The sequence below is a fragment of the Aedes aegypti genome, chromosome 3 (assembly GCF_002204515.2).
Source record: "Aedes aegypti strain LVP_AGWG chromosome 3, AaegL5.0 Primary Assembly, whole genome shotgun sequence".
NCBI classification, from domain to species: domain Eukaryota; kingdom Metazoa; phylum Arthropoda; class Insecta; order Diptera; family Culicidae; genus Aedes; species Aedes aegypti.
In genome coordinates, this window is record NC_035109.1 from 202,864,814 (window position 1) to 203,000,446 (window position 135,633).

The following is a 135,633-nucleotide window of genomic DNA, read 5'->3' on the forward strand; positions in this document are numbered from 1 at the left end:
AAAAATCTGAGGATTTTGTACTTGCCGTTAAGCAAATGGCTGAATTGTGCGGCTTTGGAGATTTCAAAGAACGAGCTATTCGTGATGCATTAGTTTTGGGAACGTATGACCGAAATTTGCAGAAAAGATTGTTTGATGAGGACGACTTGACGGCTGCGAAGGCAGAGAAATTGATCGTCAATCAAGAGTTGTCATCGAATAGTACTCGTTTTGTTAATCGCGACGATGAACAAAGAGGCAGTGTAGTTGCTAGGCTTGGCAGAAGGATCGTTCGCAATTCACCCAGGTCACATTTTCGCAGTAGGAGCAGGAGTTTTGATAGAAATCGTTCGTATTATTCTAGAAGCAGAAGCGAAGGTAGAAAGCATGGGGGTGATAGTGGAAAAAAAAAAAGTTTTTGTGTTCCTTTTGCCATAAAGCTGGCCATACCAAGACATTTTGCTACAGATTGAAGAGGAAGAGTCCTCGTAAGAGTAGGCAATTTGTTAATTTTATTGATTCTCCCAAACCTTCGACTTCTAACTCATCGGCTTTGTTCAAGCGTTTGAAAGTGGATTTGAACAAATCAGACACCGATGATGAGGACATTCATTGCATGACGGTTTCTGCCAGGAGTAAAACGAACGCACCGTGTTACGTTGAGGCGATGATTGACAAGAAGCGTTTATCGATGGAAGTGGACTGCGGTTCCGCGGAAAGCGGAGTATCTGAATCTTTTTTTCTGAGAAATTTTCGTAAATGCCATTTGGAAAAATGCAATAGGAAACTGTATGTTATTGACGGTAATAGCGCAGACAGACGTTCAAGTTAGACTCAGCCACTTGTGTAAAAACATGGCCGCCACAAATCGCCAAGTGGCAATCAGCTAACAGATGGCGTTAGTGGCGTATGCGTCCCACCACCACCCCGATCACATTTCGTTGACAGCATGACACACAACCGCTCCCACAGCCGGCGAGCTCAACGCTAAAAACTATGCACCTTTTTTTTGCGCTAGGTGGGTGATGTTCCCTTTTGGATCTAATTTCTCATGTAAAAGTTAATTAATTCTTTTGTGATTTTTACCACAAGTTAGCATTTAATTTAATCACAGATTCATACTAGTATAATAACCTTGAATGATCGTTACTCACGTAAAATAAAATGGCGTGAAAGTATCACAATTGTGTGAATCATTTTTAAAGTGATTGTTTTGATAGTTTTGTTCAGTGGGTGGTGGATTGGGTGGTAAGCGAGAAGTAGATGCCACGTGCTTTTACGAACTGTCACTGTACTGCAGCAATTTGCTCCCTAGGTGACACCACGGTAGAATTTACACAGGAATTTTGAATAAATTTGTTCCTGCTTAAACATTTGTCTGCGGTAATAGGCTAAACATTTTGGGCAAAGCGAAAGTTCATGTAGAGTTGAATGGAATTTTAAGTGATCAGTATTTGATTGTGCTCCAGGGAGCTAATGATTTTGTTCCGCTCATGGGCCGCAGCTGGCTGGACGTTTTCTTCGAGGGATGGAGGAGAACATTCGTGGATCCGATTATGCCTATACACCGTATAAACGCCGTGATGGAGGATGTAACGAGAGAGGAAGTGTTAAATGATGTAAAACGTAAGTTTCCGACACTTTTTGACAAAAATTGGTTACATCCGATTGTCGGCTTTGAGGGTGACTTGATTCTTAAGGATGATACACCCGTGTTTAAGAAGGCGTATGAGGTACCCTTAAGATTAAGGGAAAAGGTTGTTGATCATCTTGACTTGCTGGAAAAAGATGGTATTATTTCGCCGATAGAAGCAAGTGAATGGGCTGTGATTGTAGTGGTGAAGAAGAATCTAGGAATTCGCCTTGTCATAGACCGCAAAGTCTCGATAAATAAGTTAATAATACCTAGTAAATACCCTTTGACACTACCGCAAGATTTATTTGCTGCTCTTTCCGGTTCGAAAGTATTTTGCTCTTTGGATCTTGCTGGAGCATACTCCCAGCTTTTGCTTTCTAAGCGATCCAAGAGGTTTATGGTGATCAACACTATAAAAGGTCTCTACGTGTATAATCGGCTTCCTCAAGGTGCATCGTCGAGCGCCGCAATCTTTCAGAGAGTGATGGACCAGGTATTGAAAGGGTTAGATAACGTATTTTGCTATTTAGACGACGTTCTTATCGCCGGTAAGGATTTTGAGGACTGCAGGCGTAAACTTTATTTGGTCTTGGAGAGATTATTTAAGGCCAATATTAAAGTCAATTATAAAAAATGCAAGTTTTTTGTGAACAATTTGCCTTGTTTGGGTCATGTTTTGACTGATGAAGGTCTTCTTCCATGCCCAGAAAAAGTGGAGACTATTCGTGAAGCTCACGCTCCACGAAATGTCACGGAACTGAAGGCTTTTTTAGGTTTGATAACTTATTATTCAAAGTTCATCCCAAATTTATCCTCCCGGATTAGAGTTCCTGTATGGGAAGAAATTTACAGACCACAAGCCTCTAATAGGAATCTATGGAAAAGAAGGAAGAAATTCCATTTCAGTAACGAGACTCCAACGCTATGTGATTGATCTGTCAATCTATGGCTACGACATTATATACAGACCGTCAGCGAAAATGGGAAACGCAGATTTCTGCTCGCGATTTCCTGTTTCTCAGGAAGTGCCAAAGGTGTTCGAACCTCCGATCAAGTAATTAATAAGAGAACTAGCAAAAGAAAATCTAAGAAGAAAAGGAAAATAGATTGCGTGTACTATTGAATTTTGTTGAATTTTCGAATGTTTTAAGCAAATAGCTAGACAAATAGATTATAAATACTTTTACCTTGCAAGCATGAAGAAGAAGTTTGCTTTCTGATTTTTTATAAGTTCTCGCATAACTTCTGATCTCGCCCTAAAAGCCATTGGTAACCATGTGTGTAGCTAGTTGTTTCTGAGCATTTGAATGGATTTTCATGTTATTTAACAACGCTATGGCAAAGAAAGGATAATTATCTACCTGCCCGTTATGTTGGTTTGGATGCTTATTCTTGTGCTCAGAAACAATGAGCTACACACGTGGCTACCAATGGCTTTTAGGGCGTTATCTCAGAGAATGCGAGAGTTTAGGAATAATAATAGATTCGAATGAGCTCTCGACTTTAGGGAAAAGGAATTGTAGTGGCGGAGCGAAGATGCTACTTTCGGTGAAATAGCCGAACCCATGAGAGGGTTCTCAGATTGAGAGCTATCGATTAGATCATAGGCATGAGCGATGTATCGAATAGGGGAATAAACCATAACTAGTTTGACTTGCCACGAACTCGGACGTGTTTTATTTAAATACAATCCTTAGAAAGAATAGTTATTTCACCTCCAAATTGCGAAATCATCACCTCCAAGTTAGTTATAATACCCTCCGTTAAATGATTTATAGCGGCGCGTCGATCGTCGCAAGTTAATCGTTAAACAGTCAATAATGTGCAAAATTTACAATATTTAGTTGACTACAATTTTTTTCGTGTCGTTGCTTGCGTGCAGCGCTATATTTTCATGCAGTGGCGAGATGAAAAATCATTCAACCCCAAAATGTACCATTACCCACTAAAACACAATCAGAGTGTAATGGGTTTGACATGTTTTGGTTTCAGAAAAATCGAAATCGCTCACCCTTCGCCATATTCGCAAAAGTTTGTTCTGATCGATGTTGGTTTTGGTTTTAAAAAGTGATGAAACGTGAAAATTCTATTTATTTTTAGTGTAATACAGTCGATAAATTGTGCTTTTGTATCTTCGCCAGCTGGAGAGTTCGCAGTGATATAAAGTTTTACCGTTATTGCTGCGTGACCCCATTTTAGGTCTGCGTCAGGATGAATGAGCTTCGTCACAAGCCGAAGGAAAATTTCACAAGTTACGTGAAGGAGGTAAACAAAAAAGTTTTCATGCTTCATTATTCCACAAATCGTAATAAATTGGAGTGTATTATTCGTATGGGAAATGTGTACGATCTAGAGATGTTATATATCAGCAACTCACGTTCGGATCGACTCAAATTTGAGTCCAGCAGATCCGTGTATTAAACAAGCTGGGGGGTCCGCTTAGGGGTATGTAGTTAAAAATGGCTTGAGAGGCCGTATTAAAAATAAATTCCTGCAAACCTTGGGCCGCAATTTTTCTTTTAGTTTCCTAAGTCAGAGGTCTTCCGAATTACTTTGAGCTGGAGGGGCACCTATGATCGCTATGATGAAGATGAATTGATGGTTCCATATCCAACTACTCTACATTTCCTATACTGTCTACATATTCGCACTGTCCCATGTATATAGAAAATCCCATAGAACATGGGACAATTATGCGAATAGATGCAGTATAGCCAGTCCTATAATATCATCGTAAATTTCCTTTCATTAAATTTAAATTAAATTCTAGTTGGTTCAGAATAATCAATAGTATCAGAATGGTAAAATTTTAAACCGAAGTCATGTTTACCAGTGCGTTAAGGCGAAGTAGCTCGTCATGGTAATCATGTTTACATTGCAGCTTGTAATTTTAATGTAATAATACTCAGTAATTATAGTACATATTGATTCAGAAGAGTATCAATATGTCCGCTTATAGCCAGAGTATGCTAATATTTTTTTCCAGCTTTGTCATTGCAAATGCAACTTATTCTCATTAAAGCAAAATCCTAAGATGAATTAGCCATAATGCGACTGCCATGAAAAATGTGAGCAATTATTAATGCTATTTCTTTCCTATGTTATGCGTATTCAGAGTACGTTCAACAAGATTTTAACGCTCAACGCTCCGTCATCGTAATCATCGTCATCATTGGAACTTCAAAAGCAGTCATCATTGGAACTTCAAAAGCAGTCATCATTGGAAGTTCAAAACTAAAAATTATTCGATGAAAATGTGTTCACTGCGTTTCGGTTGGAGAATAGAATACAGTGAACACATTTTCCTGTAAATTTTCTTGATTTTGAACGAAAAAACTGCTTTTGAAAATTCCGTAATTAATGGCGGAACCTGCCCCCTTATTAATTAGGAGAAAAAACGATAATAAACGGTTACAACCAAACATTCTCTAAAACAAAAGAGTTGACATAAACGGGTCAGTACTTCATGTGCTTGGTTAGTTCCATATTCTACCACTAGGAGGGCTAGTGAGCATTGAAAATTTAAAACTTTTATATCTGCCGATGCAGACCAGGGAAGATTGGTGTTTGCGGTTGATTTGCAAAGGTTCTTCTCACGCTAAGGATGATACCACAAAGTTCGTATGCGCAAATTGCGGGGGACTTCATAAATCTAACTTTTGAGATTGCCCCTCGCATAGGCGAGTTGTCGAGGCTCTTGCCAGACAGATAAACGGAAATATACGTAACGACAACAGTCGATCGCTTGATTAGAAATTGTTGGAGATCGATTAATCGAGCATCCAATATGCTATCTCAGTAACCCGATCAAGACATAGCCTGGTAACCCGATTGTTTGGAAGTATCAACAAGTGAAAAACTATGTTCACCAGTTGATCATCAGTTTAGTCTGTAATTAACCTCCGTTCAGTGAAGATCAAATATAATTTGTTCCTTAGTGTAACCACTGTCTTTCAATACTCTCAAGAGGTTATGGACCCTTCGCGCAGAGAATTAGCACACGGGATCCCGCAGTTCACCGGTGCCGGTTTTGAGAATTGGAAGTTTAGAGTGGAGAAACTACTGAAGTCGGTTGGATTACTGGACGCGGTCAAAAAGGATGCGCCAACTGTTGAAGCTGACTTAGTGAAGTTTGAAGCAATGGACGGAAAGGCTTCGAACTGAGACGAGACTCGCGAAGACGGTCTTCTTTTTCTGTGATTGCTGAGTTTTTTTCTTATTCCACTTTGTGCATACCAATTATGCGCATGCTGTTCAAATCCTCACATGAACCTCTCAGCAAAAAATGATTAAGTTTGCATCACATCGAATCATAAATAGCCATTTGAGTGAAATTTCATGCCAGCAAACGTAGCAGACATTAGAAATAATTAATCTTCTGCTTAGATTTATCAGCAACTTTGGAAAAAACTGCTCCGCCGACTGAGGTTTTTAATAACAGTTTACTTTGAACACAATACTTTTCACTTTTTCAGCCATAAAAACGGTTGGCTGCATTTGACGTTTCGTGAGAGGGGAATCTGGGCTGCATATGACGTTGATATTTTTCCTCTTCGCGAGTCTCTCTCAGGCTTCGAACATGATAATTTCGTTTATCCACGACGATTTACTGGATTTGATTCGGGAAAAAGAAACAGCCAAAGGCATTTGGAACACGTTGGAAGGTATTTACGCAAAGAAGTCGGTTTCATCACAAACTCTTATACGCAAGCAACTGGCGAAACTCAAAATGGCAGAAGATTCATCCATCAGGGACCATCTGAAGACATTTGACGAGCTTATCAGGAAACTGAAATCAGCAGGAGCCAAACTTGAAGAAGCTGATTTAGTATCACAGTTTTTCGTCACCCTTCCGGAGTCGTACGATCCATTGGTGACTGCGTTGGAGAACCTAGTTGAAGACAAATTAACATTGGATGCTGTTAGAGAACGATTATTAGCAGAAGATATGAAGAAATGTGATAGAATGACCGACGTGTATAAGGAAGATCCATCAGCGTTTGTGGGAAGCCTCCAGAAGTCATGGAATGGACAACGAAACGAGTCATGGAAGTTCCAAGGAAAGTGTAACCGGTGTCACAAAAAGGGACATAAGGCCAAAGATTGCAGATATGAATTCGAATCTGAAGCCAATGTTGCAAGTGGTGGACAAGCTGTTGCGTTCATGACCGGTAAGTCGACGAATTGTAGAGACGGAAGGAAAGTTTCTTTCAAGCTGGACTCCGGTGCTAGTAATCATCTTGTGAATCGGAAAGAATATTTTATTTCTATGGAGAAGTTGAAGCATCCGATTGAAATTTGTGTGGCAAAAAACGATCAATCCATTATTGCTTTGCACGAAGGAAGAAATAAAATTTACTATCGGTCAAAAAGCTGACTGAAGCAGGCGTTAACGTTTCCTTTGAAGCAACGACAGCCAAGATGAACTATGATGGCGATATGATAGGTGTATGTCCAATGAGAGGAAATGTTTACGAATTGGACATTTTTCTACCGGCGGCAGCAAATTTGTGTAATACTGAAAACGCTAAAAACTGAACTTTGAATCAACATACTATTGGAAGACTTGAGCAAGAGAGGGAGAAGCATGGATTTGACGATGGAAATATTTCAATTTTTGATATTGAAGAAGCTGCTCAAGACGCTCCTTGCGGAACTCATTCACAAACTGTGACTAGGACACGTATCGAATGGCAGCACATGTTTCCCGATCAACATTTTGAAATGCAACACAGAGAACACGAACTGTCCGATTCAACCGCTGATTCTGCAGGATGTTGGAAAGTAGATTGCATACCTCGAGATGATCACAAGAATTTTGGCCGACCTTATTAAGCAAGCTGGATGAAAGCGGTAAATCAGAAATCAAAATCATTACATTCGAATAGCGTTTGGCAACAGGTGAAGCGTCCTCCTGACATCAAATCATTGCAGTCTAATGCTAGGATCTGTCCGTCCCGTAAAATGAGAGAGTATAAAGAATTGTCTGATTAAGAGAGGGTGTTGTAGATCGAGTAATCGAGTATCCAATATGCTATCTCAGTAACCCGATCAAGACATAGCCTGGTAACCCGATTGTTTGGAAGTATCAACAAGTGAAAAAAATATGTTCACCAGTTGATCATCAGTTTAGTCTGTAATAACCTCCGTTCAGTGAAGATCAAATATAATTTGTTCCTTAGTGTAACCACTGTCTTTCAATACTCTCAAGAGAAATCATACCCATCATGTGAATTATAATCATGCTCATTCACAAACTGTTTTCTTCCGTCGGGTACCCGTTCGAAAATTTTAATTTCGAATCGATCTACCCAAGGAAAGTCCTATGCCGAAATCGTAGCAGGTAATTTAAAATCCTCCCCTTGTCATATTACGAGTAATCGTTCTAATTGTTTCAAATCAAATGGAAGAAACCCTGCCGACACAGGACACTTCTACTCCGCCTCTTCGTTTACTGAAAATTCTAACGGAAAATCGTCAGATAATGTACCTACTTCAAGTAATATGTCTCCCTCTGATTGTATTTTTCTAACTGAACAATTGAATTTAATGATTGATGCATAATGTTCAAATCCACCACTATGACTGAAGCAGTCCAAGTTGGTGTAAAATTTACTAATCAAATTGTTATTGGATTACGTTTTTCTAATGGATCCAATAAATAATAATTTAAATATTTTAAATTGGAATGCTCGTTCTCTGAATGGTAAAGAGGACGGACTGTTTATTTTTTTTACAGCTAATAACATGCATAAGGTACCGTGGGGCAAGTGGGTAATGGAATTCGCATAGCTGTGATACTTCAAATTCTAGAGAACTTAAATTAAAACAAATGAGGTCGTATATATTTTTTAGCTTGACTCCCACCAAATATAAGCAGTATGCTGAAATTGATTGTTATATAAAATTGAAGCAAAAAATACAGAAAAAGTTTTTGAAAAGCGTCTCCTTACTTTTCACTTGCCCCCCATAAGTGGGGCAAGTGAAAAGTTTATCGTTTCGAACAATAAATTCAAAAACTAACAGTTATATTCACGATTTCTATTACCTTTAACCTTTGGGGCGTCCCAATGAACAATAACATAAGTAACATGTAAACATTCTTCTGTTCAGTTATGTTTGTTGAAATAATCGATCGAACATTATAACTGCAACTTCTCCTATGTTGATTCTTACATCGTGGGACAGTAATTGCATTTCTGCTCTGTAGAATTTCCACCCCTCGTTATTTGTTTTTAAGAAAATCGGATATGACGTCGGATAACTCTTCGGGAGAAATCAAACGGGATCCTTGGATAAAGTATTTAGAAACTTTTTTATGTGGATAAACTTATACCCCATTTTTATGTTTTAAACTAGCTTTACATAGACATTCCACGTATTGGAACTTTTCAATTAACGTCTTCCTTTTAATCGGCTGTCCAAAGTAAACATATTAATATCGTAATATTTGGCAACCTTTTTTTTAGAGAAGTTCTATGATTTGGCCATGATAATACTTTTTAACACATTGAGTATAGTGTTTCTTGAATTATCAGCACGTTCTGTTGTTCAATGATAATTGTGAACCTTGTATACTTATAGCTACCTAGAGAGAAAACACAAATTCAATCTCTAATGAGAAACTTTTCACTTGCCCCACGTGATAAGAAAATTGATGGTTTTTCATTTTTTTTTTAAGTCTATGTCGAATTATTTCTTAAACTTTTATTATTGCAGTTTAATTTGTCAGAGGGGACAACTTAAAAGTGGTACAGAAAATTATTTTCCGCAACTTTTTTCCGCTGAAAATACTAAAATAAGATTGCACGTCGCCAACTTCTCACGGAGTTATAGCTGACAGGTTAACAATCTTTCGCTCTATTATGCAATTATGACTGAAAAATATCAGAAATCTCTTACCTATTGTAATGTTCTCAATGGCCTCAAAGGTTTACGCATGAATTTAAATTGTTAATTCACATATTCAGTAAAATATACCAATTATTTTCACTTACCCCATTTACCCACTTGCCCCGCGGTACCTTATAGCAATTATTACTGAAACGTATTTGAAACCTGGATCTAAACTCAAAAGAGATCCTAACTTTTTTGTTTATCGTAATGATCGACTTGATGGGGCATGTGGGGGAGTTGCAATCTTCAACTGTTTTCGTCATTTGAAACTGAAGTTTTTGAAACTTAAGATGTTTCTTTTGAAACACAGCTTGGCTATTTGCCTTTTCAATGCTCTTGGCAGCATGTTAATTTGCTCCAATTTCCAAAAATTGTCTCGCAATAATTCAAAATTGTTTGTCATTGGTGACTTTAATGTCAAACATCGGTCAAGGAATAACTGGCAAAGTAATTCCAACGGCAGAATTTTATTTCATGAGTGCTCTTCAGTCTCGGGTCTACCCCGTTTGGCATAATGCCATTTGGCACATTGGAACAAATTACAAATAAAATTATCAATAATTTTATTTGTATAGAGAAACTTAAAAGTAGACACCTTTTAAGTTTCCGCTCCTAAATGCTTATCTTTGACAGATACGCGTATTTCGACTACCACTTGCAGTCTTCTTCAGTGTCAGTTACTCGTATCCACTGAAGAAATCGTCGCATTTCTCTACCTTAAATACTAACACCAGATAAGTACCTACACAATCAATCTACCCAGGAAAAATTTCGACAGGAGTATACCTGTCATGTCTTGGTCAAAAATTGAAAAGGGGGATAATAATAACTATACAAATCCTTAACTATCTACCTATGTATTCAAGCTCGTTTATATTTCTTAGGTACAAACTTAAACAGCCTTGACTGTCCGTTTACTTGATCCCTATTAAGAAGTAGTGTTTGTAAATTTCTAAACTTTCAGCGACGTCTAGTTTCCAAGATGATGATACGCTTCGTACGATGTCTATGTTATCGCTTGTCATTTGATGTCCATCCTGGAAAACATGTTCAGCCACTTTTGATTTGAAATCATACGCTAATCCCTTTTCTGATTCCTTGCCCGCTTTTTTTACCTCAGCAATATGTTCTTTGAATCTTATTTCTAGAGTTCGTTTTGTTTGATTTTATTACAATGGGGGCATGAAATTTTATATACTCCTGCTCTATTCAGTTTATTAATTTTATCCTTTGTTGATCCTAATCTAGATTTAAGCTGACTACTCCTACTGCTGAAAACCAAATCTACTCCATATTTTCGAAATTTCTTAGCCAAAGGCTGTGTAATCTTAGTATCAAAATTCACCGCTACTCTTTTTAAATCCTTTTTTCGGCAGTAAGTGTTGTCATACTTTTCCTATATTTATCCCTTGCCCTCTTATCTACTACTGCTTGTCTTGTACTATTCCTATATCCGTTAAGCCTAGCCGTCTCAAAAATATAATCCAGTTCTTTTGATTTTCCAGTTGCACTTAAAGGAAGGGTGCATTCTATGTATCATATGATGAAAAGCCGCCATTTTATGTTGATAAGTGTGGTTGGAAGTACTCGGAATAACTCGCATAGTATTAGTTGGTTTCCGGTAAATTTCAAATTCAAAGTGAGACGATTCCCTAGCAAATCCGAAAAAGGTAGTTTATTATCCTTTTCCTCTTCATGAGTAAATTTTATATCTCTGTGGATACTGTTAATTGCCTCTAAAATTTTTGGCAAACAATCCTTTTTGATAATGCTAAACACATCATCTACATATCGAACTCTAGAAATAAGATTCAAAGAACATATTGCTGAGGTAAAAAAGGCTATTTAAGTTTGTACCTAAGAAATATAAACGAGCTTGAATACATAGGTAGATAGTTAGGGATTTGTATAGTTATTATTATCCCCCTTTTCAATTTTTGATATTTTTCATATTGCTGAGGTAAAAAAGGCTATTTAAGTTTGTACCTAAGAAATATAAACGAGCTTGAATACATAGGTAGATAGTTAGGGATTTGTATAGTTATTATTATCCCCCTTTTCAATTTTTGACCTAGCCATGACATGTATACTCCTGTCGAAATTTTTCCTGGGTAGATTGATTGCGTAGGTACTTATCTGGTGTTAGTATTTAATGTAGAGAGATGCGACGATTTCTTCAGTGGATACGAGTAACTGACACTGAAGAAGACTGCAAGTGGTAGTCGAAATACGCGTATCTGTCAAAGATAAGCATTTAGGAGCGGAATTAAAAGGTACACGGTACTCCATCTACTTTTAAGTTTCTCTATTTGAGATTCTGCTCAGAGGATTCGAACAAGAGTAATAATTTTAGACAAAAATCGTTGCATTCTTCTATTACCACGATCAATGCGTTATATATCTAGTAAGTTAGGTTAAGTTAATTGATAGCGTTTTTTTCCTATAAGCAGGTGAAATCAACATACCGTAAAAATACTGAACTGCGACGGCAAATGAAATGTAATATGTTGTTAACAAAATATTAATAAATGCTCAATATAGTTTTACCAAATTAGGTTGCTCCATAAGTGACAAGTGAAAAGTTAGTCGTTTGAGCAGTAAATTAATAAAAAAAACAGTTATAGTTATGATTTCTATTACCTTTAACAATTAATAAAAAAACAGTTATAGTTATGATTTCTATTACCTTTAACATTCGTTAAAGAGTCCCAATGAACATTAACATAAGTTACATGTTACTTATGTTCATGGTCAAAGAAAAATTTATTCTTGTTTGTTAAAATGATTCGACAACATTATAACTACACCATTTTCAATGTTAGTTCATGAAACCTTTTCAGCTATGTAGAATATTCACCGCTCGTTATTCATTTTTGAGAAAGTCAGATATGACGACGGATATCAATTCGGGAGAAACCATTTCTTAGAACGGAATCCTTCAATAAAGTATTTAGAATCTTTTAGTGTGGATAGATCCATACCCCATTTGAATTAGCTTTACATAGACATTCCACGGGATTTCCGTGCGTTCTCTTATATCAGAACTTTTCAGAACGCAATAGATTATTTAAATGGTTCATGGAGCTTGGTGTATATATACAGTATGTCCCATAAAAATGCGAAAATTGTTTGAATGTGAATTTAGTATCCACAACCGTTATTTTCGTTGTTTTTCTGAGTGAATGTAATTTCTGATTACTGTAGTATATTCTGACATAACTTCGCTGTCTAGGGTAATTTTTGTCATATTTCTCTTACTGCCCTGAATAATGTAATAAAGCAAAGAAGTTCAAAGGTTTTGTCCGCTCAAAGTTAAAAACAGCGTCTGAATGTCGTATACTCTGGTGATAAACTTTTCACCTTCGAAAATCACACTTTATTGTTGAAAATATTAGTTTGTTTGGTATCATAGGATGGAGGAGTTCCTAGAGAACATGACGCATTATCAAAACTATTCCGTTTTACGGCATCTTAAATAATAAACATTTCCTATTTTTCAGGGCTTCAACGAAAGTTTTGCCTCGGATGAATTCAAACCAAAATTATTGTCAGGTAAGTTGACACTTCGCATTCCACAACTACTAAGCAACTGCAACGTGCTAAGCATAACAGAAAAATTTCTAGTATGATGGTTCAAGGTCAAATCTATTTATATCTTTGAACTGAGAACTCAAGTTGTTCACTTACAATATTTGCCTATTTCTTCCAAGAAATCAAAATCCGGCATATCTTTAACAAATTTTGGCTTTCCAAACTGTTGTAACTATGTTTAGACTTGAGCTTTCTGTCGGTTAATTCAACTCGTACAAATTTCATAGAAATTCCAAGAAAAAATAGAAAACTATGACTATTCATTAAACATCGTTGATTGAAGACAATTTTTTCATCACAGGAGAACTTGAGGCTGCCCGAGTTAACAATGTATGCATGTACACAACACATTGTATTAAAGATAATAAAAATATCGACGAGAAAGAGGGTGCGATCATCATTACCAACTTTCGCCTTTCCTTCCTGTGCATTGAAAACGACTCTGAAGAGGTATGATAGTACAAAAAACATCTCCGTCACTGTTTGCATCTTGGGATTTTTCAAGAACAAATTTTGAAATTCGAGTGCAAATGATTTCGTTCCTACAAATACTCATCTGTCGTCTCACTGTCAAACATTTGTGACGAGTTTCAGAAAATTGTAATGAAAATTCCTATGATGAAAATAAAACATATAAAGGATAATTGTAAGTTACTTGTTAACAATGATTTTTGTTACAGCTTTCAGCCTATCAGAAAAATACATTCCTAGCCAAATATGATGTGTCTTTGCTGAATATAGATAAAATATATCAAGTAACAGACAAGAAGAAGCGTGTTGTAAACCCGCAATCAAAGAACAGCAGTAAGATTGAGATTATCAAAATCGTCTGTAAGGTAAGCAATGTTTTTTTGGTATTTATAGTAGAAGCTTCCTAACTTTAGTATTGAACGGTCGTTTGGTGTACGACCATTATGCAAAACGTTATGTCAAATGACTCAGACTAGCATTACACACGCTCGCTTAATGAACAATTTATTTACAGAATTTTAGAATATTTACATTTGGATTCAGGAAAGCCGGAGTAGGAAAGGGAAAGTATGTTGCTGATGCACTAGTAAAGTTTGCTTTCCCTGCAAAACACAGTCTCCTGTTCCTTTACAACTACAAGTAAGATTGACGACTTCTTTTGAATTATAAAATAGCGCCTAATGCTTTGTTTTATTTTAGAGAGAAGTATTATCATTCGAGCCGATCAGTATGCATGTACAATAAAAAGTGTGATTGGGCCAATGAGTTGAAACGATGTGGTGCAGAATCCGGTTGGAGAGTGTTTTCCAAGGATAACATGGAAGTTAAGAGTACGCTTCCAATGCATTATGTAATACCTAAGCATTTGACGGATATCGAATACCTCAACAATTCCAAGAGCTTTAGGAATTGCCGTTGTGCAATATGGGTAAACACTCACATCTAAGGATTCATTTGCGGCGATACTCAATTGATTACTGTGCTTTGCAGGTCTGGAGCATTGAAAACGCTGCACTGGTACGGATGGCCGAACTGAACCCGGAAATTGCCAGCTCCACCATTGAAAACACAATGTTGGAGCACGTGCGCAGATGTGACCCTTCGAAGAAAATGATACATTTAATGGAGCTCACTAAACTACTTCCCAGTATTCAAGACGTAAACCTGAGTTACCTCAACTTGCGAAAACTATGCATACCAGAAAATGATCGAGAATTTATGGTAAGTATCGTAAAGGGCTGGTAGCAGGTGTCTTTTCAGAAACTTGGCCGCACAGGAAGTCATTGTCATCATCAATCAATATCCTATCATTTTGAGGAAGCAATACTCAAGTTCCACCCCATTTATCGATTTTATTTGATATTGTATCACCATAAATATTATTTTCAACCTTATTTACAAGCAAAACTTAAAGAAACTTCAGGACAAAGTAGTTGCGTTACTTACTTCCCAAACTCCTATACCCCGGTGTATTGTGGAAGGTGTGAGTTTCCAAACTTATGCTGGAGACATCCCAGGTAACATTGGTAGCTGAATAACAGCTTATTCAGCTGAAAAGAGGCTATACAAACAACATTTTAGCTGAACAAGCTGTTGATCAGCTACCAATGTTACTTGGGATGGCCCCCTTGTACATCAATAAAATAATAAATTAAAAAATAAAATAGAGTCGATGACATCAGTTTTTGCAAAGTCCTAATAAAATTACAAAACATTATCCAGAGCTTTTTCTAAGAATGTATAGTAGAATTCTTCAAGAATTTCATCCAGGAGATCCGTCGGAAGTTTAACGAGAAACACAGGATTTCCTGCAGATGTTCTACCGCTAATTCTTGGAACGATTTCTTCATTTGATTCCTACAGCAAATCCTACGAGAATTCCTCCTACGTAGATTTTTAGTAATTCTTCAAGCTATTTACACAGGAATTCCTCCGATTTCTCCCAGGAATTTGTCCCGCAATTCGTTCAGGAATTATTTCGAGTAATTATTCCAGCAATTTTTCAGCTGGTTTCTTCAGTAAGTACTCCAGGAATCATACTACGACTTTTACAGAAAATCTTCAAATATTATTCGTTCAGAGTTTTCTCATGATGTTCCTCGACGAATTTTCTTACGAAGATTTATTTTCCATTATTGTATACCGAATACATTAATGTATCAGACTCCTTCAAAAATTTCTTAAGTACCTAATCAAGTTAATTTTCCATGGATTTCTTAAAAAATTTCCTTAGGATTACCACCAGGAAAAGCTACATTGAAAATAAAAACATTTTTTCAGACATTCTCCCATTTTTCGGGGATTCTTCCAGAACATTAATCATTTCGACAATCTGAACAACAACTATAAAATTCTCCAAGAATTTCTCGAGGATCCAACAATTTCTTTAGAAATACGTGCAAAAGATCATCAAATATTTCTCAAAATGCTACATCAAAAATTAGTTTAGGATTATTTCGGGTTCATTTCAGGAATTCTTCCTTTAATTAAAAAAAATGTACTTGACAATTTTGTGGATCTTAGGAAGTTTTTGAAGAATCTCTGCAGAAATACATGAAGAAATCTCTGAAAGAAGCGCAGGATTAATCACTGGGATAATTTCTTGAGGTATATTTTGATCGACAATTTTGGAGGAAATCCGAAAGCTTAGATACTCTTTGTAAACCTTGATAAAAAATCTTGAAAGACTTAATAGAAACATTCGAGATGACTGGATGAATAGCAAAACAAACCTTAGGTGTCATACATGAAGTAAACGTTTGGTAGATACCTGAATATTTTTTGATAAAATTCCCGGAGATATTAGTAGGGAAATCTTAGAGTAATACCTGACGTAATGTCATGAAGAATCCCCAAATAAATGTTTTGAAGAAAAGTCTGCTCTGATTCTCTGATTAAGGCCGCACGGGACGTCATCATAATCACCCTATTCATTTCAAGAAGCAAATCCCAAGAACAACTCCATATATCGATGCGAAAATGTATCACTATGATTCTATATATGTAGTGCACAACCCGATAAATTTTCAGCTTTATCGGTTCATTAAAACTCGAGATTTGCTTCCACAAAGTTTTGATGATAATTGTTAGAGTGAGACGAAAGATAGGGAAAATAACACGGTCTCCCGTGTCCCCTTAATCTTCATGAAAACCTTATATAATTACTCTTGGTTGCATGTTTGGTCTCTTTTTCCTTGTTTTGTTTCCTGATTGATTACTTTTGATTCCTGATTGATCTTTTTTTTTCAGACATGTAGTTTATAATATTCCCATATTTTTGATAACAAGAGCAATAAAATCATTGAATTTCATCTTTCTTTTCAGCAACAAGATTCCAGGTTCCATTCACTACTCGACAAAACCTACTGGCTCTTGTATGTATCGCTTTGCCTGAAGCAATCTGTTGAGGCTGCAAAAATATTGATGAGTGGCCGCACCGTAGTGTTACAGGAAATCAGTGGCCGTGATATGTGTAGCGTTATATCCAGCTTGGTACAGCTGTTGCTCGACAATAGCTTCCGAACGATCAACGGCTTTCAGACTCTGATCCAGAAGGAATGGGTCAACTTGGGGCACCCTTTCAGCGATCGCATCGGACATGTCTACAACGGAAACACCATCGAACGTAGTCCGCTATTTTTACTCTTCTTGGACTGCGTTTGGCAATTACTGCAACAGTTTCCTGAAGAATTCGAGTTTTCCGAAACATTTCTCACAAGCCTGTGGGACTCGGTGTTCCTTCCTATATTCGACACATTCATGTTCAATTCGGAGACTGAACGGCAGATTGCTCAACTGAACGATCGCATTATCCTGAGGCCTGTGTGGGACTGGGGTGAACAGTTCAGCGACAGAGACATAGCGCTGTTCGCCAATCCATTGTACAAAAAACCTCCGGACACAGAACACGGGCTAGAGAAGAAGCTGAGATTACCACCGACGGCGTATCGTCTTCCTTGTATCGACGATTTGAAGGACTCGGCAACGCATCATCATTCATCAGACACGATTACATCAGCACTAAGACCTTCCAGCAAACCGACTGAAACTCAGCAGCAGAACACTGCTTCGGTATGTATGCGTTACTTTGCGAATTTTCAATCTATGCAGTGCTCATAGTCTACTACAATAGAGATAGTGTATAATAGAATTAAACAGCGTCCGTATATAACGTAACAGTTCTCTCGTAACCCATTCTCTGTAAAACATTTCCTATTAACAATTTAGGATATTTTTATCACGTTGAGAAAAAGTTACGCACTCAAATTCAAGCAACAGTAAGGCTGATACAAATATTAATTTTCTTTTATGTCAACCCCCCTTCAAAAATCCGAAAATTTTGAAGGGGAGAAAAAAAAATTCATCATTTTTTGACATCATTAAAGTTTTTTTCAATTTTTAAAGTAAAAAACAAGTAAAATAATGATCCAGAGGACGATTGAAAAAAGTTTAACAACTATCATTAAAAATAATAATTTCGAAAAAATAACTTATTTTTCATTTTTATTTTTTTGTTCCTTATTTATTTTTATCCCCCCCCCCTCGTACCTTCCAAGTGGTCTCGGACATAAAAGAAATTTAATATTTGTATCAGCCTAAAGTGTTCCAAGATATACAAACTTTTCAACAACTTCAAACACTACCTCAACACCAACAATACAAGGCCTACCTCTATCTATATCTGCAACCATGTACTTTGTTTTGGTATAATTATTCTCGTTGCCTCCCTCTTCAGAGACACGAAGGTCTCCTCTACTGACCTGCGAACGATTCCAATAAGGTAGACGTCGTTCGCAAAGAATAGGAGCATGTGCGGATGTGTGATGATAGTGCCGTTTTTCTTCACACCAGTTCTCCTAATAGCACCCTCGCGTTCAATGTAATTTCGAAAGTGCGTCTCCTTGCTTCAATCTGGCTAACGTCACAAACGAGGAAGAGATCTGCATTACTAGATTTTGAACCATCCCGTGTAGCACGTATCAGCCTGGATGTCAATATTGAAAAAACCTCGATATCGATGAAAAAAAAAAATCCAGCGCGTTTCATGTGATCAAAGATTTCTTTAATGTGATGTTTTATGTCGATTTTAATTGGCTTTGCCAATGAATTTCCACGTGATTTTTTTGTTGTTGCTCTGTTTGTATTTTGGCTGACACGCCACCGGATGGTTTCAACAATGAAAAAAAAAAAACCATTATAATTGTAATAATTGTGAAAAATGCGTGAAAGTAGTAGTAAAAAATGTGGTCTACAAATGACAAGTGGTATGTGCGTCACAAGGAGAAGTAAATGCATACCAATATAGTTGCTGATTTGATTGAATGACAACCCCGCCTTGGATGAATTTTGGTGAGAATGTTCTGATTATATAATTATCTGTACTTGAACATTGAATACGCGCCGGTTCCAAAGTAACCATCTTTGAAACAGGAAGTGTGTATTCATTATCATTATCCATTTGATAACGGTAATGTATACATGCGGGGCTGTTGTTAGTGAAAGTGACTTCTGAATGGACGTGTCTCTCCAGCCATTCTGAAATGGGTCATCGGATCTGCAGTAGAGCTATCATCTTCTGACTCATGGGCTGAAGCTTTTTGCAAAAATGTAGTACCAAAGCAGTTTTACTGAAAACTTTTTTCCATAATACCACTGCCGGACAGTGGGGGTTAGATGGATCACATCACATCACACACATCCCGCGTAGCACGTATCAGCCTTTTCAACGTTGGAAAACCATGTTCAGACATTATCAGGATCCGTTATCTGGTCTGTTGTCGAGCGGCCCTCACGAAAATACCACTCAGTATTTTGTACACCGAATTCAGCAGAGTAATCTCTCTGAAATTGAACCACTTCACTGCCCTTTCTTGTAGATTGGACGTATGAGAGGCCATCTAACCAGGCATTTATTCATCCTCCCATACCTCCAGAAGTATTCGGTGGATTGATTGGTAGAGCTACTCACTATCGTGCTTGAGTAAGCATTTGGTCAGATCCTGTTGTATCTGTTCCAGCCACCTTTCTGGCTGCTTGGGCACGTCAGGAGTTAATCATCAATATTAACCTCCTTTTCCCGAGCAGCCTAGATAGCCGCGTAGTGTCGGTAGCGGTTGTTTCAACTGGCTAAGAATTAACACTACGGATTGCCTGTTCCGGTGGTAAAAGTCCACCTCACAGGTGACCCCTAATTTATGGTGTGATGCGTACCGTGCCTAAGAATGAATGGTTAGGGGGGTCTAAATAAAACCTAACCGCAAACGGAGCCTGTGGGGTACCAGGGCGCCCTCCACAGTATTGAGTCCTTCCTGTGCTACCCGGAGCAATGGTGCAGGTGACCTTGTGTTTCTCCGAGATAATCGGCTGCCCTTCTTCAGTCTCTATCTTGAGGCTTAATAAGGGTGGGATTATGAATATGTTGACATTTAATTTAAATTATCACCTATATGGATTCGCATTATGCGTTTTACACAGTGTATTCTGTGCTCTTTCGCCTTTGGCGACTTTAAATAGATACCGATCTGGTTTTTTCGTTGCTGGTCTTTTTCGTGCTGAGATTGCAAAAAGCTTAATCCTGCCTAGTTTGGGTAGTGGCTACGGTTAGGTTAGCTCAGATCAATCTTCAGCATAAAAGAACAGCAACGATCAATCTTTGCAGACTCATGCAAAATGGTGCAGCCCAAGTGGCGCTAGTTCAAGAACCCTACTTTCGTAGAGGGAACTTCTATCTAGGTAACCTTGTGGACCCAGTTTTTGCTACTTTTAGCAAGCTTGAAATGGCAAACTCGCGCTCCATGCCCCGCGCATGCGTGCTCGTTAATAAAGCAATCGTTGCTACACTCATTTCTGAGTTAACTACCAGAGATGTATGTGCTGTCACAATCGATGTTTCTGTTGGTGACCTCAACAGGAAATACGTCTATTGTTCGGTATATTTACCACATGATGAACCATCCCCAACGGATGACTTCAAACGAGTTGTCGTACACTGCGTAACAAAAGGCCTTCCGCTGATTGTGGGCAGTGATGCCAATGCTCATCACATCATCTGGGGCAGCTCGGATATCAATTTGAGAGGCTCCAGTCTGATGGAATACTTAAGTAGTACAGACCTTGGATTACTTAACATAGGCAATCGCCCAACCTTCATGGTTTCTAATAGAGAAGAAGTGTTAGACATAACGCTCTGCTCGAATAGAATCAGTCACGAGTTGACGAATTGGCATGTATCAGATGAGGAATCATTATCTGATCATCGCTACATCTTCTTTGAACATTCAAATGTAACTGCGCAGACTTTGCGTTTTAGGAATCCCCGGTCAACAAACTGGGAACTCTACATTGAATTGGTTGCGACCAAATTTCATGGATATTCTCCGTCCATTGAAAATCCAAGTGATCTGGATGATGCCGTTGATACTACAACATCCTACATTATGGAAGCTTTTGAAGAAGCATGTCCTCTGCGGTCTGTAAAGACTACAAGAGGGACCCCATGGTGGAATTCCGATCTGACTAGACTCAGGAAACAATGTAGAAGGAGTTGGAACAGACGCCGTTCAGCTGGATCAGAGTCGTTCAAGTCAGCTCGCAAGGCTTACAAGAAGGCTCTTCGTTCTGCTGAACGATCCGGCTGGAAAAACCTTTGTACAAATGTTTCCAGTTTGAGTGAAGTCAGTCGGTTGAACAAAATTCTTGCAAAATCTAAGGATTTCCAAGTGAACGAAATTCGCTTACCTAATGGTGACTTTACTTCTTCCGATGAAGAAGTTTTAGAATGTTTATTCAATACACACTTCCCCGGATGTGTGGACATAGCATCTACGGATGAATCAAATGTCTTTTCATGTAGTTACGAGTCTCTGGCCTCGGCTCGCAGTATCGTAACTACTGAATCGATTCAATGGGCACTTAATAGTTTTGCTCCTTTCAAATCTCCAGGAGCGGATGGGATTTATCCTGTTCTGCTCCAAAAGGGATTTGAGTTTATCAAACATGTTTTGAAAAAGCTACTTGTAAGCAGTTTTGCTACCGGGTACATTCCCAAATCCTGGCGTGATATTACTGTAAAGTTTATCCCAAAAGGAGGACGTGCGTCGTATGAGGAAGCGAAGAGTTTTAGACCAATCAGTCTGACCTCTTTTCTTCTGAAATGTCTGGAACGGATTATCGATCATCACATCCGTGATGTTTATTTGGCAAACATGCCTCTTCATGTGAATCAACATGCTTACCAATCTGGAAAGTCCACTGTGACTCTTTTACACAAAGTTGTATACGATATCGAGAAAGCATTCGCTCAGAAGCAATCGTGCTTGGGTGTTTTCTTGGATATTGAGGGTGCCTTTGATAACGTGTCTTTCGATGCCATATTGGAAGCCGCACGAAACCATGGGCTACCTACAATGATTACCAATTGGATTCATCAAATGCTCAAAAACCGACATCTCTTCTCGACATTGCGTCAATCAGCGATTCGAAAATTGAGTGTTTGCGGATGCCCCCAAGGGGGAGTCTTGTCACCACTTTTGTGGAATCTCGTAGCAGATACGCTATTGAGGCAATTCAATAATTGCGGTTTTCCAACTTATGGATTTGCCGACGACTATCTAGCTCTGATAGTTGGTATGTGCATAAGCACCCTATTCGACCTGATGCAAAGTGCTCTTCAGGTAGTCGAGAGTTGGTGTCGCCAATATGGCCTTTCGGTTAACCCGAATAAAACATCTATTGTTCTTTTTACGGAAAGACGAAACCGCGATGGAATTCGACCTTTACGTCTTTTTGGCACTGAGATTAATGTGACTGATCAAGTAAAGTATGTCGGAGTCATTCTAGATTCCAAACTTTCATGGACACCTCACATTGATTTCAGAGTCAAAAAAGCTTGCATGGCCTTCGGTCAATGCCGGCGAACCTTTGGTAAAACTTGGGGCCTCAAACCCAAATATATCAAATGGATTTACACAACAGTTGTTCGACCAATATTGGCATATGGATGTCTTGTGTGGTGGCAAAAGGGCGAAGTGAGAACAATCCAATCAAAATTGGGCCATCTCCAAAGGATGTGCTTGATGGCGATGTCTGGTGCGTTCTCTACAACTCCCACAGCAGCGCTCGAGGCCCTTTTCGACGTTGCGCCACTACACATATATCTTAAACAAGAAGCACTTTCTTGCTCTTACCGTTTATGGGTACTGGATCTACTGGAGAAAAATCCAGTGAATCGTAGATCTACACACACTTCGTTGTTTCCACTTTTGGTGAATTGGGACAAAATTGTCCTTGCTCCAAGTGATCTCACAATTGCTTGTAACTTTCCTTACAGGACATTTACCACACAATTCCCTTCACGGGAAGAGTGGACGTCTGGCTATTTGGAAAGAAGTATATCAAACAATATAGTATGTTACACTGATGGCTCCCTTCTTGAAGGTAGAGCTGGTGCAGGAGTATATTCTCGTGAGCTAAGGCTGAATCAGTTTTACTCACTTGGTAGAAACTGCACCGTTTTTCAGGCGGAAATATTTGCTCTTATGTGTGGAGTGCAATCAGCACTTCAACAGCGCGTAATGGGTAAAGTCATATACTTCTGTTCAGATAGTCAGGCTGCTATAAAAGCTCTCGCTTCGGCCAACTCAAGGTCGAAGCTTGTTATCGCATGTCGAACTCAAATTGAGGAACTGAATTCAGTCAACTCTGTAAACCTTGTATGGGTACCTGGCCATTCTTCCATCGCTGGAAATGAATTGGCTGATGAGCTAGCTCGCGATGGAGCATCGCATGACTTCATTGGCCCTGAGCCGGCTATTCCAATTTCGAAGTGCTGGGTGAAGCTTCAGATAAACTCTTGGGCGGCAACTCAGCACAAGCAATATTGGAATAGTTTGGAGTCGTGTCGTCAAACAAAATTGTATATTACTGAGCCATCTCCAAAGGTGGCGAAGTATTTAACAAATCTGTCAAAGCAGAATTGCAGTCTCTTGGTCAGAGCGTTGACAGGCCACTGCCGACTCAACTATCACATGGCAAATATTCAGCGTGCTGACTCATTTGTGTGTGATAGTTGTGACTCCGATTATGGAACTTCGTATCACCTGATATGTAACTGTCCAGTTTTTGCGCAAATGCGATTCCAATTACTTGGTAAACACTTATTAAGTGAAACTGAATACAGAAGCCTGAATCTTCAGGACATCCTGTTATTCTTAACCCGCTGTGGTAATGAGCTATAGGCTCTCTTTACGCTCACGCGTTTTGCAGTGCCCTTTTTAGGGCGCTGTTCGAACCCATTGTGGTATGGAGCTACATGCTCTCATTTCGCTTATGCGATCTTCCCTCTTCAAGGGACCCACTCCTATTTCCTCCCATCTTTCCCTTCCCTTTCCTCTCCCATCGGGTAGATGATGAAATAGGCTCAAATATGGCGATGGCACAAATCTCCCAACTGGTGGGGAACGTGCCTTTGGAGCCGGCCTTCTGATACCTGATACCTGATACTCAGTATTTTGTACACCGAATTCAGCAGAGTAATCTCTCTGAAATTGAACCACTTCACTGCCCTTTCTTGTAGATTGGACGTATGAGAGGCCATCTAACCAGGCATTTATTCATCCTCCCATACCTCCAGAAGTATTCGGTGGATTGATTGGTAGAGCTACTCACTATCGTGCTTGAGTAAGCATTTGGTCAGATCCTGTTGTATCTGTTCCAGCCACCTTTCTCGCTGCGCAACGCTTGTTCAAAGCGGATTCGACGCGAACACGAATTTGGCAAGGCTGGTAATCTTGCAACATATCCTGCCAAACGTAACCTTTCAACTTTCGCCATCTTCAGGTAGACGAACTCAGCCCCTACCTTGAAAGTAGAGGAGTCTCTTTGCTTACAGGCTCACCGGTGCGTTGTACATTATGAGATCTTTTTTTGGTGTGCCTCATTTTTCTTGAGGTGTGTCTCAATGCGTTCCTTCTCATGTGATGTTTAACATTCAGTGCAATAATTGAAGTGGTGACCAAATTTTTCAACAAGGGTCAAAATAGTAACTCTTGGATTATGAGTCTTCGACCATATCAAGTAGACCATCTAGACACCTGCATAATAAGGTGAAAATAGTTGTAGAGGCTCTTCGTTACTAAGCAGTTGTTTTACAATTAGGATACCGATGTAGAGCGTAGCGCCAAGCAGCGCATGAGACGAGTCTCTTCGGGTGCACGAAGATTAATTATGGTTTTTCATTGTTTGTTCTATACCATGATGTTGTTTTGGTTCCTAAAATTAATCTGACACTTTGAGGCCCGGTACTCACGCTGTCAGTTCGTGGCAAACTAGATGTTGGTAACACGAACAGCAGCGACATTAGCATTCTTAGGTTAATGCTTCTACTGGTGCACGTAACCTAGCGCGCGCCTTCAAAATTTTCGTGAGACTCCGACTAGCGCAGCACACTAGGATTCCGATGAGCTAACAGACGGTTTGGTTGGAGGCTCGTTAGCACATTTATGTATTCCTAAGAAATCCGTAACTCTATTTGAAAATATCCGCGTTTACTACTCTTTTATTATTATGTTTTACCGTCTTCGTCTACGACATATAGACGTGTCTCAAAGTTAATTAAAATTTGATTACCCTAAATTTTTAATCCTAGTTTTGACATCACTTTCGACAAATTAAAATCAAACCGATCACTAACATCATTAAAAGCTTTAACACACAAATTAAAAGAGTTATTTTGACCATAAGCAGTCATGTAATAAGGAATTGTCAAGAAAAAGGAACCACGGAATCGCCGTGGAGGAACGTTGAAAGAGACTTCGTTAACAAGACTACTCTCCTACGACAGTCGAGGTTGCCACAGATGGTGTCAAAGATAAACAATTGCTGCAACTGGGTCCTTCTAGCCGACAGAGTTTCTAAATTGATGAGTCGGCAGCGGTCTGGGTAATGAGGAAAATTGGTAGGATCAATCCACGGAAGGTGGCGCAATGCAAAACGCACAAATTTCTTCTGAACTCGTTCAATCCTCAACAGTGAATCAATTGTCACCCAACACGCAACAACAAAGACATTGTCATCTCCTATTCTTGTTGCAACAATTTCGTTCCGCAACATCAGTTTATCATCACTTGAACAGAATATGACAATGATCGATCACCATGTACGCAGCGATTTTCTGGGTTTCGCTTTGCAATTTTCGAGAACTTTCTCTGTGTTGGTAAACATTGACACATTATCGAACAGAATTCATAAAACAAATTTGGTTTTTTTGTTTAAAATAACTGATTATTCACTAGTTGAAAAGGTTGCAACAATATTGCGCTCTGTGATTGTCATGACAATTTTGCTTTTGATTGTATCCTTATCCGAAACAGTTGGAACAAACTAGAAATCCTTTATAAGAGAGATTCGCGGAAGCTGACATTTCTGTCAAAGTGTGAGCCAATCGAGCAGCGAGAGCTGTCAAAGTGTGAGCCAAACGAACATGCGTTATGTTTGTTTAGAACTTTTCTTGAGGAGTAGTGTAATCCGCTTGAAATTATTTCGGTAAAAGTAATTTTGCATGAAGCAAAATAAATGTGGGCTTCGTAACCGTGCGGTTAGTGTCACCAGGCATTTAGCCGCATCGTGCTAGGGAGTGTGGGTTCGATTCCCGCCTCAGGCCGGTAAACTTTTCGTGAGGAATGTTTTCCGACTGTGCCACTGGGCGTTGCATGCTAGTCCGTTGTCTAGTGTGGTGCTTCCTTCAAAGGGCATAAATGCCCACTGGAAGCATTAACGTGTCAGTGTCTTTTTTTTAATAAAAAAAAAAAAATGAAATGTTTTACTTGTTTGAATTTTTGTCAATGCGATTTTTAGTGTTTGATTTTTTTGGCTGTTTATTAGTTTTGATATGTAGCTCAAAGATCTATAACGAAACAAAATACACTTTATAGCAATGAGGAAGTCATGTCCGTGTTACAATATTATTCTCGACGCCGAGCAAAATCAGCACTGCTGGTCTGTTGCCGAATCATTCCATTTTACTTCCGCTTATCTCAATATAAAGGATCACTAGGACAAAAGGTTGTGAGAGAGCTTGCTTTGTTGTTTGTTTTACGTCTGTTTTGTTGACAATTTGATTCACTGTTTGCGTCACATGTAACCACACGGGATCTGCGTATTCTAGTATGCTCCGGATTAGGCCACAAAATAGAGATTTCAGCGCGTAGATGTCGGTGAAGTCCGAGGCGTGCCGTCTAACAAAAAACAACGCTGACCTAGCCTTAGCAGTGATAATTGCGAGGTGTTCGTTGAATCTGATTTCGGACTCGATTGTAACTCCGAGATCGCAAGTTGATTGAAAGCGTTCAATTACGGCAGACACTGCGGTATATTCATGTGGGAATAAAAATTGAACATGCCTAGTGAAGTGTGCATCGATTGGTTCTGTGTAGTAAATAGAATTTGAACTAGTGCAGTAGTTGTTGAATAGCCTAGCTGCGAGTCAGCTGCTGGCAGTGAGAATAAAGTGGATTCGTTTCGATCGCGTAATCCAGTTTTATTGGTTGAAAGTTCCGAAGACCTACATTCATGCAAGTATTGATTATTGCGGCGGTAGTGTGTAAACATCAAACACGAACAAAAACGACGCAAGCGCTGCGGGCGGTCGATTAATTACCTACCATATAGGGCTGGTTCATATATTTCATAACGCTTAAATTGTCCATTTCGGACACCCACCCACCCCCTCGTGACGCTTTTTGTATTGTTACTTTTTAATTTTTGTATGAGCCGTAACAAGTTTAGGACACCCACCCACCCCCTAAAGCGTTATGAAATTTGTGAATGGGCCAATATTCGAATTCGAATTCGAACGTTAAAAAGTTGGTCGATGGACAGCAGTGAGAGTGTGACGTCTGTTTGTCTGTGATATCATCTTGCATTTGTTGCTATCGATTCGCATTCCGTTGTTACTGCACATGTATGGCGTCGACGTCCGCTTGCATGGCTATGCAGTCCAAAGCAGAGCGAATTGAATTACCCGATATAGCTCAAGATCGTCTGCGAAGGATAAATTGCAAAACGAGAGCAGCTGATACAGATCGTTCACAAAAGTTATGAAGATCAGCGGGCCGAGGACGCTTCCTTGCTCCCGAAGTTATTTCGAACGCGCTAGAACTTGTGGAATTGACGGTTACGTATGCCGTACGATTGGAGAGATACGAAAACAGCCGTTGAGTTGTCCATCCTGGAAATACGAGGTGTGACAAAAGGATTTTTGATTGATTGGCGGTATATTGATTTGTTGGCAGCAGATCTGAACGCAAAGTACCGTAAAGTGCCGTAATTCAGCGCAGTTAAAGCCAAGTACGGACCTGAAACGTAAATCACTCAAGTAAAATTTCTTCTTTCTTTCTTTCTTTCTCGCTTTGGCGCAGACTTATCAGTCCATGTCAGCCAAGTCTTGTTTCGCGTAATGACAGCAATGAAATGTCATTTATTTATTTACGAATTTAACGCAAGAAATTTGATAAAGCTCTATTTTCAGTTCGGAACTGTCAAATGCCAAGTTCGTTTAAGTTGATTTGGTTGTTGAAAGTCGGTTTGCTTATTTTAGTTTCAAACATTAACTTTAATTTCTCTTATAAATTCGGCAATCTGTTTAATATTTTCTGTTTTATTTTCAGCTAGAATAGGTGTAATATCAGTGTGTTGAATTAAAATTGGGTACTTTTGTCTATTTGATTGATATTTTGTACAGTGGTGTAGAATATGTTTTAGGTCTTCTGTGGTGTTACATGTTTCGCATCTATCTGAATCAACGAGTTTCCAATTGTATAATCTTTCTTTGGTAGCTGTGTGTCCTGTTCTAATTCTGGATAAAATTATGGTAAGATCAGTTGATAAATTAATGTTTTCAAACCATGGTTTATTAGTTGCTTCCTGAGTTATCTGAAAGTGTTGTTTTCCTTTTTCTAATGATATCGTTTTATATTTTTGATTCCATATGCAATATGTTTCTTTCTTTATGTTCAGTAATAAATCGCTTTTTGTTAATTTCAATTCTTCCACCTGATTTTTGTTAGTACCTAGTTTGGCTGCTAAGTCTGCTCTATCGTTACCTAAAAGTCCGATGTGTCCAGGTATCCATTGTATTGTAATTTCCTTATTCAAAAGATGTAATCTGTGAAGAATTTCATTGCCCAAATAATTTTCGCATTGTTCATTGTGTTTTAGTAATTCTGTGGCACTTTTTGAGTCGGTTAATATTACTGGATGTTCAATATTTTGTTCTATTATGTATTCAATGGCTTTCAAAATAGCTGCTAGCTCCGCATTCATAATCGTGAACTGAGTTTTTAGTCTACCACTATAAGAAATTTTTTCTTGACTATCATAGAATCCATATCCTGTCCTGTCATGGATTTTTGATCCATCTGTGTAAATAATATATTTTCCTGAGTATTGTGATCTAATTAGATTAAGAACCATTTGTTTCTGTACTTGAGTAGAGATATTCTTTTTTGTTAATTTTTCAATTTCCGATTTAATAATTAAATTAGTTACTGGTTTAGTGTGAATAGGTTTAGCTAACTGAAGTAAATGGAAGTTATTGATATTAGCAATTTTTTCTAAGAATGAATAATGTTTGTGTAAATCTTCGGCATGTATGGAATTGATTAGGAAGGGAACTATGGGGCTATTATTGTGATAAATATTTTTAGTTATTTCTTTTAGTGCTAAATACTCTGCTCTCTCTTTTAGAGGCAATTCTCCTGTTTCCGATAAAATTACATGGTTGGGCGTTGATTTTAAGTATCTCATAGCTGTTCGTATATAAAGGTGTTGAATTGTCTCTAGTTTTGCAAAAGATGTTTTAGATGTTCCTGCTGAAATTGTTAATCCGTAATCTAAGTGTGGTTGAACAATTGCTTTAGCTATTCGGAGGGCAGTTTCAGGGTGTGCTCCATTTTTCTTTTTCGTTATCATCTTAAGAATATTAATTTTTCTTTTAGCTTTTGTTACGCAGTTATCTATATGTTTATTGTAGTTTAATCGGTGGTCTATAATTATACCCAAAAATTTATGAAAAGGATTTATTTCAATTTTTGTATTATGTATTGTTATATTTGTTGTGGGGTGAAATTTATTTGTGAATATTACCGTTGCACATTTTTCCGGGTTTACTATCATTCCTAAATTATTCAGGATATCAACTGTATTATTTAGGAAATCATTCATTTTTTCTTCTGCTTCTGTTATGGACTTGGCTATGACTACTGCAGTAAAATCATCTGCGAATTGGAAAAATAGTTTGTCGTTGCCAGTAATGCTATGTATTTTCATTGTATAAATATTGAATAAAACCGGGGATAGGGGACAACCCTGTGGAAGCCCTTTATTTGTAGTTTTAGTAATCTGTTTACCGTTTGCCAATTTTAATATTATTTTTCTCTTTTTTAGGTATTGATAAATCCAGTTACATAACTCCGGAGGTGTATTAATGTTCTCTAGTATTTCTAAAAGTTTTGCTATATTGACATTGTCAAAAGCTTTCGTTAAATCTAAAAATGTTGCTAATACTACTTGATTTTCTCTTTTAGCATGATGTATGTGTGAAATTAGAGCATTGACGCAGTTTACCGCAGATACTTTTTGTTTGAAACCAAAAGAAAAGGGAGGCAATAGTTTTTCTTCTTGTAAAAAGTTGGTAAAATATTTCTTTATAAAAAAATTTATTAGTTTGAGTAAAACACATAGCATTGAAATTGGTCTGTACGACTCAACTTTTGAAGGATCTTTATTTTGTTTCAAAATGGGGACTATGTTAATTTCTCTCCAATCTTCTGGAATATCGCCTGTCTCTAAAACTTCATTGAGTATTTCTGTGATTTTGATCAACAAATATGGATTCAAATTTTTGAGAATATGAAAAGACAACCCATCAACTCCTGGAGCTGATGAATCTTTTTTTGAATAAATTATTTTGTTAAGTTCAGCACATGAAATATTTGGTTTGAAATCAGTAGATTTTAGATTGTAATTTAAATTTTGATCAATTTCTGGAAAATTTGTATCTACAAACTTAATAGCTAAGGTTTCATCATTAAGTAAATGAATATTATTTTTTGAGGGAAATCCTCCTCCAATTCTTTTCACTATATTCCATAGTTCTTTGCATTTCGTATCTGGGTTAATGGAATCGATTAATTTGTTCCAGTTGTTTTTAGACGCTTTTCTTATAAGTTGTTTTAATTTAGCCTTTGATTTTTTGAATAGCATTAAGTTTTCATATGTTTGGTTTCTAAAATATTGAATTAATAAATTATTTTTGATTTTTAATTGTTCTTCTATTTCCTTACTCCACCATGATTTTGGAGTTTTATTACTTTTCTTTATGTATTTTGAATCATTTATTTTTTCTTTTATTAGTGGTAGAAGTTCATATTGATTTTGTATTTGGTCTACATCTATCTCGTTAATCATTTCAATTGCTTTTGATTTATTTATACATTCGATTTTATATTCATATTTCTTCGCAGAGTTTAAAAGTTCAAAAGTTATGATTCTATGGTTACTCATTATTTCATTGAAATGTATGTTCCATTCTATTTTATGTGCTATGTCTGATGAGGCAAAAGTTAAATCTATTGTGGAAGGGGTTGTATTTGGCAATTTAATAAGTGTAGAAGAACCGTCGTTTAAATTTACTAAATCTGTATTTTCCAACAAGCTTTCGAGTAATTCACCTCTAGGACAATTATTCTGTTTAGGGTTCCATATTTGATTATGAGCATTGAAATCTCCAGCAAAAATTGTAGGTAATTCAGTTTGTTCGATTATTGCAATTATTTTTTTAAGTGGGTCTTTTATATCTTGGTTTCTCACTGGTGGTGGAGGTATATAGATAGAAATAATTAGTATTGGATTTTCGGTGTTTAGCGTTTTGATGGCTATTGTTTCTAAAGGACTAAGGTCTGGAAGAGAAAATTCTTTAAATATAATTTCATTACGGATTAGGATACCTACTCCGCCGTATCCATTTTGTCTCAGTAGTTTAACAAATTTAAAACCTTTAAATTTATAATCTTCGTTTGGTTTAATCCAAATTTCTTGAAGTAGTGCTACATCAATTTTATTTTCATTTAGGAAGTTATTAAGTGTTTTACGTGTGTCTGAAGGTCGAATGCTAGTAATATTGTGTTGGATGAATTTCAAATTCCTGAAACTGGCCATAGTGTTCCTGTATGGGTTTTGTTAACTATTCCAACTTCCGGCTCAATGATTGATTTGATTTGATCACTGATGTTGATAAGTAAAATGTCCGAGTCGATAGTGTCCTTGTTGTTTCTGGATTTTTCTGCATGTTTGAGAATACTTTTCTGAATTGCTGTTATTTTGTTGATTATCATGGAGACATCAGATTGCTTTTCCTGTGGTTGTTTGATTGGGATTCCAGTTTTGGGGATTGTTCCTGTTCGTGCATTTTGAGTCCTGTTATTCAATCGAGTGTTGAGGTTGTCGTCTACTGTCATCGGAGGGAATTCAGTCAATGAGTCTAGTCTGTTTTGTGCCTGACTTGGTTTAGGGAACTTGTTGGATGCCTCCATGAAGGTGAGCCTCTCATTTGCCATGACATATCGGATTTTGTCCTGACGAATTCTTTCTGGGCAGTTTTTGTCTGTAACCTTATGCGACTGTTTGCAATGAATACAGTTTGTCGGATTCGTACAAGTTTGACTGTCGTGGTCTGTTCCGCAGTTTTCACAGCGATTCTGTGTACTCTTACAAGCCTTTTGCCTATGACCGTACCTCCAACATTTGTTGCACAGTTTGATGGGGAAGATGTAAGCTTCCACCATCGCACAAACTCCGTAAATCGCGACTGTTTCTGGAAGATCCTGACCTGCAATGTAGATTTTAATGGTGTACGTGGGAATCAACTTTCCGTCCCTCATACGCTTGATACGTTCGATTTTTTCTACCTTCTTCTTGCCTGACACCTCAATATTGTTAAGGATTTCATCATCAGTGAGAGATGGAGGAACATTCCTAACAATGCCTATGGATTCTTTCAACATGTTCGGTACATACACCTTGTATTTGAACTCTTCCGTCAAAAGTTTTGAGTTGATTAAGTCTTCTGCCTCTCTTGGTCGACTAAAAGTGATCCTGTAGCGACCCTGTCCTGCAAACTTCAGTTCTTTGTAGTTCTTGATACCAATGTTGTGTAGCATTTTCGCGATTTCCATTGCATGAGCCGGTTTATCTGTTGGATTGATTCGTTCGATGAAGAAAATTGTGTTCGTAGTATTTTTAATCCAGTTGTCTCTGATTGAGTTTTTATTCGTTTTTGCTTCCTTTCTTGTGCTTTTTTTCTTTTCTTCATACATTTCCTGATTCGTGTCCATTTCATTTCCGTCGGTTTCGTCCATCTTGTTTTTTTCAGTCAGTCTCCTACCTGTCATTTCTTTTTTGTGTACCATTTCTGTTTCTGAGTCAATTCTGTATGCTTTTGTCTTCTGAGTTTCAATAATTTCTTCTAGCTTCCGTCTGATACCGCATCGTCCTGATTGTGTGTCAATATTACCTGGGAATGAGTACTGGTTTACATCATCATTGTCCTCAAACCCTAGAAACTCGTTTTCATCAGCGCTCATCCAATGAACCTAACCTATATTTACACCACTTACCTCTAACTTAAGATTACCTATTCTAATTGTTTTTTTCTCTTAGATTTTCGAATTCAAAGATTAATTATTGTTAATGGAACTGTAAAAAATAAAGAATTATCACGAAACTTAAATAAACTTTGTACACATGAAGCAATTCCTGCACTTCCGATTGAAAATTATAAAACTTCTTTTTCCTCAAAAAACCGCGTGTTCGCGAACAAGCTAAAACAAGACAAGTTTTCACTTTCCGATGTTACTGCTTTGAACGTTGGCGCGAGAATGAAGTAAAATTTCTCTTTTTTACCAAAGTAATTTTGACAGCTGATTCAGTGTGAGCGAAATGTCACTTTTACTTGCGGAATAATTGAGCGGCACATTTTTCCGTTCGGTAAAGTGACAGCTCCCTTTGATTTGTACGGCAGGCGTTACCGACGTTACGAAATCAGCTCTACTTCTCAGCTGCGTACAGCTAAAGTAATTTCGGTAGCGGAATCATTCCTTGACCGTTTCTTGTCCTATCCTTTTGCACAGTACTTATGATCAGCGTACCGGCCATAAGGAATAAAACGATTCAAATTGTTAATTAAAAATTAGTATTGCATCAACAAAAAAGCTTTATGGGTGGGTCGCTAACAAATCTATTCAAGATTATGGGAAAAATATAAACTAGACTGTATTCATAATTTACAATTGTGATTTTTTTGAAATAGTTCACTCGTTGAAATTGCCTAATTCTGCGCATTTTTTAAACGCTTTTTCATATTCCGCGCAGAAGAATGCCTAATTCCGCGCACTCATAAAACAATCAAATTAACATTAATTTTGATAAGGGGCTGCATCCATTAGTTACGTAACACTTAAAATTGAAAATTTTCAACCCCCTCCCCTTACGTAACATTTTTTGTATGAGAAAACGTAGAGTTTTGTATGAACCGTATCTTTTTAGTCTACGTTCAGTTTTTTTTTATTAACCTTTTGTCTATCACATGAAATAAAGATAACCAAAACCGTGGCATTGGTACACTCAGGCAAATTAACTATCGATAAACATAGGAACCCCTTATGAAAATTCGCCTTAAGATATCGGGTTGAAATTCATAAATTTGCCTTATGAAACCAGAATTTGAAAACAAAAAACGTTTACGCGGTAACCTGGAATCGAACCAAGAACCTTGCGATCGAGAGGCTCGAGCGTACACCACGCGCCTATCGACGCCTTGAAGTGGAGAGATGTTAAAACGATACATAAAGCGTTCGTATTGCAATAATCGTTCCACCTTAAGGCAAAATGTATGAAATTCGATAGTCCAGTTCGCTGCGTGTACGTGTGAATTTCGTCTAGGGGAAAGTGGGGCAATTTGGCCATCTTAAGAAAAGTCGTAATAATTGAAATTTTTAGATCAATACACTAGATACGCACGATTTCCGTCGTCTTAAAAAAAAACACGAATGAATTTTTCGTCGATTCTTCTGTCGATGGGGTGATATGAGCACCCTATTTTATATTGTGAAATTATCCCATAGAATCTAACAACTTAATTATTTTATTCACTGAACTGGAAAGTTTAGAAATGAAATACTCTTTCGAAATCTACTGAGATCATATTTGGCTTAAATATGCTTCTTATTGCATAGTTTTAGACAATTCAGTCGAGAAAAAAACTCCATCTTCTTCTTCTTGGCATTAACGTCCTCACTAGGACAGAGCCTGCTTCTCATCTTAATATTCTTATGAGCACTTCCACAGTTATTAACTGAAGCTTTCTTTGTCAAAGTTGCCATTTTTGCATTCGTATATATCGTTTGGCAGGCACGATGATACCTCATGCCCAGGGAAGTCAAGGAAATTTCCACTACGAAAAGATCCTGGACCGACCGGGAATCGAACCCAGACACCTTCAGCATGGCTTTGCTTTGTAGCAAACTGCACTGTTCATACAATACAAGGATTAGTTCGCATTATTGCTTGGAATCAAAGGGTTTTAAGCAAATCAATTAATGGTATCCACTAATGCCACGGGTAACTGAAACTTATTTTTTTAAGCAAAAAGAAACCTCAGAAGAACCTAAGGGTCATCCATAAATTACGTCAAACAAAATATGGCCATTTTCAATCCCTCTCCCCCGTATTATCATACTTTTTGTATGGAGGCTTCGTAAATTATGTAGAGATCGTAAAATTTCCGTGAATCATTTCCCGAGAGTGTGTCGTAATTTGTGGGGTCTTCTACAAATTACGACCTGTTGAACATGTGAACGATATGTTGTTTTTACAATAATTCTATATGGATTGTATAATATAAATAAGAATCATAAACAAGTATACATTGCCAATGTTATGTGTGGTTCATTATGCTAAGTAAATTTTGTGCGCACAGATGTACACACTTAATTCAGAATGCCAAATCTCGGCTAATTTCAACCGAGATCCGCACAGCCGAGCTCGTGAAAAAAATCTAAGTGTGTATAGACTATTTTGTTTAGGCTGTGCATAAACCACGTGGTATTTTTCCTTGTAAGGGACCGTCCATAAATGACGTAGCATTTTAGGGGGAGGGGGGAGTCTACGATTTTGCTACGAACCATGTATCAAGTATGGGAAAATAAGCTACGAAGGGGGAAGGGGTGTCAAAAATTGGTCAAAAGATGCTACGTCATATATGGACACTGCCTAAGATTCTATAACATTCCCCAGAAAACCATTCCCTCGAAAACCATTCCCCAGAATTCCGTTCCCCAGAATGAACCATTCCCCAGAATCTCATTCCCCAGAATGTAACATTCCCCAGAATATCATTCCTCAGAATGCACCATTCCCCAGAAAGCTCCATTTTTATCTTTTTTTATTCTGCTCTGCGTGAGTTACTTATGTGACAGGCTAAGGTCTGATGTGGCAAAACAAAATATGTAGGTAGGGGGGTTAGGGGCATAATGAACACACGGGGCGAAATGGACACCCCCTTTTCTCTGGGAATATGCTTATTTCAGCAAAAATTTATAAACTGTAAGAAATCTGTATTGTATATGAACTTTTTGACGGTATAAAAGTTTATGCTTTGCTTCATTTGTCCTCTGAAATTCTACTATATTTTTTTCTCAGCTTCAAATTAGTTTATAAGCTAAGCGGTGGAAGAATTTAATTTTAGAGCAAAGTAACTAATCTAGAAAAGTTTCTTTTTGCTAATGTGATAGGGGGGCAGTATTTTTGCATATCAGTATGTTTTGACACCCATTACTAATTAAGTTTTCACTAAATTCCACGAAAGTGTTTATTTTACCCGGATATCTTTTTATCAATCGTGTTTTGGACCCAATTTTCTATCTCGGTTTTCTGACATTTGATAAGATGTTTTTTTTACCATGAATGGATGCAGCACGTCATTACTAATTACGAACATGGACACCAGCCGAGAGTAACTGAAACATTCCATTCTATGTAAAATAAGTATTTGGCTAATGTGTCCATTATGTTCATAATCTCCCTTATTCATAATTATTTTGCATATTATAATAATACACCCTTCTTTCAGTAAATTCCCATGAAATATAAAAATTATATTTTTATTTTTGCCTATATCGTGATGCACCCTTCTTTCAGTATTATCTCATTAATGATATAGGCAAAATATATCGATGGAGAGCCCATACAGCATAAGGCCATTTGGCATAAAATGATTTGGTATAAAGCCATTTGCCATCCAGCCATACCTATGATCCTTCTTTTCAAAAAGGATGTTTCTCTTGTTATGCCAAATGGTCATTGGCCAAATGACCATTATGTCAAATGGTCCTTGATCATTTAATCAATCATGCTAAATGCCTTCTTGCTATTTGGTATCCTTACAGAACATTTTGTCTATATCGTCAACATGATGAGATTGAAAGAAGGGTACACATATCACTTTTTTATGCAAAATTAAACAATTAATTTGTAATTTAGACTTGAAAGAAGGCTGTATCATTTTATTATGCAGAATAGTACGTTTTTATTTGGCCGAATTTACGTAATAATTATATCGGAAATGTATAATATGAAACAACGAACGTTTTTATTCCATTTGAGGTTGCCCCAAAAAGTAAGCTATGATGCACCTTCTTGTAACATTGATGAAAAGCTGGACACATCATTATATTTGATAAAAATTGGACCTAATGTGAAATTATACATATGAAAACTACTATACCGAAAGAAGGGTGTAGCTCTATTTTGTGCAGAATAGTGATGAATTGTATATTCTTTCAAATAAATATTGGATGTTGTGTTTCCCTTAGACTGATCTACAAGTCTTCATAAATGCCAATAAAATTGAAACTACAGTGATAGTTCATTTGCAAATGAAATTTGAATTATGCGTAAATTGTTCACAATTAGCAGCACCAATGCTAATCTTCTCATATACTTGTAAACAACTTTGTATGGAGTTTCATTTTCAAGTATTTTTAACTAGATTATTTCAAAACTTTAAGGTGAAGATGAATCGAAGCCAAAGTTCAAATTTTCAAGAGCACGGATCTGGAGAACCAAACATCTGTTTAAGCTGAAAACTTAATCGATTGGTCACTGGCTGGTGGTGATCAATCGATTAGGTTTTCAGCTTAAACGGATGTTTGGTTTTCCAGATCCGTACTCTTGAAAATTTGAGCTTTGGCTTCGATTCATCTTCACCTTAAAGTAGGTAGGTATATAATTTTCTGGGGAATGGTCCATTCTGGGGATTGGTTTTCTGGGGAATGGTTTATTTTGGGGAGTGAAATTCTGGGGAATGAGATTCTGGGGAATGGAATTCTGGGGAATGGTTTTCTGGGGAACGTCATAGAATCCTGCCTAAGTGGGCTTTCCCGATATTCCGCTTGTACATGAAACGTATGTATGCATAAAGTTACTTTTCAGAAAAATAGACAGATGTGAAGACGGATATAGCATGTTATACTTGTCTGTTGTTGTTATGCGAAGAACAGTGCGCGGAATTAGGGCATTATGAAAAAAGACGTGGCCTAATTCCGCGCAATACTTTTTTGAATAAAACTCAATAATTATGCTAATATTTGATAAGATTTCATAGAAGCACCATGAAACATATCTGTAGCAAGTAGTTCCATGGAATGTTGCATAAAAAATAAAACATTTTCAATAAAGAAATCGCGTTTGTTGTTGTCCTACAGTCTTAGCGCGGACGCTAAGAAAATTAGAAAAATAACGTCTACTCCGACGGGCCTTCACTGATTATTTTTTATGCCGCGAAAAAATGCCGTATTTGCTTTTATTTGTGATTCAAACTTATTCTTAATCAAAGTAGTCTCGAATAGCATTAAAAGTTGCTGAAATATTAATGTGTCTTTCCATATATAAATAATTTTGTATGAAATGCGCGGAATTAGGCACTGCGCTGAATTAGGGCACTTTACGGTATATGGTCCTGCTCTTTCGGAGGATATTGAGAAGGTTTCGTAGCTATGTGGTCCACCATGGCTTGTTGTAGACGGAGTTAGTTGCGCGAGGAACATATTCTAGGATTACCTTCTTAAGTTTATTGTAGAATGTCTTGAGAGCGTAATCCACCGATCTGTATGGATCTCCCAGCTGATATAGCAGAATTCAAAAAGTCGAAGATGCAGCGCTGGAAGTTAAAGCTAATGTCTTCAGATTGGTCGTCAAAGGTCGGGAAAGTTTGTGCTGAGAAGTACGACGAATGGCATATGATCTATGTCCACTGGTAAACGTGAGAGTGGCGGCTCTACTAGATCGAGATGCTCCGGTAAATTAACAAAGAATAGATCTAGTAGTAGATTGGGGCTCAGATAGCCGTAGCGGTAAACGCGCAGCTATTCAGCAAGACCAAGTTGAGGGTCGTGGGTTCGAATCCCACCGGTCGAGGATCTTTTCGGATTGGAAATTTTCTCGACTTCCCAGGGCATAGAGTATCTTCGTACCTGCCACACGATATACGCATGCAAAAATGGTCATTGGCACAGTAAGCTCTCAGTTAATAACTGTGGAAGTGCTCATAAGAACACTAAGCTGAGAAGCCGGCTCTGTCCCAGTGGGGACGTAATGCCAGAAAGAAGAAGATCTAGTAGATTACCGTTGGCGTTCACAATGTTGTACATCTGTTGGAGACCGTTGGGAATAGTGGTCTCGAAGAGTGCCAGCACATGATCAGTGGAAGCGTTTGAAGGAAAGTAGCCGTTGATATCTTCGTCCAATTGTCAGCGGAGATTTGGAAGATTAAAATCGCCTAGCAGCGAGAAAATATCTGACTCCGACATGGACTTCATAATTTGCTGAATGACTGATGAGCAAGCAAAGTACAGATCAGGTCCAGAATTTAGCGGAAGGTATATTGTACAGATGATCAGCCAACAACCCAACAGTTTTATGCGAACAGCTTTTTTAAGTCCCCAAAATCCCGTTCGGATGGCAGGTTCTGAAATTCTCTAAAGAAAATACACATTGCCCAGATGGATGGATGCAGAGCAGTATCTCTCAGGTCTTTGTTGGTGCCAATTTCAAACGAGATAAACGCAAACTGTTTCAAATCGACGTCCTTGCGCACGAGCTTTCGAACAACAACCTCTTCTTTGGTCTGTAGACAGGTTTTGACTAGATTTGAAATATCCGCTTCGGTTACATGCCGAGCAATCCTAGACAAGTTTATCCAGAATTTCTCAACTGGTTTCGCAATGGTCTCGACAATAATATTATCCGCCTCAACTGACTTCGTGTCGCCGATCAACTTGACATCTGAACGAGATTTTGATGTCACGAAGTTCAGTCTTTAATTAGTCTAGTCTAGTAATTGTATCTAGGGGATTTTTTTTATGATCGGACAATTTGGGCCGGAGGTTCTTCGATTTGCATGAAATTTTCACCATAGGTAGAGCTCGTGGATACATGACAAAAAGTGAAATTCAAAAAATTATAGTGGCCTATTTTCCCGGAAAACTCTAGATGAATTTTCACGATTTTTCTATATACCTCAAACTTTGAAAATTCATATCCCCTGAACTATGCATCGTAGAACAAAAGTTTTTTAGTAAAATTGAAAGGAAATTTTCTCAACAATCTATTAAAAATATAAAAAGAAAAACATTTCTCGGAAAATTTTTCACCATGGAGAAAATTGTCGGAAAAATAGAAAAAAAAACTATCGTCTGTATCATGAAAATTTTTCAAAAAAATATTTTTTGTTTCATCAATCCATACTCTAACTTTTGTCCATAGACGCCAAAGTGGTATCTTTTACCGTTTAGGCGACAGAACTGAAAAACCGATGACCACCCGCACGCTTCCCATAATGTGTTCTATTGTGGGCCTCACAACCGTGCGCTAACGGCGGCAGTAATTTACACGCATTGTAAGTGTAACGCAGTAAACTAGTGATCCTTTATAAGTGATATCTTATAAAGGATCCCTACAGTAAACCATCCTTTCCTTTCCAGTCAGAAGAAGCTTTTCGTCAATCGGAAAACTCTCCTTTGGTCTATTGGGTGTTTTGTATGTCCTTTATTCGTAACCTTTACTATTGAGACCAACAGTCTTTAATTGAAAACGATCCTAACATTTAATAATATAGGTAATAGGAACTGACCCTCAGCAAGCATGGGAAATTTCACTCACTCACCCTAACGCCACCGATGAAAAATTGCAAAAAATCTGCTGCTATCGAATATTCAGTGATAGCTGAACCGTCCTAGGCGGAGTGTAGCATGAAAGCTTCGAAACCGATTGTGTAAAAGCGACAATCGGAAGGAACGCGAAGAGAAGTGAATACCAATACACTTGTATCTGCGAGGCACGAGTTAATGCACTTAGCATCCATTCGCCGAATGCATTGAACTGACTGAGAGGTTTCCTACTCACTGAATCATTCCGTGGTGTGGAGTGGACTGCCAGTCAGTGAACGCTCATTAGCACTCAAACCCGAATGCCATTCGAACGGAATCAGAATGTAAACAATCATCCTGGACAAACATTTCAAAAGGGCACATCGACATTGGTAAACATTGGCTTTGCAAGCCGCTGTTGAATCCAATGGATTACCTGCTTTGCTCTTGCCCACAGTAGATTAACAGAAGTTTTCTCGTTCTACTTTGTATGGGGAAAAGCATCTAACTTCAAATTTCTCGTAAATGAAAGCATTAATCAAAAACATATTTGGTAGGCGTGATAGTCATCATCATTACGTGCAACCGGTATTAAAAAATTTTTCGCAAATAATTCCTAATTTTGAGAAATAATTCGTTAGATGCATTTCGCCATACAAATATTTTTCGCGTTGCCTTTTAGCGATTTTTTGTGCATAGACAGTATATAGACTGTCGCCTAAACGGTAAAAGATACCACTTTGGCGTCTATGGACGAAAGTTAGAGTATGGATTGATGAAACAAAAAATATTTTTTTGAAAATTTTTCATGATACAGACGATAGTTTTTTCGCTATTTTTCTGACAATTTTCTCCATGGTAAAAAATTTTCCGAAAAATGTTTTTCTTTTTATATTTTTAATAGATTGCTAAGAAAATTTCCTTTCAATTTTACTAAAAAACTTTTGTTCTACGATGTTTTCAAAGTTTGAGGTATATAGAAAAATCGTGAAAATTCATCTAGAGTTTTCCGGGAAAATAGGCCACTATATTTTTTTTGAATTTCACTTTTGGTCGAGCTCTACCTCTGGTGAAAATTTCATGTAAATCGGAGAACCTCCGGCCCAAACCTGTCCGATAATTTAAAAAAATGCCCTCTAGTGATTGAATCTGAAATTTCACTGACGACATCGGCAGTTGACTTTATGGGATTTTCCTTTACATGCTGCAGCTGGTCAATGCATTTGTCGCAGAACCATATCACATTTTTGTGCTCGTTCATAAATTCCATAAATTCATCCTGTCCAGTGTTATAAGCAATCATGGTGGTCGACACGTTTTCGCTGATATTCGGTAGCGCTTCCCTTAAAAATGCACTATACGTGTGATCAAACGAATGTCGAATAGAAAAATATCAACTGACTGCCACTGACCGCGATAGCTTCGCTAGGAAACAAAAAGCTGATTTTTGAAATATCTATTGGTTTTTCATACTTCTCAAAGATCTGGTATGTGCAACATCATTTTTCGTGGATATTTAAGAAATGTAATCATTTTACGAGTTAAAGAAGCCTCAATCCCTTAAAAATGAAATGGAGCGTATTGCCCAGTTGGGGCGCATTATCCCGATTTACTCTATGTCACTCTATGAGGTAAAATGCGAGAAACATCCACTCGTAAGTAGTAAGAACTACACTGCGATTTTTGTTGTAGAAACTACTGAATCCATGGTAAAATTGAGGGGTCTACCCCGTTTGGCATAATGCCGTTTGGCATACAGTCGTTTGGTATAATAGCTGTTTGGCATAATGCCATATGGAATAACGGTCGTTTGGCATAATTGTGAAAAACATTGAATTTGATCAAATTCCTTGCATTAAGCAAAGGGGTGTGTATAAACTGCTCACGATCGCACATTCCGTTGTCAGTTAGTGATAGGACATACTTCTTATCATCATTTTTTCAAGGAAACCAATATCCAATAAAGCTTTTTTGGAATTGCACCATACATGACTTCCGGGGTCATTATGTCCGGGATATTATGGCGCATTTTTAACAAAAATATATCCAACGCCTAAGTTATTCCATGTCATTTGAAAAAAAAGGAACATGGAATTTTATGACGCACCTTATGGTACGGCATATTACTGTACCACTGCAGTATCTTCCTTTTTCAAATTATGCCAAACGACCATTATGCCAAACGACTATTATGCCAAACGACTGTTATGCCAAACGACTATTATGCCAAACGACTGTATGCCGAACGGCATTATGCCAAATGGCATTATACCAAACGGGGTAGACCCAAATTGAGAACTGCATCAACGATTTTCAGCCGTTAACTTCAGCCTGTTAACTCTACCAAAACATAGTCAACATCACTACACAAGAAAATATGTTCTGAATATTTAACTAGAGTTGTAGTATTTATGACTAAAAATATTCTAGATTTGACATGTTTGGCATTATACTTTTGATCACACTGTGTTGTACGGTGGGTGTCACGTATTGAAATACTACGCATTGTCTTCTTCTTATTTTTAGCATAACGTTGTCACTTGGACAGAGCCTGCTTCTCAGTTTAGGGTTCTTATGAGCACTTCCACAGTTTTTAACTGAGAGCTTTCTTTGCCTAAATTGCCATTTTTGCATTCGTATATCGTGTGCCAGGTACAATGAAACTCTATGCCAAGGAAATTTCCTTTACGAAAAGATCCTGGACCGACCGGGAATTGAATTCAGACACCTTCAGCATGGCTTTGCTTTATAGCCGCGGACTCTAAACACTCGGCTAAAGAAGGCCCCGGGGGAACAACGCTTTGTAGTGGATGCTACTAATATGGACATAGTAAAATATCAGTGTTGTAAGCAATCACGATAGTCGACACGTTTTTGCTGATATTCAACAGCGCTTCCATTGAACATTCACAACACGGGCGATCAAACGAATGTCGAAAAGCAAAGTGTCAATTGAATGCTACTGACCGCGATAGCTTCGCTAGGAAACGTTACGGTTTTGTTTGTTTCTATTTTGCTTTCACTGTATGTGTGTCACATTCTACATAACAGGCAAGAACTATTCATGTTGTTTAAGATCCGATGCCTGAATTCTATGCAAAACTTATGATTTATGCAAATGTGTTTGTCGACGTTCATTCTAAGCCTCGTGCTGTGCGAACGTCGCGCAAAATGTCGAATGTTTGCAGCAGCACTGCTCAGTGATTTTAACCCTCTAAACCCAACCCCGCCTTTAGACGGGGTACACTTTGGAATTTTGTGTATTTTTTCGTAGCTCGGAAATCAAAATGATTTTATTTTTGGCTTAAACCTTGACTCATAACACGCAAATAAGAAAAGTTTTTTATGACTTTTGAAACTTTTTTGTATTTTTGAAAATTATTTGAAAAATTGTATTCTTATATAACCTACAAATACCCGGGGTTCATTTAACGTGTGATATAAAAAATCGTACCTTTTATATTTTTCTACGATCAACCTATCACAAAAGAAGAGCTTGGTGGTATTCAAATAATTCTAAACTTGTTTTTCCGTTAAATACACGGAAAATAAAAATATTTCCAGAAAAATATTAAAAATTTAATATTTTTAAAATTAGCGTAAAAATTTGAATTTTTATTATTGCCAAAAATCAGTAACTAGAAGAGGCTTCAAGAAAAAATGAAAAAGGGTAGGCATGTTCAAAAATAAAAATTGTAAAAATCAAAAACCGAAATCCATAGATTTGCGAATAAAAATAAATCATTGCCCAAAAAGTGTTTAGAACGATTTTAGATAACTAAAAATGATATTTAGATCGAAAATAAAAATTTGGGTATTAGAGGTTTAACAAGATTATAGTGAACTTAACCGATTTTTGTAGTCGGATGAAAATCGTTGATGCAGTTCTTAATTCTACCATGGATTCGGTAGATTATACAATAAAATTTGTTTGCGTGTAGTAGATGGAGCACAAAAAACTGAAGAAAAGTACAGTGTTCACGTTTCGTTTCGGTACGCGCTAGAAAAAATTCTTCGTGTTCGGTTCCACCTTTCAGCATGTGCTTAGTTCTTCGCGTATTCACCTCCAATTTCAGAGTCGCTCCACATTTCAGGCGGGTGTACAGATCTGCCACCATCACTAATGTCTTGCCGACAGTATCCACACCATCCGCAAAGCAAACGAATCGACTGGATCTAGTGACAATTGTGATTCAATTGTTGAAACTGGCTCTCCGCATAACACCTTTAGCGCTTTGTAGTTGCGCAATGTTCTTTAGTCTAGTGGTAAACTCCGCGACTACAAAGCAAAGCCTTGCTGAAGATGTATCGGTTTGATTCCTGGTCGGTCCAGGATATTTTCGTAAAAATAATTAATGCTACTGTTACGTGTAAATCAACATTTAAGATTAACATCAATAAGACCCATTAACGATTATCATTTCATTTGCAGACTGCTTTCCTGGAACCGCAATGCACCGTGAGGGACATGGAGATTTGGCACCAGTGCTACTTCCGTTGGATACCATTCCTAGAGATAAAGAACGGTGGCTATCCGCAGATTGACCTGTTCAACAGATCGGTGCTGAACAACATAAGCAAATTGATGAAAGTGATAAACACCGGAAACATGACCGCTTCTAACGAAAACATCCTGCTCGGTGGCAGCAGCGAAGAGAACTTGTTGAACAAAGAAGGTCCCAACGCGGCTGATGAACTGGATGGAGTTAAAATACCCGTCATCAACTCCTTCTTTCCGTTCACCAGCAATGTTAGCAACACCGAAGAACTGCTGGACATTCTGGTGACGAATGGGGAGTTTTTACCCGATGGGTCCATTCTTGACTCTGCTTCGTTAAATTACTAATTGATTTGCCTTTTACAGAGAGGCACGTTACGCGTCATTACTGCAACTTCACGTTTTACACACGTGCAACTAGAAAATCAAAGTCCAAACATTGTTATGCAGTTAATTTTGATAAATATTTTACTATTTTAAATGTAAATATTTAAATCGCAGAACCAGTTATGGAAATAAATTACTATTACAGTCAAGCCCTACCGCGAATACCTTTTCGGACAAATTGAGAACAGCCATAGGGTCAAAGACATACAGAAGCACAGCAGTATTCGTTTTCTATTACAAATTTCTTCATAATCAGTAACTCCTATGCTTCATGATATCTCCAACCGCCCACTTTCGGTAGTCAATTTTACTCTCTTTGTATGACCAGGCATACATCATTTTAAAATAACTCTTGTCGTTTTTTTTTCTTCCTCGCTGTTTTTTGTATCGAATTTATGGCCCTGTTTTGTTCTTAAAGTGCAATGCTTTGTTTTATTGTAGTTTCCTAGTACGCGCCTGTAATATTTTCGTTTGAAACATTTTTTATCACTTTTTCGTTTTCATTGCATGTTGCTGCGGTAACTATCACTGCTGCCATCACCGACGACTGTGCCGATCCGGTTGTTTTATTGATGGTGCTGTATCGTATTGGCATCATACTTTGTCGTATGTTACGCTCGGGTCGAATCAGGATAATGTACAACTGTTACAGGGAAAATATAGGGGGCTCCGTCAGAATGGGTTCCTACTGATCTTATAACAATTTCATTTACCTTAGGGGAGAACAAGCAAACAAGGGTAACTGTTGCAGAGAGGCTTATCGTTACGGACATGGATGCTATACGAAGTTGTACATTGTTTCCCGTTCCGAAGTACAACGGAATGAAGGCCAACCAGATAACACAGGTGGTGTACATTGTGAAGCCTGAAACAATCGAGAAGATAACAATAACAAAAAAGGTAAAATGTTTGTCCAATCTGAACATTTATTTATTCTTGAAACGATTTAAAATCTAAATTGTGTTTAACCGTTTTAAGCTACAAATGTATAGTACTATCATACTTACCTATGTATTTCGACTCGTTGAAAGCCTCTGGTGTTTTTCTAGTGAGCACGGCATACACGGTGCAAACTATGATCAGGAATATGGGATAAAAAAACGCAACCATATACGATGCATCGGTATACGAATTGCAAACCAGTAGGTTATCTTCCCTCGTAGGATAGTGATGCATGGCGTGGGCCGGCGAAACAACCATCCAAACGGCATTGATCAATATCTAAAAGAAGGAAAATGTTGGTGAGACAAATTTGCTGTTCAAAATTCTTTCACATAAAATCGATTCATAATTCTTCGCACAGAATTTGTAGATTACTCATTGATTTTTCGTTTCTGAAATCCTAATATTCCTGGAGAATTTCAGTGGGATTCTCAAGGATTCCTAGCAGAATCTATAAAATTTTACTGAATTTTGGAATCCTGAAGATTGTAGTTGTTTGCTGGGGATTCCTAGTAATATTTAAATGCAAAATCCTTGAGATTCCTGAGGACGAGCGTCTTGGAGTTGCAGCGAAATCCTACCGACATTTTTAGCCATTTTAGTGACATTCTTACATATTCGGATATCGCGATGATTTTTTAGAGTGGCAAACTCGTTATGCGTCCATAACGAGTTTGCCACTCTAAAAAAGCCCACGCAATAATAATAAATCGAGCATTTTTCATAGATTTGCTTAGAATGTTTATTGTGCAATACACGATAAATGTTGAGCGATTTGTAAAAATACGTTAGAAGACAATACATTGAAGTGTCGAAAGTTATTTAAAAAAAAACCTTATATAAAATTTTACTAAGAGGAATTCTTACATTTGAGAATCTTGCATACATCTGGGGACTTCAGCGAGAATATTGGAAATTTCTAGCGGGATGCTTAGGATACCAGAGAGATTCTTAGCGGAATCCTGAGAATTTCTAACGGATATCCGGAAATTCCTAGCAGGCTCCTGGAGCTTCCTGGTGAAATCCTGGAGATTTTTTGCGGTATCCTTATTTTTTTAGCGGTATCTAAACATTTTCAGTGTACTCTTGGGGACCTCAGCGGAACTCCTGGAATTCTAGCGGAGTTCTTGAGTTCCCTTGCGAAAACCTTAAAATTCTTAGTGGAATCCATGGAATTTCCTGAACCTCGAAATTCCCAACTGGGACTGTTACCACAACACCATGGAGGTTCAAAATTCAAGAACCCCAGGGAAGCGATGAAACGGATGGAGCAACTACAGCAAGCAGTACTCCAGATGACAGAGCTCCTGCAGAAGCTAGCTCAGCCAACACCAACCTCTAGCAACCCGGAGCAAACACTCGAGGTGTTAGCAATTAACAGCGAATTGATTTTTGAAAACTTTTGACAAGTGGTACAGCCGATATACCGATCTGTTCGAGACGGATGCTAGGAACCTGGACGATGTTGCCAAGGTGCGCCTGCTGCTGAGGAAATTGGACATACCATCACTCAGTCGATACACCAAAAACGTCGATTTCGCCGGCACCAGTGCAAGCAGTGCAGCCGGATTGGCCACAAGGAAAGCTATTGTGGTTGTTTTTTCAAACCGAAATCAGTTCCATCCGGGGAGGAGAAAAACCATGCCAAGCCACAGCCAGCAAACAAATCAAGCAAACCCCGAAAAGCCAACGTCAAGGGTGGTGTACCTCGTGAACCACATCGCTGAAAGTTCCAGGTGTGGCTACCAAGCTGCAACTGAACACGGCAAGTGACATCACGCCGATCTCGAAGCAAACCTGGAACTGTTTAGGCAACCCTCCGATGAAAAAAAACGGACGATCCAAGCAATCAACCCGTCGGGTAAGCCCCTTCATCTGATGGGTGAGTTACAGTGTGACGTCAGCATCAACGGCAAAATCGCTTACGACGGCTGCCAACCTCAATCTACTAGGCATCGACTGGATAGAACTGTTCGAGCTGTGGGCCCGTGAATTCCGAACGATCAAGCATGCAGATGTTTTCAACGATTATTTGGGGCACTGCAAGAAAATTAATGTGAAGCTTTTTCTAAAGTCAAATGCCAAACCTCTTTTCTGTCCCAAGCGACCAGTTCCCTTCAACACCATCCTGCTGGTCGATGCCGAACTCACACGGTTGCAAACGTTGGGAATCATCGAACCTGTCGACTTCTCCGAATGGGCTGCTCCCATTGACAGTTTAACGAGAAACTTGCGACGATCAACGCGCCACCGATATTCATATAACGGTGGGAATTAGAACTAAGTTGGAGGTGATGATTTCGCATTTTGGAGGTTAAAATCACCTCCAAACACTAGCGATTTTGCGGTGGGATGTTGACGTTTGATCACGAATTGTTACGATGCGCAAACCGAACGATCGAAATCGCATCTGTGCGGACTACTCGATGGGACTCAACGAAACGTTGGAACAAAACCACTATGCGCTTCCAACGCCAGAGGAAATCTTCGCCTAACTCAATGGCAGCACCTTCTTCTGCATAATTTACCTCTCCGATGCGTACCTGCTGGTCGAGGTGGATGAAGATTCCAAAACGTAAAAAAGCTGCTCACGATCAATACGCATTGTGTTGTTTCGGTTCAATCGCCTGGCCCTCGGAGTAAACTCAGCAGCACCGGGTGCATGTCAACGCGTGGTGGATGGATGTCAAAGCCGAGAAATAGCCCTTCTTTCAGACACAACTCGGTTATTTGGGACAGATTGTGGACCAACAAGGCATCCGTCCAGACCCCGTAAAAGTGAAAGTCATCGTTGCACTCCCACCGTTAAACAATGTTTCCGAACTTCGATCGTATCTTGGTGCGATTAACAGGTGCAGGTTCATACGCAATAAACACGAACTGCGTCATCCATTGGATCAGCTGATGAAGAAGGACGTGAAATGGCGATGGACTCCGGAATGCCAGAAATCATTCGACAATTATTGACCCGGCATTAATAGCGAATTTGAAGATCTCTTCAAGCGCTGCCATCCGCGTTCGACTGCAGGCAAGACTCCTACCAAGACGACACTGAAATCCTGGCACGTCCTTCCAAACCCTAGTCGAGGAACCATATCGACTACGACGGTCCAGTAGATGGGATCTACTTCCTGGTAACAGTAGGGGTTCCTGGGGTAATATGCACCACTTAAGGAAAATGTGCCGAAATGAACACTGAACAACATGTATGTAGTGTTTTAATACACGAATCTAGTTCGTTTGGGTTCACCCTACATGGTGTTGAGCGTATTTTTATCATAATTAATTTAGATTGTTGGGAAATTTAACTTTTTTCAAACACTACTTTTGCGTGAATTATGATTTATGTGGGGCACGATGCACCGCTCTTTGGGGCAGAACGCACCACAACATTGAGGCAAGACGCACCTAAACAAAGGGGCATGATGCACCACAACAATGAGGCAAGATGCACCATCGTGTTTTAAACGTAATTTTATTTATCGTAAAAACACGAGTTTTTGATAGTTTTCGTGTGTAAGATGATATAATTGTGCATAAATACGTTGGTAAAGACTTCAAATAACCTAACTTTCGTGAATGTAGTTTATTTTGGACTGGATCGTTCTGCCCCAACCGATGGAGTGCATGTTGCCCCAACCGGGCGCTTAACAGAAAATGTTATGTAAAATAGAAATCGTTGTGTTATTTCGTCAAATCGTGTAATCAACAACATACCCAGTCCCTAATTATCTGTTTTATGGTGAAAGGTTGTGAAAATTCTCAATTCATCGCTCTCAAAACAACAAGTGAAATGATCTGGAAAGTTACATCAGAATCGTGCTTTTCGAATTTATTGGTCTATCTCCTTGTTAAGTTTTCCAAAATGTATCAAATTCTCAGGGTGTCAACAATTTGCAACGTTTCATCGATCCGCATAGTGTTTTTCTCTCAAAACTCGTTTATTTCAGAGAAACTGACAGGGTGCGTTTTGCCTCGGCAGTGCATATTACCCCAGGAGCCCCTATATCATTATTCCGAGTGGCCTGAAGTACACGCACCCAAATCGACCTACGAAAGCTCTACGATCAAGTTGCTGAATCAAACACGTCAAAACGTCAAATAGTGAACTCGTGCATCGGTCCATGCATGAGTTCACAAGTTGACGTTTGAGCGGTGCCGTGTTATTTAGGTTACCATGGAAACGAGTGAATTCGGCACCGCTCAAACGTAAGAATCGGGAACTCGTGCATCGGTCCAGTAGAAGCATTAACCTAAGAATGCTCATGTCGCTACTGTTCGTGTTACCAACATCTAGTTTGCCACGCTCTGACAGCGTGAGTAGCGGGCTTCAAAGTGTCAAATCAATTTTCAAAAACATAACAAATTATCCTCTACAACATGGCATTGAATAAACAATGAAAAACTACAGTTATAGGTAATTATTAGTGATCCTTTATATGAGAGATTAGCGGAAGAAAAATGGAATGATTTGGCAACAGACCAGCAGTGCTGAGTTTGCTCGGCGTCGAGAATAATATTATAACACGGACATGACTTTCTTATTGCTAAAAAGTGTATTTTGTTTCGTTATAGATCTTTGAGCTACATTTCCAAACTAATAAACAGCAGAAAAAAATACTAACTAAATATCGCATTGACAAACATTAAAAAGAGGTAAATATTTCATATTTTTTGCTCAAAATAGCTTTTCAAAAACCCTGCTGCCGAAATTTATCAAAAGTGCCAATTAAATGATCCTGATCTCTATATTGGTTATCTGATGAGCAAAAGTATCATGTACGAATTTGAAATATTATGATAATGAGCATCCTGCCCTCATTGCAGGATCAAGCGTCAAGGTGGAAAGATCAAACAGTACTAGCGGATCCGACACTTTTTCACTTTTTTCTCGATCGACGCGCGACATGTTCGATCCTGCCCTCATTACCCGCCCCCGCAGGAGCAAGCGTTACTGATGGGTTAAGTTTAGCCTTAAATTAAGTTAGGCGGCATCCACAAATTACGTAACGCTCTAGGGGGAGGGGGGAGTAGGCTCAAGCGTTACGGTTCATACAAAAATTTGAAAATTTTCATACAAAAAGCGTTACGGAGGGGGGGGGGGTCAAAAATTTCCAATTTTAGCGTTACGTAATAAATGGATGCTGCCTTAATAAAATCTCAATATATCACTACCATATTTTTGAAAATGCTGCAGATGGATTGAAACTATTTGTTGGTCACTAAAAAACATTAATAGCTTGAATAATTACCACGTGATCACTCATTGTTCAGTGATTATGATTAGAGTGCCTGTAAACAAGAGTGACGTCTTGTTCCAGCTTTGACAGGTCTCCTGCTCGATTGGAACGCGGATTTGTATGGAATTGACAGTTCGCCGGTGTTCCAATTTTGACATTGACGCCACTCTTATTTAAATCCACTCTGATTATGATCTAGAGTGCGATGTCGCATCACTGCTGTTGCTTGTCAAATCAAAGTGATATCGATAGCTCGCAAGTGATATTAATAATTTTAGAACATCAGCTATCAGCTGATATGACTGATACTACACAACTCTGATAACGAGAAAAAGCTAAGTATTTTTCCAAAAACCATCTTTAAAAAAGGAGGTTGTAGTTAAGTAGATGTTTTTAAACTTAATTAGCAACTTTTAGGTTCCGCTTGAAATCATTTTTAAATAACACAATTTATTACCATTGTTGTAAGAGACCCAACTGTAGATGCATGATAATTGAATTTTGTTGAATTTTTACACAATTCAGCAGAAGATTTTGAAAATTTCCTCACGTGCCTAAATATACTATACATGATTTGTATGAGAGTTTTACAGAATTCTGTTAAATCCGACCTTCACTACTAAACACTATGTATGCAATTATATATTATTCAAAAGGTGGGCAGGGATGGGAAATGTTTTAGGCGATGATGCTTAAAAGTTCACCTTCAGAAATATTACTTACCTGAAACGATATGAGTATGCCACATATAACTAATTGTGAGTGGGGACTAATGAAGGAAGGTCGCTTTGCGGATTTGGTGCTTGCATTGAATATTCGTGCAATCCGGTTAGTTTTGGTCAAAAGCGCTGCGTAAACTACAGTGAACGAAAAGCCGGACCAAAATCTGTGGAAGTACATAAAAATGTTGTGAGAATGGTGTGGTTGGAGAAGGTTCTATCTAAATGCTTTGCTAGTTTTGTGATTGTATATTATATCTTATCACTTTTCTCAGATGATTCAAGTACAGATTCGGACATCACACTTTGAACACTATTGTTGTTGTAGTATTTACAAATAAAAAGCCGCTTTATGGACATGAAACCCTGCAAGCTTTATCAAAAAGTGTATAATTTCTAGTCAAACCTTATTCAATATTACCGGGTACCCCCGTTGGTTTGATCGCTTTTATTCTGAATACTTTTTAATTTGCACTCCAGTAATCTGTCCATCGATCAAATTAAAAATCGTTCTCAAATTTCATTCAGCTCATGGAACGGAGTAAAAAGAAATGAAACATCGTGTAACGAAAGAATCGAAGCAGAAAAGTCAAAGTAGTAATCAGTAACACGGTTGTAGACTATGACTAAAAATTCGAATTAACGGGGGTGCACGGTATACTGCTCATGAAGACTGACTAACGTCACAAATGATCCTATGCATTTGCTTAAGAATTGATTTTTCAGTGTTAATGGGGATTTTAAGTGAAATATGTCTAATAATCTATTGCATTTGCTTTGCAATTATGGTGCCATTTTTACTTCGCACCTATTTTTTCATGAATCTGGGCTGAAATGTACATGATCCTTAAAATAAAACTCAACTACGTTTTAGTCTAGCATACATACATTTGCGCTCTTTTCACAGTAGTCATCAGAAAGTCAAATTAAAGTTTTCGTACAACACCAGAAAACAGGGTGGTATTATTTTGATTTTGATAAGTGTATTTGCAACAATTAAGTTTTATTTCAAGGGGCTTTTTCATAACTTATAAGACATTAAGGACTAAGAGCTTGATGATAATATGAATTAAAAATCTATCTAAAAAACAATCTTGCTGTGAAATCGTAACCTTTTCGCTGATACTATGGCTCAGTAGCTCTAATACATACCTTTGCACACCACAGACAATATCGTTCGGTTTGAAAACCAGGGCGTACGTGACACCGTAGCATAAGAGTATTCCGCTCAACAATACATAACTTAACTCCCTACCTGACGCTCTAACAATAGGGGTATCGTTGTTTCTGAAAATACAAGAAGAAAAGTTTAACAAAAAAAAGTTTTACTCTGATAACAAGGGTCGAAGTACTTCAGGAAAACTCCAACTACGAAAAGTGTCATCACGATTCCGAGGCTGCTGAACGACATTGCCCCTATGGCGTAGGGTGACTCCGGTTTCAGATAGTCCTCTGGAATGTGCTGACAGTTTTCATGGTAAATATCCGGTATGGTTCCTCTGGGGCAGTTTATACAGTGTGTTTCATCAGCGGGATTTCGTATCTGGGAAGGGTGGGAAAATATACTTAAAAACTTCGATGGGATTTCTTCGATCCAAACGAGCTTACCTGATACTGAGAGCAGTTGAAACAGTGCCAACAGCAGCCTTCACCTTCAACATATTTTTTCGCTTGGCCTCGTTCACAAGGCCGGCTGCAGACTGACTCTGGTGGGTTGGGATTCTTTATGCCGAATTGGATATCTAGAATCAAGTGATACATGTTAGTTCATGAAGTTTGATGTCATGTGTTACTTCAGAGATTGCGGGAATTACTTCGGTGCCTGATGTCGGTGTGGTAGTCAATTGCTTTTCGCGAAGAATGAATATTTTTCTTACAACGAGGTACATATTATCTAACTTCGTAAGTAGGGTGCATTATGTGGTATATAGGTATCTCGCATAGATTAAGATAAAAATCCGTTTTAGATGAGAGGCATTTTCGAGGCTCATCTTCGATGAGACTTTGCAAAATTTGAATTTTAAAAATCTCCGATGGTCAAACTGGGAACTATACCGTGACCTGCTCAATTCCGTGTGTTGCCTAATACCGTGTATTTGGGAATTATGTGGATTTCTAGCATATTATGTTATTTATTTTTCTAAATGATTGTCACAAACGTTAGCACATTAAGTAGTATTTAGAAAGCCATAATAAACTTGAACTATAGTTGCACACACAAACAAGCAAAAATAATGTTAGAATGTAATCGCCTGGTGCCAATACACGGTATTAGGGCATGGTTGCTTATGTGTTCCAAATACCGTGTTTCAGTTATAATTCCAAAATGGCGAAGGGAAATATATATTTTATTTCCCGAATCAATCATGCAAACCTCAATACGTTCTTCGATACAAAAGTTTTATTTTTGATGCGCTTCGTTCGTTCAATTGAGAGATGTTTCAAAATGTGACCCGGCAGTCGGGGTCAGATGCACGGTATTTGGAACACAGGTATGTTTAACAACATCAACTGTAACTATGGTTAAAATTTTCAAAATGGTTGAAATCATATTTTTATGCAAAGTATATAAAACGGTCTACTATATAAAACATAAAAGACTTGAAAATAATCATACGTTATTTTTATCTGATCAATTGAAACTTGATTTTTTTTAACCTCGCGGTAATAGAGCATGTCACGGTATACGGATTAGTCTGTGGCTTTTCAATATTTAACCTTCCAGTCGTCGCGCGGTTTGCCACCGTCAAAACCACCGCGCTGCTGTTGTGAACGAAAAGCGCGACGACTGAAGTGTTAACGAAATTCCAGGAGACTTGGATGATGCCGTTGGTACTACAGTGAACTCTCCATAACTGGATATTGAAGGAACCATCGAGTTAGGGATCTGATGCAAAACCTTTGCAACTGTGATCCAAGGGACCATCGAGGTAGCCATGAAAGCCTACTTTTACCATGGTCCTCTGACTCGAGATCGAGATACTGTGTTACAAGTAGCGAAGAAGCTCTGTGAGAACAACAAGAGAAAGTACAAAATTAAACTTCCATCAGGATATGCTCAAGAAGCACTCTATAGAGTTGAAAAGATGTCGTTTAGCACATCTCCAAAAAGTATGTTTTGAACAATGGACCAATGCACGAGTTCACTAAATTGACGTTTGAGCGGTGTCGAATTCAGTCGTTGCCATGGTCTCGTAAATAACACGGCACCGCTCAAACATCAAATAGTGAATCCGTGCATAGGTCCAAACTGCTAATGAACATCTTCTTCTTCTTCTTCTTGGCATTACGTCCCCACTGAGACAGAGCCTGCTTCTCAGCTGTTCTTTTGAGCACTTCCACAGTAATGAACTGAGAGCTTCCTTTGCCAAAGTAGCCATTTTCGCATTCGTATATCGTGTGGTAAGTAGCATGCATAGAAACATATCCAATGTAGGTCAACTGAGCATGAGCATGATTGACCGCTCGCAGTTGCTACTCCGTTATTATAAGAACAGCTGTACTTCCACAGGGAACCAACAGACACTACTCGGGATCAGTAGCATCCTCAATGTGTAAGTACTGGTGCTCTCATTATTATAATAAACAATACTGGCGCCGGCTGCTTGCGAATGCAGGTCAATTTAGGAATGGGAGGGAAATGTTGACGTGTTACTTGCTTTACAGAAGCCGAGGATTCTTCTGCACTTCCACAAGAAAACACTGGGGGTTTGGAGATGGGAAAGCACGGTGTTCCAGAAACCGTTATTAACACAAAAAAATGTCCAAGAATTTGGCACCTACCATTCGAAAGATATAACATTCAAGCATCTTCTCCGTGAATTTGAAAATATTCTAACGAGGGAATCGAAAGTTATCGTGATTTCTCGAAAACTTATTCAAATAGTCTCAAGTCAAAAAAGTGAATAAACTTACTTTATTGATCCTATGTGTTTCGCAGGCGAAATTCCACATGTCCCGCTCCTACCCAACTAGATTTTTCACTTTTAGAACGTTTAATTTCCGGATTTACAAAACGACGAAAGTAAGATTTTCAACTTTCGCAACCTAACCACTACTTTCGCCGCCCCGCTGTATAGAGAGACAAAGTGACTTAACCACGAATCAAAACAAAAAACTACTTGAGCCGATTTTACACTGGTAGAAAAACGTCGAAAGTAACTGTATGAAACGGCTTATAATTTTGTTATAATTATTTTTGTTGAAAATATTAGAAACTACCTAGTTTTGAACGCGATCTGATTGTATGCAAAATTTGAGCGATGTACACGGCGAAAAAATGTTAAAAATGTGATTCATTTTAAAACAGTTTTAGAAGACAGGTTGTGATTCTTCTCAATTAGTTTTCTCAAAACCGTATGAAAGTTACTTACGTCGATTTGAATAAGTAATCGAGATTTGAAGTTTTTGAGCTATTTTGCAAAGGATATTCACCTGCTTCAAAATATACCCAATGGTGCATCATTATTAATTTGTGAACCAGCCAAGTATCAATCAGCTTTGCACTAAGCATTCAAAAAATGTGATATCCAAGCATATTCCCTGAAAATTTGAAATAATTTCGTCGAGAAAATCAGAAGTTACGGTGATTTGTATATTTACCATTATTTCTATGAAGTTTAAATTAAAGCTCATTTATATACCTTTGTTTTCAAAGTGTACATAATTTACAAATAAAAATGTCCATAGGAATGACACTCGGTATTCAAAAGATATAGTAGTCAAATATCTTTGCAGCTAGTTTGAGAATACTTTATCAAAAGACAACATAACTAGAATACTTTGAAGTTTTGGAGTCATTAGGATTTTTTTTCAACCGTCTAAAATAGTGTTTACAACACACATTTTATCATTCCTACACAAATTAACTCTACAAATTTGATACAAGTTTAATGTATCTTTTATCGAAGAACCTGCCTTTCATCGTTAAAGCTCAAGCAAATGGGTTAGTTTTTCGAAATTTTGTTTTCACGCGTTTTGCTGGTCAAGGTTTCAAGGTGCCAAATAAGCGTTTTGGTAAACTTGAATAATTTGGAAATGGCTCCTTGTTGCTTAGTCGAGGTTGGATTATCAACTGGTAAGTCGTTTTATGCTACTATTCTAAATAGGATTAATATGATGATTCACATTTTATTCATGACAGCGAAGGGGATACGTTTGTATTTGTATTTGTTTAATTAATAGTTAGTTGTCGATTATTGTCGAAATTAACCTTGTTTCATGTTTTTCAAAATATATAACAAGAACAATTTTTATATTTGGTTCAGTTCCTTGAATTGTTCGATACTATAAGTGTCGACTTTTCCTTTAGATACTGATATATCACTTTTTAGATTGATGTTGCATGATTCGTATCATGCAAAAACTTTGAATGGTTCGTCATGAAAGGTTTCGTCATATTGATTCTACAGTAAAGTCTTATACATATGAAAGTATTACTTTTTATTTTATTTATAATAAATATATAAAATATATAATGAATATGTTGTTGACTTCATTATGTTTCAAGGGAGGTATAACCAGTGAAAATGATGTCATGATCCCTAGGACTATTGTAATTAAGCGTTTTGTATACCAAGACGATTCCTGTAATATAACCCACTTTCCAAACTCCCAGTGATTCCCTGTGGAAGTGCAGAGGACTCCAACGGCTTCCTCAAAGATAGTAACACGTAAATATTTCTTCCATAACCTCAATTGACCTGTATTCGAACGCAGCCGACACCGGTATTGCTTAGTACAAGGAATGAGAATTCCATTACTTACACACTGAGGCGGTGCAACTAGTTCTAAGTAACATTAGTTGGTTCCTTGTGCAAGTATAGTTGCTCTTGTAATAACGGAGAAGCAGAAGCGGGCAGTCAATCACGCTCCAAAATCATAGTGATCAACAAATTGATAAGAATTTGTTGCATTTAGTAGTGATATAAATATTGAACGTGTCAATTCAATACTCGAAATTGACTTTATAATAGGCCCAAAACTTCAAAGTACTCTAGTTATGTTGTCTCCTGATAAAGTAAACTAGCTGAGAAGATGCTTGACTACTATATCTTTTGAATGCCGAGTGTCAGTCCTATGAACATTTTCAATCGCAAATTGTGTCCATTAATGTGAGATTGAAACAAGTTTTATTAATTAACTTTTGATTATAAATATTGAAATTATACGGGATTTCCGTCAAATCAAGACCAACAATTGAAAAGGCCTCAAGTCCAAAATGTAAACAAATCGCTTTCTGCTGATTTCAGTGTATAAGAGCCTATTCTTACTAAAACATACAATAGTCATTTAAAAATATGCATAAAAGTTGAAAAAACTACATTTTTCTAAAAGGCCCCATCTCATTTTCCGCTAACCAGGATATTCATCGCAAATGCGGCCTTTTCTCAAAAAGGCCTCATTTCTATATCTGACGGAAACCGAGTTGAGGCCTGTTAAACAAACATCAAAATTGCAATGTAGATTACGAAAAACGTTCCAAATTCACTAGGTAGATGCAGGTTATACTACGGAGCGACTGTTCCTTGTATTATTTTATACAGTGGTTGTCTAAACGGCGAACATTATCAAGTTTTCCGTCGGGTTCCTGTAGACTGATGTATTTTGTATCATATTACCTAATCAGTCTGTCTGTATTTCACAAATTATCAACAAAAACACGATTTGGTTTCAATTGCATGGAAAATAACGTTCAATTGCAATATTATTTCAATTGAACCAATATTTCCATACATTTTCTCGACGACAAACTCGCGTAGCACATACATAATGTTCATGGATGACGAAGGGTTCAATCAATCACATATTTAATCAACCGCACGAATCTTCTCTTGCTGTAGGGATCTCCATGTACTTTACTTCACCACTTAACACTCTTCTACACTTCAAATTTTTTATTTCATCATCAATTTTGAATGATTTTCAAAAGGCCACATCAGAAGATGATGAAAAAACAAGCCACAACTAGAAGGCCTCAACACATTTTAGAGTAAACAAAGGCGTCAACTCACAGGCCTCATCAGCGTCGGCCGGCGTCTATGGCCACAAATGAAAAGGGCTGCACAGCTTTTGGTGAAATAAAAGCCTCATTTTCTTTGACTCGTTTTTTTAGCAGGATTTTTTGCTAAAATGATAGTAATGAATATTCATAGCTATAAATCAGTTTATCTATCGACTTTCTGGACGATAAAATAACATACAATGCTTAAATTCATAATTTAAATTTGATTTATTGTGTGACAAAACAAGATTGCATTTTTCTCATTGTTTACTTTTTGGAGATGAGGCCTTTTGAATTGTTAGTCTTGAAATATTACACTTCACTCGGAGCAACACTGAAGTTCGTACGGTTGCTTTAATATCTCGCGGAACACTGTACTTCATATCTCTCTTGGATCAGTTCATCACTCGTCGTCCGTCTCTTTTCCCCTTACATCTCGGTCATCCTGAGAGGGATCTGGACTCCAGACCCGATACAGCTTCATATGGGACGCTGCAGTTGTTGTCCGCTTTGGTCCCTCGCCGCTTACCTTCTCTAGATCGTATCGATTATTCGCCTTAACAGCCACGATCTTGTACGGTCCTAGAAACTCGGATGCATACTTCTTTCCAGGTCCGAATTGGGTACGCTTGATGGCCACAATGTCTCCCGCTGCGTAGTTTGTCGCTGGCTTCGCACGGAGATTGTACGCATGCCGCTGTTCATCTTGCGCCTTTTCGATAGCAGCTCTTGCCTTCTTCCAGATCTCGCATCGTTGGTCGTTGAATTGGGCCATCTTTATCTCGTCAAGTAGCTCGCTCAGTCGAATATCGCCTTCATGTCGGATTTGAACGCCGAACATTGCTTCAAATGGCGACACACTCGTACTCTGATGAACACTGCCGTTTATCCAGCGTTGGATGTTGCCGACATGTTTGTACCATTTGGTTTTATCGTCAACACACAGCTTTGTCAACATGGCCACAATCACTTGGTTGACGCGTTCGACTTGGCCATTTCCTCTGGGAACTCCTGTGGTAATCTCGATGTGCTCCACATTCTGTTCCGCACAATACTCCTTGAAATCATGGGACGTTAATGCGGCTCCTTTGTCGCTAACTATTCAAACAATCTTTCACTATTTTACGGTTGAGTTGCCGGTAATCAACACACACGCGCAATGAACCGTTTTTCTTCGGAACCAGTGTCACCGGACTGGTATATTCACTAACACTTTCGCGAACGATTCCCGATTCCAGCCACTCGTCGATGGTTTTCTCCAACACTTCTTTCTCCTTTGGTGCAAATCGCCGCGGAGCCGAATGAACAGGTTCGTCATCGGTCAAAATGATCTTCGTTTCAACCCGGCTGCACACTTCACTTTTCGGGTGGTAGTTTGCGATCATCCTTTTCACCACATCAGCGTACTGGGGGTCCACATCAAGGTTTTCCCGCTCGCACGCACTCAAAATCTGCATCATGTCACTCTCTTCTACAGCGTCATTTTCCACCACTTTCTTCTTAATGTTTAAGGCCCAAACGCAATGATAGCGGAACGGCAACGGAATGCGGAACCGGTTCGCCAGCATGAACTATGATCAGCTTGTCGACTCAGTGTTGATCCAATTTCATTCGTTGTCAGCTCAGTCGAGATGTTGTGATTTATGCTGGCGAACCGGTTCCGCATTCCGTTGCCGTTCCGCTATCATTGCGTTTGGGCCTTTACTCCGTTCTGGTTCACTGGGTTCACTTCCACATCCATGTGTTGTAGCGCACTCATGCCGAGTATGGGCGATGACATATTGCAGGAGTAGAGAAGGGATAAAAGGAGAGAAAAGAAAAGAGTCAAAGCTCTCTCAATGCAAACTATATGGAAAACGCGCTTACCTGGTATACTGAAGGCGAAGCGAAGAGGTTCAAAGAGTTCTGTGAAGATCATTTGCTGCTTCGACGCGCAAGAACGCTAGTGAACGCTAGAGGAATGTGATATGACTGCGCTCGTTTTGGGCGTGAATGGAGCACGGATCAGAACGTTTGGTAATGCATTAAATCCATAAATAGGAAAATTAATGGTTGATGTATTAACTTTTGCAACTTTTTTTGTAATTTAATTTTAATCCTTTTCCTTCAATCTAGCATGCTTTGATACCTCTGTAAGTCGATACCTCTGTAACTCGATATTTTCATGAAAAGTTCCAAATGTCCTCTAAACGTAAATAAATTTCATGAATTTGATTGTTATGATTAAATTGATAGTAAAAATAAAGTTTACTGCCAATTTGTGGGTGCTATTTTTTTATTTTTTGCTGAACGGTAAAAAGTGTCACATAGGTAAATGTGGTAAAATTGTATTGTTTTTTTACGTGAAAATAAATATTCTGAATGTATTTTGTCAAAATTATAAAAAGTTTAAAATTTTCAAAAATATGTGTTCTGTATCTCGATACCTCTTTAACTCGATGGTCCCTTCAATATCGAGTAAGGGAGAGTTAACTGTAATTACAACTGATTTATTAATACACTGTTAATCAGTATTTTTGTTTTTCAAATTATTTCATTGCTTTCTCCAGTTGATCACTACTTCAGAATATCCTTTTTCATTAAATGTGGTGGAAGAATTCCTACTTGGTTTTGCTGGCGTAAATGAAAAACTGTTTTCGAACGTAAACAAGAATAGGAGTGAATAATATATTGTGCTTGTTCAGCTCTAACCTCTGTTTTGAGTGTCTATGATACTGACATATTACATTACTAACATTTTTCAACAATAAAATAATAATGACTAATTATGATTCGTCAATCGAATATTACTTATTGCTATTTGTTTTGTTTCCTGTATATATTATCCTAATAATACGAGTTAAAAAGATGTCGAAGAATATGAACAGTTGATCATGTGAGCCTGATGTTTGATTTAAACTATCAACAGTTTAAACATTCGCTCTTGTATAATTTTAGGAGTTCTCTTGGCTTTATATGACTCCATTCAGGCGATTTCAAGAACAGATTGTTAACTGTCAGATGGTTTAGCAACCAATAAACTAATACAAATATCTAAATTCGAAAATCAGATGGATTTTCATCGAAAATTCAACTTCAAAGAAAATGCAATATTATTCGTCCCATCCTCCTCACCTATCTACAATAAATCAATCCAATCCTACGTAAAACAAAACCAAAACAACGCCATAATGGGTTCCAGCCAATTTGATCGGATAAACCTTGAGTATCTGATTTTGCAAAACGCTTCTAAAATAATGAATTCACATAAGAATTCTTGATTACGATGCAATCAAGTGACAATTAAATTTTGTGAAATTTTCAGAAATTCTGTGCAATTCTATGGCTTACATGAAACAAACTTGCTTCGTGTGGATTGCTTTGTCAATGCGGTATGGAAAAAAACGATAAGACATGTTTGTTAAAATCTCAAACCGTATTACCTAGTACAAACAGAAGGATGTAAAAGAGAAGCGTACGCGTTGAAGGTCTCTCCATGCATGTTGTATGAAAATCGCGCTTACATGGCATACTGAAGCGATGCGAAGTGGCATGGAAAGTGTGCTAAAGCGTGAAAGCAGTGCGTGTGGTGCTTCGACGCGTCAAAACGCTAGAAGACTATTTAAACTATTTTTTGCAGCACTCATATTGTGCGTGAATTTGGATCTGATGAAAACAGTTTTGAGAAAATTCAATTGACAAACACAAAAAGGGTTCTTATTTAAATTTGAAAAATAAAATGTGCTTTGTACCACTGAACTGATTTTCAATATTATACAATAAAATTTCCTAACTCAAAATTATCATTTGGCCATTACATAGAAAACTATAAAATCTCACAATGTTCCATGACTTATACAGACAAGAGTCGTTATATTTTCAATTATTATAGCCCCAGCTTTTACTATAATAAAGTGCTAAATTGTTCTCAAATTTTACCAAAAAACGAACTGCATTTGGAGCCATTCGTGATCTTGTTTATGACATCGATGATTCAAGTTTAGAAAGGATACCCATTAAACGTTTACAGTGCACGAAGGAAAGGTACACATTTAAAAGAATATTTCATTCCATAGATACAAACATGATCTTATATCTATAACTAGTGTGTTGCTTTAGTAAATGCAAAGCAATTCTTTGTTCATAACAATAGAAGTTTAATCATTTAATTTTGTGTGAAAAAAGGCATTAAACTTCAAATTTCTCGAAAATTATACTTATTTTTTAATATTCGGTTCACACTTAAACGTTTCGCCGAGAACCCAACAGCTGAGAATTTGGTAATTTTTCAATCCACATTTTTTGCCGAGATCTTGGCCAAGATTTGGTAAACATCCGAGATATCGGTAAAAGTTTTGCCGATTTTGTTCTCGGCGATTCTGTTTAAGAGTGTTGGCCTAATAGCCATCATTATGCACAACCAGTACACACTTAGAAAATATCACCGACTCCGGTAATTTTTTTAGCGAAATATAAACCGCTGAGCGCTCGGTAATGTTTTCGGTAAAGCTAAGGATTACCGAACAATAAAATAGAATGATTAGAACAAAATAAATTTCATATTGATTTCAAAGTCCATCGATTTATTTCGCGTTTTCGTTTTTATACCGTTTGAAGATGAACTGCTCGTCTGTTTATGAAGATGGGAAACCAGTGGCATCACCAACAACCCAAACGCTACAATCCTAGCTCATATGCAACTGTTCACCTCTTTTGCAAAAAACCGCCACCGAATCCGTCATAGGTGTTTATGTTGGTTAATGTGATGATGCTATCCAGAAACGTAATTGGGCAGTTACAACAACGACAAGTACTACAACGAAAGTATTTTATTCAACCTTAAACAATAGGTTTTTTAATAAAATCACTCAGGTCGTACCTACTTACGGAAAACAATCAGAGAATATTAAACGGATGCAATACTATCGCGTTGACTATCACACTGAAACAAATATGGCGGCCTCAAAAATATCAAATTACAATTTGATCGGTAACGAAGCCAACCTTCGAATTTTCAAGTGCACAAGACTGGAGAATCTTTCAACAGTCCACGATAAAAATCAATCTACAGTTAACTCTCCCTTACTCTATATTGAAGGGACCATCGAGTTAGGGAGGTATCGAGTTACAGGACACAAAACCAGTGCAACTGCGATCCAAGAGACCATCGAGTTAGCCATGAAAACCAACTTTTACTATGGTTCTCTAACTCGATATCGAGATACAGAATATCAAGTAAGGGAGAGTTAACTGTAATTACTTGCTTGTTGGTAGTGACCAATATGATAAATTTTCAACTAGGAGCGCTGTTTGGTTTTCAAGTTTTATGCTCTTGAAAATTTGAGGTGTGGCTTGGCTTCGTTTATAATCACCTTAAGCATTGTAGCACTACGAACTGAAGTACGGTGAAAAATCACAGTCTACGGCGAATCTAAACAATTTACAGTTTTTTCGGTAAATAAAACGGCGATTTCGGTAAAAGTGGACGAACATTGTTTTGATTTTTTTATATATAATATAGGGGGGTTCGGTAAATCTCGTTTGTAATACCGAAACTTCAGTTAAATATTTATTTACAGTACGTTGTCGGGAAATAACATTACCGAACAACGAGAAAAAATCCAAGTGTGTACCAATTATGTTTTGATCTTGAATTAATCAATTTGTCTTTTTAATAGTTATTTTGGTAGTGATTCAAATTTAAGAACTGTGTCATGAAAATCTGGATTAACTATTCATTGGTTATTTCATTAACGTGCTCAATCGTGTGTTCAGTCATGTAAATTAACAACAACTCATTAATTCTGTTATAATTTTAATATTTTATATACTATTAATCATATCCTAGGATTGCTATTTCTACTTGTTTCGTTTAGGTTTTATGGGTTAATTCACAAATTTCATACGCAAAAAATTGTCATATTTTACACCCAACCAACCCCCTGGAAAAGCAATTTGTATGAATATTTTTCAAATTTTATAGGAGCTGTAACATCTTCAGTACCGTTTTGATTCATATTACGGACACTTAAGGCATCAGTGAAGTATAAACCAGCTTGGACCATACAAAACAAATCATTCTGTATGATTTTTTAGCGTTATCGAGCGTCGGAAGCCCTTAACTTTCGGATGGTGGGTAAAGAATACGCGTCCGCAACTTGAATAATTTTAAATAAATCAAAACGTGTTGCCTTTTCATGATTCTTATTCCGGACGCTCACTCACTTTTGCCTCATATTCCGGACGCTTTGATTCGAATTACGGACAGCTCATGATAATCATTAATGGAACAGTCAAATCATCAATAGGAATCGTTCAACCACTTAAGAGACGTCTAAGGTAGTTGGGCATTATAAATTTGCAATGATATTCATGGAAAAAACCTTATAAAACGAGCCTCAAATGAGAACTTTTGGACGGCGAAAATTGAAACATTTCGTGTGAAATGTTTCCCATACAAACGAGAGTGTCCGGAATTTGAAGCTGTCCGTAATATGAATCAAAACGGTACACCCACCCACCCCCTTTAGCGTTATGAAATTTGTCGTCGTATTTCATACAACCCGGCGCGACGACGTAAAACGTCATCGACGGAAATTTATCCACACCGACACACACATCGACGTCCACCGTACCACGAGCTGGTGTTTTTGCCGCACCAAACCTACTGAAGCTCATCATGGTGGGGTGCAGATTTGGTTTTCCCACTTTCACGTACACACTTTCACACAGCAAGTTGTGACGGCTTCCCGTATCGAATAATGTGCGAAGAGCAGAACCACCAACTTGAATCTCACACACCGGCATGCCGTCGGAGAGCGCATTTACTTCGGCTTTCTTTTTCTCCTGCTCACAGTCTTTCGCTCGATGACCGTGCTCTCCACAACCGAAGCATTTCGGGCCTCGCGATTTTGTATCAGGCCGAGGGCATTGTTACGCCGCGCGTCAAGCGTCTGAACAGTTCTGGCAGGCGCAACCCGGGAGCATCATGACAGCTGCAGTACAACGTCAGTGTACCGAAAAATTTTGGTCCGTGGTACTGTCAAACTCAATGAAATCATGGAGTATGCTTGAAATAGGGCGTAAACTAGAATTATGCTTTATGGACATAAGAAAAGCTTTACTTTTTTTGTTTGACATGTTTGACATGTAATGTAACGAGTGATTACCAAATTGAGATTCTCTGAAAGGATTTGTACGGCCATCGGGAGGATGTTGTATGGGCCACGATTGAGTTTTGAATAGTGGTGTGATGTGGTCCGCATGCTGTAAGTTGCTTATAGTAACCGATCCTTTGTTTACGAAATTATTTATTGACCACTTGGCAATTCAAAGCAAGACAAATTTGTTAGGGATTGTTCAAATATTATGTAGCACAACAGGGGAAGGGAAGGGGTCTTTTAGAGTGAAACGGTCCAAACAATAAATTGAAATTTTCTATACAAATTCTGTTACTTCAGGGAGGGAGGGGGGTTAACGTTCAACGCTCCGTCATCGTAATCATCGTCATCATCGTAACTTCAAAAGCAGATTTTCTGTTCAAAACTAAAAATTTTTGGATAAAAATGTGTTAACCGTGTTTCGGTTGGAGAATAGAAAACATTTTGAATGGAAAAAACTGCTTTTGAAAATTCCGAATCAATGACGGATCCTGCCCCTTTAAATTGACAAATTTCTTCGTTACGTAATATATGAATCATCCCTTAGATATTTACGAGAATCATTAATTTATGGGAAATTGACTATAGCTTATAAAGCTTGAAATCAATCTGAGGTCATATCCAGCTTTTGACTCGCAGTACATTTTCTTTTGCAGATTTGAACACTCTTTCTTTTCATACTCACCCCCAGATGTCTAAGTTTCAATCGGATAAGCTTAATGGATGAACTATCCAGCTTTTTACGAGTGCATATATCACCACTTATTTACCGGTGCAATAAATTTACACAGTCCAAGAATTTTGAGACTTAACCGAAACACGTGGGGAGCATTGAGAAGCGTGACCCGCTAAAGTTCAAAATTCTTGAATCGAGTGAATATATCACACCGGTGGACAAGTCAATTGACCGGACCCAAGCCAAACGTCAATATGTTGGATACCAGAAAGTAGGCTAACTTTTGGCGGCCATTACCGCTTTTGAAAAGCTGGGTAGTTCATCCAATGGACTTATCCACGGTCTGCTTTTCTTGTCGTTTTTTTTCCGATCAAAATATGTTTACATAAAATGACATCCGCATCAACACGAATGTTCACCTGATGAACAATGCGTGGATGAATATGCAACGAAGTCGTTTATTTTTCTGTATAGTGGTTATCACGCTCAATGGTGTGGATACTCTAGTGTAGATGTAGTTGTGAAACTTAGAGGAAAATGATATGAACTCTGTCCCAAAAACCACCAAGAATCTGGGTAAACATTTTTCAAATTGGGTAATATTTCCATATGCATTTTTATGAGTCTGGAAAGCGTGTGCAAGTTTCGTTGCGGAAAACAAAAACAAACTGTGTATTATGAGCGTATGCGAGTGTTCGTGTGTTCAAATGTCACTTAGCTCTATACATCGCTCGCAGTAAAGGTTTTCTTCTCGCTGGAAGTTGCAGCGTGACGGCATCGAATATTAGTTCATAGGCTTGTTTGATTGAAACTTAGACCTCTTGTGGTAAGTATGAGAAAAAAATATCCGCAAACAAAAAATTAATCACTTTTCGACTTGATTCGATCTCATTGAAACCCGTTCAAATAAAAAGACAAGGACACCTGACGAAAAGTTTCTATGGCTGAAGCGGGAATCGAACCCACACCCCATGACACGATGCGCTTAAATGCCTGACGACACTAACCACACGGCCACGAGGCCCACAATATTTTATTTTATTTTATGTTACGGCCCGCGCTTTCGTTTGAGAGCATAAAATAATAGAAATAGAAAACTATAGAAGACGAATGTCGCTGGTGTTTTGGTGCGCTTTGTTCTCGTTCGGAAACATGTTGGGTACATAACTGTCAAACTGCATATATTTTCACGTTGACATTTATAGCCCCGCCTATCTCCGACATTCTTCCTCTATAGTTTATTACCTCTATGCATAAAAGTGATCCACAAAATCAGTTAGGCTATACTGTGGGTAATTTCTCATGGATTACTTTCCCGCTAAACAAAGCACTAACAGGTCGTTTAATCTTTTCACCGAACGAATTGGTGCGCTCTTAAGTTCATTTGGTGCTTAAAACTGCGTGATTTTATTAAATTTATTTCCATTGAAAGACGGAAATATCAGACTCGCCCTTATTTCATTTCATTCCATTCGTTGTTTTGCATCCGTCAACAACGAAACAAAATTCCGATCTGCCATAGTGAAAAATCGTGCCGGCAGCGGTGGATGGCCCCATTGTTTACTTTGCAAGTAGGTACGTGAAAATTTCGTTATCTGTCACTTCGCGGGGGGGTTGGGCAGGCGTCAATGCAAAACGCATGGTGCAGCGCGTATACATGACAAAGTGAACGCGATGCGATGCGCGTGCAGTCGCGTCGAACCATTCCGTGAAGTGGTTTCACGCGCGTCCGATGCTGTTTCATTTTGTTTGTTTTGTTGCCAAAACTTTAAGTTTATAGTTTTTGTTAGCTAAAAAGCTTATCGTGAAGTATGTGTATATAAGCAGGACCATCATGTACAATTTCTGGAGACAGGTTTCAGCGGAATTTGGTACTACTGCAGGTTGCATCATGGGACACCAAGTGGCGCACCAGCTACAAGTGACTGAAACTTTGATAAAGTTTTATGGGACAGACCCCCCTGTTGTTAGTTGATAGGTCATACTCGGCACTATTTTTTTTTTATTTTCGTACAAAAATCTTACCATGGGAGAATAGTCAAAATAGTCGTAAGTACGAGAATTATGACCGACCTCAATTCTATTTTTATTTAGTTAAAATGTTGTTAATGATAAAAAATGTTGAGCTAACTTGCTAAAACATTTATTCCTTTGATTTTTCTGGTGGATATTCGATTATGTAGCCTTGCCCGAAGCGATTCAAAACGCGTCACTATGTCATACCTCGCGTCACACAACGCCTATTTGAAAATCTTACAAAAACGCGTCACGCACTGCTTGACGCATCGCGTCACTATTCCATCGGCCTCAGGGCGCTGCCATAGTAAACGCGTCGAGCGATGCGTGCGCGTGTGCGAGCCCGCAAAGCAGAATATCAACAACAGGAAATCCTTTGATCGCATCGCGTTCGCGGACGCGGACGCGTTACTATGGCCGCTCCGTCACAAGCCCCACGCACAATGTGAGCGGCAGCACGGTACAGCGGCATGACGGCACGCCCATCTTGATCCACACTCCACTTATCAATCCCATGTTGACTAAATCCTTCTCAACATTGACTTGACAAGCAGAGTGTACCTCAAGATGGGCCCGCCGTCATGCCGCTGTGCCGCGCTGCCGCTCACATTGTGCGTGGGGCTACAGTCATTCGCGTAGTGGCCGCGTCTACCACAATTATAGCAACGCACACTGTCACTCACGTTGGCTGTGCCAGTGAAATCTTTCACACTCGACTTTGATTCCATTTTCTCCTTCTGACCACGGCATAAAAATTAACAAGGCAGTCTCTTCACTGATGTAAATATCGAATTTCATTATAAACATGTGACGTCACTCCTATCGTACCATATACCTTCCGGACCACTAGATCATTTTTTTCGCAAATTTGTTCGAGGTGGATAGGAATGACGTCGTCAAGTAGCTGTCAGCTTTCGGAGTATATCACCTTCTTAATTTTAGTACACCGTGCTTCTGACGGCCCCCTGTGTTTGTGTTTTTCACTGCTCGGCTACTCAGTTCACACATTTGAATCTTCATTTTTTCATACTGTTTCACACGTTCCTTCAATTCGGCAACGGTTTTCGCGCCATACAGGCACACCTTGTTTACCGAAATGTCGTTCACTCCGTTCGCCACATATTCACACACGGCTTCTTCTTCAATACGGCCTCGTTTTGCAATATTTTGCATATGGTATTATGCATCCGGTAGAAATCAAGACCAACACTTATTTAAAATTATTGTTTTCTCGGGCCACGAGCGTCGCAGCTAATATGTGAATAGTGCGCTGTGTTCATAAAAATCGTAAGAATGCAGCGCCACACTAAAAAACTGATTTCAAAATGCGGCGAGTTGAGGCGCGGCGCGAGTCTCGCTGGCGCGATCCGGTTTGGTGGCGGCGCGACAATAAATGTACTGCAAAAACGACTCATCGCTCTTTTTCTTCCTGTTCCGGAGAAGTTCGTGGATCTCAGCACTGGACACTTTGCCACCAAACTCTTCTTGGAGAGCAGCTTTTAAATTTTTCCAACTGTTCAAACCACTCGAGCTGTTCACAAATAACTTTGCCGTACTCTTCAATAGTCGGCGGCTGTACACAAATTTGTGCGCATCACTCCAGCCAAAGTTTTCACTTGTTTCCTCAAACTCGTCCAGCCAGTCGTGGACATCTCTGTCGGTGCGCTCACCAGAAAATCGTTCGAGGGAGTCACCAATATCATTGAAAGTAAACTGAGGCGCACGCACATTGCCTCGCGAACCCACACTTTCATCTTCACTCGACATCTCTGACTCCGATTCCTTTGGGCGATGACATATTGCAGGAGTAGAGAAGGGATAAAAGGAGAGAAGAGAAAAGAGTCAAAGCTCTCTCAATGCAAACTATATGGAAAACGCGCTTACCTGGTATACTGAAGGCGAAGTGAAGAGGTTCAAAGAGATCTGTGGAAATCATTTGCTGCTTCGACGCGCAAGAACGCTAGTGAACGCTAGAGGAATATGATATGACTGCGCTCGTTCTTGGCGTAAATGGAGCACGGATCAGAACGTTTGCTATTAAATTAAATCCACAAATAGGGAATTTTATAATTAAATGAATTAACTTTTGTAACTTATCATAATTACAACTGATTTATTGTTACCGTGATGAATCAAAATCCGGACAGGACCAATATCCGGACACTCTGGTGAATTCAATCATTTCAATGTTAAATATCCTTCCTAGTGTGAGAATATTATTCCTACTATTAATGTTAACTATTGTTGACCATTGTAACATGAATCGACATCAAGTTAGTCTTGTAAATCATTAACAAAGACAAAAACAAAAGTCGGTTCCACTAGGACGCGTTTGCTTTCAAAATTAACGATAACCAAAGAAATTCTACCCAATGCGCCATCGCGTTTCGGCGATTCATCACGCGTTTGTTACGTGCTTATCATATGTGATTTATGTTCTGTAGTGATTTGTTTGTATTTTGTTCTCGGTAAAGTCAATAGTTTCGAAGAAATTAATTAAATGCATGTAATTCTGTGCTAGAAAAAGACTGTCCGGATACTTATATGTGTGGTTTCGAATCCTGACACAGTGTGTCAGCATACAATTTTTCAAAGTTCAAAAAGAAATACAACATCATAATTGTTCGAAAACCTGGAAAACTCGTTGAATGTTGTATCGTTGTGATTTTAAATAGTATTAACTGAAAATGTTTGTAAATTATGTGTAATTATTGGGGGAACGACGCACATATCACAAGTATCTTTTGAAGACTTCAAAACCTACGTTTTATGATGTTTCTGTATAATCCAACAGAGGAACAACATTATTTTTACAAATCCATGAATCTTTGTATCGTGATATCAAGGTATGTTTAATGGTTTTTATTTTTTTTTTTAAGAACAACTGCGATTTTTTGAATGTCCAGATTTTGATTCATGTGTCCGGATTTATGGACACGACATGATGCAGAATTAACTCAATTTTCATTAAATTCATTGTAAATTTGGTGAAAATTATCAAGTTCTAACCTAAAAGCTATCATCCCAAAGTAATACATAATAAAATAACGTTTAACCAATCGTATGCAAGCATTTGAATATGTGTATCATCTTAGGTGTCCGGGTTTTGATGCATCACAGTAATCAGTATTTTTGTTTTCTATATTATTTTATTGCTTTCTCCAGTTGATAACTACTTCAGAACATCTTTTATCATTAAATGTGGTGGAAGAATCCCTACTTGGTATTGTTGGCGAAAATGAAAAACTGTTTTCGATCGAAATGGCATTTGAATATAAACAAGAACAGGGGTGAATAATATTTTGCTTGTTCAGCACTAATCTCTCTTTTAAATATCTATATTTTTCAACATTTTTATTACAATCATGAATAATTATAATTCGTCAATCATATATTCCCTATTTCTATTTGTCTTGTTTCCTGTATACATTTTCCTCATAAATCGAGATAAAAAGATGTCGAGGAATATGATCAGTTGATCATGTAAGCTCAGGCTTTGATTTAAACTTTCATCAGTTTGAATATTCACTCTTGTATAATTTTCAGAGTACTCTTGGCTTTATTTTGCTGATTTGAAGAGCAGATTGTTCACTGTTAGATGATTTGACAGCAAATAAACAGAAATACAGAATGATAATACTGACATCTAAATTAGAAAAAAAATCAGATGGATTTTCCATCGAAAATTGAAATTCAAGGTAAAAGCAATATTCTCCGTCCCAACCTCACCTATCTAAAATAATCTATCCAGCCCAATGTGAAACAAAACCAAAACAACGCCATTATGGGTTCCGGGCAATTCGATCGGATAAACCTTCAGGTATCAGAAGGTATCAGAAGGCCGGCTCCAAAGGCACGTTCCCCACCAGTTGGGAGATTTGTGCCATCGCCATATTTGAGCCTATTTCATCATCTACCCGATGGGAGAGGAAAGGGAAGGGAAAGATGGGAGGAAATAGGAGTGGGTCCCTTGAAGAGGGAAGATCGCATAAGCGAAATGAGAGCATGTAGCTCCATACCACAATGGGTTCGAACAGCGCCCTAAAAAGGGCACTGCAAAACGCGTGAGCGTAAAGAGAGCCTATAGCTCATTACCACAGCGGGTTAAGAATAACAGGATGTCCTGAAGATTCAGGCTTCTGTATTCAGTTTCACTTAATAAGTGTTTACCAAGTAATTGGAATCGCATTTGCGCAAAAACTGGACAGTTACATATCAGGTGATACGAAGTTCCATAATCGGAGTCACAACTATCACACACAAATGAGTCAGCACGCTGAATATTTGCCATGTGATAGTTGAGTCGGCAGTGGCCTGTCAACGCTCTGACCAAGAGACTGCAATTCTGCTTTGACAGATTTGTTAAATACTTCGCCACCTTTGGAGATGGCTCAGTAATATACAATTTTGTTTGACGACACGACTCCAAACTATTCCAATATTGCTTGTGCTGAGTTGCCGCCCAAGAGTTTATCTGAAGCTTCACCCAGCACTTCGAAATTGGAATAGCCGGCTCAGGGCCAATGAAGTCATGCGATGCTCCATCGCGAGCTAGCTCATCAGCCAATTCATTTCCAGCGATGGAAGAATGGCCAGGTACCCATACAAGGTTTACAGAGTTGACTGAATTCAGTTCCTCAATTTGAGTTCGACATGCGATAACAAGCTTCGACCTTGAGTTGGCCGAAGCGAGAGCTTTTATAGCAGCCTGACTATCTGAACAGAAGTATATGACTTTACCCATTACGCGCTGTTGAAGTGCTGATTGCACTCCACACATAAGAGCAAATATTTCCGCCTGAAAAACGGTGCAGTTTCTACCAAGTGAGTAAAACTGATTCAGCCTTAGCTCACGAGAATATACTCCTGCACCAGCTCTACCTTCAAGAAGGGAGCCATCAGTGTAACATACTATATTGTTTGATATACTTCTTTCCAAATAGCCAGACGTCCACTCTTCCCGTGAAGGGAATTGTGTGGTAAATGTCCTGTAAGGAAAGTTACAAGCAATTGTGAGATCACTTGGAGCAAGGACAATTTTGTCCCAATTCACCAAAAGTGGAAACAACGAAGTGTGTGTAGATCTACGATTCACTGGATTTTTCTCCAGTAGATCCAGTACCCATAAACGGTAAGAGCAAGAAAGTGCTTCTTGTTTAAGATATATGTGTAGTGGCGCAACGTCGAAAAGGGCCTCGAGCGCTGCTGTGGGAGTTGTAGAGAACGCACCAGACATCGCCATCAAGCACATCCTTTGGAGATGGCCCAATTTTGATTGGATTGTTCTCACTTCGCCCTTTTGCCACCACACAAGACATCCATATGCCAATATTGGTCGAACAACTGTTGTGTAAATCCATTTGATATATTTGGGTTTGAGGCCCCAAGTTTTACCAAAGGTTCGCCGGCATTGACCGAAGGCCATGCAAGCTTTTTTGACTCTGAAATCAATGTGAGGTGTCCATGAAAGTTTGGAATCTAGAATGACTCCGACATACTTTACTTGATCAGTCACATTAATCTCAGTGCCAAAAAGACGTAAAGGTCGAATTCCATCGCGGTTTCGTCTTTCCGTAAAAAGAACAATAGATGTTTTATTCGGGTTAACCGAAAGGCCATATTGGCGACACCAACTCTCGACTACCTGAAGAGCACTTTGCATCAGGTCGAATAGGGTGCTTATGCACATACCAACTATCAGAGCTAGATAGTCGTCGGCAAATCCATAAGTTGGAAAACCGCAATTATTGAGTTGCCTCAATAGCGTATCTGCTACGAGATTCCACAAAAGTGGTGACAAGACTCCCCCTTGGGGGCATCCGCAAACACTCAATTTTCGAATCGCTGATTGACGCAATGTCGAGAAGAGATGTCGGTTTTTGAGCATTTGATGAATCCAATTGGTAATCATTGTAGGTAGCCCATGGTTTCGTGCGGCTTCCAATATGGCATCGAAAGACACGTTATCAAAGGCACCCTCAATATCCAAGAAAACACCCAAGCACGATTGCTTCTGAGCGAATGCTTTCTCGATATCGTATACAACTTTGTGTAAAAGAGTCACAGTGGACTTTCCAGATTGGTAAGCATGTTGATTCACATGAAGAGGCATGTTTGCCAAATAAACATCACGGATGTGATGATCGATAATCCGTTCCAGACATTTCAGAAGAAAAGAGGTCAGACTGATTGGTCTAAAACTCTTCGCTTCCTCATACGACGCACGTCCTCCTTTTGGGATAAACTTTACAGTAATATCACGCCAGGATTTGGGAATGTACCCGGTAGCAAAACTGCTTACAAGTAGCTTTTTCAAAACATGTTTGATAAACTCAAATCCCTTTTGGAGCAGAACAGGATAAATCCCATCCGCTCCTGGAGATTTGAAAGGAGCAAAACTATTAAGTGCCCATTGAATCGATTCAGTAGTTACGATACTGCGAGCCGAGGCCAGAGACTCGTAACTACATGAAAAGACATTTGATTCATCCGTAGATGCTATGTCCACACATCCGGGGAAGTGTGTATTGAATAAACATTCTAAAACTTCTTCATCGGAAGAAGTAAAGTCACCATTAGGTAAGCGAATTTCGTTCACTTGGAAATCCTTAGATTTTGCAAGAATTTTGTTCAACCGACTGACTTCACTCAAACTGGAAACATTTGTACAAAGGTTTTTCCAGCCGGATCGTTCAGCAGAACGAAGAGCCTTCTTGTAAGCCTTGCGAGCTGACTTGAACGACTCTGATCCAGCTGAACGGCGTCTGTTCCAACTCCTTCTACATTGTTTCCTGAGTCTAGTCAGATCGGAATTCCACCATGGGGTCCCTCTTGTAGTCTTTACAGACCGCAGAGGACATGCTTCTTCAAAAGCTTCCATAATGTAGGATGTTGTAGTATCAACGGCATCATCCAGATCACTTGGATTTTCAATGGACGGAGAATATCCATGAAATTTGGTCGCAACCAATTCAATGTAGAGTTCCCAGTTTGTTGACCGGGGATTCCTAAAACGCAAAGTCTGCGCAGTTACATTTGAATGTTCAAAGAAGATGTAGCGATGATCAGATAATGATTCCTCATCTGATACATGCCAATTCGTCAACTCGTGACTGATTCTATTCGAGCAGAGCGTTATGTCTAACACTTCTTCTCTATTAGAAACCATGAAGGTTGGGCGATTGCCTATGTTAAGTAATCCAAGGTCTGTACTACTTAAGTATTCCATCAGACTGGAGCCTCTCAAATTGATATCCGAGCTGCCCCAGATGATGTGATGAGCATTGGCATCACTGCCCACAATCAGCGGAAGGCCTTTTGTTACGCAGTGTACGACAACTCGTTTGAAGTCATCCGTTGGGGATGGTTCATCATGTGGTAAATATACCGAACAATAGACGTATTTCCTGTTGAGGTCACCAACAGAAACATCGATTGTGACAGCACATACATCTCTGGTAGTTAACTCAGAAATGAGTGTAGCAACGATTGCTTTATTAACGAGCACGCATGCGCGGGGCATGGAGCGCGAGTTTGCCATTTCAAGCTTGCTAAAAGTAGCAAAAACTGGGTCCACAAGGTTACCTAGATAGAAGTTCCCTCTACGAAAGTAGGGTTCTTGAACTAGCGCCACTTGGGCTGCACCATTTTGCATGAGTCTGCAAAGATTGATCGTTGCTGTTCTTTTATGCTGAAGATTGATCTGAGCTAACCTAACCGTAGCCACTACCCAAACTAGGCAGGATTAAGCTTTTTGCAATCTCAGCACGAAAAAGACCAGCAACGAAAAAACCAGATCGGTATCTATTTAAAGTCGCCAAAGGCGAAAGAGCACAGAATACACTGTGTAAAACGCATAATGCGAATCCATATAGGTGATAATTTAAATTAAATGTCAACATATTCATAATCCCACCCTTATTAAGCCTCAAGATAGAGACTGAAGAAGGGCAGCCGATTATCTCGGAGAAACACAAGGTCACCTGCACCATTGCTCCGGGTAGCACAGGAAGGACTCAATACTGTGGAGGGCGCCCTGGTACCCCACAGGCTCCGTTTGCGGTTAGGTTTTATTTAGACCCCCCTAACCATTCATTCTTAGGCACGGTACGCATCACACCATAAATTAGGGGTCACCTGTGAGGTGGACTTTTACCACCGGAACAGGCAATCCGTAGTGTTAATTCTTAGCCAGTTGAAACAACCGCTACCGACACTACGCGGCTATCTAGGCTGCTCGGGAAAAGGAGGTTAATATTGATGATTAACTCCTGACGTGCCCAAGCAGCCACTTTGTTACGTGCTTATCATATGTGATTTATGTTCTGTAGTGATTTGTTTGTATTTTGTTCTCGGTAAAGTCAATAGTTTCGAAGAAATTAATTAAATGCATGTAATTCTGTGCTAGAAAAAGACTGTCCGGATACTTATATGTGTGGTTTCGAATCCTGACACAGTGTGTCAGCATACAATTTTTCAAAGTTCAAAAAGAAATACAACATCATAATTGTTCGAAAACCTGGAAAACTCGTTGAATGTTGTATCGTTGTGATTTTAAATAGTATTAACTGAAAATGTTTGTAAATTATGTGTAATTATTGGGGGAACGACGCACATATCACAAGTATCTTTTGAAGACTTCAAAACCTACGTTTTATGATGTTTCTGTATAATCCAACAGAGGAACAACATTATTTTTACAAATCCATGAATCTTTGTATCGTGATATCAAGGTATGTTTAATGGTTTTTATTTTTTTTTTTAAGAACAACTGCGATTTTTTGAATGTCCAGATTTTGATTCATGTGTCCGGATTTATGGACACGACATGATGCAGAATTAACTCAATTTTCATTAAATTCATTGTAAATTTGGTGAAAATTATCAAGTTCTAACCTAAAAGCTATCATCCCAAAGTAATACATAATAAAATAACGTTTAACCAATCGTATGCAAGCATTTGAATATGTGTATCATCTTAGGTGTCCGGGTTTTGATGCATCACAGTAATCAGTATTTTTGTTTTCTATATTATTTTATTGCTTTCTCCAGTTGATAACTACTTCAGAACATCTTTTATCATTAAATGTGGTGGAAGAATCCCTACTTGGTATTGTTGGCGAAAATGAAAAACTGTTTTCGATCGAAATGGCATTTGAATATAAACAAGAACAGGGGTGAATAATATTTTGCTTGTTCAGCACTAATCTCTCTTTTAAATATCTATATTTTTCAACATTTTTATTACAATCATGAATAATTATAATTCGTCAATCATATATTCCCTATTTCTATTTGTCTTGTTTCCTGTATACATTTTCCTCATAAATCGAGATAAAAAGATGTCGAGGAATATGATCAGTTGATCATGTAAGCTCAGGCTTTGATTTAAACTTTCATCAGTTTGAATATTCACTCTTGTATAATTTTCAGAGTACTCTTGGCTTTATTTTGCTGATTTGAAGAGCAGATTGTTCACTGTTAGATGATTTGACAGCAAATAAACAGAAATACAGAATGATAATACTGACATCTAAATTAGAAAAAAAATCAGATGGATTTTCCATCGAAAATTGAAATTCAAGGTAAAAGCAATATTCTCCGTCCCAACCTCACCTATCTAAAATAATCTATCCAGCCCAATGTGAAACAAAACCAAAACAACGCCATTATGGGTTCCGGGCAATTCGATCGGATAAACCTTAAGTAACTGTTTGTAAAACGCCTCTAAAAACAGGGAATCTTCCTAGAGTTCTTGATTACGATTCAATATCAAGCACCAGTTCAATAAAATTTTGTGAAATATTGTGTGTAACACTATCATCCAAAGAATTGCTGTTCCATTACTCGATATTTCCATGAGTCGATGGTCCCTCCAATATCGACTCATGGAGGTTTCACTGTATCTAGATATTTTGTGCAACACTATGGCTTACGTAAAACAAACTTGCTCCTTGTGGATCACTTGTCAATGCGGTATATAAAAAATCGACAAGGCATGTTTGATAAAATCTCAAACTATATCTCGATTACTTTTTCAAATCGACGTAAGTAACTTCCATACAGTTTTAAGAAAATTAATTCAGAAGAATCACAACCTGTCTTCTAAAACTGTTTTAAAATGAATCATCTTTTTCACATTTTTTCGCCGTGTACGTTGCTTAAATTTTGCATACAATAAGCTCGCATTCAAAAACTAGGGAGTTCCTGTTATTTCCCACAAAAAAATTATTACAAAATGATAAGCCGATTTATTCAGTTACTTTCGACGTTTTTGTACCAGTGTAAAATCGGCTCAAGTAGTGTTTTGTTTTGATTCGTGGTTAAGTCACTTTGTCTCTCCATACAGCGGAGCGGCGAAAGTAGTGGTTAGGTAGCGAAAGTTGAAAATCTTACTTTCGTCGTTTTGTAATTCCGGAAAGTAAACGTTCTAAAAGTGAAAAATCGAGTTGGTTTAGAACAGACAGAAAGCGAGGATGTGAAAGAGGAGCGTACGCGTTGAAGGTCTCTCCATGCATGTTGTATGAAAATCGCGCTTACCTGGCATACTGAAGCGATGCGAAGAGGGATGGAAAGTGTGGTCAAGCGTGAAAGCAGTTCGTGTGGTGCTTCGACGCGCGAAAACGCTTGAAGATAATTTGAACTATTATTGGCAGCACTAATATTGCGCGTGAATTTCGAACTGATGAAAACAGTTGGGAGTAAACTAAATTAACAATCACAAAAGAAAAGTTCTTTTTTATATTTGAAAAAAAAAATGTGTGCTTTGTACCACTGAACTGATCTTATACATTAAATTCCCCAAAGCAAAATTATCACTCGGCCATTCCGTAGAAAAAAAAAGAAAAATCACAATGTTCCATGACTTATAAATAAGAGAGTCGATTTGTTATCAATCATTAAAACCATAGCTTTTACTTCAATAAAACGGGAAATTGCTCTCAAATTTGATCGATTATTACCCGTTCGGAAAATCAATCTTTACTTAAAAATTAACTGCAATTGGAACCATTCGTGATCTTGTTTATAATATCGATGATTCAAGTTTAGAAAAGATTCCCATAAACCATTTAAAGTACTCGTAGAAAAGGTATGCAATTAACATACTATTTCATTCCATAGATACAAACATGATATTATATCTATAACTAGTGTATTGTTTAAACTTCCAGTCGTCGCGCGGTTCACCACCGTCAAAACCACTACACTGCTGTTGAGGACGAAAAGCGAGTTTTTTTTTCAAAAGTGATGTACAAAATACAACAGCGCGACCACTGAAGTGTTAAGTGAATTTAAAGAAATTTTTCGTTCATAACAGCAGAAGTTTAATAATTTAATTTTGATTGGAAAAAGGCATTCAATTTCAAAATTCTCGAAAATTATAACTTTTTTTGAAAAAATATTCGGTAGGCTTGATAGATATCATTTTTTTAATTTCTTTATTTGTATCATTTCAAACATTACATTCATTTCTTCTGTGTGTTCTGTGTTATTAGACAACACTAGCATCCTAATTCTGTAAAACAAATTTAAGATTTTATTAACAACATATTACATTTCATTTGCTGTAGCAGTTCAGATTTTTAACAGGTGAGTTGATTTCACCTGCTTATAAGAGAAAAAACACGTTTTCAATTTACTTAACTTAACTTAACCTAAAAATATAACGCATTAATCGTGGCAATAGAAGATTGTAACGTTTTTGCCTGAAATTATCAATTATTTTATTTGACATTTGTTCCAATATTTCAACATTGGATATTTTATGTAACACATTAGTACTATACAAGGGAGGAAGCTTCAGAATCATCTTCAAAATTTTATTTTGAATTCTCTGAAGAGCTTTTTTAAAAACAATTTACACCGTCTTCAGCCATAGGCTGCACAGACTGAACATAACTAACATTAGACAACGGACACACGGAACAACCAGTGGACCAGTGAAGAATTTTTCGTTTGACGAAAAGTTTTCTCCGACTGGGGCGGGAATCGAACCCACACTCCATAGCACAATACGCCTAAACGACTGACGCCGCTAACCGCACGGCTACGAAGCCCACATTTCCTGGTTACAATCACAACAGCTAGTCCATATTGATACAGCATACAGCATGGTTGGTCTGAAAATTTGTTTGCATATCAAAAGCTTGTTCTTAAGACAAAGTTTTGATTTTCTATTAATAATGGGATAGAGACATTTTACATATTTGTTACATTTGACTTGAATGACCTCAATGTGATTTTTGAAAGTTAAATTCTTATCTTGCATGAGCCCTAGATAATTACCTTCATCTGACAAATTTATTGGAACCCCTCTCATCGTGTCAACATGTCTACTTGAAGGTTTCAAATAAAGAGCTTTTGGTTTACGTGGGAATATTATTAGTTGAGTTTTGGAAGTATAAGGAGAAATCTTCCATTTTTGCAAGTATGAAGAAAAAATATCCAAACTTTTTTGCAATCGACTACAGATGACACGCAGGCTTCGTCTTTTGGCGGAGAGGTCTGTGTCATCCGCAAACAAAGATTTTTGACATCCCTGACTCTGGTAAGTCAGATGTGAAAATATTGTATAATATTGGTCCCAAAATGCTGCCTTGGGGAACACCAGCTCTTACAGGAAGTCTGTTAGACCTGAAGTTCTGATAATTAACTTTAAATGTACGGTTTGACAGATAACTTTGAATTATTCTAACAATGTATGTTGGAAAATTATTTTTTTTTAATTTTACGATCAAGCCTTCAGTGCCAAACACTGTCGAATGCTTTTTCTATATCTAGATATAGAATCCGAACTGTTTATTGGCAAAAAATGAATGTTCGTTGATGTGGGCCATCATTCTGTTCAAAATGACTTTTTCAAAAAGTTTACTGATGGAGGAAAGCAAACTGATTGGACGATAGCTAGAAGCTTCGGCAGGATTTGTGTCTGGTTTCAAAATTGGTACAACCCTAGCATTTTTTCATTTGTCAGGAAAATATGCTAATTGAAAACATTTGTTAAAAATATACTTTCGGGAAGTTTCTTGATGAGGATGTAAAAAATTCCATCATCGCCAGGAGCTTTCATATTTTTGAATTTTTCAATAATAGTTCTCATTTCTTCCAAATCAGTATCCCAGGAATTTTCGAAAACGTTCTCTTGATTGAGAATATTTTCGAAGTCCTGAGTAACTTGATTTTCTATTGGACTAGTAAGTCCTCAATTAAAATTGTGCGCGCTTTCAAACTGCATAGAAGTTTTCTTCTTCCAATGCCGGTATTGGCTTCTGAGGTTTTTTTTTTTAATTTTAGATAATTTACAAAAATGCTTAGAGCTAAGGTACAATTGAGAAATTTTATTTTCAAAATTTTTGTTTCTTAATTGAGAAAAACGTTTCTAGATTTCTTATTTATTCTGTTATATTTTTCTCCAATTTTTATGTTGTTCCGCCCACGCAGTTACGGATCACCCACAGTGACGGATCACTTTGGCGTTCAACATCGAATAACTTGCCCAAAACATAAACGTTTACGTAAAACATGTTTTTCCCATGTTATACTATTTGTCTTCTACCATTTGTAATGTTCAACCGCTAAATAACGGTGTATTTGACAAATGTTTAGTTGGTACCACATAGCTATCATTATATGGTCGTTTTCTGTAAGAAGTGCCGTCAGCATTCATAAGCTCCCACAGGTGGTAAAATTCAAATGTTATAGCATAAAACATGCTCGTTCGCTTCGATTCAGTATGAATTCATCATTGGAAAACATTTTTCTTGATTGTTGATTCTAAATACCAAATATTAGCACTTCTAACTAGTGATCCATAATATGGACCAGGAAATGATTGTTTACTACGGTTATGGATCACATCCAAAGAATGTAGATTTCTTCGCACGCCATCGAGAAGCAGTCTTCCTGCTTGATGAGAAATGATTTTAACAAACTTGATACATTCTACAGAGTCGCCTTTACAGGCCTCTGTTGATGCGAATGGGACATGGTAAAGGAGAAGAAACCGAATAGAGCAGCCGTGCGCGCTCTCTCTCCGGTCGCAGGCAGCATGCTGTTGCCGAAGCACAAAATCAATGAAAACACGGAGCGCATTGAAACTCTTTCGAAACCTCTTCCAGTATGCCATACCATTTTTACCTCTTCTCTTCTCTTTTCGCCAACACTTCACTTCACTTCTCTTCTCTTTCGGTATGCCTTTTCGTCGGCCTTCGGAGTTGATGTAACGATTCCTTTAGCAGTATGGAGAACTGTTTCCTCTTGACTGTTTTCACTAAAACTCAATAAGCGCCGGATCAATTTCTCTTTTTTGCCGGACGTTGACAAATTTCTCGCAGAACAAAACTCGCGGAGCTGCGGGTTTGTTAGCCTCGTTAGCATTTCGCGTACAAACAAAGCGATCGTCTTTTTACTCGATGAAAAGTATACTTCCTCGGTTCACCAACACAGAGGCACACTCTTTCGCACAAATCACTGTGGAGAGTATTCTCCAATCTCACGGAAACCACGTTCTCTTTGGTGAGGAGACTTTTCTCTGTCCCCGACACCTCACACACACTCTGACGCTGACCGCTCTCGATACTAAGCGAAGATTTTCGGACGCCATTTGCAGAAATTTGCAAATTAAGCATTCACCACTAATTTCACACTCAAATCGACTCAAAACATGAGGGAAATCCCGGTTGAGCCCCCATGTGAGATTGAAACAAGTTTTATTAATTAACTTTTGATTATTAATATTGAAATTATACGGGATTTCCGTCAAATATTACACTTCACTCGGAGCAACACTGAAGTTCGTACGGTTGCTTTAATATCTCGCGGAACACTGTACTTCATATCTCTCTTGGATCAGTTCATCACTCGTCGTCCGTCTCTTTTCCCCTTACATTAATATAACAAAGCCATATAAATAAGCTCTTATTTGAACTTCATAGAAAAAATCGCAAATATACAATTCACTGTAGCTTTTGATTTTCTCGTCGAAATGATTTGAAATTAACAGAGAAGATGCTTGGATATCACATGTTTTGAATGCTTAATGCAAAGCCGATAGTTACTTTGACTAGTTCACAAATTAATGATGATGCACCGTTGGGGAATACTTTGAAGCATGTGAATATCCTTTGCAAAATAGTTCAAAATCTTCAAATCACGACAACCTTCGATTCCATCGTTAGAATATTTTCAAATTCACGGAGAAGATGCTTGAATGTTATATCTTTCGAATGGTAGGTGCCAAATTTTTGGACATTTTTTTGTGTTAATAACGGTTTCTGGCACACCGTGATGTGTATATTAGTGATAATCAATAATTTCATTTAATGCAAGCAAATATCATCAGATCCACGAGAAAACGCCTGCAAGTATCCATGCATGCGACATTCCAGTATATTTCATCAGATGGCCAATTTATATCAACAGAACAAAAACCATAATCTATTTTGGACATCACCTGATTTATGCCTTATATACTCATGTTAAGATTTTAGATGAACTTAGCTTAAATTTTAGATTCATTTAAACTTTTAAACTTTTTATGAATGTCAATTCAGAGCTCTATTATATCATTTAATGTATGTTCTTGAAACGCACGACCTCTTGCATTCGTACACGCAAAAAAAATGTGCGGTAGAAACTACCATATTAGGGGGTTAACTTAAGCGCTCGCACCGGCAATTTTCAGCAGACCAGAAATGCGCTTGATTTTACCATGTCTGTAGTTGGAATCAGATTGTTGTAAATTATTTCCGTCAAATGTACCAGTAATGCAGTGGGGTGTACCGTAAACATAGTAAATCGGTCTGAATTCCCATGGTAGTTTTAAGAATGGGCGTAGTCAGCTAAAATCTGGACAAACATTTGAAAAGGGCCCAAGAGGTCTTGAGCCTTTTTTTAGAAACGTTGCTGTTGAGCCCTTCTTAGCCCGCCCACGCAAACTAACACCACTATCAGAGAGATTGGCGTTAGCTCTACCTGATAGTGGTATTGGTGAGTGTGATCGAGTTGAATTGGGCTCAACAGCGTCTTGCAAAGCCAATGTTTACCAATGTCGATGTGCCCTTTTGAAATGTTTGTCCAGAAATAGTTATTTTTACCACAGAATTTTTTCCCGTGTAGGTTTCACAGATGTTCTGATAATACAATTTTCAATTTTGATAGTTTTGAAGCCAATTAGTAACTGTTTTGAAAATGGTCATCATTATTAAGTAGCATAGTGTATTAATAATGCAATGCATGATTTCCCGTACATATATTCCTGACCATCTCATTAGAAATGAGCATAGAACGACTAGCCTGTCCAAATTATATGCATGTCCAAGTTATATACGTTACCCTATGAGGCGATTAAAGAATTATATATGCAAATCGGAATTAGATTTTAGTTTGAGTTGTCACTCAGCAATGAAAATTATCATTATTATTGATGGGTTACGAAGGATTTATTTTCAAGTTTCAGTTCAGTGATGGTAGTCTGCTTGTGTCAAATACTTTATAGCATGACGAGCGTAAAAAGCTGGATACATACACATTTGTTCTATATCCCTTTCGGGACGAACCAGCACAATTGTGCTGTTCGGCACCCAGGACATTGAATGATTCTTTAAGCCAATAAATCATTGTTTTACCAAACTTTATTGATTTCGATTATTGAATTATCATTGATACTTGTAATTAAGCGCAAAAACCAGCACAATTGTGCTGGTGCCGGCCCTTCCCCGGTCGATGTTCGTTGAGGACTACCAATTTTCATTTTCAGTATTTTGATCAAGTTAAGTGGTTGAATCTGATTCTAATGTCCACAATAGTGCATAATATAGTATTGGAACATGAATGAGTGATTACATACGAATCATAAAAATTATGTACCGTACAAAAACTATGTTGAAGAAAACTATAGCTTTGGTTTAAAACCTTTTTTTATATAAATCCATATTTGAAATAGATTGAGAATCACATTTATTGTCTTAAATCGCCTATAGCAAAGTTTAAGAAGCAGTAAAATTTTTGGGGAACGTTCAAAAATTACGTCTACCATTTAGGGGAGTGGGGGTGTACGAAAGTGTGACAGTGCATGTACTAGGGGCTTGGGAAAAAGCGTGATAGTTAGCATAAGAAGGATTTAGATAGACTTAAAAACAATGGACGTAATATTTGAATGTCCCTTTGCTTTGATAATCTGTCAATACCATGTTGAATCGATAATCCATTTCGGTGTTCTACAATGCATGCTGGTTCAATATCTGCTATAATATTTATGAAGTTGGACAACTGGACCTTAAAACCTACTTACTATTTGCTTCTGAACTGCAGAGTCTTTTAAATGGCGTACTATTGTTACTATGATCAATTCACCGCAGTTCGCCTTAGGGGTCGTACATAAACCAGGTGGTCATTTATGGAGGGGGGGGGGGGTGGTTTATGGCCATGACCACGGTCCATACAAATTTTAAAATTTGTTTGTGGACAAATGACCACAAAGGGGAGTAGGGGTCTTAATTTTGGGAGAAAATGACCACATGGTTAGCGTGGTCATTGCATCCTTATGCTCCACACGTCTGCGCCAAATGGCGACAGTTTCTTCGTGAGGACCTCGCCCACGTTGGACTTTGTGGGTTCCGTGGCTAGTCTCGTCGGATAGTAAGCGACTTGTGCCATGTCCGTTGTCTTGTGTTACAAAAACATTCTGTGCAGCTAAATGGCTGAGGGCGGTATCCGTTTTTTGTTTATTCTTTCGTTTCACTGTCTTCTCTTCGGTTTCGTATTTTCCTTGGTAGCTGGTTTCAAATTTCTTCTAACTCATGGTTCTTACGGGAACGCTGCCCGACTCGTACATCCCGGGCGCCTTTTCCTTGCCCTTTAAGCGTGGATATGGCCACTGCACTGTTGCTATGTCCGCCTGACATGGCTCAGCTAGCAATTTCCTTAGAAACCATGCACCATTTCGCTACGTACCCAAGTAGCTGAATAATGGTTTATTCAGTATGCTTGAGAGTGATTTGAGAGTCCACCGCGAACTCCACCACATGTTGAACAAATCACAAACTAGCAGAGGCCATATGGGAGTTAAGCCCTCACGTGCAATGTTAATCCCAACGAAAGAGGAAATCGCGATGGAATTCGACTTTTGTGTGTTTTTGGCCTTCAAATGTATGTGACTAAATTTGAGTAACTGACTGGATTTATTTTGTGCTTTTGCATGGTCACAGCTCAGTATTGAATCATGGATGCATTTAAAACTCGATTATATGTATAAATAACAATATCTTACCTTCCATATTCAAGCGCAGCTCTCCCTGGTAGTACTCGCCCACCTTGATCCATTTGTACTTATCGGGTTCGTATTGTTTAAAATGAATGATATTATATCGGGCCGGTCCGTCACCGTTAATATCGAAATTAAATCTATCGCCACTTAGGCCTATAAAGTCGGCTTTCCTTAGGTACTTTAGCAAATCTGCTCCTTTTGTGGGGTTCATCTCATCGCACAATCCTGGCTTACTTCCACACAGCTCCTGGTGCATATTCCTAAAATGTGAACAAAAAGAACTATAAAGTATGTTTCTGCAATTTCTCATCGTAATAGGCTGTTTTTCATCACGCCAATCTGTCATGAAACGACCTACTTTCCTGCACTGAAGTATGCAGTGCGGGAATAGTCATTACGCAACTGAAACCAGTGCTGTAATGATTCATTACGCAACGCTTTCTCATTACGCAACTGTTTTGAGTTACGTAATGAATCATTACACAACAATTTTTCAGAAATTGTAAAATGATGGTGAGTGCATTCCGATATAATTTCTGATACCCTCAAGTGGTCTCCTACGAAATTGCAAAAAATGTTTTTTGCAATTTCTCATCGTAATAGGCTGTTTTTCATCACGTCAATCTGTCATGAAACGGCCTACTTTCCTGCACTGAAGTATGCAGTGCGGGAATAGTCATTACCTAACTGAAACCAGTGCTGTAATGATTCATTACGCAACGCTTTTTCATTACGCAACTGTTTCGAGTTGCATAATGAATCATAACACAACACTTTCTCAGAAATTGTAACACAATGGTGAATGCATTCCGATATAATTTCTGATATCCTCAAGTGGTCTTCCACGAAATTGCAAAAAATGTTGTACGCAACTCGTTGCAGAACTCGATTTTTACAGCACTTGTCATAATTATCCTACTCGGCAAGCCTCGTAGGATAAATTTACGACTCGTGCTGTAAAAATCATCATTCTGCAACTTGTTCCGTAAACTACTATTCCAATTTTTGCGATTTGAGTACTTACTTGAATGCGTAACCGAACGCCATAACTGCGTCGCTTACAAACTGCAGTTGATCTTCGAAGTCGAGCGTATGTTTCGTTAATTTTTCTGTCGCAGAACAAAATTTCGTATACTGCTTGTTGTACGGCGTCGGGGGAGAGTTAGGATACTTGCATTGGAAATGATCCTCCCAGAATTCTACAGAACAAATGAATTTTCAATACTATGTTACCAGTCCCAGTAACCGCCAGGTAACTCACCGATAAACCACGGGTTTCGAGAATTGTTATCGACTGTCAAATTCAAAAAATATTCCTCGAACCCTATCACGGAATTTGCTTGAGGTTGCACGGACAGAGTGCCTTCAACTTCGGCTTCGTTGCCATCGGATACCAGATTTCGGGCACTCCAGCCGTCCGAGCCTATCCAGGAGAATACGCCCGTAACATTCTGTCGGCGAACTGCTCGCATGACTTCTGCCACTTCTTGATCAGAGCCGAATATTATCACGCCTGTGAATGAGACATAGGTAAGCATATTACAATAACGTAAATTAGTTTGTAGAATGTTTACTTACCCTTAGCTCTTGGTTTCGTCAGTAATTTAATAACTATGTTATCATATGCGATTTTTTCCGCTACTCCAGAATCTTTTACCAACTTTTCCTTGATCGCTATGCAAATGCCATGTTTGGAAAGTAAATCATCAAGTTCTTCAAAAGCCTGAAAGTACATTGGAGATTTTGTGTGAATTTCATGAGTCTTAGTTTCGGTTGACATTTTTTTTAACATGAAAATAATAACACTAAGTTTTAGTTATCTTGATAGATTAAGAAAAAGTTGATGCTATTTGGATTTGACGTTATAAAACTGTGTCGGATCCAAAATGGACCACTCTACAATAATGGATGGATAAAATTTGATTTAATTTCTCAAAGGGACCTACCTTTATACCATAGTTACTTTCCTCGTAGATTATGGATATATAACTCCAACCGAGCTGCCGGACGATGTCGACTATTGCCTTAACTTGATAATGGTCAGATGGTATTGTTCGAGAGAAATATTCGAATCTTTGTTTATTGCTCAATTCAGGGCTTGTGGAAAAATATGACACCTACAAAAAATCGAAAGGAAACAAGTCTGATATTGATACTGCCCCAAATTTTGCTCGACGGCATGTCTACTATAAGCTGAAATATTGAAGGGATATTTAGATAATTTTGTTCGCATTTCCGTTTGGATTTCCCTGGATACCGTAAGAAATTTGGTCATGGAGCAATTCCACCGAACATGACGATTTTTTTTTAAATTTAATTTTTGTATTTTTTGATTCGCCTGAAAATTTGCATACAGATTCTTTATGACCAAAAATGCCATTTTGCACCTTCAGACCGCCATTTTGAACCTCGCCTTATTTTTGAGAAGGGCGTATCGGAAAATGCATGGCAAATCTTTAATAAACTGTAACTCGAAAACGGTTTGTCCGATCGATTTGAGATCTTCTACAAAGTTGTAGGTATTGCTTGAGACTATATGGAGAAAAATATGCAGGGTAAAAAAAGTTACAGATTATTTTTTATTTCAAAAACAAAACTTTAAAATCGATTTTCTCCAGAAACGCAGTTTCGTTTTTTTTTTTTTTTTGAATATGTTTTAGGGGACAACTTATGTGATTTATTGCACAATGTTTCAAAATGGAAGAATTATGGACAAAAAAGTTATGATTTTTTAAAAAATTACAGATTTTGAAAAAAAATCGAAATAGAGGAAAACAATATTTTTTTATGTGATTATTTGAAAGTACAGAAAAATTGCAATCAAAAAGTACTTAAGTAAATTTTTTCTAGGTTGCATCAATTTCGAGATATACAGTCATCTCTCCCTTACTCGATATTGAAGGGACCATCGAGTTAGGGAGGTATCGAGTTACAGAACACAAAAGCAGTGCAACTGCGTTCCAAGGGACCATCGAGTTAGCCATGAAAACCAACTTTTACTATGGTTCTCTTACTCGATATCGAGATACGGAATATCGAGTAAGGAAGAGTTAACTGTACTCATATTTATATAAAATTTTCAAATAAAAAAAGTAAAATAGGCCCTTTTCAAACATATATCGTGTTTCTCCATTCCAGAAATATTTTAGTTTGATTGAGTGAATCGTAGCTGAATTGTTTATTGTTTGATCAAAACCTATATACTAAAGTATTTAAAAAAGTATGCACGGTAAAAAAATATAATCGAAATTTTCAAATGAAAATTTGAAGGTCATTGTTCTTAAAAACCGCAAAGTTGATGTTTTTAATTTTTGGATATGTTTTGCAGCATATTGTTTGTAATTTCTTGCACAATGCCTCAAAACGGAAAATTTTTGGATAAAAAATAAATTATTTAAAAAAATATATAAAACGAATTTATGTAAAATGATATGTTTGGTGCGTTTTTTTGAGTACAGAAAAATAACTATATATTTTTAAATATGAAAAATTTCTATCGAAAAATACTCAAGTAAAATTTAGCTGAGGTGCATCACTTCCGAGATATACACGGTAAATCTAAACGTGGCATTAAAAATGTGATTATATCACAACTGTGTACCTTTGGTCCCCAGGGCTAAGCCCGGCTAATGGGTAAAGCCCTCTCATCGCGGCAAGATCGTACAACCATGAAGAAGAAGTTTGTTTTTTTTTGTTTGTTTTTGTTTTTTTTGTTTTTTTATATCTATATACTGCAATTTTATTTCTTAATTATATCAACTACTTTCTTGTTATCGTCACAGCTCGAAAATTGTCTAACTTCAATTTGTGTTTCAGAGATAGGGATAAATGAGTGATATTTTTGAGTGCCTTGAACTGTTTTTGCACTTGAAAATAGTTGGTTAAGTTCTTGTGCAATGATATCATATTCCTCAGTAGTTGAATAACAAAAGAAGATTTGTGTAAGCTGCTCTTCTTTCCGATTTTGAGATTGGGCTTTCTCAAAAGTTCCTTAGCATTTTTTATCGGATGGTATGGCTCTGATAGCCATACGTTTCAGTGTCCCTCCTAGGGCATCGCATGGCCCTTTTCCATGTGATGTTGTAAAAAAATGTCATTTAACTTCTATATCATATTTGATTTTAAATTGCCAAATAGTTGAAAAGTTCTTCCTATTTTTATACTGTGATGCAGCTCCGTCAGACATAAAATGTTGACAGTTAATTTGTGATCCAATCGCAAAAAATCTATCATTTTAGATATGAATAAGTTGACAGATACAGAATCGTGGCGCAAATCTTCTGAAATTACAACAAAACTTAAATGATTGACTTTGCCATCTTGACGATAATATATTACAAACGGATGCAAAGTAGCTTGCTGAGCATTTCAATGATGGCTTTGAACTTCACCTTGAAGAGTAAATGTGTAGTTTTCTGAAAAATCACAAATTACCACATATTCACCTTCTATCAAATTGTTTTTTGTGTTATTTAAAAATGTAGCTTTCTCTTTTTTAATGAAATCATGAGGTATTAGTTTCTCCAATTTACGAGTAAAATATGATACAAATTCATCAGGCTGCTTTAAAAAAGTTTTAATATCACATCTGTCGGTTGTGATCCACTGTTCAAATTCTAATTCGTCAATGCCATTCTCTTCGATTTCTGATAACAAGCTTCGTTCAACGGTAGTAGAATCTGAACATTTTTCACAACAACGTAAGGTGCAATCCACTGTTTTTGTTTTACATAATAAACTATTAGTAACAAAAATTAAATCATGCAGTAAATTATATTTCTTTAAACTATGGATTATCAAATTAACATTTTCGTGAATAGTGCATACGCACACATTATGTGTTCCAGAGCTAGTTAACAATTTACAATTCTTCGGTCTCAATTTTGCAAAAGATGAAAATCCTATTTGAACACCACTATGTAATTCAGTAAATCGATTAAACGACTCTCTTTATGTAGTCATCATTACAGAAACATAATCACGTTGGCCAGGCATCACTCGGCTAGTTTCATCATTTTCGTAAAGGTTTACTACAATTTCTTTTGCTACATTACTTAGCCCGAAAGATGTACGAGATTTACTTGTTCCTTCTAATGACTGTTTAGCTTGTGTTGCCAAATACCTGGATGTATTGAATGTATCCATTGTTTTCTGAACCGTCCATGACCTCGGCAATATTGAAAGTAGTTGGATATTGTTTTCCTTTATTTCGATTTTTTTTTCAAAATTTGTAATATTTTATAAAATTATAACTTTTTTGTCCATAATTCTTCCATTATGAAACATTGTGCAATAAATCACATAAGTTGTCCTCTAAAACATGTCCAAAAATAATAAAAATCACAGATGCATTTTCATAGAAAATCGATTTAATTTTTTTTTATTAAAACAATCTGTCATTATTTTTTACCGTGCATATTTTTTTTCCAAATAGTCCTAAACAATACCTACAACAACCGCAAAATATATCCAAAAATTAAAAACATCAATGTTGCGATTTTTAAGAACTATTAGCTTCAAATTTTCATTTGAAAATATCGTTTATATTTTTTACCGTGCACTCTTTTTCCAATACTTAAGCATAAATGTTTTGATCAAACGATAAACGATTTAGTTACGATTCGCTCAATCAAAATATTTTTTTTCTGGAATGGAGAAACACAAAATATGCTTGAAAAGGGCCTATTTTTCTATTTTTATTTGAAAATTTTATATAAATATGAGAATATCTCGAAATTGATGCAACCTAGAAAAAATTACTTGAGTACTTTTCGATTGCAATTTTATTGTACTTTCAAATAATCACATAAAAAATTATTGTTTTCCTTTATTTCGATTTTTTTTTCAAAATCTGTAATTTTTTAAAAAATCATAACTTTTTTGTCCATAATTCTCGCGAAACATTACAAAAGGACTTATGTACAAATGAGAGGCTCTCTTTGTTTACTTTCTCTTTGATTAATAACTGAGTCCCATTAACCCCTTCTGTTGCGTTTTTTGTATAAAACGCTAGTCATGGAAACTGTCTTTCGATCTGTAGCGAAAAACTTCCAAAAAGCTTTAGTATTCCACTGTTATAATCGAAAGAGAGCAGGAGAGGAGAGAATCTCTCATATGTACATAGGTCCTTTAGTAATGTTTCGCGAGAATTCTTCTATTTTGAAACATTGTGCAATAAATCACATAAGTTGTCCCCTTAAACATATCCAAAAATAAAAAAAATCGAAACTGCGTTTCTGGAGAAAACTGATTTTAAAATTTTGTTTTTGAATTAAAAAATAATCTGTAACTTTTTTTACCGTGCATATTTTTCTCCTATAGTCCTAAGCAATACCTACAACTTTGTAGAAGATCTCAAATCGATCGGACAAACCGTTTTCGAGTTACAGTTTTTTAAAGATTTGCCATGCATTTTCCGATACGCCCTTCTCAAAAATAATGCGAGGTTCAAAATGGCGGTCTGAAAGTGCATAATGGCATTTTTGGTCATAAAGAATCTGTATGCAAATTTTCAGGCGATTCAAAAAATACAAAAATAATCGGGTTTGCGAAACGGCGTGGAACCGCTCCATGGATTCTTCAGGGTCCCACTAGAAATCCCCAGGAATGAATCTGTAGGACCAAGCGTGGACGTCAGCAAGGAATCATTAACACTTCAGTCGTCGCGCTGTTGTATTTTGTACAACAGTGGTGAAAAAACCTCGCTTATGGTACAGCATCAGCGTGGTGGTTCTGACGGTTGCAAACCGCGCGACGATTGAAGGGTTAAATAACGCTGGAATCCCATCTACAAACCTGAAGATTTTGCCAAAAATTCTTTGAATTTGGCTCGGGATCCACCAGATCTCGTTAAGACTCCCGCTTAGAATCTCCCAATTCCATTGTGATTACGGTCAAAATCTTCCATGTCCTGCTGAGAAGCCGAGAGAAATCCATCCAGATCAACCCTACGTGTATCACTGGAGAATCGTTGAGTGGATAGGAATCCGTTCATATCATCAATCCAGTGAATGGCTCCAGCAGCACCGTAAACAACATACGCAAGCAATAGTGTCCCTGGACAATCCACCGCATCCCGATATCGGTCGAGCATTCCCGATGATCGGTACACAAGCAAGCAATCGTTCGGAAGCGGAACCAACCCGCCAAGTTAGCACATCATCACCATCAACCAAGCAATCAATCTTTTATCGCATCCGTCCACCAACACCATTCTGTGAATCGTTTTCATCAAAGTGTAGCTAGAGGTATTCGTCGTGCATCAACCATGCCACCATTCTTCGAGGTTTCTGCACAGGGTAGATCAACCAAAATTCTCATTAATCGTGTTCGAGCAAACGGTTTTCACGATGGATCAACTCACCTAGCAAATCAACAATCGACTCGTATCATCAATCAACCAACAACAGTTCGGCCAGCGGTTTTGTTCGTGGATCAACTAAGCCACATTCTTCGAGGTTTCTGCACAGGCCAGATCAACCACCATTCGCATCATCGTTTTCTGGCAAACGGTTTCCACGGAGAATCAACCCAACTGGCATACTCGGTTTCTAAGAGTAGATCAACCGGAAAAGCAAGCGCCAACTAGTCGGCATCGTTATCATCACTTGAACCACGCAATCGCAGTTTGGCTAACGGTTTTCTTCGTAGATCAACCACGCCATATTCGTCGAGGTTTCTGCACAGGGCAGATCAACCACCATTCTCATTCTATAGTGTTCGGGCAACGGTTTCTACGGAGGATCAACCCAGCTGGCATACCGGGTTTTCTAGGGCAGATCAACCGGAGCCACACCAAATTCAATTCACAAACAACTACGCAAGAATGTTCAGAAATTGTCATTTCAGCGGGGGGCAGTATGTTCGATTACGAAATCGTCATCTGCTCACGCATCTCATCAACGTGATCAATTTGCTGCTAAATCCATTTAACAGAAGCCAAATCTATAGAAAACGAATACCCGATCAAAGCAAGCCAGCAAACGGCGTTCATACTGGCTGTGTGAATCTCATCCAAGCAGCGCAACAGAACATCCATTCAATGGATCATTAAAATAACCAAAACGGCCGCTATGGAAAGCATAGATAGCGCCACCGTAGCCTTGTGTGTTTGACAGAACAGCAATGCTGTCACAATGTTAAATCCCATATACAGTGGCGCCTTTGTTTTGATGCGGTGAGCACTGGCAGAAACTACCTTCAATGATCCATTGTTTCTCATCTCTTCATCTACGCTCAACGCCCATCCAACAGCCAGGTCGTATTCAACACAACGCAGTGGGCATCGTAAGCTAATCATCCAGGTCTTTCACTCAAAGCAGTGCGCAAAGCAATAGCATTCATCTCCGTATTTTGGTTCGCCTTTAAAAGCCAACTCATATGTAGAATCACGGTAAAAAGAAGCAAGGTATTATACTCCGAGAAATGACATTTGGCAGTGACGTCATTCCTATCGCAAACTCGAACGAGTGCAAAAGAAAGCAAGGCCTGCTCTCCTTTACTATCCTTAAGGCCTCATGCTTGACGATAGGAATGACGACACATGTTTTGATGGAAAATCGTTGTTTACACGTGGGAATAGCCTACCTTGTTGTGTATACCGTGATGTAGAATAAGTGTATAGAAATAGTCATCTCTCTGAGCAGGCGCGCTGCCTGTTCGGGGAGCAATAAATCAATTAATAAATTCAAAAAGTGTATCTCAATAGTCATCTCCCTAAGCAGGTGTGCTGCCTATTCGGGGAGCAATAAATCAATCAGTAAAAGTTCAATTTGTGCTGTTCTATTTCGTCGCCGTCCACTGGAGCAAATCGAGTCCACTAATCTTTTAGGAAGGCTGAAAATCAATTGATCCACTGTGAAGCTCTGTTAAAGCTATTCTAACTGTCGCGTGACAGGAAGAATAATGTTAAGAGGAGATTCAGCGAATGACTTTTCAAGTTCTGATTGCTACTTTGGTAGTTTTTTATTTAGAAATCGACTAGGATTTAGGACTGGAGATGGCTCAGAAACTTGCATTTCTGCCTGGAGTGTAACAACCTTTGACTTGCACTTTATTGCTTAAAGATATGTGCAGATTGAGCGTGTTTCAAATGCCACTCTTGTACAAGTGGTTGGAAATTGAAGCTGATCCGATGATCTAGACAAGTGTATAATGCATTATGTACGTTGGAAATCACCGTCGTTGAGAAAAATCCCTACGTTCAGTACACTTATGCCCTCCAAAGTGTCGCTTGGATTTTAGACGTCGGTTTCCCAAATTTGTCAGTCTTTTGAGTTTTCTCGTTTCTTGGTTCTGGTCAAATTCTCCATCAGCTTCTATTTGGATCCAACCCCACTGGACTGTGTGCGTCACAACGACATGGAAATCACAATAAATCATTCCTGGGAGAAATATTGAGGAAGTCATCGCCGAGAGCAAGAACGCCGAATATGTTCAGAAGCGTTTGAAATACATGCAACCCGATCGGGCATAATTTGAAGGCCGAATGAAGCAACCAAGAAAAAACCTAGGTGTTTTAATTGCAATTAATAAAGAAATAATCACATTTCTCGTATTTGATACTGCCGTTGCACCAGTGCTAACTGGAATATCCCCATGGTTTCGAATTCTAATGATAAATTACTCCGTTTATGATAAATTACTCTTTTGGTTTTGGAGTCAACTGAGGATGGACTTCAAAAAAATGCGGAATCTGGACTCTGAGAACGATCCTAGCAGAATCTCGACTGCTGTGGAATTCTTCAATAATCCAGAGGAATCTGAAGGATTCTGATCAGTATCACACTGTTAGCAGAAGAATTGTGGCAGGAGTCTTAGTGGAATCTAGCGGGATCCTAAGAATGTCTAGTTTTTCGGGAATCTCTTGGTTTTTCTTAGCGGGATTTTGGAACCTACAAAATATGCTGGCAAATCTAAGAAACCCTCTGGGAAGCTTCAAAATCTAAAAATTTCTAGACTCTTGTAAAATCCCGATGAGATAGCCATAGACCTCACGTTCTAAAGGCCTTAAGCTGAAAATGAATCGAAGCCAAACGTCAAATTTACAAGAGCACAAATCTGGAGAACCAAAAATCCGTTTAAGCTGAAAACTTAATTAATTGGTCACTATCAGGTGGTGACCAATCGATTAAGTTTTCAGTGCAAACGGGCGTTCGGTTCTCCAGATATGTGCTCTTGAAAATTTGAAGTTTGGCATCGATTTATCTTCACCTTAAAATTTCATTGTTACTGCTATATTTCTATTGAAGTGGTGTTTTCGGCGGTATATAATACCGGCTGGTGGTATATGGACCTACGCACGGGTTCACTATTTGACGTTTTAGCGGTGCCGTGTTATTTATTTGACCATGGAAACCAGTAAATTCGGCACCGCTCAAACGTCAAATTAGTGAACTCGTGAATCGGTCCATAATGGACCAATGCATGAGTTCACTAATTTGACGTTTGAGCGGTGCCGAATTCACTCGTTGCCATGGTCACGTAAATAACACGGCACCGCTCAAAAGTCTCGTGAACTCGTGCATCGATCGCACAATATTAAAGTTAGGGATGTTGTCTATAGCAGCGACACGAATTCGGATTGAAATAGCTATTTTTTCATATATATATATATATATTTATCGCTAGCAAAAAACGATGCAAATGTTCATTTACCTGCACTTTGTGGGTAAAATGAACAGCTCTTGGGGATTAAATGAACATCATGCAAAAAACTTAAGCAAAACAATTTTTTTGGGAAAAAAAATCATCGCATTTCTGAACGTGAATGATTGAAACCCATTAAAAAAGAAATCTGAATGTTTCAAATTTGACATCATATCATAACGATATTCACTTCAATGAAAAATCTCAAGACTTCCGAGCTAAAAGTTACGTCAGTTCTAATTTTCAAACATGATTTTCTGAAATCTTAGTTTTCGTTCATATTTTCAGTATTTTTACTTTAATTGACCTCCGTGTCAATCTGAACACTCCGGTTTATGGTCTAAATCGCCCGTGCGTGATAAAAATTCATTGGAACTTGTTTTTTCTTGGTTAAAGGCATGGTGTACATTTTACTACCACTTCCCCTATCGGCAAGTTTCGATAATTATTTTAGTATATCATATCATTTTAGTATTTCATTTGCCTGAGTGGATCAGAACATACACTCAGGCAAATGAACTATTGAAATACATAGGAAGCAATTATGAAAACTCGCCACAATAAATCGGGTTGAAATTCATAGCTTTGCCTTATGAAACCAAAATTTGAAGACAAACAATGTTTTCGCTGCAACCTGGAATTGAACCAAGGACATTGCGATCGATAGGCCCGTGCGTACACCACGCGCCTATCGACACCTTGATGTGAGGTGATGCTAAAACGATTCATAAAGCGTTCGTATTGCAATAATCGTTCCACCTTTCATAAGGCAAAATGTATGAATTTCGATAGTCTAGTTCACAGCTGGTACAATATATTCTTACCTGCGGAATCTTGAACAGTCGCAAAAGATTGGCCACTTGGATGGAAGTCACTGATGAAGCAGCTCCAACAACTCCGGAGATCACCTTCTTCTTGTGCCCCTTGCTGCTGCAGTTGTTGTAATCGGTAGCTTCGTCTATATTGCTGATTGACCCTTTGATGAAATCTACCGCCATTTCTAACCCGTACGTATCTTTGTCACAGTCATCCAGGATGTGGGCTCCAATGGTAACGTTGGGTATGAGATTGTCCATGTTGATTTTGTCCAAAGTGTATAACATAGTTTCCAACGCTTGAATGCCTCCCTGAGGCATGATAGGGCCACATGTTACCGAGTCCTCTCTGGAGTGAACCATCATCAGGCCACCCAGGATAAGGTCACCTTCCACAACTGCCTCTCGCTTAACTGGCCAATGGATGACATGGGGTTGTTTGGTGTTGTTACGTTCTTCTACGACGGAATTGGCATTATGTCGCACAAAATACCGATTCCTGTGCAATTGCTGAAATCCATGTCGTTTGTGCTTGAGGGAAAACATGTTTTGGCATAGATAGCTTTGAGCATGCCTGCTGCTTTTGTTACCATGCTTTTCGACGAATTTTATCTCATGGCCACAATCGTCCAGATTGTAATAATGGTACCTCTGGCGGTTTCTTCCAAACCCGTGGTGTAACAATTCACGTCCATCGACGTGCGACACATAGCTCAACAAACATAAAATAAAATCAACATTGATGATCAACACCAATTGCTTCATTTTCTATTCTATGGAGACTTTTGATTTGTTACACATCGTTGAAATGTAGAAAAATCTGTAAAAATGTGAAATATCTTCATGAATTATAAAGTGCCATCATGCATATAGATAGTCCCTCCCCCAAGGCCCAATGTCATCCCGCATGGCGCTATTGGCCAATTCAATAGATTCGCAACTTCTTCAAATTTTCATACAAAATGACCAATTTTGAAAAATCTAAATCTGGATCAAATTCGTAACGTTTGTGACGAAATTTTCACACAATTTCTATATAACTTGAAATTAAGTCATCTTTTTTTTAGACACTCCGAAAAAATCATGCGATTTTACGTCTTTTGGATGCACATAAAAGAAGCGAGCCAAATGACGTGATTTTGTGTCACATTTTGAATACGATGGTGTTTGATTTGGGAAATGTCAATCATAGCGGCATCGTTTTCATGTCCTTCATCAATTACATCCGGAGTAATTTTCATGATTTTTAGTAGTGTACGAGATCAAGAGTAATTACTATTTGACTTAAACTATTGAATATTGTTACACATAGCATGGGTTAAAAATACACAATTTAGTTACACACTAGAGTGATGCAAATTTTGGAATTTTGGCTCTCCTATGCTTAAACGTTGTTAATTATGGTTAATAGCATCCTCCAGTTTTGAATGATTTGGAAGAAATTTAGCTGTGCATACACCATTTGATGTTTACATGGAGATTACTATGGAAAACGCCAAACTTTTGTGCTCAGCTCTCTATCTCTTCGTCATAATATTTTGTGGAAAACTGAACAAACTTTTCTTATGTGAATTCCTATTAGCTACAACTTTGTCGAAGACCACATTTTGATTGGACGTCAGATTACAGTGTTGCTTCTGGCGGGAAGAATAGATCAAAGTAATCCAGGCTACTGTTCCACTGCAAAAAAGCAGTGTTGCTCTGAAAGTAATTGAATGATCATCTCAGTATGATTTAGACTTTATTATTGTGCATTCAGATTAACTTTAGACCGAAGTTCATAAGAGAAATGAAATATCACCGAAAGTTCGCCGAAGTTCGGCGTCGGCATTCTACCGAAGTGCTACGCCGACAAAGGCAATCCTTATGCGTCGGCGAAGCACCAAATTAGAATGCCGACGCCGAACTTCGCCGAAGTTTTGACTGCCGAACTTCTAATTGTCACTCGAATTGTCAATATCAATTATTGATTGTGCATTCAGATTAACTTTAGACCGAAGTTCATAAATGAAATGAAACATCACCAACAAAAATTCGCCGAAGTTCGACGTCGGCATTCTAACGAAGTGCTTCGCCGACAAAGCCATTCCTTATGCGTCGGCGAAGCACTAAATTAGAATGCCGACGCCTAACTTTGCCGAAGTTTTGACTACCGAACTTCTAATTGTCAATATAAGAAATTATCCTCACGTCCAATCAAAATGTGGTTTTCGGCAAAGTTGTATCCAGGAAGATTTCACATGAGAAGAGTTTGTTCACTTTTCTATGGGTTATTGTAAGTATCAGTTAGAGGACTAAACACAAAAGGTTACCATAGTAATTTCCATACAAACTTTAAATTCAAAGTTTTATAAAAACATCAAATTAATTGTAAAATTTGTTCAACTGGGTCATTTCTAAGAATTTAAAAATTATGTATAATAAAATTGTTCTAACTTTGAAGCTCACAAAACAAAAGAATATTTGTAATTATATGTGAAAATCAATGATCGATCTTAATTTTTATATTTCATCAAATCCGATACATTAGTAACTTAGATTCAGCAGTCCAAATTTTAGAATCTTGTATGGAAAATTGAAAATGTTGCAAACTTCTTTTAGGATTCAGATACGGATAACTAAAAATCAGAGAAAACTAGAAATTATAGTATACATGTTTCAGCAATCTTCGAAAAACGTGTATTTTGGTGAGTGAAGAAATTCACTGTCTCCTTCTGTTTGGGAGTTATTGTTGTTTTTCTCACAAAAATATGCCTACTTTGATTGAATAGGCAGCGCGCGCGAACGGATGTGTTGAAAATTGATCTGTTTTTATCGTTTCCGAAAATTACTAGATTCGGCTGGTGGAACCGTTGAAACGGCTGGTGCAGTATGTGAACAAAGTGTCTATAGTCAATAGTGGAAATGAAACGGTTTAAACGGTTGCCTCTGCACGCGTTCTGCTGGGCAATGTTTCGCTAAAGCCCAATCAGAAGGTGAAGATGCATCGTAGCCGGACCTCAAATTTTCGGGAGCACGGGTCTAGAGAGCCGGATAGTGGATCGGGCTGAGGGCTTGATTGAATGCTCACTCGTTGGTGGTGACTAATCGATCAGTTTTTCTGCTTGAGCCTCTGTCTGGCTCTTTAGATTTTTGCTCTTGGGGGTTTGAGTTTTGGCTTCGTTTCATATTTACTAGAAAAACCGTTTTTTGTGTCATCGCGTTTAAATGTAAAATATATTATGAAACGAATATTCATTACGACAACAGTTCGTCACTGTAAGTATCGACATAGAATCTTGTACATTTACATTGAAAGGCCTTTTACCTGATTTTTATAATTCAAAAAAATATCATTTGAATGGTTCGACGCTAAAAAAATCGACTTATCGTATGTTCATGTTGTCTTTAGAGTACTGATAGATGATTTTTTTTTAACTGGAGGTTGCATGAATCGCATCACTTATCAAGGTGAATCCTGATCATGCAGCTATGATCCCTCCCCACTAACAAAATTCCTTCCCATGACAACCATGGAGATGCAGAGGTAATCTCGGTCTCTAGTAACAATGGATGTCACACTAACATTCCTTCCCTTCCTCGATGACCGTAAGGACGTGGCCGGCGCCGTTATTGACTTTTTAATGTGTGGAGTTCTCGAAAGTGTACATTGAAGATGAAAAGCTACTCCCAAGCTACATCTCTTGGTTCCTTGTGCAACTTTGATTATTCTGATCAATCACGGAGTAGCAACTGCGAATTGTACGGTCATCAATGCTTTTGCTTATGCAAAAATATGCTTACTTTGATTGTGAATATCTCTAATTGGGGAAAATGAAATAAATCTTTTGACGGCACTTAAAAGACAAAATAATATTGTATATTATATCTAAAAAAAATACAAATGTGTTATTTTTGCAACTCTAGCAAATGCCTTAAAGAAAAACGGGATTTTAGTAAAAAAAACTTCGATAACTGTTGAACTAAGTTAGATAGGTATCATCAATCTTTTTGCATGAAAATTTGCGTTAAGTTCTAAAAGTCTTTGATAGACTACTTTGACAATAAATCTGAAATAAGAAAGATAGGGCGATAAAAATATTTTAAAAATTTTCATCGTATGTATTTTTTTTTATTTTGCATTTTGAGCTTAAAAGTTAAATATTAGAAAAAAAACGATCTTTTACAAAATTGTTTAAAAAAATTTAATCTTTTTTCGGTGTTGTATGTCCACAATATCTTATAAGTAAATAATATAATCATTTTTCTTATTTTCATAAATAATAGTACATACTCTTAGGCAAAATTGTAAAACGTCAAATTTTGATCTATTTTGCCGTAAGAAAGTTTTTCTGTAGCTCACAATTTTGCCAATCTAGAGCATTTTTCCCTAACCTTCGTAGGGTGGTCCAAGAATAATAAGTTTTTAAACACTAGTTTTTCTAATATTAACTTCTCGTCAAAGTATCCTATGAACCACTCTTAGAACTTAAGAAAAACGATTTTTCATGGAAAAATAACACATCTGTAATTTTTGATATGAATTACAATTTTATTTTATCTCTTAAGTGCCGTCAAAAGATATTTTTTTATGTTTGTCCCAATCAGAGATATTCACAATCAATGTTTTTGTGAGACAAACAAGAATAACTCCCAAACGGAAGGAGATAGCGAGTATCTTCTTTCACCAAAACACGTATTTTTCAAAGCTCAAAAAGTGTTTCATAGACCACTTTGATGAGATATTTGAGTTGAAAACGCTAGAGCTAGAAAATCAGGTTTGTTTGGACCACCTTATGTCTCCATATGAAAAAAGCTCTAAATCGGTCAATTTAAGAGATACAATATAACTTTTTTGGCAAAGTTGCTTGAAATTGAATGGTTTACAACTTTGATGAAACATGTATACTATAATTTCTACAAATAAGAAAGTAAGTTACATCATTTCTTTGAAAATGTGGACCCCCCCCCCCTTATTTCCAATAACACAAAACAAAAGTCCAAACTTTTGCACGATGATTTGATTAATTGTTTCATTGATGTTGAGCAGTTTTCAGATTTTTCCGCCAAAATTTTGTGAGTGCACAAACATGACGTTCTCACTGTTTTGACAGCAAAGGTTGTCTAGTTTATGGCCTTTCGAATGCCACTGAAAGAAAAAAAAAAAGGTGTGCGAGAGAGCGCAGCATTTCTTCAAACAAAAAAGTTTGAGTCAAAATTTAAACATTAATAAGGGGACCACCCAATTCAACTTTTTTCTCAGAAGATGCAAAACTCAATCACATATGAGGGGGTTAGAAGCAGTGTAAGTGACAAAACTCTAGTTTTGAGAAAATCGACTTTGAAGTTTTTTCAGCAATCTTCTATGAATTATGTTTTTTTTTTCTATTTGACGAAAAAGTCACCTGAAAATACCATTGAAAAGCTTGAAAACAGTAGAATTTTTCAATATACTCAACTCAAAACCGACCAAAATGTCACTTACACCCCTTTGCATTTGGGCCCCTCAAATGACTTCTCTGAAGGTACGTCTAAAATCGACGAGAACAGAGAAAACACTTTTTCCTGCTAATTTGTCGATTCGGACCATTGTGCATTGTACTCTCGGTCTGGAACCATCTTGATTTTCACTTAAACACTAGGTTTATCCATTTTTGCGGGGGCCCAGGTAGCCGTAGCGGTAAACGCGCAGCTATTCAGCAAGACCAAGCTGAGGGTCGTGGGTTCGAATCCCATCGGTCGAGGATCTTTTCGGGTTGGAAACTTTCTCGACTTTCCAGGGCATAGAGTATCTTCGTGCCTGCCACACGATATACGCATGCAAAAATGGTCATTGGCATAGTAAGTTCTCCTCAGTTAATAACTGTGGAAGTGCTCATAAGAATACTGAGAAGCAGGCTCTGTTCCAATGGGGACGTAACGCCATAAAGAAGAAGAAGTTTATCCATTTTTCCAAAAGTTTTCTCTGATTTTCAGTTCTCCGTAACTGAATCCTAAAAGAAGTTGAACTTGGGTGCATACAAGAAAATGTATGTTTCTCTAGTATTGATTAAATCATAATTATGCACAAATACTGCGAAACTTAATTCTTAAAAATCGAAATAATGAATGAAACTTAGCAAAAGAGAGTAGGTATGTCGATGAAACAAAAGTTTGCCTATTACGTTCACTTTTGTGCTTGAAACTACCGTTGCAATGGAACCGCCTTACAAAGATCCAGATTTCCAAATAGCTGGCAAAAACTCGATTTCCAAACTTAGTTTTTAGTTGAAAAAAAAAACAAAGTCAAGCATTCATCTACTATATCAGATAGTTAAGAGAATTTCAAAATAAAAATATTTTTCACATTTTCGCTTCAAAACTCAACTAGTTCAAAACCCGTGCAAATTTAGGTTTCATCATATTTTTTCCTGGTCGATAATTAATTCTTATATAGATTCAGCATCCTCGGATACAAATTTATATTCAAGTGTGGTTAACCTTATTACATTAATACTTATTGTTGTAGATACTTCTTTATTTCGTACAAATCGCCCCGTACCCCGCTCCTCCCCGCGGAGATATTTTGCTCAAACGCGCATTTAGGACTAAGGCATAGATTGATGAAGATTATTCTTGCCTAAGTTTGCCTGAAAGTTAGTTGTTTGAAAAAGTATGAAAAACCGCATTTTTGTAAGAATTTTGCTCTATGAGAGCCAGAAAATTATGACTGTGCCCAAAATAGAGTCTTCAACCCTAAATCATGTTGCAAAACACTTGTAATGGCAAAAAATAGCAAAATATTGAGAATGCGCAATTTTTGACATGATTTTTTTAAAAAACTGGACCAATGTGCGCCTTGGAGAAAAAAGTTATCCTAGATCAAATTTGCTGAAAGGCGTTATTATTAATGTTTTTTCCTTTATTATATTTAAAAAAAAATCTATAACAGAAGGTCGAAAGACAATACTTCGAAAGGACAGAAGGTCGAAAGACACAAGGACACAAGGTCGAAGGACAAAAGGTCAAAGAGCAAAAAATAAGGGAAAAGAGGTCAAAAATGTTATTTTAAAGCAGAAAAAATATCTCACCGAAGCGAATCATTTTCGACCTTTTGTCTTTTGACCTTTTGTCCTTTAATCGTTATAACCTCAAAACTATTTGCCTAACAAGCCATATCGGTTGATCGAATGCTGAATAGCTGCAACAAGATCATCCTGAGATCGACTCCCGCCGTCAAGGATCTTTTTGGATTGGAATTTTGCTTGACTCCCAGCGCATAGAGTGTATTCGTGATCCCTAAGAACATGCACAAATGTTTAATTGGCAGAAAATCTCAGATTATAGCTGTGAAAGAGCTCATAAGATCACTAGCCTGAGATGCAGGCTCTGTCTCAGTTGGGACGCAAATCAAGAAGAAGATGTAAAAACACTTACACGTTTCTTATGCATTAGTTTTCGAACGACACGTGAATTTCGGCCTAGATTTAATTGCCATATAATGTAGTGAGTGACCCAAACTTATGATTGGAAAGCGGGAGTGTACCTACATAGTAAACAGTTCAATGATGATTAGAAACTATTCGCGATTCAACAATGTTTGGTTATTAGCCGTTAAAGAGATTGTTAATCTAAAAAAACGTGTACAAACTGTATAATAGCTTGCAATAATTGTTTGCATACGAGTGATACAAGCTGCGATTATACACCTCATCTCATGCAAGTGATATTTATAAATCATCATTAAGCTACTCACAACCATATCAAGCAAGCTCATATATTTTCACTGCCATATAAATGTATCAACGGAGATTCCATGAGCGATTTATTCTCATCTGGCATCCTGGCCCTGGAGAACCGCGTTGCAAAAGCCATCCAAATGATGCATCCGTTTGTCTTTGTTTTTTTCTCACTGATAAGAATCAAATGAATGAATTTGTTACCGCAGTATGTCGTATAACTCCGAATATGATATGTTACATATCCTTGCAAAGGAAACAGTATTTTCCCATGCATTCCATTATCGCAGTCACGTCAGGGAACCGTTTTGTTCTTATCGCGGAATCGCACTTTCTCAATGGGATGATATTTTTTCACACCAAAATGTCGCTGCTGATATCATTGTCGCCTAAATTTTCTTTGTGGCTGCAGAAAACTATGCACACAGCATCTTTCTTGTATCTTTACTGATAAAGCACTGTGTACTTATCTAATTGTGCAGGATTGCACATCACTTACCAACTAAAACAATTAATCACAGTTATCTACATCAGTTGAACTGGAAAATGCGTTTTAATGCGTGAAAATTTTCCGAAAATTTGTGAACTGATAAGACCGATCACCTCCCAGTTTATGTGTTCTTATCATCTTTGTCAGTATATAAGAGCTCCCACGGCACGAAAAACGCTTTCGTCCTATGTGTAAACACTAACACAATAAGGACACGCAGGACGCATGCCCGGACAAATTCATATTTTCTTCAGTATTATGTGCATGCAATTTTTATCAGTGTTACGAATTTCAACTCCTTAACATTTCTTCACTATAACTAAACTGTTGGCTATTTAACCAGAAAAACTGTTGCACATTTCAATATAGTAGACCATCATTTAAAAACTCAAGAACTCCCACGGTTCAGATAAACAGGATACCTTAGGCTTATCAGTACGGCCAATACCGCATATGGAATGCAGATGATTTTTTCTTCGAGCATTCGTTCTACTTTCTTATCACTGAGTCTCTCTATCACTCACACCAGTGTATACTATAACGTGGAAAACGAATTAATCCTTGCATAACGAACAACAGATAAAGCCAAATCACTCTATTTAAACATTATTGCAAAAAGCCTCAGGAAATAGATCTCTGTACTTGAACACCGCCGCACTCGATAAGAGAAATAATTGTTGTTTTGATCGATAAGATGATAAAGGACATAAGCTTACGCACACTTCATCAAATGTGGCAAAGCTTTTCGCTTCTTTACACGTGATGCGGGAGCTTTCCCCTACTAAGCACAGCTTCCTGTGCTAGGATTTTCGGATGCAATGCACAGGGTCGCATTGTATGTGCGTTAGTGTGGAACAAAATTTAGATTCTCGCTCCAGTCCACTTTTTGGATTGCACTTAGGTCGCATACCAACTGTGCAAAATTTCAACTCGATCGGAGAAACTATATTTTAGCGCCAGCCGTTCAAAGTTTGTATGGGATTTACTATGGGAAAACTTACTTTTGCAAAGAAAAATCGCCAGACGGCTTTACAGTTGAGGTCGAAATACGCGTACACATACGTATACAAACTTTAATTAGAATTGATCGGTAAAATATTAGGTTCCATTATTAACTTGAACAGTTACGCATGCAAATGAGCAACGCACATTAGCCTGGGACACGGTTACATGAAAAATTTAGATTATCGCTCCAGTTCACTTTTTGGATTGCATTTAGGTCCCATAACAACTGTGCAAAATTTCAGCTCGATCGGAGAAACTATATTTTAGCGCCAACCGTTCAAAGTTTGTATGGGATTTACTACGGGAAATCTTACTTTTGCAAAGAAAAATCGCCAGAGGTCGCCCATTAACCTCTATAAAAATTCTGAACACAGACCTCGATAGGTATTTTTACGATGAAGAATATTGCCGAAGACCGCGAAACAATCCAACACTTGTGAACGGGAAAGTTTAGATTATCACTTTTTTTCAAGTCTATGATTGGATAAAAATGTGTCCAGAGTTTCTGAAGCGTAAAAGATTTAGACATTACAGATAATGTAACATGAAATCACCTTGACTGAATCAAATTATATTAGATTTGAAAAACAGAGAGTAGAACACTGTAATAATCGATAATCACAGTTTAGTGAAAAGCTTCTGGACTTTTGGTAACGTATGTCTAATAGATTTTGATTAACTTTTAAAAATATCATCATTGATTTGTTGATAGAATGCATATGAATATGGCAATTATTCTGTGACTCTTTTAAGGATACGCGAGTCGAGACATTTTCATTACATTTTAGGTACTACACCAATAAACTAAACAATTTGATTAATTTTGGGTGCACTTATGGTAAGATATTGATCGAAACTTCAGCACAGTATAGCGTTTAATTGAAATATGTAAACTACGTATTAGGGGGGCAATTCTAAAATATGTTGGTCTCAAGGGGGCGAAAGTCAAAAAAGTTTGGAAAACACTAGTCTAAACGATTATTGTTAGGTTTGAAAACAATTCTACATACTGAATTTAGGCTCCTTGAATCTAAGTATGGTTGCTAAATTCTCAACAATGTAATATTTATAGAAATAATAAACATTTAAAATTCGGAAACACTGCATAAAACGCCTAAATGTAGGCACTTTTCTCTCGTTATCTAACAAAAAATCAATAATTTTAACAAATTGTGCAAATTGGTACGAATTTTGATGATTGAACCTGTTTCAGGGATATGTTTCAAGCATCCTCCCAAACTTTTGGATTAACACTATGAATAAAACCTTCTTGAAAACTAGAAGTTTATAGATGTCGGTCAATACCACACCGAACACGATTATGGAATTTTATATTATTTTCAAAGAAACATTCTTCAACACAAAAAAAAAACTTCACAACGCAAAATTCGACAACAGTTAAAGCAAACAACGTTCATTTTCTATAAGTTGCATTGATATTTGTGCTCTAAAAGTAAGAAATAAAATCGTGTGACATCATGATCAATTTAACCCTACTGATCACTTTCAACCTAACGGTACGGTAGCTAACTTGGAGGATGAAAATGCAGTGGCAGACATGCAGGGTTTTCGGGGCCCAGTGCTGAGTCACATTCGGGGGCCCTTCAAAATAGGGGTGATTGCCAATTGACTAGTCAATTAACTGTAATAATAATATGCTTCCACTCAACAGTAATATTTTGGATTGAAAACAATAGACCTAGCATTCATCAATTATTGAAGTCGTTTTTACTTTTCATTTAGTACTGAAAATGTTATATAATGATAATTAATAATAACCAAAACAAAAAAACTCGCTCCTGTTGGATGTGGGTTTTCTGCATTGTGAATCATTTCGGTAGAAGTGGTGACGAATGTGCGTTTACATTCAGCTGGCAGTAATGTGTATAAATTAAATTATTCACATAGTTTTTTTTAATATAACAGTAAAATAAACGTAAGTTCATGTATTCAGAAGCGTTAAAATCGTGAAGTTTATGTAAATATGTATATAACGGTGTGAAAGGCTGTTCGAGATTGTCGGCAGATGGTTTAAATTCCGGACATCGTGCTAAAAAACTGTGGTTTACTTCTGTGAGTGGTTAGAAAGAAATCTTGCACACATTAATATATTCAAGTGTTATCGGTGATAAGAATGCCGTTTTACGCTCGGAAAAGCAATATGACTCAAATATTACTGAGATTCTAATCACAAGCCGCCAACCGCATATGTTCAGATACATTTGAGGTAATAACCAAAAATGTACACCCATTTCAATAGCATAACCATTATAGATCACATTCCTGCATGTGATGATTATAAATGTGACATATAATTGAAGGCAGATTAACTTTTCATAGATTTTGTTCCAATATTTCATATTGCAACAGCGCTGTCCGGATCTTGATTCACAAGTGTCCGGATTTATAAACAAATAATGCTTCTGGTGTCCGGATTTGAGGACCAGACAAGCTCGACTGTTACGATGATTTTCATGGTATTAGCATAACTTTAATCATAAAATTGACTTTTCTCACCAAGTTCTGGTGTTGAACTAAATGTAGCAATAATGAAATTAAATCTTGTTCTAAAAATGTCGACTAACCGTATGTTCACGTTGTCTTTAGAGTACTGATAGGTGATTTTTTGAACTGAGGTTGCATGAATCGCAACACTTATCAAGGTGAATCCTTACCATGCAGCTGTGATCCCTCCCCACTAACAAAACTCCTACCCGTGGCAACCATGGAGATGCAGAGGTGATCTCGATCTCTAGTAACAATGGATGTCACACTAACATTCCTTCCCTTCCCCGATGACCGTAAGGACGTAGCCGGCGCCGTTATTGAATTTTTAATGTTTGGAATCCTCGAAAGTGTGCATTGAAGATGGAAAGCTACTCCCAAGCTACATCTCTTGTTTTTTTGTGCGATTATTCTGGTCAATCACGGAGTAGCAACTACGAATTGTACGGTCATCTATGCTTATGCTTTATGCTTACAAGGGAAGGTCACGATGGTGTTACACGGGGTTTTCAACCGGACTATTTTTGTTATATTCTACATGTCGAAATATGAAAAACCCCAAAGCCTTTCGGGTGATGGAACAGTGGTGTAGCCAGGAGGGGCTCTGAAAGGGGCAATTTTGTACGTATATTATATTATTAGGCTAATTGGAAATTTGACAGAAATATTTTTTCAATATCTATTGTGATGGTAGAGAACAGAATTGACATTAATTTATGTTTAAAATGTATTTTCCATGCCATAGGCGCAATCGGGATGGGTTTAGTATTGGTATACTATTCTAATAAAACCAAATTTGTTTTGGTGTCCATATTCCATGATGGTTACGCCAATGGCATGGAAAATACATTTTAAACATACTTTAATGTCTATTCTGTTCTCTACCATCACAATAGATACTAAAAAAATATTTTTGTCAAATTTCCAATTAGCTCAATAGTATAATATACGTACAAAATTGCCCCTCTCAGAGCCCCTCCTGGCTACACCACTGGTCCATCACCCGAAAGGCTTTTGGGTTTCTCATATTTCGACATGTAGAATCTAACAAAAATAGTCCGGTTGAAAACCCCGTGTAACACCATCGTGACCTTCCCTTGTTAGTACTGAAAATGTTAGAAAATGTAGAGTAATATGCCGAGCCGATAGGACTACGTCAGAGCTGATAGCGGCAAAATGTCTAAAAAAGGAACTTTGGAGACCTCATGCCTGAAAAAAAAATTACCAAAAAGAGACTGAACAGTAATCACATCACAATCACATAAGGATTCTTCTAGTAGACCGACCGGAAAAAACCTCAGTGCGTCTTTCTAAAAGTTTGTAACCTTACACATGACCGTCTACCACAATAAATGAAAGTAAAAATTATCTTACCATGTTCAAAACCTCATCACACTCACTTGTTCTGTTGTGAACAGACAACACAGCACATCTTTCGATAAGCTATAATCGACCATAGTTTTATCTTACCATGTTCAAAACCTCATCACACTCACTTGTTCTGTTGTGAACAGACAACACAACACATCTTCCGATAAGCTATAATCGACCATAGTTGATCATAAACCCCGTCTCCTATGGACTTCAACACCACTGACCGATCTGTGTAGCCTGACTGGCAGTTTTGTTATTTGAGGTGGAAGCACCTAATTGTAAAGTACGTGTTAAGTGATTCTGTGGTGAAAATAAGTAGAAGTACGGGCTGGAAAGGTAGAACTCCTTGATAATTTTTTTCAAGTGTATCAGATAATGAGTGTTTATTTTCTACAGCCGCCTAAATGCCCAGAATACCCTAGTTAGCTGCATGTCGATGCATGCCATGAAGGAGTAGTTTGGCTTCGTTGTTTTGAGATCGGTAAGCATGGCAGAAGTTAATTCTACGGCATATTCCAAGCTGTGTTTCTAAGCCTCCTCAACTACCTCTATACAGGCCTTTCTTTTCTGGTGGTGGCCATCAGCCTGGCTCAGTGCTTGGGCATCCCAGACGGTCATAGTGGGCATTAATAAAACCATTACTATTTTGATTATGTTGAATTAATGCTTTGATTTTGCCATGGAATGACTCGAGTAATGATTTCGGCGGGTTTCCCTGTAATCGTAGTAAGGTTGATTGGTTCATGAGTTTAGGATTCAATGTCCCTGCTTCTCCTTTCACTGATTAAATACATAAAATTTTACAAGAGAGAAGTCTTTCAAAGGGCTCTGGATCTCTTCTGGACTCTTGAGAAAATCTTCAGAGAAACTTATAAAATAAGTATTTTAAAATTGGCCAAACCAAAATTTCATAGTAGAAATTCCTCAAAAATGAGCTACTGGAGCAGCTACTGTAATAATTGTTGTAGCATTCTGGGGGTTTAAACACCAAAAAAACAATCCAAGTAGAATTTACTAAGTAATTCTCGCTGAGACCGACCACACTTGGTCTTTCAAAATATTCAAATTTATGCTCGTTCAAAAGCTCCAGTTGAGTAAGTAAAGCAACTTAATTCGGATAGTAAAATTGATAGAATCCTGGGTAGTTATAATCAGAACCGTTTTTAAGGACCCCTCCATTTTTGAAAATTGCTTGGCTCACTAAAACTGCCAGAACTCAGACATTTTTAGACAACCACTTTACAATAACATGTTTTTGGATAGAGGAAAATGAAAAAATGAAAATTTGTGGCTGCCACATTGGAATTGGTTGCATTATTGGATTATATCAAAAAACTAAATTTACGTGATGTTCGCAACCACATTTGTCTTTCAAAACTTTTTGCATCATTGGAAAGCTGAGCTAGTTTTACGTAAAATATGTAAAAATCAGAGGTATATGTTTTCTTAATCAAAAGTTAGGTGTGATTTTGTGAAACATTTCTTATCGTGCTGGTGCAGTTTGCGGTCGTATGATGGATTTCAACAACTCAAACACAGCACAGCAAGCCTAAATAGTTAGCACACCACAATGTTTTCTCCTTGCAAAACCATGTTATTGTATTATGTTATGTTGTTGTATGAGAAATTTCTGAGTTTTGACAATTTTTGTGAGCCAAGTATTGTCAAAAATTGAGGAGTTCTAAAAATGATTTTGTTCATAAATACCGAGGGGTCCATAAATTTGACTATCCAAATATATGGAGCTTCCAAACTATCATAAATTTGAACACTTTGAAAGACTAAGTGCAAACAGTGCGCCGGTCTCAGCGAGAATTCTTCACTCCTAAAATAATTCAACTCCTAATTTATGAAGAAATTTATGAGGAAACCATGATTAATTTAATATGATATTCCTGGAAGCATTCATTATAGATTTTGTGAAACAAATCCTGGGAGGATGTACACTGATAGGCAAAATAAAGTGCCCACCTTCGAATTTCTCTCATTAATTTGGTTCAAATTAAAGTTAACACACTTAAATCTTTTTTGATATTTTATTTTTGATATTCTTTCAAAGTTGCACTTAAGAAAATTTGATAAAAAAGAGTTTTACTTAAAGAAAAAGAAAATCAATTTGTATTGAAAAAAATAGTGACAAAAAACCTTCCTTCTTGGCCCCAGAAAAGATGATTTAAGAAAAATAAAAAGCAATTCAATAGTTAATGTGTCCTCCTTTGGCCTTAAGGACTTGCTGGAGGCACTTTGGCATGCTTTTCACCAGGTTTTGTAGGTGTTGTGGATCTAGTTCTTCCCAGGCGCGCTCCAAGGCTTTAAAACAATTATTTTTGTTGGTAGCACCAGTTTTGTCAACCCTGGCATCGAGAATCGCCCACAAATTCTCGATAAGGTTGAGCTCTGGGCTTTGTGGAGGCCATTCCAGCGGTTTAATCCAACAAGACCGGAAGAAAGACTTGGTCTTCTTGCCAGTATGCTTCGGGTCGTTGTTCTAGAGAAATATCAATTTCTCTTCAAGGCTCGTCTGGATCAGCGAAACCTCCAGATTTTCCCGCAAGATGTTAATGTAGGAATCTGCCGTCATTATTCCGTCCATTTTCACGAGGCTTCCTACAACACCCCCTTCTGTTTGGTAATTCTTGAAGGATTAGTTCTGAAATCGACTGGAAGTAATTCAAAAGATTTGCAATGAGAGATTTTCAAGGAATTCTTGTAATATTCATCGAAATAATTTTTTACGAGAGAATTTTCTTGGAACGGTAAATGGCTGGGCATAGCGTACCATTGGTACCTCGCGTACCTGCAGGAATAAAATAGAAATAGAATAGAAACTTTGAGTGGTCCTTAGCTTCTTGCCCAGCAACTCCTATCCCTACCTCCTCGTGGTACTGGTCGGGTTACGAGCAACCTTAGGGAAGATTGTCGTATGCTGACAGGGAAGGGGGGTTTGTCTCTGCAAACCTGGAGCGTCTGTACTCCATGTTAGGAGCGGCTCAAAACAGCGTCTGCTTCCCATGTTAGGGGCGGCTGATTATCATCCGAGTTGCAGAGAGGGACTCTAAGCTGAACTACGCACTATGGTTTCCGAACATTTAGGGAAATGGTCCTCCGGAAATCTAAGGTTGCAGTCCCTGCCAACCGAAAAAAAACATCAGCACAGGAACGTCACCGAGAGAATACGGACCAGAATAATCGGCAAACACCACAGCGACGGAAATGGACTAGCGATTGGAAACTCGGTACCGTCAAACGGAGTAACTTGCAACAATTTTCAACTTCAAAGCTATATGGATGAAAAAATTGAGGATACAGATGAGACAAAAACCATCTGGTACCCTAATCGCCACGTAAAGAATACCGCGCGGTATTTATTTTTGGTTTTCTGGGATCAGGAAAGACGAAAAATATACATTTTTGATGCTACCCCTGATGTGGGGTAACATGCAACACACAGTGCTACCTAAAGTAAACTATTAAATACTTAAGCTGTATCGTGATATTATGATCATTTAATGATTGTCTGCAGTAAAAGAATGACAATAATCAGAAACAGGCTATTCTACTCTTAGAATACTAATCATTATTGACTTAATTATGAGTAATAAATCAATTCCATTGAAAACTCCATTGGCATTGCATAGGGTGTCCACACGGGGAAATTTTAGCGTATCATAAGTCTTAAAGTTATTGCAAAGTCATTGAAACGTTTTAATGCAACTTTTCTACAAATACAATGGTATTTGAGGTTATACTTTACAAAACTTTTTTTTATACATATTTAAATCAAAGCGACGTATCACAAAGCGTCTCAAAATGGTGTCTGTTGGTGTTTTGACATAAATTTCATCATATTTCATGCAGAACGTTCCCAGTGGCAGATCTGCAAGTTAATTTTCAAAATTATTCATTATTTTCATGAAGAAAGATGAACTAAATCTAAAAATAATGTGATTTATGTAAATTTTGTAATATTTTGTACCAAAGGTGTATTGAACTGATTGAGATGTAAAAATTTTAATGTTACTCAACAAATGTACGGTCAATTTTGCCTTTTCATGTGTTGTCGATAACAAACGGCAAGACATATCAAACAATTAAGATCAAAATTGCTGTTGCAAGTTACCCCACAAGGATAGTCAAAAACGTTTTTGAATTTTTATAGTGCTTAACCATCAAAATATCAAAACTTTTATATTGTCAATTTGTACACTACTAAGTACTGTAACTGATAGTAAATGCCGCGAATGACATATTTCTACCGTTTGTGTTGTACGAGGAACGTTTTTAGCATTAATTTCATACAATCCAACGTGTAATATGATTTTTACCTCCAGCAAACCAACCAAAAAAGAAACAATACCCAAACCCTCGCCTAAAACTTCTGTTGTATATCTAAGGCCAATAAATGACGGAATAAATCATAATAATTTAACTCAATGACGGAATAAATCATAATAATTTAACTCAAGGCTGAACGAAACGACAATTCGGTGACATGTCGAGTGTTGCAAGTTTCACCCCTGTTGCAAGTTACCCCGTTTGACGGTACGTGGAACTGCAAATCTCTCAACTTCATCGGAAGTACTCGCATACTCTCCGATGTACTGAAGACTCGCGGTTTCGGCATCGTAGCGCTGTAGGAGGTGTGCTGGACAGGAGCACCGCGCACGCATTCCAGAAAACACGCGGATGCTTCTAGAATCACGTGGAAGCATCGCGATGCGCGGGCACGATGAACCCTTGGATGAACCATACGATGAGTGCTACGATGATGATGACGCTCGATTGTGGGACACTCACTGTTGACACTCACACTCGATGTGGGAACTCACTCTCTCTCAGTGACGTAGGCAGTGTGGGTCGTATCAGGGGCTACAATTGGGTGAGTTTATCGTGTGATTCAGTGACGATAGAATGTGTGTCGCTGTTTTTCATGCTACTGCGGCAGTGATTAGGGACACTCGTTCCAAACGGAACATACTCTCCTCGGTTGACACGATAGTTCAAAGGCATGCTGGACGGTATTTCTCCTTGGTAAACAACTGGATCGGATAAAGGCACGTCAATACCTATTCGTTGTGCTGAACTCGTCGGATGTATTCGATAATTCTCTATGGGACTTGGTGGATTGGAAACGATGGATGAGATGCACTCCTTGTCGTCTTGGCGCATGACGGTCTGCGATGTGGTTAGCACGGCTACTGGTCGGTCATCATGTCTCTTGTGCATGTTGTAGTGAATCGGTTGCGGATTGATATTCGTAGCTTCTTCAAACCTCTTACGGTGTTTACGTGGTTGGTTGGAATGGTGTATGTAAGTGGTGAATGAATTTTGGATTTCCTCGATGACGGGTCTGTTTTTCAAAACTCCGGTAACCACCCATCCTAGTTGGGTTTCTCGTAGCTCGGGATAGTCCTCGTCGATCTTGATATGTCCTCGTTGCAGTAACTCGAAGAACAACTCTATACCCAGCAGCATGTCGATTTTGTTCGGTTTGTGAAAGTCTGGATCAGCAAGACAAATACCAGATGGGAACCTCCAAGTTGAAACATCAGTTCCTGCTGATGGAATATTGCTGGTTACGGTTTGGGTTATTAAACATTCCACGCTCGCACGATAGATGGTGATTCAGGATCTGAAATTCACTACAATCGTCTCCTGAACCATGCTCTTGATGTCGTTGATGCCTCTTAGCGGAAATTTTATAAGTTGCCTTGAGACTCCCAATCGGTTCGCCAGATCACTCGAAATAAGGTTCACTTGTGAGCCACTATCCAGTAGAACACGGCATTGATGCGATTGGCCTATCCAATCTAGCTAATCTACAGCAGCGGTCGGCTAAATACAATCTTACAGCAGTCGGCGTGATTGCAGGTCAGTGAATTGTTCGAGCTCTCTCCTGCATGGGCCTGTCTGGATACTCGGTCTTGGGTGTGAGCTGGTCGAGCTGGATCGGAAAAGTTGGGGTTCGGATCTTGGTTTATCTTTTCCCTATCCAAATGGGTGTGATGTCGCTTTTGACATTTCTGGCACGCTTTTGAAGATGAGCACTCTCAGAGCGAGTGTCCTTTTCGGAGACAGTTGAAGCATGCTTCAGCGGTCCTCACCTTGTCCATCCTTCGGTCAAAAGGCAGCGATGCTAGTATATAACACTGGAAGTTGCGGTGAGGTCCTCGGCAAAAATCACAGATGTACTTCTTGGGTGGTTCGGTTGTAGCGGTGCAAATATTGGAAGTTTTTGTACACGATTGGGAAGGCTTCAAACTCGGGTCGGAAGAACACTGTGAGCTAGACTGGAAAGCGTTTTCACAGTTCTCCAACATTTGGTGTCGCGCTTCAAGGAACGAGTTAGTTTGCGAATACTGGGGTAGTTCGCCTTTCCTCTGGGTTGCTTCCCAAGCCATTCTAGTAGCTTTATCCATAGCGGACGTCACGATGTAGACGAGAGACAGGTCGGAAACTCCTGAAAATTCCTCGGTCTCGGTGTAGGTACCGCGCAGACGTGTCGGACGGCGATGGTGATTAGTAGACCTCTCTGGAATACACGTCCTGGCTAGAGCCACGATAACGTGTCGGATTATCTCGTCACGACGAGCGGATGTGTCCTACGGCGAGCGGCGCTGGATCCGGCTCGAAGGACCACTATGTTGGCGCGTTAACCCGTGGCCAACTCCGGTCGGGTCGGGGTGGACTGTATTTCGGATGAAAGAATTCGACACCACTGGTTTACTAATCACACTAAACTTTATTTCACTACTTCATTTTCACTTTTGGAACACTTGTCATTTCACTTGTATCGGTTATAGTCACGCGGCGGATAAAAATAAATGATTTGCTACGCGAACAGCTCGCGTATTTATAGCACCACGCACGCATTCCAGAAAACACGCGGAAGCTTCTAGAATCACGTGGAAGCATCGCGATGCGCGGGCACGATGAACCCTTGGATGAACCATACGATGAGTGCAACGATGATGATGACGCTGATTGTGGGACACTCACTGTTGACACTCACACTCGATGTGGGAACTCTCTCTCTCAGTGACGTAGGCAGTGTGGGTCGTATCAGGGGCTGCAATTGGGTGAGTTTATCGTGTGATTCAGTGACGATAGAATGTGTGTCGCTGTTTTCATGCTACTTCGGCAGTGATTGGGGACACTCGTTCCGTACGAAACAGTCTATGAACGACTTTTAGAAATTAACAAACGCAAGTTTTCATGTAAAAATATTGAATATATCTATTTTAATTCAAAGGTTATTGAAGTTGTTCTGCTAAAAATTCTTTGTTTTTTAGGGCATTTCATTAGAGTTACAAAAATAACACATCTGTAATTTTTTATATATAATTTTATTTTGTCTTTTGAATGCCGTCAGAAGGTATTTTTTATGTTTGCCCCAATCAGAGATATTCACAATCCAAGTAGGCATGTTTTTGTTAGAAAAACAACAATAACTCCCAAACGGAAGAAGATGGGGCTCTGCACAAAAATCATTCTCTCTCTTTTACACTTACATAGAATTTGTAAACAACAAGGCCAGTAAACGTCAAAACCACATACAAAATCAAAACAGTGCAGAGGCCTATAGCAATTTTTTTCACTCACCAAATTACGCACCACGCATTTTTCAAAGCTTTTACTTTGATGAGATATTTGAATTGAAAACGCTAGAGCCAGAAAACCAGTTTTGTTCGGACCACCTTATGTCACCATAAGAAAAAAGGTCTAATTCGGTCAATTATAAAAAGATACAAAAAAAACTTTTTTTGGCAAAGCTGCTTGAAATTTAATGATCTACAACTTCGCTCAAACATGTATAATATATGTTGCAAGCGACTGTCGAGGGGGGAATGAAGACCTCGATCAGCCCCAGATAGCTCAAGGAATGCGCACAAAACTGAAATCAAATCCAACAAATCAAATATTCTTCACATACATTTATTCTCTGCTCTCATCTTAATCTTAGATAGCCTGCCTCCTACTCATCCTTGCTTGATATCTTTCTTAATTCTAGTATTCAGTTTTCTTATGGCTTATTACTCACGCGCGCGCTCTTCTTGGGTGCACCCTTTTTGTCGGCCGAACCGCCGTCTCGCTCCTTACCCTGCCTTGCATCGCAATCGCGGCCAAGCATGTTGGCCCTCTGCCCAGCAACCATCATCCGCTCCAACATCAATCACAGCTGCACACTTGATCGCTACCCGAGCGGCTGAAGTTCTTGGCCACCGAGCGGGCGATTCGATCGTGCAGCGTGGCTCTCCTCAAGGTCCTCCAATCCGTTCTCCAAGATGTTGTGGTCGTGGTTTGATCCGGTCTGCAACCAGTCACCAACCGACGTCGTACTCCGCCCACTCTTCGCTGTCACACCAACAATCGTCCCTCTCGTCCTGATCTGAATGGCCGACCGTCCTGATGCTCAAGGTGAGCGGTTAACTGCAATTGAGCGCAAAAGAAAAAAAAGCCCGGTGTTCTGCAGTTTGGGAATCACTGATCTCGACGCTTGCGACGTTTTGGCCCGGTTCTTTCCGTCAGTGGATGAATATTTGTCCACGCCAGTTTGCTGTTGAAACGTGGTTTCGATTCGCAAAATGGTGGATCTGGCTGGCGCAAATGTTGCCGTTTCTACGCAAACCAGTGAATACTTCCACTTGCAATTACTTTCGTACGTTGCAATCACTTTCGCATCTGCGAATTTTCACTACCGTACTTTGCGCTGACTCAAGATGGCCGATTTTGCGGATAAATCTCACTGCTAATTTTGAACCGGTTTCCGAACTGTTCGCGACGAGGCTCTTCACGTGTGGTTACCTTGACGGACTGGATTTGACTCGCCCACTCTCGATTTACGTCGTCCGACGATCGCACTCGCACCGACAATTTTGTTGAGTGGAAGCGAGAGATGTTCGCTCACTCTCAGGGCGATGACATATTGCAGGAGTAGAGAAGGGATAAAAGGAGAGAAGAGAAAAGAGTCAAAGCTCTCTCAATGCAAACTATATGGAAAACGCGCTTACCTGGTATACTGAAGGCGAAGCAAAGAGGTTCAAAGAGATCTGTGGAAATCATTTGCTGCTTCGACGCGCAAGAACGCTAGTGAACGCTAGAGAAATATGATATGACTGCGCTCGTTTTTGGCGTAAATGGAGCACGGATCAGAACGTTTGCTAGTAAATTAAATCCACAAATAGGGAATTTTATAATTTAATGAATTAAGTTTAGTAACTTATCATAATTACAACTGATTTATTGATAAACTGTTACCGTGATAAATCAAAATCCGGACAGGACCAATATCCGGACACTCTGGTGAAATTCAATCATTTCAATGTTAAATATCCTTCCTAGTGTGAGAATATTATTCCTACTATTAATGTTAACTATTGTTGACCATTGTAACATGAATTGACATCAAGTTAGCCTTGTAAAACATAATTAAAGAAAAAAACAAAAGTCGGTTCCGCTAGGACGCGTTTGCTTTCAAAATTAACGATAACCAAAGAAATTCTACTCAATGCGCCATCGCGTTTCGGCGATTCATCACGCGTTTGTTACGTGCTTATCATATGTGATTTGTTTGTATTTTGTTCTCGGTAAAGTCAATAGTTTCGAAGAAATTTATAAAGCATTTAATTCTTTGCCAGAAGAAGACTGTCCGGATACTTATATGTGTGGTTTCGAATCCTGACACAGTGTGTTAGCATACAATTTTTCAAAGTTCAAAAAGAAATACAACATCATAATTGTTCGAAAACCTGGAAAACTCGTTGAATGTTGAACCGTTGTGATTTTAAATAGTATTAACTGAAAATGTTTGTAAATTATGTGTAATTATTGGGGGAACGATGCACATATCACAAGTATTTTTTGAAGACTTCAAAACCTACGTTTTATGATGTTTCTGTATAATCCAACAGAGGAACAACATTAATTTTACAAATACATGAATCTTTGTATCGTGATATCAAGGTATGTTTAATGATTTTTATTTTTTTTTAAGAACTACTGCGATTTTTTGAATGTCTGGAATTTGATGCACCGATGTCCGGATTTTGATTCATGTGTCCGGATTTATGGACACGACATGATGCAGAATTAACTCAATTTTCATTCAATTCATTGTAAATTTGGTGAAAATTATCAAGTTCTAACCTAAAAGCTATCATCTCAAAGTAATACATAATAAAATAACGATTAACCAATCGTATGCAAGCATTTGAATATGTGTATCATCTTAGTGTTTTGATGCATCACAGTAATCAGTATTTGTGTTTTCTATATTATTTTATTGCTTTCTCCAGTTGATAACAACTTCAAAACATCTTTTATCATTAAATGTGGTGGAAGAATCCCTACTTGGTATTGTTGGCGAAAATGAAAAACTGTTTTCGATCGAAATGGCATTTGAATATAAACAAGAACAGGGGTGAATAATATTTTGCTTGTTCAGCACTAATCTCTCTTTTAAATATCTAGATTTTTCAACAATTTTATTACAATCATGAATAATTATAATTCGTCAATCATCTATTCCTTATTTCTATTTGTCTTGTTTCCTGTATACATTTTCCTCATAAATCGAGATAAAAAGATGTCGAAGAATATGATCAGTTGATCATGTAAGCTCAGGCTTTGATTTAAACTTTCATCAGTTTGAACATTCACTCTTGTGTAATTTTCAGAGTACTCTTGGCCAGTGTTGTTGATCGGCGAGAGAATCAGCGAGAGCCAACCATAATTATTCTCTTTTTCACCTTCCCTCTTCGCACCGGGTGGTAGGAGAAGCAGCGCATGGGCAAGTCAATAAATGAACGGATTATGTCATTCGGTTGACTTGTTCATTTTCTTCTCTTCTTGCAAATGAACAAAGATACACAGCGTAGCCGATTGATTCATGCCATGATAGCGGCTGCACACAGATCGCATACAGGAGAATCGCCGCCCGATAATTTTCAAAAAAGAGAGGGATTTCCACTCATTTGATCGCAATTATTCCATGGTGGTTTTCGCATTATTCGTACCATGCCCACACAGTTACGGATCACCCACAGTGACGGATCACTTAGGCGTTCAACATCGGATAACTCGTTCAAAACATAAACGTTGACGTGAAACATATTTTTCCCATGTTATACTATTTGTCTTCTACCATTTGCAATGTTAAGCACAACATTCAACCGCTAAATAACGGTGTATTTGACAAATGTTTAGTTGGTACCACACAGCTACCATGGTCGTTTTCTGTAAGAAGTGCCGTCAGCATTCATAAGCTCCCACAGGTGGTAAAATTCAAATGTAATTGCATAAAACATGCTCGTTCGCTTCGATTTAGTATGAATTCATCTTTGGAAAACATTTTTCTTGATTGTTGATTCTAAATACCGAATATTGGCGCTTTTAACTAGTGATCCATAATTAGGGTTACCATATTTGTTCTCACCGGAAAGAGTACATTTTTTCAACTCTGTAAAAGAGTACTAAAGAGTACGCTTAGCCAAAAATCTTAAAATGTTTTTCTGTTTTGATGAAAGTTGTTTTTTGTCATTTCTCGCGGAGATGAACTAGCCAAGGGCTGAAAATCTCCCTAATAAAGATAAATAATAATAAATAATTTTTCGCATTAATTTTATTGACGAAAAAAATTTATTGTCAAAAAAATTGGGAATATTTACTAATTACACCTTTTTACCTAACTTAAGCAAACAGTTTTTATATTCACATTCACAGCCAAATTTTTTTTTTTTTTTTTTTTTTTTTTTTTTTTTTAATAGGCACTCCGTGCTCGTGGCCACTACTGTGCCGGACTCAGTTGATCTGTAGCTGCTTTATCGATACAGATCTATTTTCAACTTATCTATATTTACATCTAGATTCACTTTCTCCTACTCTTTTACTCTCACACCGAGCAGGTAGGAGAGAGCTCTGCTATTAGTGAGGCTAGCTGCCTGCGAAGAGGGTCAGTTTGTCTCAGTCACCATCTGATACTGACGGAGGATGGATGTGCTCCGTGAGGCGTCTTCTGGTGGCTGGACGGGTTTTTTTTGGAGGGGCTGGGAATTGAACCCATGACCTTCCGCTTATGAAGCGGAAGCGTAACCTCAAGGCTACAGACCCCCCTATAGCCAAATTTTCTACATTCACAGTTGAGTTCCTCTTATTTATTTTTATGGATTTCACGAAATTCAATCTTATTTTCATTCTATAATCCTATAATATGCTTGCTTACTATACTGGGCATTGATTCTGAGTAAATCGATTTTCAGTCATTTTTTATAGTTTAACAAAATTTTTCAGATCCCCTGTTTTCATGGGAATTATTTGATATGTTCGGCAATCGTCAGTAATAACTAGTAGTGATCCTTTATATGAGAGATAAGCGGAAGTAAAATGGAATGATTTGGCAACGGACCTGCAGTGCTGAGTTTGCTCGGCGTCGAGAATAACATTGTAATACGGACATGGCTTCCTCATTGCTAAAAATTGTATTTTATTTCGATATAGATCTTTGAGCTACATTTCCAAACTAATAAATAACAAAAAAATCAACAACTAAATATCTCATTGACAAACATTCAAAAATGAGAAATACTTCATACTTTTTGCTCTGTGCAAAACAACTTTCACCGAAATGATTTCAAGCGGATTAAATTACTCCTCAAGAAAAGTTCAAAACAAACATAACGCATGTTCATTTGGCTCACGTTTTGACAGCTCCCGCTGCTCGATTGGCTCGCACTTTGATAGAAATGTCAGCTTCCGCGTATCTCTTATAAAGGATCACTAGAAAAGAGTACATTTGAGCCCATTAAGCAAAAAGAATAGTACACAAATTTCAAAGGCAAAAAAGAGTACATGTACTCTAAAAAGAGTACGTCTGGTAACCCTATCCATAATATGGACCAGGAAATGATTGTTGAGCGTGGCTGGGTTTGTTTTGTGGCAGATTCATGTAAATTTCTAGCAGATTTAACTGAAATATATTTGGAAGGGCCCTGATTTGTTGACAGATGGTCATATTTGCTTCAGCTGTTGGCTAACGCTTGTAATTTTCAAATGCCTGCCACAATTTCCCGTCGATGTTCAAATTGCGTGCTGCTTAATATTCACAAATTTTTGCCATGGACACCACACTATTTGATTTATCTTTGCAAATAAAAACCGCCGGAGGTCGTTCATTGAGCATTAAGCATTGACTAATCTTGGTTAGTCGAAGCTCGTTATAACTACAACTTTTATAGTGAAAAAGCTCTCTATAGCGACATTTTTCGGCACCTTGAAAAATATTTTATTGTAATAACTATTCTCTATAGCGATTTTTCTCTATAACGACGATCCCTTGCGATGTCGTTATAACAAGCTTCGACTGTAGATACTTTTGGATACTTTGATAAGAATAATGGAAAGATGAATTGCGTTTGTGTGAAGTTTATTTGGACGTTCACGTTCACAGTAATTTGAACTAGGGTAGGTGTACCAGTTATGGCCATAGTGGTTCCCTATTTCGCCTTACGTGTTAATTTTAATAATTCTACATTTCAAAAGGTTTTGTGTATTTAAACAGTTAGATATACTATTCAACTTGATGTTAAAACATTTGAAATGATGAAAAATGTTAGAGTTATCGAAATTGTACATATGGCCAAATAGGGAACCACTATGGCCATAACTGGTACACTTTACCTAGTTAAGAAGAATTTTATAAAAAATTGAAAAGAGAATATCTAGAAATTAACAAATAATAAAATGTGCCAGATACTCCCATTGGTTTCACCACATTTAAACTGAGTTCACTGTACAACACTATTTCAGTAAACCAATATAGCAATCGTCGAAAAGGCATATTATAAAATTTAATTTCAAATATCAGAAATGGGTCCTTTTATGGAGAAATCTATTAAATAAATTTCAATTTCAACAAACATATTGTCAAATATGACTATTTATTTCGAACTTCATCGCATATATTAATCTTTATTATCATAAATTCATTAGAACACTAGTTTTAATAGAATTTGGTTTAATCTCACTGGTTTTGATCCTTTGGCCGTGTCGCTTACTCTTGCGAGGGCGAGCGAATACTTGTTCGGCGTACAATATGTTTATCGAATAATATCGCGAATCCGGTCAGGCGTAAATAAATCCTATATGTAAACAACGGACGATTCCTGACATTGTTGAAATATTCATTCGCATAGTAATTAAAGGAAAAAAAATCGTGAAATCCGTGCGAGATGCCTTACTTAATACCAGCACATATAAGAATATATCGTCCCCTTCATGCTATAACTAGATACCTCGAAATTTGACTAGTTCAACTAGTCAAAACATTATTATCAATTAGATCTGCAAAATATCTACAGCTCATAAGCGTGTGATTCAAAATACATAAGTTAAAGTTTATTTTTCAATCATATTTTCTGCGATTAACCATCACATTGTAAAACGGTCATATTTTCAAAGTTGCACATCTCAAAGTTTTGATTTTCGAGTTATCTAGTTGTAGCATTAAGGGGACGATATATTTGAATTCTAATCATAAGAATCACATCCAAGATTCGGCAGACAGTTTCTAATTCCCTACCACGCCAATAAATGATAGGTATCTTCTGATATACCGTAGGAGTCTCTTATGTATTCTGTTACAAAGTTTAAAAACACGAGACGAACGGGTCGAGTTTTCAAAACATTGCCAGTTTGCTGACACGCACCGCCTATATGGTTGCCTGAGCGACCGACGCATTGATGCAGGTACCGATAGTATCTTCACACAATCGAATAGTGATCCGATCGAGCGGTGCAAATTGACGCGCAGGATCGGATCACGAAACGATAATGAACAGCCTGCTGGCAATGAAGAATGGATCATAAGTTAACACAAGTAGACTGCAATGAACATATGTGCCAATCGAACGGTGCTGACTCTCGCGCAATGTTCATTTCTACGTTCTCTTTGCCATGTCGCCTTTCGCCTGAGAGGGTGAACTCGGTTGCCCTCTCCAAGCGCAACAATCGATTCGGCAATAATTACGGATTGAGTGTGCATTGAGGCGAGAGAAAACATCCTTGCTCTTGGCTTTATGTGACTCAATTTTGCTGATTTGAAGAGCAGAGTGTTTGCTGTTAGATGATTTGACAGCAAATAAACAGAAATACAGAATGATAATACTGACATCTAAATTTGAAAAAAAAATAATATTCAGATGGATTTTCCATTGAAAATTGAAATTCAAGGTAAAAGCAATATTCTCCGTCCCAACCTCACCTCCCAAATAATCTATCCAGCCCAATGTGAAACAAAACAACGCCATTATAGGTTCCGGGCAATTCGATCGAATAAGTAACTGTTTGTAAAACGCCTCAAGAAACAGGAAATTTTCCTAGAGTTCTTGATTACGATTCAATATCAAGCACCAGTTCAATAAAATTTTGTGAAATATCTAGATATTTTGTGCAACACTATGGCTTACGTAAAACAAACTTGCTCCTTGTGGATCACTTGTCAATACGGTATATAAAAAATCGACAAGGCATGTTTGATAAAATCTCAAACTATATTACTTAGTACAGACAGAAAGCGAGGATGTGAAAGAGGAGCGTACGCGTTGAAGGTCTCTCCATGCATGTTGTATGAAAATCGCGCTTACCTGGCATACTGAAGCGATGCGAAGAGGCATGGAAAGTGTGGTCAAGCGTGAAAGCAGTTCGTGTGGTGCTTCGACGCGCGAAAACGCTTGAAGATAATTTGAACTATTATTGGCAGCACTAATATTGCGCGTGAATTTCGAACTGATGAAAACAGTTGTAAGTAAACTAAATTAACAAACACAAAAAAAGTTCTTTTTTATATTGGAAAAAAATGTGTGCTTTGTACCACTGAACTGATCTTATACAATAAAATTCCCCAACTCAAAATTATCACTCGGCCATTCCGTAGAAAAAAAAGAAAACCATGGTTTTCTGGTTGTGCACAATGTTCCTCGACTTATAAATAAGAGAGTCGATTTGTTATCAATCATTAAAACCATAGCTTTTACTTTAATAAAGCGGGAAATTGCTCTCAAATTTGATCGATTATTACCCGTTCGTAAAATCAATATTTACTTAAAAATTAACTGCAATTGGAACCATTCGTGATCTTGTTTATAATATCGATGATTCAAGCTTAGAAAAGATTCCCATAAAACATTTACAGTACTCGTAGAAAAGGTATGCAATTAACATACTATGTCATTCCATAGATACAAACATGATATTATATCTATAACTAGTGTATTGTTTAAACTTCCAGTCGTCGCGCGGTTCACCACCGTCAAAACCGAGTTTTTTTTTTCAAAAGTGTTGTACAAAATACAACATCGCGACGACTGAAGTGTTAAGTGAATTTAAAGAAATTATTCGTTCATAACAGCAGAAGTTTAATAATTTAATTTTGTGTGGAAAAAGGCATTCAATTTCAAAATTCTCGAAAATTATAACCTTTTTTGAAAAAATATTCGGTAGGCTTGATAGATATCATTTTTTTAATTTCTTTATAAGTATCATTTCAAACATTACATTCATTTCTTCTGTGTGTTCTGTGTTATTAGACAACACTATCATCCCTACTTGGTTAAACAAATTTAAGATTTTAATAACATTTTATTAACAACATATTACATTTCATTTGCCGTAGCAGTTCAGATTTTTACAGGTGAGTTGATTTCACCTGCTTATAGAAGAAAAAAAAACACGTTTTAAATTTACTTAACTTACCTTAACCTTAATATATGATGCATTAATCGTGGCAATACAAGATTGTAACTTTTTTGCCTGAAATTATTAATTATTTTATTTGAAATTTGTTCCAATATTTCAACACTGGATATTTTATGTAACTCATTAGTACTATATGTACAAGGGAGGAAGCTTCAGAATCATTTTCAAAATTTTATTTTGAATTCTCTGCAGAGCTTTTTTCCTGGTTACAATTACAACAGCTAATCCATATTGGTACAGCATACAACATGGTTGGCCTGAAAATTTGTTTGCATATCAAAAGCTTGTTCTTAAGACAAAGTTTTGATTTTCTATTAATAATGGATAGAGACATTTTACATATTTGTTACATATGACTTGAATGCCCTCAATGTGATTTTTGAAAGTTAAATTCTTATCTAGCATGAGCCCTAGATACTTACCTTCATCTGACCAATTTATTGGAACCCCTCTCATCGTGACAACATGTCTACTTGAAGGTTTCAAATTAAGAGCTTTTGGTTTATGTGGGAATATTATTAGTTGAGTTTTGGAAGCATTAGGAGAAATTTTCCATTTTTGCAAGTATGAAGAAAAAATATCCAAACTTTTTTGCAATCGACTACAGATGACACGCAGGCTTCGTCTTTTGGCGGAGAGGCCTGTGTCATCCGCAAACAAAGATTTTTGACATCCCTGAGGTAACTCAGGTAAGTCAGATGTAAAAATATTGTATAATATTGGTCCCAAAATGCTGCCTTGGGGAACACCAGCTCTTACAGGAAGTCTTTCAGACCTGGAGTTCTGATAATTAACCTTAAGTGTACGGTTTGACAGATAACTTTGAATTATTCTAACAATGTATGTTGGAAAATTATTTTTTTTAAATTTTACGATCAAGCCTTCAGTACCAAACACTGTCGAATGCTTTTTCTATATCTAGATAAGTAAGACCAGTAGAATAGCCTTCAGATTTGTTGGAATGAATCAAATTTGTTACACGTAAAAGTTGATGAGTGGTCTAATGTCCATGGCGGAATCCAAACTGTTCATTGGCAAAAAATGAATGTTCGTTGATGTGGGCCATCATTCTGTTCAAAATGACTTTTTCAAAAAGTTTACTGATGGAGTAAAGCAAACTGATTGGACGATAGCTAGAAGCTTCTGCAGGATTTGTGTCTTGTTTTTAAATTGGTACAACCCTAGCATTTTTTTTTTCATTTGTCAGGAAAATATGTTAATTGAAAACATTTTTTAAAAATATCAACTAAGAATGATAAGCTACTTTCGGGAATTTTCTTGATGAGGATGTAAAAAATTCCATCATCGCCAGGAGCTTTCATATTTTTGAATTTTTAAATAATAGTACTTATTTCTTCCATATCAGTATCCCAGGAATTTTCCAAAACGTTCTCTTGATTGAGAATATTTTCGAAGTCTATTTTGAAGAACTTGATTTTCTATTGGACTAGTAAGTCCTTAATTAAAATTGTGCGCGCTTACAAACTGCATAGCAAGTTTTTGAGCTTTTTCGCAATCAGTTAGTAGTAATTTGTTTTCTTCTTCCAATGCCGGTATTGGCTTCTGAGTTTTTTTTTCAAAATTTTAGATAATTTCCAAAAGGGCTTAGAGCCAGGGTACAATTGAGAAATTTTATTTTCAAAAATGTTTGTTTCTTAATTGAGAAAAACGTTTCTTGATTTCTTCCTGCAAATCCGGCCATATAATTTTCAGAGCAGTATCGCGAGTGCGTTGAAATTGCCTTCTCCTCACGTTTTTTTAAGACGGTTTATCATCATAGTATATAATCACGTATTCAAATTTTACTTCACATTTTGGAACTGCAATGCTCCTGGCTTCAACAATGGAATTCGTTAAAGTTTCAAGAGTATTGTTTATATCAAGTTTTGTTCGAAAGAAATGCAAACAGATTAGAGTCAATTTATGTTCCTTATATATATACCAGTCGGCTTGATAGCTATCATCATTATACACAACCAGTACCATATATGTTTTGATTTATTTTTGTTCTCTTGAATTAATTAATTTAACTTTTTAGTAGATATTTTGATAATATGTGATAGTAATTCATATTTAAAAACTATGTCACGAAAATCTATTCATTGGTTATTTAATTAATGTAGTCAATCGTGTATTCTATCAGATTAACAACAACTTATTTATTCTGTTATATTTTTTCCAATTTTTATGTTGTACCATGCCCACACAGTTACGAATCACCCACAGTGACGGATCACTTTGGCGGCGTTCAACATCGAATAACTTGCCTAAAACATAAACGTTGACGTAAAACATATTTTTCCCATGTTATACTATTTGTCTTCTACCATTTTTAATGTTAAGCACAACATTCAACCGCTAAATAACGGTGTATTTGACAACTGTTTAGTTGGTACCACACAGTAGGGTGGGGCTTATTTCCAAAAATCTTCCGTAGTCAGGATTTACAAAGTGGAAAATGATCATCGGTCCCAAAATAACATCCTGTGAAAATATGAGAATTTTTGGTGAAGGTTTAGAGGTGGCGCAAAGGGCGTATGTGCAGTTTTCCCATTTTAGTGAACTCTGAAAAATTTTGGTATGCTTTTCAGTTTATTTTGGTGATTTTGGGACCCTTAAGGGCAAAAAATCGCCTCAAAATTGCGATATCTCCACTCCTTTAGATGATATTTGACGAAATATATTTTATGCATGCAATTTTTGGCCCTTGAATAGGTTAAGCTGACTGATTACTATGAACCCGAATAAGCACATGAATAGCTGGGGAGGATTCCTATTCTAGTAAAATGGAACAAAGAGCAAAGAAGAATGAGAGAAAGAACAAAGAACACAGAAGAATGTAAGGTGGGCTGGTTAAACAGGTGGGAGGGTGTAACTGATGATATTTTATTAGAATCAACTACGGAACCGTGAAAATATCTCGGTTGGATGTATGAGATGTGATTATATGCAAGTGTTTTAGAATGTCCGTTTGATAGAACTCCAGCAATTGCTTTTATAATCTGAAAGAAATAACAGAGGGGGCCTTAATCCTTACAGGCTCAAAATCCGTACACTTTATACAAATAGAAGTAGTTTTTTATGGAGTGGAAGAGTTTAGATTTATTTCTTATGTGTTCGGAATTTGATCCCGCACAATATATCCTTATTAAGTAAATCCATAAACGATTTCTGCTTTCTAGCAATAACACTTCCTCTTAGAATTTCCACAGGAATATCTGGATTAGGATGCCATTTCAGCAATTGATTGCGTTTGGGCTTTCAATACTTCACTTTCGCCACAACACCTTCAACACAACTTCGGACGAACGAAAATGCAGTTGAAGTTCAATACATCGTCCTACATCTGTATTTGAAATCGATGTATATTAACAACAGCAGAAGGAAAAAATCGGTAGTCAAAATTCAAATTAGTGCACGAAGTTCTATAGGGCGCAAGAGATAAAGCACTTCAGGTTGCAAACCTCTCGAATAAATACAAAATTAAGTCTTCACAGTTCTAAAACATATTTTTTAGGAATTGCGACAGAGCTACATGAAGGAATTTTCACAGGATGTCCTATGTATATATAAATAATTATATAAATTGGTTATGAACTCAATAGATACTGCGTGAGGCTGAATTTCCAGGATGTATATTTTGCAACGTTCCCTTTCGATAAATTGCCATCATCATTCAGGAAAAAAACACAACCAAACGATTATTGAACTAAAACAGTAAAGTTGACATGCATTGATCTATATCTACCAGGAGAATAATGATGAAACTTCGCATGGAGTTGAGGACATTTTAGCCGTTACTGCAATTTTTCCATAAATAGTAATCTAAAATCGTATGCATGGGTCGAAAACAAGAGATGGTTCAAAAATTGGTGCTCTTCCCCTACATGAAGAATAATTGTTCGAAATATTTCTGAACTAGATACCGTTTTGACTCATATTACGAACACTTAAGGCAAGCAGTGAATTCAAATGCACCTGGTGGGCACAAATTAGCTGACATTAATGATTTTTTTTGTTTCTTCGCAATGTCTTACTGTTAGCTGTTGGGTGTACTGATAAAAATATTTACAGCCGAAGCTCGTTATAACTACAACTTTTATAGCTCTCTATAGCGACATTTTTCAGTCCCTTGAACAGTATTTTGATGTTATAACTATTCTCTATAGTGACATTTCTTCATTACGACGGTCCCTTGCGATGTCGTTATAACAAGCTTCGACTGTATATAAATTTGTTTAGTATTCGTTTTACGTAAAAGAATGGAACAACATTTTGATTCAAATGCCGAAAACTGTGTTCATTCTGTCTCATATTCCGAACACCTTGATTCAAATTCCGAACAGCACGAATAAATCGTATTCAAATGAATGATTTCGCAAATAAATTTTTCTGAGCTTCTTCTACTGGTTTCGAACTAGAGAATCCCCACTACTCTCGAGATATAACATAAATTGGAAGATGAATAAATTGAATTGTAATTGACTGCCATCTTCTGGTAATTTGATGATATATTTCAGCGTAACCTTTTAAACCTCATCGCCATACAAATACCGAGTGTTCGGAATATGAGTCTGTTCGGAATTGAAGACAAAACGTTAATATTAAATAGAAGTCAATATAATCATCGTTTTCTACTGGAACTTTTCTCCATTGCGTAAAATCGAGATTTTTAAAGATTCCTCAGTTACACTCAAGATATCACTAGTTTCACCCTCCCACCTGTTTAACCCACCCCACCTTACATTCTTCTGTGTTCTTTGTTCTTTCTCTCATTCTTCTTTGCTCTTTGTTCCATTCTACTAGCATAGGAATTCTCCCCAGCTATTCATATGCTTATTCGGGTTCATAGTAATCAGTCAGCGTAACCTATTCAAGGGCCAAAAATCGCATGCATAAAATATATTTCGTCAAATATCATCTAAAGTAGTGGAAATATCGCAATTTTGAGGTGATTTTTTGCCCTTAAGGGTCCCAAAATCACCAAAATAAGCTGAAAAGCATATCAAAATTTTTCAGAGTTCACTAAAATGGGAAAACTGCACATACGCCCTTTGCGCCACCTCTAAACCTTCATCAAAAATTCTCATTTTTTCACAGGATGTTATTTTGGGACCGATGATCATTTTCCACTTTGTAAATCTTGACTACGGAAGATTTTTGGAAATAAGCCCCACCCTAACCACACAGCTATCATTATATGGTCGTTTTCTGTAAGAAGTGCCGTCAGCATTCAAAAGCTCCCACAGGTGGTAAAATTCAAATGTTATAGCATAAAACATGCTTGTTCGCTTCGATTCAGTATGAATGCATCATTGGAAAACATTTTTCTTGATTGTTGATTCTAAATACCAAATATTAGCACTTCTAACTAGTGATCCATAATATGGACCAGGAAATGATTGTTTACCACGGTTATAGATCACATCCAAAGAATGTAGATTTCTGCCATTTTAAGCATTGGATTCGACATTTTTAGACAAAAGCACTAAGGATAAAACTAATAAAACATCAAGGTTTGTCAAATTTTTTTTAGCAGACAAAAATGGGTGGAAAACTTGGTATGGAGCGAAAACAGTTTATGTCTCAGTTACTACAATGCAGTATCACAAAAAAGGGCATTTTTACCCTTGTTTCCAGCACTAATACTGCAATTTTTTTTTTGCAGTAATATGTGACACATTGTTAACTTTCGCCAAATCAAGCAAAACAGATGAATTGAGTTGAAAATCTCTTGATTTTGCGCACTGATCCGTAATATGTCACAATTTGATCCATAATATGAAAATTGATCCATAATATGGTTTTCAGAAACCGATACAATTTTCTATGTAAAAATTACATTCAAAACAGTTTACTATATGAAGATCCAATTTGAAACGATTCAATTCGTGCTTTTAAATTACGTTTACCATGTAGTTTTATTGAATTTTATAGGTTGGACTCCACACTATTTGATCCATAACTGTGGGGTCATGGTATATACTATGAATGATAGCCTATGATTGCTATTTCTGCTTGTTTCATCCAAGTTGTATCGGCCCTACGTTGTAATTTCTAGCGGACTTGAGTGCGGATGATGACGAAAAATAAACATGCTTAGTGATTTAAATGGTTTTCTTCGCACGCCATCGAGAAGCAGTCTTCCTGCTTGATGAGAAATGATTTTAACAAACTTGCTACATTCTACAGAGTCGCCTTTACAGGCCTCTGTTGATGCGAATGGGACATGGGAAAGGAGAAGAAACCGAATAAAGCAGCCGTGCGCGCTCTCTCTCTGGTCGCAGGCAGCATGCTGCTGCCGAAGCACAAAATCAATGAAAACACGGAGCGCATTGAAACTCTTTCGAAACCTCTCCCAATATGCCATACCATTTTTACCTCTTCTCTTCTCTTTTCGCCAACACTTCACTTCACTTCTCTTCTCTTTCGGTATGTCATCGGCCTCACGAGAGTGACGCCGTCTTCGTGTTCAGACATTACGCTCGCCGCATGCAGGAGTTCTCTATCTCCTTCGCTCGTCCATCGAAGCTGAGATGGCTTGCGGACGGATGCTACCAGTGCATGGTTGTTGTGATGAGCGGCGTCGTTTTCTCACCGCTCTGATTTCGACTGATCTCTCGATGCTGGTGATGT

The 135,633-nt window shown here is 37.8% G+C and overlaps 2 protein-coding genes across 5 annotated transcripts; one reads left to right on the plus strand and one right to left on the minus strand.

Annotated features, from left to right (window-relative positions):
* The first annotated feature begins 3,566 nt into the window (after window positions 1-3,566).
* LOC5572477 (myotubularin-related protein 10-B) lies at window positions 3,567-45,864 on the plus strand. The gene is made up of 10 exons (XM_001660375.2): window positions 3,567-3,646; window positions 3,716-3,880; window positions 13,012-13,063; window positions 13,404-13,552; window positions 13,783-13,938; window positions 14,088-14,212; window positions 14,273-14,501; window positions 14,564-14,794; window positions 16,898-17,644; window positions 45,263-45,864. Exons 2-10 carry the CDS (start codon window positions 3,827-3,829, stop codon window positions 45,674-45,676), a joined length of 2,157 nt encoding a protein of 718 aa, XP_001660425.1. The 5' UTR covers window positions 3,567-3,646; window positions 3,716-3,826; the 3' UTR covers window positions 45,677-45,864.
* Window positions 45,865-46,007: 143 nt separating this feature from the next.
* On the minus strand, window positions 46,008-112,368 carry LOC5572476 (metabotropic glutamate receptor 2). 4 transcript variants are annotated; one of them, XM_021854475.1, is made up of 14 exons: window positions 112,345-112,368; window positions 99,187-99,997; window positions 89,662-89,832; window positions 89,294-89,438; window positions 88,977-89,228; window positions 88,740-88,914; window positions 87,719-87,975; window positions 54,225-54,358; window positions 53,969-54,159; window positions 53,769-53,903; window positions 52,621-52,783; window positions 46,723-46,936; window positions 46,429-46,580; window positions 46,008-46,358 (listed from the first exon to the last, which is right to left on the minus strand). In XM_021854475.1, exons 2-14 carry the CDS (start codon window positions 99,940-99,942, stop codon window positions 46,161-46,163), a joined length of 2,943 nt encoding a protein of 980 aa, XP_021710167.1. In that variant the 5' UTR covers window positions 99,943-99,997; window positions 112,345-112,368; the 3' UTR covers window positions 46,008-46,160. The 4 variants fall into 4 exon arrangements, with proteins under 4 accessions (XP_021710167.1, XP_021710165.1, XP_021710166.1 ...); XM_021854473.1 differs by lacking the exon at window positions 112,345-112,368 and adding an exon at window positions 107,787-108,067; XM_021854474.1 differs by lacking the exon at window positions 112,345-112,368 and adding an exon at window positions 107,374-107,535.
* Window positions 112,369-135,633: the final 23,265 nt, after the last annotated feature.

Excerpts from the sequence above, each read along its gene's own strand:
- LOC5572477 (XM_001660375.2), top strand. The coding sequence starts at position 3,827 with ATGAATGAGCTTCGTCACAAGCCGAAGGAAAATTTCACAAGTTACGTG. Across the intron at positions 3,881-13,011 it reads TCACAAGTTACGTGAAGGAG|GGCTTCAACGAAAGTTTTGC; the intron begins GTAAACAAAAAA and ends CCTATTTTTCAG. Across the intron at positions 13,064-13,403 it reads CAAACCAAAATTATTGTCAG|GAGAACTTGAGGCTGCCCGA; the intron begins GTAAGTTGACAC and ends TTTTCATCACAG.
- LOC5572476 (XM_021854475.1), bottom strand. The coding sequence starts at position 99,942 with ATGAAGCAATTGGTGTTGATCATCAATGTTGATTTTATTTTATGTTTG. Across the intron at positions 46,581-46,722 it reads CAACGAGTCGAAATACATAG|GCTTCACAATGTACACCACC; the intron begins GTAAGTATGATA and ends CGATTGTTTCAG. Across the intron at positions 46,359-46,428 it reads TTTGCTTGTTCTCCCCTAAG|TTGTACATTATCCTGATTCG; the intron begins GTAAATGAAATT and ends TCCCTGTAACAG.